The sequence below is a fragment of the Eptesicus fuscus genome, chromosome 22 (assembly GCF_027574615.1).
Source record: "Eptesicus fuscus isolate TK198812 chromosome 22, DD_ASM_mEF_20220401, whole genome shotgun sequence".
Lineage (NCBI taxonomy): Eukaryota > Metazoa > Chordata > Mammalia > Chiroptera > Vespertilionidae > Eptesicus > Eptesicus fuscus.
This window is the reverse complement of record NC_072494.1, coordinates 33,479,360-33,623,538: the sequence shown is the minus strand read 5'-3', so window position 1 is coordinate 33,623,538 and position 144,179 is coordinate 33,479,360. Positions and strand designations below refer to the sequence as shown.

The following is a 144,179-nucleotide window of genomic DNA, read 5'->3' as shown; positions in this document are numbered from 1 at the left end:
CCTTCAAATGCAACAGATCATTATACACTTGTCGGAGAGAGCACACTTATTTGTATTGGGCCTGACGAATGGAGTAGTGAGCCTCCTGATTGTAAAGGTAATGACTTTTCCATTTCTTTACCTCTCGTTTGTAAATAGTGTGGAAAGATTTAACAACTTTTATTTTGTTTTAATTTTTTTTAAATATATTTTTATTGATTGCAGAGAGAAAGGGAGAGGGGGGAGAGAGATGGAAACATCAATGATGAGATAGGATCATTGATTGACTGCCTCCTGCAAGCCCTTTACTGGGGATCAAACCCACAACATGGGCATGTGCACTTGACTGGAATGGAACTTGAGACCCTTCAGTCCGCAGGTCGATGCTCTATCCAATGTGTCAAACCAGTTCAGGAGATTGACCAACTTTTAAATACTTTGGCCAACACTTAAAAAAAAAATACAAAAACCATCCATATGTGTTTTTTCCCCATGTTAAATAATTCCTAATCTTATTGTTAATGTGTCAAATAATAAAAAATAGTTCTATTGTAGAGCTTCCCACTCTTCACCGCACATGTTCTCAGCATTGCTGTTCATGCATTATTAATTACTATGTGTACACATGAATTAACTTTTTTTTTGGTTCGAGACCATCAAAGAACACATTTTTGTCTTAAGAAAATTATTTCCTTTCTTTTTCTTTAAATCTTAATTTTTGAGAGCATTACAGATATCCCCCTTTTTTGCCTCCATGGCCACCATCCTCCCAGTTTTCACCACACCCTCGTCTTTCACCACCCTATTTTTGGTTTCCATAGGTGATGCATATCTATATCTATATCTATATCTATATATATCTATATCTATATCTATATATCTATATACCTATATACCTATATACCTACATACATACATATCTATATATCTATATATCTATATATCTATATATCTATATATCTATATATCTATATATCTATATATCTATATATCTATATATCTATATATCTATATATCGATATACATATAAGCCTTAGCAAGCAGCTGACCAGCCAGTAGCTATGACGCCCAATGACCACCAGGGGAAGACACTGCATCCGGTAGCTATGATGAGCACTGACCACCAGGGGGTAGACACTCAATGCAAGAGCTGCTGAGCTGCAGTGACTTGGCAGCTGCAGTTCTTGGGTGACGCACTTGGAACCAGAGAGGAGGTAGCCCTATTCCGGAGTACATCACCTGAGAACCACTCTCTTGCAATCTAGTACCAACTCAGGTGATGTCAGATAGCCAGTTTCGGCCCAATCCCTATAGGCCAGGCCAAGGAACACATCTGGTGCACAAATCTGTGCACTGGGCATCTACTATGTACAAAAATTCTTTGGTTAATCTCTTCTTGCCCACCTCCCCCTTCCCTGTGAGGTTGCTGAGTCTATTCCATGTTTTTATGCCTTCATTCTATTTGATTCATGAGTTTATCTTTTCATTAGCTTTCTTATTCCTTTAATTTTATTTTTAGTTTCAATTGATGATACATATGTATTTATTGTATTTTTTGTTGTTGTTCTTGTTGTTGATATTCTACTTCTAGAATATTATTCAATATTTCATATAATATTGGTTTCGTAGTGATGAATTCCATTACTTTTTTTCCTCTGGGAAGCACTTTTTCTCACCTTCAATTCTAATTGATAGTTTGCTGGGTAGAGAGTTATCTTGGTTGTAGAACCTTGCTTTTCATCACTTTGAATATTTCTTGCCACGCCTGCAAAGTTTCTGTTGTGAAAGCAGCTGACAGTCATATGCATGCTTCCTTGTAGGTAACTAACTGTTTTTCTCCTGATGCTTTTAAGATTCCTTCTTTGTCTTTAACCTTTGGCATTTTAATTATGATGTATCTTGGTGTGGGCCTCTTTGGGTTCCTCTGGTTTGGGACTCTCTGTGCTTCCTACATTTAAAAATCCATTTATTTTAACCAGGTAGGGGAACTTTTCTGTCAACGAAAAATGTTATGTTTTTATATCTGGCAAAACACTTCCTTTTCAGAAATGTTTAAGCCACTCTCTATGCTAATTTTTTACATGAACTTTTATTGTATTTTATTTTTACCATTTTAACCACTTTCACTGTACATTTCAGTGGCATTAAGTATATTCATATGGTTGTGCAACCATAACTTCTATATATCCTATAGAATAGGATATATAGAAGTTATGAAACATTGTACCCATTAAACAACAACTCTCCATTTCCCTCTCTCCCCAAACATGGCAAAGGCTATTCAATTTTTTATGAAGTTGACCATTTTTGGTACCTCGTAGAAGTGGGATCACTTCTGGCTGATTTCATTTAGCATAATGTGTTCAAGGTTCTCTACCTTGTAGCAAGTATCAGCAGTTTATTGCTTTTTATAGTTGAGTAATATTCCATTGTCTATTGTTTCCACCTCTTTCATTTATTTTTTAATCCATTCACCTGATGATAGACACTTGGTATGTTTCCAACTTTTGGCTATTCTGAATATGCTTCTCTGAAAATTGACATTTGAGTAACTGAGGCCTGTTTTCAATTTTTTTGGGGGGTGGGGGGGCAGTATATACCCAGAAAGAGCTGCTGGGCTATGTGTTTACTCTTTGAGGAGGAACCATACTGTCTTCCATGGCAACTGCACCATTCTCCACGCCTACCAGTGACCCAAGAAGATCCCAATTTCTCCACCGGTTTACCAATGGTTGTGTGTGTTTTTATACTAGGCTTCCCAATGTATATAAAGTAATATCTCATTGTGGCTTTATTTTCATGTTCTAATAACTAGTGGTCATATTTTCATGTGCTTACTGGTGTTTTGTGTATCTCATCTGGGGAATTTTTTTCTGCAAGTCCTTTGCACATTTTGATTTGTGTTTTTTTCAGTCACTAAATATAGGAGTTCTTTATGTGTTTTGGATATTAATCCATTATCAGGTGTATTATTTGCAGATGTTTCCTCCTACTTTCTATGATTTGCCTTTTCACTGTATTTATAAGGACCATTGAAAAAAGTTTTTAATTTTGCTAAAGTCCATCCAATTTATCTATTTTGTGGTTGTTGTTCTTGTCTTTGCTTTTGGTGACAAACCCAAGAAATCATAGTCAGGTCCAACAACATGAAGTTTGTCCTCTATGTTTTTTTTCTATGAATTTTATAATTTTACGTCTTTGATTCACTTTGAATTCATTTTTGTAAATGATGTAAGATAAGGATCCAACTTCATTCTTTTGTATGTAGAAATTCAGTTTTCAAAGAACCATTTGGTGAAAAGATTGCACTGCCCCCTTGAAGTGTTCTTAGCACCCTTCTATACAATCATTTGACGATATATGCAAAAGTTTATTTGTGAGCTCTGTATTCTATTGCATTGGTCTGTCTGTATTTATGCTGTAGCACTGTGTTTTGATTATTGTAACTTTTGAGTAAGTGTTCAAATCAGAAAATGGGAATTCTCTCAAGTTTGTTCTTTCATTTCAAGCTTATCCTGGCTCTTCTTAGTCCCTTGAGGTTCCATATGAATTATATGTTGGATTTCTCTATTTCCACAAAATGCATATTCAAGATGGTGATACGGATTGCATGTAATCTGTAGGTTGCTTTGTATAGTATCAATATCTTAACCATTTTGTGTCTTCCAATGCATGAACACAGGATGTCATTTCATTTATTTATATTTTCTATTTCTTTCAGCAGTGTTTGGTAGTTTCCAGTGTAGCAATCTTTCACCTCTTAGGTTAAGTTTCTTTTTAAGTATTTTATTTCTTTTTATCCTCAACCAAGGATATGTTTATTGATTTGAAAGAGAAGGGAAGAGGTTGGAGAGAGACAGAGAGAAAGAGAGAGAGAGAGAGAGAGAGAGAGAGAGAGAAAGAGAAACATGTATTGGCTACCTCCTATAACATCAAACCTGAGAGCTACATACCTACATTATGTGCCCTGACCAGGAATGAGCCTGTCCTTTTGGTCTATGATACTACACTCCAACTGAGCCACCACCGGTCAGGGCAGTATTTTACTCTTTTTTGATGCTGTTGTAAATAGAATTGTTTTCCTCCTTTCATTTTTGGTTTGCTCATTGTTAGTATATACAAATGCAACTGATGTTTACTTATTGATTTCATAGACTGCAACTTTGACAAATTTATTTATCCGCTCCCACAGGTGAGTGTGTGCATGTGTATGTGTGCAACCTCTAGTTGTCTACTTAAATAAACATATCATCTGGGACAGAGAGAATTTTATTTCTTCCTTCCCAATATGGATGCTTTCTTTACTTGCCAAATTGCTCTGATTATAACTTTTGACATTATGTAAAATATAAATGTCAAAAATGCTCGTCTGTCTTGTTCCTGATCTTAAGGAGAAAACTTGCAGTCTTTCACCATTGAGTATGATGTTGCCTATGGGTATTTCATAAATCGGCCTCTTTATGTTGAAAATTTTCAGCATTACAGAATAACCTCTAAATGATTTATTAAACTCTCCTGTATCTTTTAAATGTAAGTAGAATCACATTGAATCCATAAGCTAATATTGAGGATATACTACTAATAAATTTACAGTTTGTACCACAGAATATTGTCACAGGAAACGTACTGGAGATGAAGATGAATGCTGATGAGTATAAATTTATAATTTTTAAAAATAAATATTTTTATTGATTTCAGAGAGGAAGGGAGAGGGAGAGAGATTTAGAAACATAAATGATAAGAGAGAAATATTGATTGGCTGCCTCCTGCATGCCCTACTTGGGATTGAGCCAGCAACCTGGGCATGTGCACTGACCAGAATCAAACATGGGATCCTTCAATCTTCAGGCCAAAACTCTATCCACTAAGCCAAACTAGCTAGGGCTATAAATTTTTATAATACCTTAAATGAGAGACATTAACATTATTTATATAATGAAAGTAAGTTATAAGAGATTTGGTGAAAAGAAAAACTATTCAAACCTATGAATTTAGGCATCTGTAAACTTTCCTATTTTATACTTCTTTTTAAAATTATTTCTTTTTTTTCTTTTAGCAACTTACACACCCATTGACGGACCAAAAACTAGTGCTGATGACTTAGGTATTATTTTGGTTATAAATAACCCTGCATTATGAGACCATGGAGTTCTCCATGGAAATATCATATTTCAATTATCTGCAGTTAGAGAAGAAACAACCTGTCATGTGATAGTTGACATTTGTATTTATTTTTATGTGCAGATTCCATGACAAATGGAAGCAGTAGTATGTGTAGACACATGCAGATAATACAGCTTTTAAGAGGCCCCTCCAACTCAAATTCCTAGTGGGGTGAGGGAACTTTCTCAATTGCTGTGTTTATTTGCAGGTTAAAATATAGAAAACCTAACTTGCTTTCCATGGATAGTGCTATTTTATAATGGCAATTTGCAAATAAATTTTCTTTCTCTTCATACCTTGTATACACAAGCCTTAACGTACTGTAAGTTGAGTTAGTTTTCTTCTACAATAGGCTGGTGTATCACACTTTATTTAGGCTCACGTAGTTCACACTATATGTTTAAAGAAAAAATAAAGTATGGTTGAGGCAGTTACATGAAATATTGGGATTTTTGTTGAATAAATGAGGGAAAATATGTATTATGTTTCTTTACATTAGACTAGTTTAGCAAGGTTGGTCTTTTTATACAATGCACTTTAGGCCCGTTAAGCTTTCCCTGTGAACACTGTTCTCAAAGGGTCATTGTGCCAGTAAATCCAAATCCATTATAACTCAATAAACACTTGATTTTTAAAAAGTGAAATATAAAGAGCTGAGGTAATCAAGACATTCTATTCCTTGACCTCCAAGGATTTAATAAAAATAATGGCAGTGTGGAAGCAGAGGTACTACTGAACAGCATTTCTAAGATTTAAGATCTTGTAGTACTACTTATTGCTCTCTGGACAGTCAAAAATGCATGTTCAAGTTTCTATGCATAATTTATCTGTGTGCCCTGGTGTTTCATTTGTATTCTTATAAAGTTCTTCTTAATTAAGATTGTGTCTTAACTTGGGGATGGAGGTGTATGAGGAAGGATTTTTAAGATAATGTATAGTTTGTGAAGTCTGCAAAATAGGTTTAAGTAATCAATTAATAGAACTTCATTCACGGCTTATTTCACAGACTCACTTTTGGGGAACAATGTAAATGAAATTTCTAACAAAACCATAAGAATGATAGACTGAATATTGAACTAAGCCACCTAGAATGACATAATACATTCTTAAGATGATTTTTCTCTAAAGTAGTAAATTCTAATTTTTGTAAAAATTTTTCCTAACTTATAATAATTCCATTTTTTATAACCTGGTGGGGTTACTACAGCACAAAACAATGACAAGTGAGATCCCTAGTAACATTTCCAGAAGTTGGACCCTAAGCCTGGAATTCTATGAGAGGGGCTCTGTGATCAAAATGAGCTGGATGCACTAGCTGTCACACTAAAATAGAATGATAAACTTGTCTTTGCTGTAGTTTATAGATGATCTGATCAAAATTAAAATGTGTGAACTATGTGGAGACCCAAGTGTGCTCAATTACCTTCAAACTGGCTTTTTTTTTCTCAGATGGAGGACTCATTGCTGTGATTGTTCTGACTGTACGTAAGTGTCCCAAATTTGGATACCACTTAAATCAAAATATTAATGTGAACAAGTACATTTTAATAACTTTTTTAGTTTCTATAGCTTTTATAGTTTGACATTAGGTAAACCAGTCTAGAAATACCTGACCTTTCATATGATTCTACCCTGTGTTGGTATTGTATATTCTTTTTTATTCCACATGTCCATGAAGTAACAATCTTAAATCCCAAATATGCTTTCAGTAATATTCTAAATTAGTGAGGACTCTTGCCTGACTTCCTGCAGACCCTAAGTGATACCAGGGAGCTGCATTACACAGTGAAGCGTCCAGATAGAATATGAATGAATATGGGCTAAGTAAAATGATATTTCTGCCCACTGAAATGTAGCCAACATTAATCTCTTCTCCTGGATTTTAAAACTTGGCGTTAGTTTTTAGGGTTACATGTCATTTGTTTTCTGGTTTCTTGTAGTTGGCGTTGCAGTGGTTGGCACCTGTGTCTAAATGTCGTCACATCAGGGAGAGTAAATTAAACATGTTTCTTGAACCTGTTGTTGTTTCTCATCTTGATGTACTTGTGCAGCTTTTGCTTGCATCTGTATTGCGTGCTAACTGGTTTTAAAATGTGCTTGTGAGAGTGTGCTGTCAGAATTGCATTCCCTGCTAAAATATTTTCACCTCCTTTTCATCTTACTGTAACAAGGCTAATCTGTGCAGATTTGTTTTAGCTTTTATGACCGTCAGAAAAATACCTGTGGGGGTTTGAGGTTTAAGTTCTGCAAAAAATCATGGGTCTTTAAAGTTCCTCCCCTGCCCTAGGTTTACCCTATTCCTACAGTGGATCGGGAGCCAGGACTAAACTTACAATAGTTCACTGTGGAGACTTTGACAATTCTATTCACTGCAATCTTTAGGATGAAAGCTTCCTTGTGTCTTTATAGCATAAGTAGTTGCAAGAAGATATGTAGGTGTCTTCTTCCGATCGCCAATTTGATTTCTTTTTATTTAGAGCTGTTATTTATGGATATTAAAGGGGGATTTAAAGCAACATTGCTTGACTCTCCTCTTACGTCCTCTTAAATTACTAGATTGTGGTAGTAAAGCTCAAGGGTTAAACCTAAAGTTGCTGAGATAAATTGACTTTTAAGATGGTTTGTACTTCAGACTATTTTTATATATGAATATGTTTGCATGTGAGATTGATATAAGTATAGCTATCATTTATGTGCTGTTGTCAATTAGTTTTTCAATTACTGAAATATATAGGGAAAATCAGTTCATTGTGGAAAAGGTTGTTTAAATGACAGACATGGAAGGATATTTCTATTATAAGTTGCTTAAAACTGCAAGAAATGGGGAGAAACCAAAATGGCGGTAAATGTAAACAACTAAACTGCCGCCTCGCACAACAGTTTCAAAACTACAACTAAAAGACAAAACGTCTATCACCCAGAACCACGGGAAAGCTGGCTGAGTGGAAGTTTTACCAATAGAAGGAAAGAGAAAGGAGCACAAACGCTGAAAAGCTGGGGTACGGAGGCACGCGAATCGGGCTGGTGGCGGGCGACTGGGCACGCGGCCTTTTTTTCAACCCGAAGGGAGACAAGCTCCCAATGACTCTGAATTCTAGTTTCTGAGGACACACAGGGGACCCAGATGCCTACAGGGAGAAGCTGAACTTTCGGCCATCGGGTTGGAAAGTGAGGGCCATCGGGTTGGAAAGTGAGGGTGACTTTTTTGCAGAGGTGCGCCCAGCAATCATTGTTTACTGCGCTGGAGCACAGGATGCAGTGACTTGGAAATGCAGAAAGGCAGAGAAGGCTGGCTGGCAGCCATTGCTGTTTGCCATGCCCTATCCTAGTGATGCCCTGAGACCTTGCCCCGCACATTCTACAAACCCGCCCAGGCTCCACACAGCGGCTTTTGCATATAAATTGCCTGCCCTGTGGCAGCTTAACCAAACAAACTGCAGCTCCAGTCAGACTGCTCCAAAACTGCCAAATCCCAAGCAGAGAGGAGAAAACTGTAGTTCTTGCTGTAGCTCCTGCTGGGTGCCCTCAGACAGTAGCTGATCTGCACCCCATTGGAGATACACAAACTAGTGTATCTAGTGGTCTGTGTGAGACGACACCAGATTTCAACTACTCTCATAAGGGACACAGTCAAGAGGCAGACTCAGTGAGCACCAAAGCCCTACGGGAACAATTCCTGCCCCATAAATGTGTCTCCAGCACAGCAATTCTTCCATTATAGACACAGTGGGTCCTCACAGCCAATTGGCCTGGAGGTCAATTACTCCCAGTGACACCAACAACAATCAAGACTTAACTACAACAAGGCTGTACACACAGTCCACCAAGGGGTGCACCAAGAGTGTCCACCTCAGGTAACTGGGAGGCTGACCCATTGAAACATATAGGACACCCAGCACACAAAACTACCCTACCAACTCAGGGAAGCAACGAAAATGAGGAGACAAGGAAACAGATCACAAACAAAAGAAGTGGAGGAGAACAAATGACTGGACATAGAGTTCAAAACCACGGTTATAAGGTTTTTCAAGAATTTCCTAGAAAAAGCTGATAAATTTAGTGAGACCCTCGAGGATATGAAAAAGGACCAACTAGAAATTAAACATACACTGACTGAAATAAATAATATTATACAGAGACCTAACAGCAGACTAGAGGAATGCAAGAATCAAGTCAAAGATTTGGAATACAAAGAGGCAAAGGACACTCCTCTGGAGAAGCAAGAAGAGAAGAGAATCCAGAAAGTTGAAGATAGTATAAGAAGCCTCTGGGACAACTTCAAGCATACCAACATCTGAATTATGGGGGTGCCAGAAAAAGAGAGAGAACAAGATATTGAAAAAGTATTTGAAGAAATAATGACCGAAAACTTCCCCCACCTGGTGAAAGAAATAGACTTATAAGCCCAGGAAGCACACAGAACCCCAAACAAAATGAATCCAAAGAGGACCACACCAAGACACATCATAATTATAATGCCATGGGCAAAAGACAAAGAGAGAATCTTATAAGCAGCAAGAGAAAAACAGTTAGTTACCTACAAGGGAGCACCCATACGGTTATCAGTTGATTTCTCAACAGAAACTATGCAGGCCAGATGGCAGTGCCAAGAAATATTCAAAGTGGTGCATAGCAAGAACCTACAACCAAGATTACTCTACCCAGCAAAGTTATCATTCAGAATTGAAGGGCAGATAAAGAGCTTCACAGATAAGAAGAAGCTACAGGAGTTCATCACCACCAAACCAGTATTATATGAAATGCTGAAAGGTATTCTTTAAAAAGAGGAAGAAGAAGAAGAAAGGTAAAGATAAAAATTATGAACAACAAATACATATCTATCAACAAGTGAATCTAAAAGTCAAGTGAATTAAAAATCTGAGGAACAGAATAAACTGGAGATTATAATAGAATCAGGGGCATTGAATGGGAGTGGATTGATAATTCTCATGGGGAAAGGGGTGTCTGTGTGGGGGTACGGGAAGAGACTGGACAAAAATCATACACCTATAGATGAGGACAACGGGGTGAGGTAAGGGCAGAGGGTGGGGTGGGAACTGGGTGGAGGGGAACTATGGGAGGGAAAAAGGAGACAATTGTAATAATCTGAACAATAAAGATTTATTAAATTTAAAAATTAAAAGAAGAAAAAAATAGAAACCAAGGAGATTTCTGCCCAGTAAAAAAAAAACAAAAAACCTGGAAGAAATAGAAGCCCCATGTATGGTTTATTTTCAGAAAAATGTGGTCTACAAATCTGATAAAATAAAAAGTAGGGTGGATGAAGTTTGTTTTGTGTCAATGTGTTCATTTCCAGGGTGCCTGATTTCAAATCTGAATATGTTTCTAATAAGGTCCCACCCTCTCTAACCTTTCCACTCTCACAGTCATGACTCCTGCTCCTCACATCTCACATCCTGACATACATCCGGGCTTCTCCACTCCCAGCCCATCGTGTGCCTCTCCTGCTCACAGGTGTTCATGACACCTACAGCAGAAGTCCAAGTTCCTCAGCATGATGCTCGAAGACTTTCTACAATTAAATCTCAAATTTTTCCCCAAGGCTCCTCTTTCTGCTGCATTTCTCTAAGTAATGTACTGTTAGTCAAGCTGTGCCATCTGCCCTGTGCTGCATTCCTGCTTCACTGGTGCCCGTGGTCCTGTCAGATCCTGGGCATCTTCCAGGGCCAGCGCCTCATGCCCATCGGCCGAAGCTTCTCCAGATTTCTGCCCAGGTGTCCTATTACCCAGATGAGGCAACCACCTCTGAGTATCTGTGGACACCGTCTGCTGGGAGACATGCCTTCCACACCAGCTTAACCCTTTGCACTCGCTTGCTTTTTTCTCGATTCCTTTATTCTACTCGGGATTTAATTTTTTAAATACCCCAGATTTTACAAAGTGCGGCAGTAGAATAAAAAACTGGAGTTTCTTTTCATACAAATTTATTTATTTGGATTTTTTTATATTTCAAATTGTTGATACATTCAAAGAGTAATTTTAATCTCGATGCTAACCGTGTCGAGTCACACTCGACATCCGAGTGCAAAAGGTTAATGCGTGGCTATGGCTAAGTACTTCAATCCCAAGTCCAACGATGAAATTATAAAGTGTGATTTGTGTAACTAGGAAGATGTTTTCTTATTTATGCAAAAAGTCTTACTGTTGGCATTAAGTCAGATTGCTGAACCTCTGAGATCAGGCTCCGTGAGACTCAGCCATGGCTGCAATCACTGGCAGAGCTCCACCCCCACCACCCACCCCCTAACCCCCAGCGTTTCCCAATGCAATTGATCTGCTCTGTGCCCTGGGCAGAGGGATTATGTTAAAGGTCCCCAAGGGCTTCTAATATGAAGCTAAGGTTGAAAACCTCTACATTAGTGACTCTCATCCACAGTCCATTTCTACATGGAAACCTATAAACACTGGAGGTAAACACGTATATTTACCTGAGAAATTTGAGTTTTTATTAAATCAGCCTATGAAAGAAATCAGAAATGTCCCAAATTGCGAGAGGGATGTCCAACGGCCGGTTGGTTTAGGCCCGCGCCTGTGGGATTAGGCCTAAACTGGTAGTCAAACATCCCCCGAGGGGTCCTGGATTGGAGAGGGTGCAGGCCAGGCTGAGAGACACTCCCCACCCCGTGCATGAATTTTCATGAACCGGGCCTCTATTGATTGGTATAAAATATACTGAGAGAACATTCAAGGTGATTAACAATACAGGTGTTCTGCAAAAATGCTAAAAAGACCTGGGAGAGGAGGAATTTTTATTTGCATTGATTAAGTAGATTGTAGGTTTAAAGAAAATAGGTAACTTCAGTATTTTAAAATTTAGTAATGTCTGACAGCTAATATTGTAACTCAGAATTAAGATTTTTACATGTTTTAAGAATATGCATATTTTTACTCAGGAGCAGGATTAACCTGGTGTACTGCCTTCCTGAAATCATGCAAAATTGAATGAGTGTACCCATTTTTCTTCTAATGTACATCGTTTTCAGCATTGCCAGTCTCATCCATGAAAGGTTATACTGATATGAAGCTGTCCTTTAAAAAAAAACACACCACAACGTTTTTATTGATATTTTACAGAGAGAGGAAAGGAGAGGGATGGGGAGATGGAAACATGGATAAGAGAGAAACATCACCATTGGCTGCCTCCTGCACACTCTATATTTGACATTGAGCCCTTCATCCCTGTATGTGCCCTGACCTGGAATCAAAGCAGTGACCTCTTGGCTCCTGGGTGGACTCTCATTTGCTGAGCCATTTCATCCAGGGAAAGCTGTCCTTGTAAATCATAGCACTGCTGCCCTCATATAGATGGTTAGAGCATTTGACAATCCCTTAGCCTTTAAAATTTGACAATCCCTTAGCCTTACTCATGGGTGAGAAAGTTACCCACCCTGGTACCTGAATTCTAGATCAAGAAAACGTGCAGAGAGGCAGTAACACCCATGTTAGCAGGAGGAGCCAAATGTGGTTTTATTATTTTATGTAGCTTTAAAAAATTGAATTATTGTATGTTGCAGTAGAAAGCCTTGTAGTGAATATCAGAAACAAACAACAGCTCTGCTATCCTGAGATTTAGGTTAGGGCATGTGGCTTTAATTCTGTAATTACTGATGTTTATTTTTATTTTTTATATATATTTTTATTGATTTCAGAGAGAAAGGAAGAGGGGGAGAGGGAGATAGAAACAACCATGATGACAGAGGATCATTGATTGCCTGGGAATTGAACACCTGAAATTGAACAGTGATTTCCTGGTTCATAGGTTGATGCTCAACTGATAAGACACACCTCCTGGGTGTAATCTCCTGATGTTTAGATGGGCAGTTATGTATGGTGTAGGGGAAATGATTGGTAGTTGATCATCTGCTACCACGTGAAAAGGCTCCTAGAAAAATACTCCTTCATCCGCATTGCACATGGGACTCGATTATGAGAAAATATTTGGATAAGATGCCATATTACTATGCTTCTCAAATTTTAGTGTGTAGGTGAATCACAGGTTGATTTTGATAAAATGCAGATTCTAATTCAAATGGGTCTCAGGTGGGGCCCTGTGTTTGCATTCCTGTGAGTCCAACCTTCTGCAGTTTGTGGTAGGCTCCTGTGTCATGGCCCCACAGATATCAGGGTCCTAACACCTGGGACCTGTGATGTTACCTGCATGGCAAAGGGTCTTCAAAGATGGGGAAGTTACCCCAGATTAACCAAGTGGGACCCCAAATGTAATGACAGTCTCCTTTTAAGAGGAAAGCAGAGGGAGATGTGACTACAGCACCAGGCAATGTGACCACTCAAGCAAAATGCTGCTGGATGGAGGATGGAGGCAGGAGCCAAAAAGCAAAGAATGCAGCTCCAGAACCTGGAAATGGCAAGGAAACTGCTTCTCTCCCAGTCCCCCTGGTGGGCAGGTGGCCCAGCCCACACCTTCATTTCCACCCAGTGAAACTGATTTCTGACTTAAGACGTCCAGAACGAAAAGAATAAATGTGTGTTGTTTTGAGACACTGTGTGAGTGTCTGTGTTCCTCCAAAATTCCTGTGTTAAGTCCTAACCTCTGAGGGGATGGCATTAGGGGCCACTGGGAAGTTACTAGGTGATGGGGGCTCAGGCTTCACAATTGGGATTAGTGTCCCTATAAAGGAATTCTAAGACAGTCCCTCAGCCCTCTGCCACGTGAACTTACACTAGAAGGCACTGTCCATGAACCACAAAGCTGGCTCTCACTAGATGCTGACACTGCCAGGGCCTCGATCTTGGACTTCCCAGCCTCCTGAACTGTGAGGAGCTGTTGATCACCAGCTACCCAGGCTGTAGGATTTTTATAGTGACCCGAAGGCACTGAGGCTCCCAACCTGCTGTGACTTGTTACCGCAGCCACAGGAAAGGAGCCACCAATGCCTTTGAGAAGCAAAGCCACAGAGGAGTGGTTCTCAACCCAGGCTGCACATTAGAATCACCTGCGATGAGTTAAAAAACAAAACAAAACACAACAAAAAAAACAGCAAAAAGCAATGCCAGATCCCATTGCTGGAAGAGCTAAGGCAGAACTTGTAAGGGTTGTGGATAAGAATCACTCTGTAAAGGCTCCTTGAGTGAATCTGATCAGAAAGTAGACTGAAGCTGTGCCATTAGAATAAACCTAAAATAAAACTATTCTTGTGTTGAAAAAAACCTCTTAAGCTCCCCAAATTATGGACACACTAGTCTTCCCAGGACCCCCCTGAAACTATATGCCAACAACTCCCCTCAAGAATTACCAGGTTAGAGTTTCCACACTGCTATCACCCTCTCTGGGGTTGAAGCACAGCCCTGGGAGCTAGGCCCCTGCTTGCTGGCTGCCATTGGCCCCGCCCCGACATGATGTCACTATCCAGGCCACGCCCACTCAGTGTAATCCCCTGAGCACTTTGTGAGTCTGTGATTATTGCGTCTGGGACCTGCACTCAAAGGGGCAAATACTCAAAGGGGTTTCCCCACTGATGACTGGGAGCATGAGGGCCTCTTACCAGCTGCGCAGGGGATCTTCCCGCCGCCTGGAGAGTCCCTTTTCGTGGGGCTTCCTGGGGGTCCTTCTGCTGGCCCTAGAGCTCCTGCTCCCCATGTGCTCAGGTAGGGGAAGGGAAAGGGGGTCAGCTCTGGAGGGAAACTAGAGCGGGGAGTGGAACTGGCCCACCAGAGAGGAGGGCGAAGGGAACTTTGCTTGGTGTGTGGGGTAGAGGCTCAGGGCTTGGTGGACCCAGGTGATGCGGGGTTAGGGTAGAAGCCTTAGCCACAGATGCTCCGGGTTGTTCCGTGGGGGACCCAGAAGTGAGGGGGACTTCAGAGGGCCGGAGGTGCGGGTTATTAGGTGGTAGGTACTGAGCCTCTTGGAGAGCTGGGTGCAGTCAGTGTGTGCTGGGGGCCAAGCTGTGTCCCTAGCAAAAGCTTGCAGGTGTTTGGGGACTGAGCTGATCAAGATGTCAGAGATTAACCAAAGAACATGTATGCATATAAACATAACCCATGGACACAGACAATAGTGTGTGAAGGCCAGGAGTGGGCAGGGACTGAGTGGATGAGGGCAAAGGGGTGGGGAAATGGGGGACATGTGGAATACTGTCAACAATTAACAAAAGGAGATGGGAAGCCCTGACCAGGTGCTGAAGGTGAGGGCTTGCTCTTCAGTGCCCAGCTGTGTGTGGGGATGTTGCTTGGGGGAGTGCTGGGCCCGTGGGGAGGCTGTGCCCTGTGTTCCCTGGGCTTAGTGAAGCCTTGGTGAGTGGGTGCTGTGCCCCACTGGGTTGGGCTGGGGGATCCCAGGCCAGGTGAACCAGGTGTCTGCTTTACAGAAGGATCCAGGCCAGAGGGGCAGGGTGTGGGGCAAGGAAGCTCACTGCTTGCTTTGTATGGGGTTTGGGGAGCCCGTGTTGCCCACAGAGCCCTTAGTGAGTGAGAGCTAGCTGCAGGGCCTGGGATTTAGAAGGATTGGGAAGGACACGCAGTGCTTTTTGTACAAAAAGCTAACAGGCTGCTTGTTGCCCCCAAATCATATTGGTATTGCTCTCCAGGCTGCTGCTTGTTTTTAAGCATGGAGACACAGTCCTGTTGCCATCCCATATAGATAATTCCCAAATGCCATGTGCGCAGTCTTTTTCCTTTTTTATTAGCTTTGGTCCCATTTGAGGGGAGATTAGAAGCAACCTGGTAGCCAAACCTAGTGAGAAATGAGTCATAAGAAATGAACAATAAATGGCATTCTTTTCCTCTGTAGCTGATAAACTAAAGCTGAAGGCCATCCACTATCAAAATTCATGTTTCACTGAATGCAACAATATATATATATACATACATTTATGCTCACTGTATTAAACATATGTGATCAAAGGGCAACAATGGAATATTATGGTGTATTTCCAACTGTAACTATATGCATGTGTGTTTCTATGCCCAAGTGACTTTTAGGATCCTATTACATAGACAGTTTGCATGCTGCATTCTCTCCTGAGGAGAATTCACTCAATAAAGATTTGCCTTGTATGTGCCAGGCTCTCCCTGGTTCTGGGGATACACTCGTGACCAATAACAAGCCATTCCTACTTTCATGATCCTTATTTCACTCTTGGTCTGTTTGCACACGCACACCATGAACATAAACAGCGACTGTGTTTTGCTCCCTGTTAGATCCCCAGTGCCAGGCGCACAGTAGGCAACCAGTAAGGATTTGCTGACATTTACTGGGACTGGCGGACAGTAACCAACCCACAATGCCAGTGTTCCAGCCCCAGTCAGCTGCCCTGGAGGAAGGAGCATGACTCTCTGAGAGCCTTTAACAAATGGCTGGTGGGAGGGAAGGCTTTTCTGCCCAGAGGCCACACTCTGCCACTTCGGGGCTTCTGCACTTGCTGTCCCAGGCTCCTCCTTTCTCTCACATAATTGGCTCCTTGTCCTTCAAACTTAGGTGTGAGGACATCCCCTCAGACACCCTCTCTGAGCAAAATATCTCAGAGACCCACACACTCCAGCTCAAATTCCCCTGACTGTTGTTCCTCTTTCCAAACTACCTTTTCTGTCTTAGCTCTATTAGAATGCAGAGATCCTTTTTGTCTTGTCACACTGCTGTTTGCAAATGCCCCATGATTTTGCCATAGTACCAACACTCTTTTGTAACTACTGAGTTCCAGAAAATGAAGTATAATATTCAGGGGGCTCAGCAGCCCAGTAAAAATTTAAATCAAACAGGAATACAAACACTACCTTGAAAAAATGAAAATGACAAGCAAAACCTTACAAAATGTATGAGATACAGCAAAAGCAGTTATAAGAGGAAATTTATAGCTATACCAGACTTCATCAAGAAGCAGGAATGATTCCAAATAAACAATCTAATGTATGTCTAAAGGAACTAGAGAGAGAATAGCAAGCAAAATCCTAATATATATATTGAAGGAAATGATAAAGATCAGAATGGAAATAAATGAAAGAGAAAATAGTAAAAGATTAAAAAAGATCAGTGAAACTAAGAGGTGATTATTTGAAAGGATAAATAACATTGACAGATCTTTACCAAGAATCATAATTATTAAAGGGAGAGGACACAAAATCAAAATTGAAAGAAGAGACATTGCAGTAGACAACACAAAATTACAAAGTATCACTAAAGAATACTTTCCTATATAATAAAGAGATAATAGGCTAATTGACCATCACACCCTCACAACATGGCCACCCAATATGGTCACAAGATGGCCACCCCCACATGGTCACAAGATAGCCCTGTCCATCTTGTCATAAGATGGCTGGCAAGGGAGGGCAGTTGGGGGCAAACAGTCCAGGAGGGAAGGGCAATTGGGGGTTACTGGGCCGGCCTGAGAGGGCAGTTATGGGTGACCAGGCCTGCAGGGTAGTTCAGACAGGGATGACCAGGCTACCAGATGAGGGAAGTTGGGGGGACCAGGCTGGCAGAGGGGGCAGTAAGGGGCGACCAGGTCGGTGGGGCAAGCAGTTAGAGGTGACCAGGCTGTCAGTGTGGGCAGTTAGGTGCGACCAGGCTGGCAGGGGGAGCAGTGAAGGATGACCAGGCCAGCAGGCAGAGGTGATTAGGGGTGATCAAGATGGCAGGGGGGTAGTTAGGGGTTATCAGGCAAGTAGGCAGGTAAGCAGTTAGGAGCCAGCGGTCCTGGATGTGGAGGGATGTCCAACTACCGGTTTAGGCCTGATCCCCGGGATCAGGTCTAATCCGCCAATCGGACATCCCCTGAGGGGTCCTGGATTGGAGAGGGGGTGGGCTGGGCTGAAAGGAACCCCCCCCTTAACCCCCCTTCCCCTCTACGTGCATAAATATCATGGACCGGACCTCTAGTTCTAGGAAGAAAAAACTACCAAAATTCCAGAAACAAAAAATTCTAACAGCATAGCAATATAGTAACACAGCTTAAATAGATACCTCAGAGAACTTCTACGACCAAGCATAATCCATTGATTAGTGAAGGAAGAATAAATTATATTTACAGCAATGTTAAACTTATAAATTTTGAGATTTAATTGACATCTATTCACCTATAAAATGCTCACTTCACTGATATGGAACATATGACGTGAAGTCTTATATTTTCAAATAGTTTAGCCCACCTTTATTTTGACCTATGAAATCCTCGATGCTTATTTAAGAGTCAGCACTTACCATAGCATTTCTTGAGCACAGAGTGTAGTAGGAACAGAAGGCATATGATCCTGACCTCCAGGAACTTGCCTCCTGAGAGGAGACTGAGCCTGAAGTGACAAGTCATCATCATCTTTTAGAAAAGCCATGTCTACAGCCCGCCAAAGCCCTAAGTGGCAAAATAGCCCACGTTAATGGGACTACCGATTGGTGCACATTCTCACCATGTTTGTAATGAGGGGTAAGTAGCTCCTTAGAGGAATGAGGTAAATGTTGCTAGTTCCATTTTTGGTTTGGTGCTCTTCTTGTGTTTGAAACTGTGGAAGAGTAATCTGGTGGTAGGCTATATACTATAGAAGTCTTCTTAGGGGCCTGGTGAGTGTAGAATAAACTCAAAACAATGGGAAGGGCACATATCTATAAATAAATTTTTAAACCAAAAATATTGATGCTCTCTCTTCAATTTACTGTTGAAAGAATATTCAGGTTAACCTCAAAGAAACAAAAGTTAATAGAATGTTATTTAAAGCAAGCACAGCTCATCATCTGGTAATGTTGTGTCCTAAATCAGCGGGTGAGATGCAAGATGCCTTAATGAGCCAATTAATTTGGAGTCATTTATTGGAGTGGCCCAGAGGAAAGTGTCTATTCCAAATCTCTGAGCAACACATACAGGAAGTTTCCCGTATTTATACTTTTTGAGCCTCTTTGTTTGCAGATATTACAAAGAGCTCTGTGTGAGTTATTGTTACAGACAGTTGTAACTTTGAATACATAATGAATTAGTACTTGTCATAAGAACATGGGAATTATTTTCACTATTAATCTACATTAGTCTATTACATTGGATGGCTAGCTTGCAAGGTCAGACAGTTAAGGTTATCATTTTCTATTATTTGAACTAAAAACAAAGTCATTTTATAGAATAAGAGACTGTCTTAAAGTGACTAAGTTACCATGACAGAGTTTACAAGACAAGGGATTATCTAACAATAGCACAGAATTGCAAGCAGTAGTTCTTTATACAAGATGGTTACTATGCTTCAGTAAAAGCCTGGCACAATCACTGAAAATCTCACCAAGGACTTTCCATTTCTTCTGTACAACCTGCCTGCTGCCAGGCCATAATTAGTGGCTGGTGGAAAAGAAAATACTTTACTTTTATGTTCTTATTCTCTCATGCCAAGGTACCTGTGCTGAGCCACCAAAATTCAAAACTATGAAAACCAAGTTTGACTATGGGATCAATATAATTTCTGGGCTCTCAGTTGAATATGTGTGTTGCCCAGGACACAAGCCTATTAATCTTTTTAGTTCCACCTTTACTGTTTGTCAGGCTGATGGCACATGGTCACCTGCTCTCCAGGAGGCTTGTACAAGTAAGTACACAGCATTTTTATTTTTATTGCTCTTTATTTTTATTATACATTGTAGACTGCATATTCTACTACTACCATGATGGTTTTCTCAGACGAATATAGATTTTAGGTAGCAAGATATTTATTCATGCTTTGAAGATCTCCAGGAAATTTTTTAATTTGCCATTGATTCTCTGGGTAAATGTGAATCTTTACCAGTTAACTACCAAGCGTCCAAAATAAAAACCATCCCCACCCACCACGATATTTTGAACTTAATTTAAAAATCAATTTGCAATGAATATTATAAAAATAAATATATTACTCACAATTCGGGTGTTCTTGAATATTTTCAGCTGAAAAGTCTCATGAAAAATGATGTTAAAGTTGGTCAGGGCTGCCAAATAGTGAAAACATTTTTTATAGACGCATGTGGCCTGGGGGAAGGTACGCAACTTTCGTCAACTGACGCTTATGGCATACAATGGGTTAAGTTTGGCCCTTAGCAGCAACATGGATGGAGCTTGAGAATATTATGTTAAGTGAAATGAGTCAGTCAGAAAGCATTAAGGACCAGATGCAGGTAAAACTGGAACTCATAGACACAGACAACAGTTGGGTGGTTACCAGAGGGAAGGGTGGGTGGTCGCAGGGGTAGTCATGAGTAAAGGGGACCAAGTATGTGTGGAAGATGATTTGACTTTGGGTGGTGGGTACACACCCAAATAAAGTAATATAGATCATGTGTCATAGATGTGCACCCTTGAAGCCTATGTAAGCTTATGAGCCAATGTCACCCCAAGAAATGCAATAACAATAAATAAGAAAGTGTTCCCATCAGTTTAATAGCACAATGTAGAATTTTTATTTTGATTCAAATCTATTTTGACATTGTATAAAACAGCAAATTTGAAATTTTTCTTTTAGTAATGTCATGTTCAAAGCTACAAGAACCCCCAAATGGCAAACTAGTCTTCGTTAATGGAACTACCCAGTTTGATTCACAAGTTCAATATGTTTGTACTGATGGGTAAGTAAGCTGCTCCTTGGAGGAAGAAGGTAAACATTGCTGGTTCCATTTTGGGTTTGGTTCTCTTCTTAAGCATTTCCATTATGTTGATTTCATCTTGCTGTCTGTGGAACAAGTTGTACTTACAGCGCATCAACCCTTGGGCTTTTTATGGAGACTGAAAAGATGTGCAGTGAATAGAAAAAAATTTACCTTGAAGGAAAGCAAAATTGTATCATATGATAAGTAACAATAAGCCTATCACAGTCATTAAAAAGGTAGTAATCCTGGTGACATGGTCCTACATTAAATTATAAGAGGCAGGACAGTGGGAAAGAGAGACATTGAGTTCACCATGTAACAAAGCCAAAGGCAGAAACCCAATGAAATGTGTGTTGAGACTTTGAATGAACGTCCAGAGGTGCTTCAGAATCGTGTGACTATAAGAGCTAGTAGTGTAGCTGTCTTTCAATAAGGGCTAGCTGACCACCAGATTTCAGCGCATCCTGCTTCCACATGAACTTATCAGACTGTCCAGCAAACTGTCCAAAAGCAGCAAACACTTCTTCCTACAGACTATGCACCTATCCCAGAACTAGCCCCACTCACCCTTCCTCTGCCCCCTTATCTATACCCATGTAACTTCCTTCAAAATAACTTAATCTTTCTACTCAAAGCTGTAAGAGAACCCCATTACACCAGGATGGCGGAAATGTTTGCCTTCATCTGTCCCTGCGGCCGGTGGTTTAGACTGCATGCCCCAGGACCTGGTTCTTTTTTCTGGTGAGCGTATGTCTAGTCAGTAAGCCTGTTCCTTCTGAAAATCTGGCTGTGAAGGTTTTCGTTTCACAACTTTATCCCATTGTGATTAGAGAAGATACTTTGTATCATAACTATCTTATTGAAACCTATTGATTGGTTAATATTAATTTGTGGCTTATCAGATGGCCTATCATGGAAGATGTCCCATGTGCATTTGAAGTGAATATATACTCTGTTCTATGGTGCTCTGTGTCTGTTAGATCTATTTGATGGTGTTATTAAGTCCTCTATTTCCTTACTTATTTTCAGTCTACTTGTACTATTCATTGTTGTCAGTGGGATATTGAAGTCTCCACCTATTACTGGAGAAATGCCTGTTGCTTAGAAATGTGTATTTCTCTCTACCACAATTGTGTCAGCTTTTGCTTCATGTATTTTGAAGGTGTGTTATTTGGTGCATTAATGTTTCTAATTATTACTAGAGGCACAGGTGCGGTCCCTAGGCCTGGTCGTCGATTGAAGTGTGATTGACTGGCATGGGAGGGTAGGTCCCAGCTGACCTCTGGGCCCTGGGCTGCACCTGGGCCCCCGGACCCCATGCACCCCCCTTCCGCCTGATTCTTCAGGCCCCCACCCCCGCCTCTCTCAGTGCCTGGAAGCCAGACGGCGACTCTGCCACTTGTCATCGCTGGTCACCATCTGCAGTGTAATAGGTGGAGCAACTGGGCCCTACTCACACCCACCTTGTCCTGGTGCCACTCACTCACCTGCTCCACCATCCCACCATGGTCCTGCTCTCATCGGGGCCCATCAGGGCTTGCAGTGCCTCCACTGCCACCCGCTCGCAGTGCCGTGTCACAGACCCCTGCCATGTTCCGTGTCGCCCTCTGGTGGTGTGCGCACATCATAGTGAGTGGTCGAACTCACAGTCGTACTCCCAGATGAGGGGACAATTTGCATATTTTATTATATATGACTAGAGGCCTGTAGCACGAAATCATTCACTGGCCCTGTCGTCTTATATAATAAAATAACAGGCCTAAACCGGCAGTTGGACATCCCCCTCACAATCCGGGACTGCTGGCTCCTAACTGCATGCCTGTCTGCCTGCATGACTGTCCCTAACTGCTTCTGCCTGCCAGCCTGATTGCCCCCTCACTGCTGCCTTGCAGGCCTGATTGATGCTTATCTGCTCCCCTGCCAGCCTGATTGCCCCAACTGCCCTCCCCTGCTACTCTTTTCACTCCAAATGCCCTCCACTGCTGGCCCGATCACCCCCAACTACCCTGCCCTGCTGTACAGATGGCCTCCAACTCACCTCCCCTCCCAGCCTGATTGCCTACAACTGCCCTCCCCTGCTGGCCTGTTTGGCTCCGACTGCCCGTCATCTTGTGGCAGCCATCTTGTGACAGTCATCTTGTGGCGGCCATCTTGTGATAGCCATATTGTGACAGCCATCTTGTGGTGGCCATCTTGTTATGGCATGCGGGTGTTGTGCGAGGGTTTGATTAGTATAGATATTTTCTTACAGTATGTGAAACAGCCTATCTAATAAAAGGGTAATGTGCAAATTAACCATCACTCCATCACAAAGATGGAGGTGCCCATAGCCACAATATGGAAGTGCTCACTCCCTTCAGCCTCGCCGAAGTCCCCCAGTCCTGGGGTGCTGCCAATGAGAACGGGCAGTGTGAGAGGCCTGGTGAAATGCTATCTTCATTGCCGTGGTGATGGAGGGCGTCCAGGCAGTGGGTGCGGAGTGGCAGAGGTGGGATGCTTGCTTCGTTGCCACGGTGACACCCCAGCCACAGAGGGACTCTGGCGGACAGGGGGCTGGCCCGCAGCCTCCGTGGCCAAGCGCAGGCTTGGAGAGGAGACGGCGAGCCCGCCTACCGTGGAAGCAGTGCGGCTCCCTGCAGCACGCTGCGGTTCCTGCCATCTCCTGGGAAAGCTGCGAGCAGACTACTGGGCGTGATATCTTGCGATGGGCTACTAGTTAAAATACAATGTGCTTCTTATCTCTTACAACCTTTTCTGATTCAAATTCTATTTTGCCTGGATGAGTATAGCCACCCTCTTTTGGTTATCATTTGCCTGGAAGGTCTTTTTCCATCCTTTCATTTTGAACTTATTAGTCTCTTTGAATCTCAAGTCAGTCTCCTGTAGACAGGAAAGAGTGGCGTCTTTTGTTTTTATCCATTCTGCCTTTTGATTGTAGAATGTCATCCATTTAAGTTTAAAGTAACTACTGACAAGGAAGGAGCTGTTTGTTTTCTTAAACCTTTTTTGCCCCCCTTTTTGCACATTCCTATTTTCGTTTGCTAGTTGATTTTTCTAATAAAGTGTTGGAATACCTTTCTCATTTTTGTGTGTGTGTATTCTGTGGTGATTTTGTCTCTAGCTCCCATATGGATTACACTTAACATCCTATAGTTATAACACTACAATTTGAATTTATGCCCACTTAAATTCAATAAATTCCAATAATGAATGCTTATCAACTCTATCCTCATCCAGTTGGGTTGTTAGTGTCACACTACCATCTACACTAATAAAAGAGCAACATGCTAATTAACCATACCATCACAACGCCCACCAGCCAATCAAGAGGGAGTATGCAAATTAACCCAACAAAGGTGGAAGTTTAATTTGCATACACAGGCACCTAGCGGCTGGGGGCGGGCTGTTCCACAGCACCCCAACACCTCTGGGCTTCTGGGCAGCATGGGAAGGCAGAAAGGTGGCTCATGGCCAGAGCAAAAAGGCGGCTCCAGCAAGAGTGAAGGCGATGCTGGCAGCCTGGGGAAGGAAGGCCCATTCTTGCATGAATTTTCATGCATTGGGCCTCTAGTCTACAATAATTGACATCCTGGCTAGAAGGATTTAAATTTCTATGCTATTAATTTTCATTGTATGCTTTGAAAGCAGAGAAGATAAACATGCATTTACAAACCATTGTTACAATAGACTAGCTTTAATAATTGCCCATGTATATACCCACAGAGAGATGTTGATCCATATGGCATAACTTACCGAAAGCAAACAACATGGGTTCGGCTGTCTGCTGCAACAAATGCCAAACTGGTGAGGCAGGTGCTGATAGAAAAGGAATGAGGTTTTATTCAAGTGCCTGAGACCAGGAACTCCCAGCTCCATCACCATCACCACACCTCTCTTGCTCAGGCCCTCAGGTCTTATATAGTTAGGGAGGGGAGGGCTTTATTTTCTATCCAATTATCTTGCTACCTTTGGCATACCAACTTGGCTAATGGGCGAGACTCCGCAGCACTAGGACTGATTGTCCAGGTCATATTATTTACTCGCTTGTGTACTTTAGGACAGCCTTGAACTGTTATTGTAGGTGAGGTATAGTGGTAACAAATTCTCTTAACTTTAATTTATAGGAAAGTCTTAATATTTCCCTCAATTCTGCAGCACAGTTTTACTGTGGAGAGGATTTTTGGCTGAACTTCCTTTTATTTGTGTCTGTTATTCAATGCCTTCTGGACTCCAAGTTCCTGATGAGATCTCTGTTGACTATTTAGACTCCTTTTCTTGGATTTTGGCTTTGACATTCTCAGTGGTATCACTGGGCTCAACCTGGAGAGCGATGGTCTTGCCCATCAGGGTACTCACAAATACCCGCCTCTCTGCAGCTGCCACTCAGCTGCCCCATGAAGGAAAAGAGGACTATGGAACTGGAAACTGCAGATCTGTGCCAAGAGGGCCTGCGAAATATGTACATGCAGTTTCTCTGACTATTTTAGAGTCTTTTGTCTAGTACGTGTCCCCTCAGGCCTTTTTCAGGAATAGTTTTTGTTGGTTTATGTTTTCCATTGAATGGGCCACACTTTCCTATTACTTTGTATGCCTTATAATTTTTTGTTGAACTGGACATTGGAATCTAATACTGAGGTAACTGTAAATATGAAATTCTCACCATTTCCTAGGGTTTTTTGTGTTACGTTATTGTTTTGTTTTTTGATTTTTGAAGCGTGTCTCTGTGCTGAGGATCAGCCTGACATGTAAACTGAGCCTTCTTCTGAGCATGCGCATTCCCTCTACATTTCCCTGAAAGGTTTGGTGTTGGGTCGGAGTCACACAGAACGGACTCGGGGCTCGGTGTCATCAAAATAATATTTATTCCAGGCACCTGGGTGCAGGTGGTCTGACTCGAGAAAGAGTCAGTGGTGAATTGGGGAGGAAGCAGGCGTTTATGCACTCAGGGACAGCTGCAGATGGGGCTTCGGCTTGACCCAGGTATCAGGACTGTCCTCCCGGTGTAGTTTCACGACCTTGACCTTTGTCCTTCTGCTGGCTCCAGACGTCCTTTCTCTAGGCGCTGTGCAGGGGTTATGGACTTCAGGAATTTCTGTAAAATAACCATTTAAGGGGAGCATGTTTGTGCAAGGCTTAGGCTAGGAGAAGGAGCTTTCTTTTATTAGCCCCTGCTGAAGTAGAGCCCTGTATCTTCATTCACCCTCTCAGTCCCCATATATGCAGTTGGTATTGAAATTCACAGTGTTTATTGTCAGTCTCCTGAAAGGGAAAAAGGGAAAAATGAAGGAGGGAGCATTGATCTCTGGATCTGTGATTCCCCTGGAAGGATGGTCTTGCAACTTTGGGGGAGGTGTGACAACAATGGCTGCCAGCCCCTGTCTGCCTCTCTGTGATCATAAACAGCAGTAGATTATGAGAGCACAGATCCCCAAGGACATGGTCTTTTTTGCTCACCCTGGGCCCCTCAGGCTGCCTATAAGCTGCCAAAGGACACATGCACAGCTGCCTGCTGTGGGAATGGGATGGTAACTGCCACTGTGCAAACAGCTGAAATTGACCAATGTTCCTGCATTTTACCTTTCCAAGAATTTCCTGGAAAGTGCAAGCCTTCAACAGACCTGAGAGTTCAAAACAGTGACATCAGGCAGATTCTAGCAGTGAAATTGTTGTCTATTGGAGAAGACATATTTTAGGTGCTTCCTACCCTGTCACCATCCCAGAATTCCCTCCTAATACATTGTGATATAGAATTAATTAATGAGCTTTGGGAGGGAAGTCAGTGGGAAGCATGTACAGGCAGTATTACTGATTCTATTTTAATATGATCAAGTGTAAATATCCAATCAATAGTTAGATAGACAGAGCCTGCAAGGCGCCTTGTGGAGTACCAAAAGGTTAGGACATAGACCAGAGCTTTTCAATGATGTGCCACAAGAATTTTTAAGACATACAATACCTGAATATTTACTTGGGACCATGGCCTCTTTTCTCTTAGATTTTCAGATGAAAAAATAGCTACTGCCGATACAATAGCCATCTCATGTGAATAAATCAAAATTATACCAGTTTCTTGCCAGATGGAAAACATATATATATTTTTGGTGGGCCTCAGAATTACTGATTATGTTGTGTGTGCCATGAGATGAAACAGGTTGAAAATGGCTGACATAGGTTATTCTCAAAGAAGTTTTAGTTTCATTGAGAATCAACATATATAGAGAGAGGTGTCCAAGTACCACAGAAATAGAATTATTCATGATCATTATAAGGAGAGTCCAGAGGGAGGAGAGAGTTCTCTGAATTACAGTCATCAGAGAATTCATGGAGGAGGGGTCTCCCTGAGCTATACCTAGGAAGATAATCTAATCTGGAGTATTCATAACATCAAAAACTTGCCTAGCTCTCACTTTGTTTCAGATGCCAGTTCACCTACTACTTAAAGCAACCCCACAACGTATATACTTTTCCACAGATGAGGAATTTAAGAAAGAGAAACATTAAGGGTCTCTTCCTAGCTCAACAAGCAAGTCAGTATTGGAGCTGGGACTCAAATACAGTCAGGTCAGCTCTTGGGCCAGATCGCTCTGCTCAGTCGTTGCCCTGACAGAGCAGAATGGCATGAGCAAGAACATAGATGTGACAGTGTGATGAGCCTGCCAGATGTAGTAATCACCAGATTGTCAGGCAAGGCAGGATTGTTTGTTTGTTTGTATATTATTATTTTTAAACACATACATTTTATTGTTTCCTGAGAGAAAGGGAGAGGGAGAGAGATATAGAAACATCAATGATGAGAAAGGATTACTGATCAGCTGCATCCTGCATGCCCCCACTGGGGTTCATGCCTGCAACCTGGGCCTGAGCCCTTAACTGGAATGGAACCCAGGACCCTTTAGTCCACAGGCCGATGCTCTATCCAAACCAGCTAGGGCATGACAGGTTTATTTAGATACTTTGCTCTAGGCCAACGTGTGTTCATATGAAAAATCTCTCCATTTCATTACATTGCAGATTCAGTTAATGCATTCAATATCTGTCACTTCAGAAACTTCTCCCTTAGTGCAGAAAAACAGTCGTATAAAAACTTCTTCATTATTATGTGTTCTTATTAACTGATGAAGAAAGAATAATCATTTCTTTTCTCTTTTAGTTATTCCTTAGTTGGAACAAAAATTCTAAAATGTGTAGCCACTGAATATTCTGTGGTATGGAGTAGTGCTGCACCAAAGTGTGAAAGTAAGTACATTCTCTCTTTAGAATTTACAGCAGCAGTTCTCAAACTTTTTGGCCTGGGGACCCCTGTATGCTTTACAATGAACAGAGGACCCGCAGAACCTTTCTGCAGGTGGCTTAGTGCTACTGATACTTTTTACATTGGCATTAAAGCAGAGTTTTTAAATAATTATTTCCTAATTCATTTTTAAGAACAATAATCTCAATACATGTTAACAAATGCAACATATTTTTGTCCTAAGATCAAATATTTCCAAAACAGTGGGAAGAGTGTCATTGCTTTACATTTTTTCTAATCTCTTCAGTATCTGGCTTAATGGAAAACCTCCAGATTCATCCTGCGGCATTGTCAGACAGTCTGAAGCCATTGGAAAATCTCACTGTACACTCTAAGGATGACAGTGAGAAAAGACAAAATCGTGGTATACCTGAGAATCGCTGATTCAGGAATGGATGTAGCATTTCTCAACTAGCACTTTGTTGTCCTAAATCATATTTTCTTATTAAATTGTCAGTATCTCTTATGATTGGAAAAACTTAGCATGGTCTTACAGATACACACAAGTGTTTCTTACTGGTGTCTTCTATGGGTATTTAAGAAAATGGTTTTATTCTAAAATTTCATTTTTCTATTTATGATTTGAATTGGGATAATACATTTTTTCATAGAAACTATGTTTCAAATGAATATTTGAATTGCAACTAGAATTTAGAAGTCATATGATAATGAACTTATTGAATACAATTCATATGACATTACTAATGCTATCTAAATCTTTTACCTTTTTTTTTTCCTTTTCCTGTCCTTTTTTTTCTATTTTTAAGAGATTTTTTGTGAGCCACCTATACATATACCAAATGGAGACTACACCAATAGAGGCAAGGATAAATTTGAATATAATGAAACAGTTACTTATAGCTGTGAGCCTTCAACTGAAACAGAGCAGTATAAACTTGTCGGAGAGAGCACACTTGTTTGTATTGGGCCTGACGAATGGAGTAGTGAGCCTCCTGATTGTAAAGGTAATAACTTTTCCATTTCTTTACCTCTCGTTTGTAAATAGTGTGGAAAGATTTACCAACTTTTATTTTGTTTTTATTTTTTTTTAATATATTTTTATTGATTGCAGAGAGAAAGGGAGAGGGGAGAGAGAGATGGAAACATCAATGATGAGATAGGATCATTGATTGACTGCCTCCTGCAAGCCCTTTACTGGGGATCAAACCCACAACATGGGCATGTGCACTTGACTGGAATGGAACTTGAGACCCTTCAGTCCGCAGGTCGATGCTCTATCCAATGTGTTAAACCAGCTCAGGTGATTGACCAACTTTTAAATACTTTGGCCAACACTTAAAAAAAAAAATACAAAAACCATCCATATGTGTTTGTTCCCCCTGTTAAATAGTTCCTAATCTTATTGTTAATGTGTCAAATAAAAAAAATAGTTCTACTTGTAGAGTTTCCCACTCTTCACTGCACATGTTCTCAACATTGCTGTTCATGCATTATTAATTACTATGTGTACGCATGAATTAATTTTTTTTTGGCTCGAGAGCATCAAAAAACACATCCTTGTCTTAAGAATATTATTTACTTTCTTTTTCTTTAAATCTTAATTGTTGAGAGCATTATAGATATCCCCCTTTTTTGCTTCCATGGCCACCATCCACCCAGTTTTCACCACACCCTGGTCTTTCACCACCCTATTTTTGGTTTCCATAGGTGATGCATATCTATATCTATATATATATCTATATTTATATCTATATCTATATCTATATCTATATCTATATCTATATCTATATCCATATCTATATCTATATCTATATCTATATCTATATCTATATCTATATCTATATCTATATATCTATATACCTATATACCTACATATCTACATATCTATATATCTATATATCTATATATCTATATATCTATATACATATAAGCCTTAGCAAGCAGCTGACCAGCCAGTAGCTATGACGCCCAATGACCACCAGGGGAAGACACTGCATCCGGTAGCTATGATGAGCACTGACCACCAGGGGGTAGACACTCAATGCAAGAGCTGCTGAGCTGCGGTGACTTGACAGCTGCAGTTCTTGGGTGACGCACCTGGAACCAGAGAGGAGGGAGCCCTATTCCAGAGTACATCACCTGAGAACCACTCTCTTGCAATCTAGTACCAACTCAGGTGATGTCAGATAGCCAGTTTCAGCCCAATCCATACAGGCCAGGCCGAAGAACACAACTGTGCACTGGGCATCTACTATGCACAAAAATTCTTTGGTTAATCTCTTCTTGCCCACCTCCCCCCTTCCCTGTGAGGTTGCTGAGTCTATTCCATGTTTTTATGCCTTCATTCTATTTGATTCATGAGTTTATCTTTTCATTAGCTTTCTTGTTCCTTTAATTTTATTTTTAGTTTCAATTGATGATACATATGTATTTATTGTATTTTTTGTTGTTGATCTTGTTGTTGATATTCTACTTCTAGAATATTATTCAACATTTCATGTAATATTGGTTTCGTAGTGATGAATTCCATTACTTTTTTTCCTCTGGGAAGCACTTTTTCTCACCTTTAATTCTAATTGATAGTTTGCTGGGTAGAGAGTTATCTTGGTTGTAGAACCTTGCTTTTCATCACTTTGAATATTTCTTGCCACTCCCTTCTGGCCTGCAAAGTTTCTGTTGTGAAAGCAGCTGACAGTCATATGCATGCTTCCTTGTAGGTAACTAACTGTTTTCCTCTTGATGCTTTTAAGATTCCTTCTTTGTCTTTAACCTTTGGCATTTTAATTATGATGTATCTTGGTGTGGGCCTCTTTGGGTTCCTCTGGTTTGGGACTCTCTGTGCTTCCTACACTTATAAATCCATTTATTTTCACCAGGTAGGGGAAGTTTTCTGTCAACGAAAAATGTTATGTTTTTATATCTGGCAAAACACTTCCTTTTCAGAAATGTTTAAGCCACTCTCTATGCTAATTTTTTACATGAACTTTTATTGTATTTTATTTTTACTATTTTAACCACTTTCAGTGTACATTTCAGTGGCATTCAGTATATTCATATGGTTGTGCAACCATAACTTCTATATATCCTAAACTGAAACATTGTACCCATTAAACAACTCTCCATTTCCTTCTCTCCCCAACCATGGCAATGGCTAATCAGTTTTCTATGATCTTGACCATTTTTGGTACCTCATAGACGTGGGATCACTTCTGGCTGATTTCATTTAGCATAATGTGTTCAAGGTTCTCTACCTTGTAGCAAGTATCAGCAGTTTATTGCTTTTTATAGTTGAGTAATATTCCATTGTCTGTTGTTTCCACCTCTTTCATTTATTTTTTAATCCATTCACCTGATGATAGACACTTGGTATGTTTCCAACTTTTGGCTATTCTGAATATGCTTCTCTGAAAATTGACATTTGAGTAACTGAGGCCTGTTTTCAATTTTTTTTTTTTTGGGGGGAGGGGGGCGGTATATACCCAGAAAGAGCTGCTGGGCTATGTGTTTACTCTTTGAGGAGCAGCCATACTGTCTTCCATGGCAACTGCACCATTCTCCACGCCTACCAGTGACCCAAGAAGATTCCAATTTCTCCACCGGTTTACCAATGGTTGTGTGTTTTTTTATACTAGGCTTCCTAATGTATATAAAGTAATATCTCATTGTGGCTTTATTTTCATGTTCTAATAACTAGTGGTCATATTTTCATGTGCTTATTGGTGTTTTGTGTATCTCATCTGTGGAAATTTTTCTGCAAGTCCTTTGCACACTTTGATTTGCGTTTTTTTCAGTCACTAAATATAAGAGTTCTTTATGTGTTTTGGATATTAATCCATTATCAGGTGTATTATTTGCAGATGTTTCCTCCTATTTATTCTATGATTTGCCTTTTCACTCTATTTATAAGGACCCTTGAAAAAAGTTTTTGATTTTGCTGCCATCCATCCAATTTATCTATTTTGTTGTTGTTTTTCATGTCTTTGCTTTTGGTGACAAACCCAAAAAATCATAGTCAGATCCAACAACATGAAGTTTGTCCTCTATGTTTTTTTCTATGAATTTTATAATTTTATCTCTTTGGTCCACTTTGAATTCATTTTTGTATATGATGTAAGATAAGGATCCAACTTCATTCTTTTGTATGTAGATATTCAGTTTTGAAAGAACCATTTGGTGAAAAGATTGTACTTCCCCCTTGAAGTGTTCTTAGCACCCTTCTATACAATCATTTGACCATATATGCAAAAGTTTATTTGTGAGCTCTGTATTCTATTGCATTGGTCTGTCTGTATTTATGCTGTTGCACTGTGTTTTGATTATTGTAACTTTTGAGTAAGTGTTCAAATCAGAAAATGGGAATTCTCTCAAGTTTGTTCTTTCATTTCAAGCTTATCCTGGCTCTTCCTAGTCCCTTGAGGTTCCATATGAATTATATGTTGGATTTCTCTATTTCCACAAAATGCATATTCAAGATGGTGATGGGGATTGCATGTAATCTGTAGGTTGCTTTGTATAGTATCAATATCTTAACCATTTTGTGTCTTCCAATGCATGAACACAGGATGTCATTTCATTTATTTATATTTTCTATTTCTTTCATCAGTGTTTGGTAGTTTCCAGTGTAGGAGTCTTTCATCTCTTAGGTTAAGTTTCTTTTTAAGTATTTTATTTCTTTTCATCCTCAACCAAGGATATGTTTATTGATTTGAAAGAGAAGGGAAGAGGTTGGAGAGAGACAGAGAGAAAAAGAGAGAGAGAAAGAGAGAGAAAGAGAGAGAGAGAGAGAGAGAGAGAGAGAGAGAGAGAGAGAGAGAGAGAGAGAGAGAGAAACATGTATTGGCTACCTCCTATAACATCAAACCTGAGAGCTACATACCTACATTATGTGCCCTAACCAGGAATGAGCCTGTCCTTTTGGTCTATGGTACTACATTCCAACTGAGCCACCACCAGTGCAGGGCAGTATTTTACTCTTTTTTGATGCTATTGTAAATAGAATTATTTTCTTCCTTTCCTTTTGGTTTGCTCAGTGTTAGTATATACAAATGCAACTGATGTTTACTTATTGATTTCATAGACTGTAAGTTTGCCAAATTTATTTATCCGCTCCCACAGGTGAGTGTGTGCATGTGTATGTGTGCAACCTCTAGTTGTCTACTTAAATAAACATGTCATCTGGGACAGAGAGAATTTTATTTCTTCCTTCCCAATATGGATGCTTTCTTTTCTTGTCAAATTGCTCTGATTATAACTTTTGATATTATGTAAATATAAATGTCAAAAATGCTCATCTGTCTTGTTCCTGATCTTAAGGAGAAAACTTTCAGTCTTTCACCATTGAGTATGATGTTGCATATGGGTATTTCATAAATCGGCCTCATTATGTTGAAAATTTTCAGCATTACAGAATAACCTCTAAATGATTTATTAAACTCTCCTGTATCTTTTAAATGTAAGTAGAATCACATTGAATCCATACACTAATATTGAGGATATACTACTGATAAATTTACAATTTGTACCACAGAATATTGTCACAGGAAATTGTACTGGAGATGAAGAAGAATGCTGATGAGTATAAATTTATAATTTTTAAAAATAAATATTTTTATTGATTTCAGAGAGGAAGGGAGAGGGAGAGAGATTTAGAAACATAAATGATAAGGGAGAATCATTGATTGGCTGCCTCCTGCATGCTCCCTACTGGGGATTGAGCCAGCAACCTGAGCATGTGCACTGACCAGAATCAAACATGGGATCCTTCAATCTTCAGGCCAAAACTCTATCCACTAAGCCAAACTAGCTAGGGCTATAAATTTTTATAATACCTTAAATGAGAGACATTAACATTATTTATATAATGAAAGTAAGTTATAAGAGATTTGGTGAAAAGACAAACTATTCAAACCTATGAATTTACGCATCTGTAAACTTTCCTATTTTATACTTCTTTTTAAAATTATTTCTTTTTTTTTCTTTTAGCAACATACGCACCCAGTGAAGGACCAAAAACTAATGCTGCTGACTTAGGTATTATTTTGGTTATAAATAACCCTGCATTATGAGACCATGGAGTTCTCCATGGAAATATCATATTTCAATTATCTGCAGTTAGAGAAGAAACAACCTGTCATGTGATAGTTGACATTTGTATTTATTTTTATGTGCAGATACCGTGACAAATGGAAGCAGTAGTATGTGTAGACACATGCAGATAATACAGCTTTTAAGAGGCCCCTCCAACTCAAATTCCTAGTGGGGTCAGGGAACTTTCTCAATGGCTGTGTTTATTTGCAGGTTGAAATATAGAAAACCTGTCGTGCTTTCCATGGATAGTGCTATTTTGTAATGGCAATTTGTAAATAAATTTTCTTTCTCTCCATACCTTGTACACACAAGCCTTAATGTACTGTAAGTTGGGTTAGTTTTCTTCTACAACAGGCTGGTGTATCACACTTTATTGAGGCTCTTGTAGTTCACACAATATATGTTTAAGGAAAAATTAAAGTATGGTTGAGGCAGTTACATGAAATATTGGGATTTTTGTTGAATAAATGAGGAAAAATATGTATTAGGTTTCTTTACATTAGACTAGTTTAGCAAGATTGGGCTTTTTATACAATGCACTTTAGGCCCGTTAAGCTTTCCCTTTGAACACTGTTGTCAAAGTGTCATTGTGCCAGTAAATCCAAATCCACCAGTAAATCCAAATCCATTTGGATTTGGATTTACTGGCACAATGACACTTTGACAACAGTGTTCACTACAGTGTTCACTATAGCACAAAACAACACTTGATTTTTTAAAAAGTGAAATAAAAAGAGCTGAGGTAGTCAAGACATTCTATGCTTTGACCTCGAAGGATTTAATAAAAATAATGGCAGTGTGGAAGCAGAGGTACTACTGAACAGCATTTCTAAGATTTAAGATCTTGTAGTACTACTTATTGCTCTCTGGACAGTCAAAAATGCATGTTCAAGTTTCTATGCATAATTTATCTGTGTGCCCTGGAATTGCATTTGAATTCTTATAAAGTTCTTGGTAATTAAGATTGTGTCTTAACTTGGGGGTGGAGGTGTATGAGGAAGGATTTTTAAGATAATGTATAGTTTGTGAAGTCTGCAAAATAGGTTTAAGTAATCAATTAATAGATCTTCATTCATGGCTTATTTCACAGACTCACTTTTGGGGAACAATGTAAATGAAATTTCTAACAAAACCATAGAATGATAGAGTGAATATTGAACTAAGCCACCTAGAATGACATAATACATTCTTAAGATGATTTTCCTCTAATGTAGAAAATTCTAATTTTTGTGAAATTTTTTCCTAACTTATAATAATTCCAATTTTTATAACCTGTTGGGGTTACTACAGCACAAAACAATGACAAGTGAGATCCCTATTAAGAGTTTCAGATGTTGGACCTTAAGCCTGGAATGCTGTGAGAGGGGCTCTGTGATCAAAATGAGCTGGATGCACTAGCTGTCACACGAAACTAGAATGATAAACTTGTCTTTGCTGTAGTTTATAGATGACCTGATCAAAATTAAAATGTGTGAACTATGTGGAGACCCAAGTGTGCTCAATTACTTTCAAACTGGCTTTATTTTTTCTCAGATGGAGTACTCATTGCTGTGATTGTTCTGACTACGTAAGTGTCCCAAATTTGGATACCACTTAAATCAAAATATTAATGTGAACAAGTGCATTTTAATGACTTCTTTAGTTTCTATAGTTTTCATAGTTTGACATTAGATAAACCAGTCTAGAAATACCTGACCTTTCATATGATTCTACCCTATGTTGGTATTGTATATTCTTCTGTATTCTACATGTCCCTGTAGTAACAAATCTTAAAAATCCCAACTATGCTTTGAGTAATATTCTGAATTAAGCGAGGGCTCTTGCCTGACTTACTGCAGACCCTGAGTGATACGCAGGAGATACATTTAGACAGTGAAGAGTCCATATAGGATATGAATGAATATAGGCTAAGTAAAATGATATTTCTGCCCACTGAAATGTACCCAACATTAATCTCTTCTCCTGGATTTTGAAACTTGACATTTGTTTCTGGGTTACATGTCATTTGTTTTCTGGTTTCTTGTAGTTGGCGTTGCAGTGGCTGGCACCTGTGTCTAAATGTCGTCACATCAGGGAGAGTAAATTAAACGTTTCTTGAACCTGTTGTTGCTTCTCATCTTGATGTACTTGTGCAGATTTGCTTGCATCTGTATTGCGTGCTGCCTTGTTTTAAAGTGTGCTTGTGAGAGTGTGCTGTCAGAATTGCATTTCCTGCTAAAATATTTTCACCTCCTTTTAATCTTACTGTAACAAGGCTAATCTGTGCAGATTTGTTTTAGCTTTTATGACCGTCAGAAAATTCCTGTGGGGGTTTGAGGTTTAAGTTCTGCAAAAAATCATGGGTCTTTGAAGTGCCTCCCCTGCCCTAGGTTTACCCTATTCCTACAGTGGATTGGGAGCCAGGACTAAACTTACAATAGTTCACTGTGGAGACTTTGCAATCTTTAGGATGAAAGCTTCCTTGTGTCTTTATAGCATAAAGAGTTGCAAGAATATATGTAGGTGTCTTCTTCAGATCGCCAATTTGATTTCTTTTTACTTAGAGCTGTTATTTATGGATATTAAAGGGGGATTTAAAGCAACATTGCTTGACTCTCCTCTTACGTCCTCTTAATTTACTAGATTGTAGTAGTAAAGCTCAAGGGTTAAACCTAAAGTTGCTGAGATAAATTGACTTTTAAGATGGTTTGTACTTCAGACTATTTTTATATATGAATATATTTGCATGTGAGATTGATATAAGTATAGCTATCATTTATGTGCTGTTGTCAATTAGTTTTTCAATTACTGAAATATATAGGGAAAATCAGTTCATTGTAGAAAAGGTTGTTTAAATGACAGAGATGGAAGGATATTTCTATTATAAGTTGCTTAAAACTGCAAGAAATGGGGAGAAACCAAAATGGCGGTAAATGTAAACAACTAAACTGCCGCCTCGCACAACAGTTTCAAAACTACAACTAAAAGACAAAACGTCTATCACCCAGAACCACGGGACAGCTGGCTGAGTGGAAGTTTTACCAATAGAAGGAAAGAGAAAGGAGCACAAACGCTGAAAAGCTGAGGTACGGAGGCACGCGAATCGGGCTGGTGGCAGGCGACTGGGCACGCGGCTTTTTTTTCAACCTGAAGGGAGACAAGCTCCCAATCACTCTGAATTCTAGTTTCTGAGGACACACAGGGGACCCAGATGCCTACAGGGAGAAGCTGGACTTTCAGCCATCGCGTTGGAAAGTGAGGGCCATCGGGTTGGAAAGTGAGGGTGACTTTTTTGCAGAGGTGCGCCCAGCAATCATTGTTTACTGCGCTGGAGCACAGGATGCAGTGACTTGGAAATGCGGAAAGGCAGAGAAGGCTGGCTGGCAGCCATTGCTGTTTGCCATGCCCTATCCTAGTGATGCCCTGAGACCTTGCCCCGCACATTCTACAAACCCGCCCAGGCTCCACACAGTGGCTTTTGCATATAAATTGCCTGCCCTGTGGCAGCTTAACCAAACAAACTGAAGCTCCAGTCATTCTGCTCCAAAACCGCCAAATCCCAAGCAAAGAGGATAAAACTGTAGTTCTTGCTGTAGCTCCTGCTGGGTGCCCTCAGACAGTAGCTGATCTGCACCCCATTGGAGATACACAAACTAGTGTATCTAGTGGTCTGTGTGAGACGACACCAGATTTCAACTACTCTCATAAGGGACACAGTCAAGAGGCAGACTCAGTGAGCACCAAAGCCCTATGGGAACAATTCCTGCCCCATAAATGTGTCTCCAGCACAGCAATTCTTCCATTATAGACACAGTGACACCAACAACAATCAAGACTTAACTACAACAAGGCTGTACACACAGTCTACAAAGGGGTGCACCAAGAGTGTCCACCTCAGGTAACTGGGAGGCTGACCCATTGAAACATATAGGACACCCAGCACACAAAACTACCCTACCAACTCAGGGAAGCAACGAAAATGAGGAGACAAGGAAACAGATCACAAACAAAAGAAGTGGAGGAGAACAAATGACTGGACATAGAGTTCAAAACCACGGTTATAAGGTTTTTCAAGAATTTCCTAGAAAAGGCCAATAAATTTAGTGAGACCCTCGAGGATATGAAAAAGGACCAACTAGAAATTAAACATACACTGACTGAAATAAATAATATTATACAGAGACCCAACAGCAGACTAGAGGAACACAAGAATCAAGTCAAAGATTTGGAATACAAAGAGGCAAAGGACACTCCTCTGGAGAAGCAAGAAGAGAAGAGAATCCAGAAAGTTGAAGATAGTGTAAGAAGCCTCTGGGACAACTTCAAGCATACCAACATATGAATTATGGGGGTGCCAGAAAAAGAGAGAAAACAAGATATTGAAAAAGTATTTGAAGAAATAATGACCAAAAACTTCCCCCAACTGGTGAAAGAAATAGACTTACAAGCCCAGGAAGCACACAGAACCCCAAACAAAAGGAATCCAAAGAGGACCACACCAAGACACATCATAATTAAAATGCCAAGGGCAAAAGACAAAGAGAGAATCTTATAAGCAGCAAGAGAAAAACAGTTAGTTACCTACAAGGGAGCACCCATACGGTTATTAGTTGATTTCTCAACAGAAACTATGCAGGCCAGATGGCAGTGCCAAAAATATTCAAAGTGGTGCATTGCAAGAACCTACAACCAAGATTACTCTACCCAGCAAAGTTATCAATCAGAATTGAAGGGCAGATAAAGAGCTTCACAGATAAGAAAAAGCTAAAGGAGTTCATCACCACCAAACCAGTATTATATGAAATGCTGAAAGGTATTCTTTAAAAAGAGGAAGAAGAAGAAAAAAGTAAAGATAAAAATTATGAACAACAAATACACATCTATCAACAAGTGAATCTAAAAGTCAAGTGAATTAAAAATCTGAGGAACAGAATAAACTGGATATTATAATAAAATCAGGGGCATTGAATGGGAGTGGATTGATAGTTCTCATGGGGAAAGGGGTGTCTGTGTGGGGGTACGGGAAGAGACTGGACAAAAATTATACACCTATAGATGAGGACAACGGGGGGAGGTAAGGGCAGAGGGTGGTGTGGGAACTGGGTGGAGGGGAGCTATGGGAGGGAAAAAGGAGAAGCAATTGTAATAATCTGAACAATAAAGATTTATTAAATTTAAAAAAATAAAAGAAGAAAAAAATAGAAACCAAGGAGATTTCTGCCCAGTAAAAAAAAAAAAAAAAAAAAAAAACCTGGAAGAAATGGGAAGCCCCATGTATGGTTTATTTTCAGAAAAATGTGGTCTACAAATCTGATAAAATAAAAAGTAGGGTGGATGAAGTTTGTTTTGTGTCAATGTGTTCATTTCCAGTGTGCCTGATTTCAAATCAGAGTATGTTTCTAATGGGGTCCCACCCTCTCTAACCTTTCCACTCTCACAGTCATGACTCCTGCTCCTCACATCTCACATCCTGACATACATCCGGGCTTCTCCACTCCCAGCCCATCGTGTGCCTCTTCTGCTCACAGGTGTTCATGACACCTACAGCAGAAGTCCAAGTTCCTCAGCATGATGCTCGAAGACTTTCTACAATTAAATCTCAAATTTTTCCCCAAGGCTCCTCTTTCTGCTGCATTTCTCTAAGGAACATACTGTTAGTCAAGCTGTGCCATCTGCCCTGTGCTGCATTCCTGCTTCACTGGTGCCCGTGGTCCTGTCAGATCCTGGGCATTGTCCAGGGCCAGCGCCTCATGCCCATCGGGCGAAGCTTCTCCAGATTTCTGCCCAGGTGTCCTATTACCCAGATGAGGCAACCACATCTGAGTATCTGTAGACACTGTCTGCTAGGGGACATGCCTTCCACACCAGCTTAACCCTTTGCACTCGCTTGCTTTTTTCTCGATTCCTTTATTCTCAAAGAGAGAATCTTATAAGCAGCAAGAGAAAAACAGTTAGTTACCTACAAGGGAGCACCCATACGGTTATTAGTTGATTTCTCAACAGAAACTATGCAGGCCAGATGGCAGTGCCAAAAATATTCAAAGTGGCTGACTTCCTAAAATCATGCAAAATTGAATTAGTGTATCCATTTTTGTTCTAACCTACATTGTTTTCATCATTTCCGGTCTCATCCATGAAAGGGAACACTGATATGAAGCTCTCCTTTAAAAAACACACACAACAACGTTTTTATTGATTTTTTTACAGAGAGAGGAAAGGAGAGAGGGATGGGGAGATGCGGGATTTAATTTTTTAAATACCCCAGATTTTACAAAGTGCGGCAGTAGAATAAAAAACTGGAGTTTCTTTTCATACAAACTTATTTATTTGGATTTTTTTTATATTTCAAATTGTTGATACATTCAAAGAGTAATTTTAATCTCGATGCTAACCGTGTCGAGTCACACTCAACATCTGAGTGCAAAAGGTTAATGCGTGGCTATGGCTAAGTACTTCAATCCCAAGTCCAACGATGAAATTATAAAGTGTGATTTGTGTAACTAGGAAGATGTTTTCTTATTTATGCAAAAACTCTTACTGTTGGCATTAAGTCAGATTGCTGAACCTCTGAGATCAGGCTTCGTGGAACTCAGCCATGGCTGCAATCACTGGCAGAGCTCCACCCCCACCACCCACCCCCTAACCCCCAGCGTTTCCCAATGCAATTGATCTGCTCTGTGCCCTGGGCAGAGGGATTATTTTAAAGGTACCCAAGGGCTTCTAATATGAAGCTAAGGTTGAAAACCTCTACATTAGTGACTCTCATCCACAGTCCATTTCTACATGGAAACCTATAAACACAGGAGGTAAACACGTATATTTACCTGAGAAATTTGAGTTTTTATTAAATCAGCCTATGAAAGAAATCAGAAATGTCCCAAATTGCGAGAGGGATGTCCAACGGCCGGTTGGTTTAGGCCCGCGCCTGTGGGATTAGGCCTAAACTGGTAGTCAAACATCCCCCGAGGGGTCCTGGATTGGAGAGGGTGCAGGCCAGGCTGAGAGACACTCCCCACCCTGTACATGAATTTTCGTGCACCGGGCCTCTAGTAGTTTTATATTGGTATAAAATATACTGAGAGAACATTCAAGGTGATTAACAATACAGGTGTTCTGCAAAAATGCTAAAAAGACCTGGGAGAGGAGGAATTTTTATTTGCATTGATTAAGTAGATTGTAGATTTAAAGAAAATAGTTAACTGTGGTAATTTAAAATTCAGTAATATCTGACAGCTAATAATGTAACTCAGAATGAAGATTTTTACATGTTTTAAGATTTTGCATATTTGTACTCAAGAGCAGGATTAACCTGGTGTACTGACTTCCTGAAATCATGCAAAATTGAATGAGTGTATCCATTTTTGTTCTAACCTACATTGTTTTCATCATTTCCGGTCTCATCCATGAAAGGGAACACTGATATGAAGCTCTCCTTTAAAAAACACACACAACAACGTTTTTATTGATTTTTTTACAGAGAGAGGAAAGGAGAGAGGGATGGGGAGATGCAGAGGGGTAGTAACACCCATGTTAGCAGGAGGAGCAATTGTGGTTTTATTATTTTATGTAGTTTTAAGAAATTGAATTATTGTATGTTGCAGTGGAAAGCGTTGTAGTGAATGGCAGAAACTAGCAACAGCTATGCTATCCTGAGATTTAGGGCATGTGGCTTCAGTTCTGTATTTACTGATATATATATAAGAGAAAGGGAGAGGGGTAGAGAGATATAGAAACAACAGAGGATCATTGATCGGCTGGGAATTGAACTCCTTCATCTGTATTGCACATGGGACTCAATAATGAGAGAATATTGGGATAAGATGTCATATTACTATGCTTCTCACATTGTAGTGTGTAGGTGAATCACAAGTTGATCTTGATAAAACGGCAGATTCTAGTTCCAATGGGTCTCAGGTGGGGCCCTGTGTTTGCATACCTGAGTCCCACATTCTGCAGTTTGTGGTAGGCTGCTGTATCATGGTCCCACATATATCAGGGTCCTAACGCCTGGGACCTGTGATGTTACCTGCATGGCAAAGGGTCTTCAAAGATGAGACCTTGGGTGGGGAAATTACCCCAGATTAACCAGGTGGGACCCCAAGTGTAATGACAGTCTCCTTCTAAGAGGCAGGCAGAGGGAGATGTGACTACAGCACCAGGCAACGTGACCACTCAAGCAAAATGCTGCTGGATGGAGGATGGAGGCAGGAGCCAGAAAGCAAAGAATGCAGCTCCAGAAGCTGGAAAAGGCAAGGAAACTCCTTCTCTCCCAGCCCACACCTTCATTTCCACCCAGTGAAATTGATTTCTGACTTAAGACTTCTAGAACGAAAAGAATAAATGTGTGTTGTTTTGAGACACTGTGTGAACGTCTGTGTTCCTCCAAAACTCCTGTGTTAAACCCTAACCTCCGAGGGGATGGCATTAGGGGCCACTGGGAAGTTACTAGGTGATGGGGGCTCAGGCTTCACAATTGGAATTAGTTTCCCTATAAAGGAATCCCAAGAAAGTCCCTCAGCCCACTGGCTCTCACTAGATGCTGACACTGCCAAGGCTTTGATCTTGGACTTCCCAGCCTCCTGAACTGTGAGGAGCTGTTGATCACCAGCTACCCAGGCTGTAGGATTTTTATAGTGACCCGAAGGCACTGAGGCTCCCAACCTGCTGTGACTTGTTACCGCAGCCACAGGAAAGGAGCCACCAATGCCTTTGAGAAGCAAAGCCACAGAGGAGTGGTTCTCAACCCAGGCTGCACATTAGAATCACCTGCGATGAGTTCAAAAAAACGGCGAGGAGCAATGCCAGGACCCATTGCTGGAAGAGTCAAGGCAGAACGTGTAAGGGTTGTGGCTAAGAATCACTCTGTAAAGGCTCCTTGGGTGATGATGAGCAGAAAGTAGACTGAAGCTGTGCCATTGGCATAAACCTAAAACAAAACTATTCTTGTGTTTAAGAAAACCTCTTAAGCTCCCCAAATTATGGACAAACTAGTCTTCCCAGGACCCCCCTGAAAATATATGCCAACAACTCACCTCAAGAAATACCCTCTCTAGGGTTGAAGCACAGTCCTGGGGTCTGGGCCCCTGCTTGCTGGCCACCATTGGCCCCGCCCCATCTTGATGTCACGGTCCAGGCCACGCCCACTCGGTGTAAAGCCCTGTACACTTTGTGAGTCTGGGGATTGTTGCCTCTGGGACCTGCACTCAAAGAGGGAAATACTCAAAGTGGTTTCCCCGCTGATGTCTGGGAGCATGAGGGCCTCCTACGAGCCACTCAGGGCATCTGCCCGCCGCCTGGAGAGTCCCTTTTCGTGGGGCTTCCTGGGGGTCCTTCTGCTGGCCCTAGAGCTCCTGCTCCCCATGTGCTCAGGTAGGGGAAGGGAAAGGGGGTCAGCTCTGGAGGGAAACTAGAGCGAATAGGGGAGCTGGTCCACCAGAGAGGAGGGCGAAGGGAACTTTGCTTGGTGTGTGGGGTAGAGGCTCAGGGCTTGGTGGACCCAGGTGATGCGGGGTTAGGGTAGAAGCCTTAGCCACAGATCCTCTGGGGGACCCAGAAGTGAGGGGGACTTCAGAGGGCCCGCGGTGAGGGTTGTTAGGTGGTAGGTACTGAGCCTCTTGGAGAGCTGGGTGCTGTCAGTGTGTGCTGGGGGCCAAGCTGTGTCCCTAGCAAAAGCTTGCAGGTGTTTGGGGACTGAACTAATCAAGATGTCAGAGATTAACCAAAGAACATGTATGCATATATGCATAACCCAGGGACACAGACGACAGTGTGGGGAAGGCCAGGAGTGGGCGGGGACTGAGTGGATGAGGGCAAAGGGGTGGGGAAATGGGGGACATGTGGAATACTGTCAACAATTAACAAAAGGAGATGGGAAGCCCTGACCAGGTGCTGAAGGTGAGGGCTTGATCTTCAATGCCCAGCTGTGTGTGGGGATGTTGCTTGGGCCAGTGCTGGGCCCGTGGGGGAGGCTTTGCCCTGTGTTCCCTGGGCTTAGTGAAGCCTTGGTGAGTGGGTGCTGTGCCCCACTGGGTTGGGCTGGGGGATCCCAGGCCAGGTGTTACCATGTGTCTGCTTTACAGAAGGATCCAGGCCTGAGGTGCAGGGTGTGGGGCAAGGAAGCTCACTGCTTGCTTTGTATGGGGTTTGGGGAGCCCGTGTTGCCCACAGAGCCCTTAGTGAGTGAGAGCTAGCTGCAGGGCCTGGGATTTAGAAGGATTGGGAAGGACACGCAGTGCTTTTTGTACAAAAAGCTAACAGGCTGCTTGTTGCCCCCAAATCATATTGGTATTGCTCTCCAGGCTGCTGCTTGTTTTTAAGCATGGAGACACAGTCCTGTTGCCATCCCATATAGATAATGCCCTACCCTATTCCCAAATGCCATGTGCGCAGTCTTTTTCTTTTTTATTAGCTTGGGTCCCCTTTGAGGGGAGATTAGAAGCAACCTAAAAAATTGGTAGCCAAACTCAGTGAGAAATGAATCATAAGAAATGAGCAATAAATTATAGCAATAAGCTTGCCCTGTAGCTGATAAACTTAAGCTGAAGGCCATCCACTACATTTGATTCCTATTTTACTGAATGCAATCAATACATATATACATACATATATGCTCACTGTATAAAATGTATGTGGTCAAAGGGCAGCAATTGAATATTATGGTGGATTTCCAACTGTAGCTATATGCATGTGTGTTTCTATGCCCAAGTGACTGTTAGGGTCCTATTACATAGACAGTTTGCATGCTGCAATCTCTCCTTAGGAGAATTCATTCAATAAAGATTTGCCTTGTATGTACCAGGCTCTGCGCTGGTTCTGGCGACACACTGGTGACCAATAACAAGCCATTCCTACTTTCATGATCCTTATTTCACTCTTGGTCTGTTTGCACAGGAACACACATGGACATAAACAGCGACTGTGTTTTGCTCCCTGTTAGATCCCCAGTGCCAGGCGCACAGTAGGCAACCAGTAAGGATTTGCTGACATTTACTGGGACTGGCGGACAGTAACCAACCCACAATGCCAGTGTTCCAGCCCCAGTCAGCTGCCCTGGAGGAAGGGGCATGACTCTCTGAGAGCCTTTAACAAATGGCTGGTGGGAGGGAAGGCTTTTCTGCCCAGAGGCCACACTCTGCCACTTCGGGGCTTCTGCACTTGCTGTCCCAGGCTCCTCCTTTCTCTCACATAATTGGCTCCTTGTCCTTCAAACTTAGGTGTGAGGACATCCCCTCAGACACCCTCTCTGAGCAAAATATCTCAGAGACCCACACACTCCAGCTCAAATTCCCCTGACTGTTGTTCCTCTTTCCAAACTACCTTTTCTGTCTTAGCTCTACTAGAATGCAGAGATCCTTTTTGTCTTGTCACACTGCTGTTTGCAAATGCCCCATGATTTTGCCCTAGTACCAACACTCTTTTGTAACTACTGAGTTCCAGAAAATGAAGTATAATATTCAGGGGGCTCAGCAGCCCAGTAAAAATTTAAATCAAACAGGAATACAAACACTACCTTGAAAAAATGAAAATGACAAGCAAAACCTTACAAAATGTATGAGATACAGCAAAAGCAGTTATAAGAGGAAATTTATAGCTATACCAGACTTCATCAAGAAGCAGGAATGATTCCAAATAAACAATCTAATGTATGTCTAAAGGAACTAGAGAGAGAATAGCAAGCAAAATCCTAATATATATATTGAAGGAAATGATAAAGATCAGAATGGAAATAAATGAAAGAGAAAATAGTAAAAGATTAAAAAAGATCAGTGAAACTAAGAGGTGATTATTTGAAAGGATAAATAACATTGACAGATCTTTACCAAGAATCATAATTATTAAAGGGAGAGGACACAAAATCAAAATTGAAAGAAGAGACATTGCAGTAGACAACACAAAATTACAAAGTATCACTAAAGAATACTTTCCTATATAATAAAGAGATAATATGCAAATTGACTGTCACACCCTCACAACATGGCCGCCCAATATGGTCACAAGATGGCCACCCCCACATGGTCACAAGATAGCCCTGTCCATCTTGTCATAAGATGGCTGGCAAGGGAGGGCAGTTGGGGGCAAACAGTCCAGCAGGGAAGGACAATTGGGGGTTACTGGGCCGGCCTGAGAGGGCAGTTATGGGTGACTAGGCCTGCAGGGTAGTGCAGACATGGATGACCAGGCTACCAGATGAGGGAAGTTGGGGGGACCAGGCTGGCAGAGGGGGCAGTAAGGGGCGACCAGGTCAGTGGGGCAAGCAGTTAGAGGTGACCAGGCTGTCAGTGTGGGCAGTTAGGTGCGACCAGGCTGGCAGGGGGAGCAGTGAAGGATGACCAGGCCAGCAGGCAGAGGTGATTAGGGGTGATCAAGATGGCAGGGGGGTAGTTAGGGGTTATCAGGCAAGTAGGCAGGTAAGCAGTTAGGAGCCAGCGGTCCTGGATGTGGAGGGATGTCCAACTACCGGTTTAGGCCTGATCCCCGGGATCAGGTCTAATCCGCCAATCGGACATCCCCTGAGGGGTCCTGGATTGGAGAGGGGGTGGGCTGGGCTGAAAGGAACCCCCCCCTTAACCCCCCTTCCCCTCTACGTGCATAAATATCATGGACCGGGCCTCTAGTTCTAGGAAGAAAAAACTACCAAAATTCCAGAAACAAAAAATTCTAACAGCATAGCAATATAGTAACACAGCTTAAATAGATACCTCAGAGAACTTCTACGACCAAGCATAATCCATTGATTAGTGAAGGAAGAATAAATTATATTTACAGCAATGTTAAACTTATAAATTTTGAGATTTAATTGACATCTATTCACCTATAAAATGCTCACTTCACTGATATGGAACATATGACGTGAAGTCTTATATTTTCAAATAGTTTAGCCCACCTTTATTTTGACCTATGAAATCCTCGATGCTTATTTAAGAGTCAGCACTTACCATAGCATTTCTTGAGCACAGAGTGTAGTAGGAACAGAAGGCATATGATCCTGACCTCCAGGAACTTGCCTCCTGAGAGGAGACTGAGCCTGAAGTGCAAAGACTGAGCCTGAAGTGACAAGTCATCATCATCTTTTAGAAAAGCCATGTCTACAGCCCGCCAAAGCCCTAAGTGGCAAAATAGCCCACGTTAATGGGACTACCGATTGGTGCACATTCTCACCATGTTTGTAATGAGGGGTAAGTTGCTCCTTAGAGGAATGAGGTAAATGTTGCTAGTTCCATTTTTGGTTTGGTGCTCTTCTTGTGTTTGAAACTGTGGAAGAGTAATCTGATGGAGGGCTATATACTATAGAAGTCTTCTTAGGGGCCTGGTGAGTGTAGAATAAACTCAAAACAATGGGAAGGGCACATATCTATAAATAAATTTTTAAACCAAAAATATTGATGCTCTCTCTTCAATTTACTGTTGAAAGTATATTCAGGTTAACCTCAAAGAAACAAAAGTTAATAGAATGTTATTTAAAGCAAGCACAGCTCATCATCTGGTAATGTTGTGTCCTAAATCAGCGGGTGAGATACAAGATGCCTTAATGAGCCAATTAATTTGGAGTCATTTATTGCGAGTGGCCCAGAGGAAGGTGTCTATTCCAAATCTCTGAGCAACACATACAGGAAGTTTCCCGTATTTATACTTTTTGAGCCTCTTTGTTTGCAGATATTACAAAGAACTCTGTGTGAGTTATTGTTACAGACAGTTGTAACCTTGAATACATAATGAATTAGTACTTGTCATAAGAATATGGGAATTATTTTCACTATTAATCTACATTAGTCTATTACATTGGATGGCTAGCTTGCAAGGTCAGACAGTTAAGGTTATCTTTTTCTATTATTTGAACTAAAAACAAAGTCATTTTATAGAATAAGAGACTGTCTTAAAGTGACTAAGTTACAATGGCAGAGTTTACAAGACAAGGGATTATCTAACAATAGCACAGAATTGCAAGCAGTAGTTCTTTATACAAGATGGTTACTATGCTTCAGTAAAAGCCTGGCACAATCACTGAAAATCTCACCAAGGACTTTCCATTTCTTCTGTACAACCTGCCTGCTGCTAGGCCATAATTAGTCTCTGGTGGAAAAGAAAATACTTTACTTTTATGTTCTTATTCTCTCATGCCAAGGTACCTGTGCTGAGCCACCAAAATTCAAAACTATGAAAGCCAAGTTTGATTTTGAGATCAATATAAGGTCTGGGAACTCAATGGAATATTTGTGTTACCCAGGATACAAGCCTATTGTTAGTAACAGTACCATGGTTACTGTTTGTCAGGATGATGGCACATGGGCACCTACTCTCCGGGAGGGTTGTACAAGTAAGTACACAGCATTTTTATTTTTATTGCTCTAAAGGGTATCATACATTTTAGACTGCATATTCAACTATTACCATGATGGTTTTCTCAGGCGAATATAGATTTTAGGTAGCAAGATATTTATTCATACTTTGAAGATCTCCAGGAAATTTTTTAATTGGCCATTGATTCCCTGGGTAAATGTGAATCTTTACCAGTTAACTACCAAGCTTCCAAAACAAAAATCATCCCCACATGCCACGATATTTTGAATTTAATTTTAAAAAATCAATTTGCAATGAATATTATAAAAATAAATATATTACTCACAGTTTGGGAGTTCTTGAATATTTTCCGCTGAAAATTCTCATGAAAAATGATGTTAAAGTTGGTCAGGGCTGCCACATAGCGAAAACATTTTTTATAGACGCATGTGGCCTGGGGGAAGGTCCGCAACTTGCGTCTACAGAGGCTTATGGCGTACAGTGGGTTAACCCTTTACACTCGCTTGCTTTTTTCTCAATTCCTTTATTCTACTCGGGATTTAATTTTTTAAATACCCCAGATTTTACAAAGCATGACAGTAGAATAAAAAACTTGAATTTCTTTTCATACAAACTTATTTATTTGGATTTTTTTATATTTCAAATTATTGATACATTCAAAGAGGAATTTTAATCTCTATAATTTTTCATGGTGTGATATTTTTTGAAACATTCACCCACATGAAGACCTGGTTTACATTCACATGTTTCACAAATATAAATCGTCTCTCTTCTTCCTCCTTTGATTTTTCTGTTAGAACAAACAACACAATCTTTGTGTTTTTTGTTATGGTGAGGTGTGATTATATGGATCTTTCAATCTAAATGTTGCTCTAAGTTAGTGGATAATAATCTACCCCTGGAAGTTAGTGTACCATCTCTGAATTCTCCAACAAGATCATGTACTAGTTTCCTAATAAATTTCACATGCGTTATCAGTTTTTCATTTTTTCTTTTTGGCATCAGTTGAGACGGCATTTACATTTTACTTGTCCTTTCATGCTAATGAAAACAAGAAAAGATACTGGAAAAATAGACAAAAATCTCCCTTCCTCCCCGCGGTGAAACTATGTGTCAAGTGTGGCTCGACATACGAGCTGCTACCGATGCTAACCGTGTCGAGTCACACTCGACATCCGAGTGCAAAAGGTTAAGTTTGGCCATTAGCAGCAACATGGATGGAGCTTGAGAATATTATGTTAAGTGAAATGGGTCAGTCAGAAAGCGTTAAGGACCAGATGCACGTAAAACTGGAACTCATAGACACAGACAACAGTTGGGTGGTTACCAGAGGGAAGGGTGGGTGGTCGCAGGGGTAGTCATGAGTAAAGGGGACCAAGTATGTGTGGAAGATGATTTGATTTTGGGTGGTGGGTACACACCCAAATAAAGTAATATAGATCATGTATCATAGATGTGCACACTTGAAGCCTATGTAAGCTTATGAGCCAATGTCACCCCAAGAAATGCAATAACAATAAATAAGAAAGTGTTCCCATCAGTTTAATAGCACAATGTAGAATTTTTATTTTGATTCAAATCTATTTTGACATTGTATAAAACAGCAAATTTGAAATTTTTCTTTTAGTAATGTCGTGTCCAAAGCTACAAAAACCCCCAAATGGCAAACTAGTCTACGTTAATGGAACTATCCAGTTTGGTTCACAAGTTCAGTATGTTTGTACTGACGGGTAAGTAAGCTGCTCCTGGAGGAAGAAGGTAAACATTGTTGGTTCCATTTTCGGTTTGGTTCTCTTCTTAAGCATTTCCATTATGTTGACTTCATCTTGCTGCCTGTGGAACAAGTTGTACTTACAGCCAATCAACCCTTGGGCTCTTTATGGAGACTGAAAAGATGTGCAGTGAATAGAAAGAAACTTACCTTGAAGGAAAGCAAAATTGTATCATATGATAAGTAACAATAAGCCTATCACAGTCATTAAAAAGGTAGTAATCCTGGTGACATGGTCCTACATTAAATTATAAGAGGCAGGACAGTGGGAAAGAGAGACAGGGAGTTGATCAGTTAACCAAGCCAAAGGCAGAAACCAATGAAATGTGTGTTGAGACTTTGAATGAACGTCCAGAGGTGCTTCAGAATCGTGTGAATATAAGAGCTAGTAGTGTAGCTGTCTTTCAGTAAGGGCTAGCTGACCACCAGATTTCACTGCATCCTGCTTCCACATGAACTTATCAGACTGTCCAGCAAACTGTCCAAAAGCAGCAAACACCTCTTCCTACAGACTATGCACCTATTCCAGAACTAGCCCCACTCACCCTTCTTCTGTCCCCTTATCTATAGCCCATGTAACTTCCTTCAAAATAACTTACATCTTTCTACCCAAAGCTGTAAGAGAACCCCATTACACCAGGATGGCGGAAATGTTTGCCTTCATCTGTCCCTGCGGCCGGTGGTTTAGACTGCATGCCCCAGGACCTGGTTCTTTTTTCTGGTGAGCATATGGCTAGTCAGTAAACCTCTTCCTTCTGAAAATCTGGCTGTGAAGGTTTTCGTTTCACAACTTTATCCCATTGTGATCAGAGAAGATACTTTGTATCATATCTATCTTATTGAAACCTATTGATTGGTTAATATTAATTTGTGGCTCATTGTATGGTCTATCATGGAGCCACACATGTCCCATGTGCATTTGAAGTGAATGTGTACTCTGTTCTATGGTGCTCTGTATCTGTGAGATCTAGTTGATCGTGTTATTAAGTCCTCTATTTCCTTACTTATTTTCATTGTACTTGTACTATTCATTGTAGTCAATGGGATATTGAAGTCTCCACCTATTACTGGAGAAATGCCTGTTGCTTAGAAATGTGTATTTCTCTCTACAGTTTTGTCAGCTTTTGCTTCATGTATTTTGAAGGTGTGTTATTTGGTGCATTAATGTTTCTAATTATTACTAGAGGCACAGGTGCGGTCTCTAGGCCTGGTCGTCGATTGAAGTGTGATTGACTGGCATGGGAGGGTAGGTACCAGCTGACCTCTGGGCCCTGGGCTGCACCTGGGCCCCAGACCCCATGCGCCCCCCCCTCTGTCTGATTCTTCAGGACCCCAGCCCAGGTTCCCTCAGTGCCTGGAAGCCAGGTGGCAACTCCGCCCCTTGCTATCATCGCTGGTCACCATCTGTAGTGTAATTGGTGGGGCAACTGGGCCCTGCTCACACCCACCTTGTCCTGGTGCCACTCACTCACCTGCTCCACCATCCCACCATGGTCCTGCTCTCGTCGAGGCCCATCAGGGCTTGCAGTGCCCCCGCTCGCAGTGCCGTGTCACTGACCCCTGCCATGTTCCGTGCCGCACCCTGGTGGTGAGTGCACATCATAGTGAGTGGTCGAACTCACAGTCACACTCCCATTCGAGGGGACAATTTGCATATTTTATTATATATGACTAGAGGCCTGTAGCACGAAATCATTCACTGGCCCTGTAGTCTTATATAATAAAATAACAGGCCTAAACTGGCAGTTGGACATCCCCCTCAAAATCTGGGACTGCTGGCTCCTAACTGCGCACCTATCTGCCTGCTTAACTGCCCCTAACCACTTCTGCCTGCCAGCCTGATTGTCCCCTAACTGCTCCCTTGCAGGCCTGATTGATGCTTATCTGCTCCCCTGCCAGCCTGATTGCCCCAACCACCCTCCACAGCCGCACTATTGCCCCAACTGCACTCCCCTGCTACCCTTTTCACCCCAAATGCCCTCCACGGCTGGCCCGATCACCCCCAAATGCCCTCCCCTGCCAGCCTGATTGCCTACAACTGCCCTCCCCTGCTGGACTGTTTGGCCCTGAGCGCTGTCATCTTGTGACAGTCATCTTGTGGCGGCCATCTTGTGATGGCCATATTGTGACAACCATCTTGTGGTGGCCATCTTGTTATGGCGTGCGGGTGTTGTGCGAGGGTGCAAGGACCACCTAGGCTTTTATTAGTATAGATATTTTCTTACAGTATGTGAAACATCCTATCTAATAAAAGAGTAATATGCAAATTAACCATCACTCCATCACAAAGATGGGATGCCCATAGCCACAATATGGCAGTGCCCACTCCCTTCAGCCTCGCCGAAATCCCCCAGTCCTAGGGGTGCTTCCAATGAGAGCCAGCAGCGTGAGTGGCCTGGTGGAATGCTATCTTCGTTGCCGCGGTGCTGGAGGGCCTCTAGGCAGTGGGTGTGGAGTGGCAGGGGTGGGATGTTTGCTTCATTGCCACATTGATGCCCCAGCCACAGAGGGCCTCTGGCGGACAGGGGGCTGGCCCGCAGCCTCCGCGGCTGAGCGCAGGCTTAGAGAGGAGACGGCGGGCCCGCCTACCGTGGAAGCAGTGCGGCTCCCTGTGGCACGCTACGGTTCCTGTCATCTCCTGGGAAAGCTGCGAGCAGACTACTGCGCGCGGTATCTTGCGATGGGCTACTAGTTAAAATACAATGTGCTTCTTGTCTCTTACAACCTTTTCTGATTCAAATTCTATTTTGCCTGGATGAGTATAGCCACCCTCTTATGGTTATCATTTGTCTAGAAGATCTTTTTCCATCCTTTCATTTTGAACTCATTAGTCTCTTTGAATCTCAAGTAAGTCTTCTGTAGACAGGAAAGAGTGGCATCTTTTGTTTTTATCCATTCGGCCTTTTGATTGTAGAATGTCATCCATTTAAGTTTAAAGTAACTACTGACAAGGAGGAAGCTGTTTGTTTTCTTAAACCTTTTTTGCCCCCCTTTTTGCACATTCCTATTTTCGTTTGCTAGTTGATTTTTCTAATAAAGTGTTGGAATACCTTTCTCATTTTTTTGTGTGTGTATTCTGTGGTGATTTTGTCTCTAGTTCCCATGTGGATTACACTTAACATCCTGAGTTATAACACTACAATTTGAATTTATACCCACTTAAATTCAATAAATTCCAATAATGAATGCTTATCAACTCTATCCTCATCCAGTTGGGTTGTTAGTGTCACACTACCATCTACACTAATAGAGCAACATGCTAATTAACCTTACCATCACAACGCCCACGGGCCAATCAGGAGGGAGTAGGCAAATTAGCCCAACAAAGATGGAAGTTTAATTTGCATACACAGGCTCCTAGCGGCTGGGGTTGGAGTGTTCAGTTGCACCCTAACACCTCTGGGCTTCTGGGCAGCATGGGAAGGCATAACGGTGGCTCAGGGCCAGAGCAAAAAGGCGGCTCCTGCCAAAGCAAAGGCGGTGCCAGCAGCATGGTGAAGGAAGGCCCATTCTTGCATGAATTTTCATGCATTGGATCTCTAGTCTACAATCATAATTGAAATCCTGTCTTCTACACTATTTATTTTCATTGTATGCTTTCTTTCTTAATTTACATAGAAGATAAACCATTGCTACAATAAGACTAGCTTTAGTAATTGCCCATGTACATACCCACAGTGAGATGTTGATCCGTATGGCATGACTTACCGAAAGCAAAAAACATGGATTCGGTTGCCTGCTGCAACAAATGCCAAACTGGTGAGGCAGGTGCTGATGGAAAAGGAATGAGGTTTTATTCAAGTGCCTGAGACCAGGAACTCCCAGCTCAAACACAACCCTCACCCCCTTTCTGCTCAGGCCCTCAGTTCTTATATAGTTAGGGAGTGGAGGGCTTTATATTCTATCCAATTACCTTGCTACCTTTTGACACACTTGAGTCCTGTCCCTTCATATTTATAGTTTTTGTTGTGCTTGGTGTAAGAATCTCTCCCTATACCAACTTGGCTAATGGGCGAGACTCCATAGCATTAGGACTGACTGTCCAGGTAATATTATTTACTCTCTTGTGTACTTTACAATAGACTTGAGCTTTTATTGTAGGTGAGGTATAGTAGTAACAAATTCTCTTAACTTTAATTTATAGGAAAGTCTTAATATTTCTCTCAATTCTGCAGCAGAGTTTTACTGTGGAGAGCATTTTTGGCTGAGCTTCCTTTTATTTGTGTCTTTTATTCAATGTCTTCTTGCCCCCAAGTTCCTGTCGGGATCTCTGCTAACTATTTAACCTCTTTTTCTTAGATTTAGCTTTGACATTCTCAGTGGTATCACTGGGCTCAACCTGGAGAGCGATGGTCTTGCCCATCAGGGTACTCACAAATGCCCGCCTCTCTGCAGCTGCCACTCAGCTGCCCCATGAAGGAAAAGAGGACTGTGGAACTGGAAACTGCAGATCTGTCCCAAGAGGGCCTGCGAAATATGTACATGCAGTTTCTCTGACTATTTTAGAGTCTTTTGTCTAGTACGTGTCCCCTCAGGTCTTTTCCAGGAATAATTTTTGTTGGTTTATGTTTTCCATTGAATGGGCCATACTTTCCTATTACTTTCTATGCCTTATAATTTCTTGTTGAACTGGACATTGGAATCTAATACTGAGGTAACTCTAAACATCAAATTCTCACCATTTACTAGGGTTTTTGTGTTATGTTATTGTTTTGTTTTTTGATTGTTGAAGCGTGTCTCTGTGCTGAGGATCAGCATGACATATAAACTGAGCCTTCTTCTGAGCATGCGCATTCCCTCTATTTTCCCTGAAAGGTTTGGTGTTGGGTCAGGGACACACAGAATGGACTCAGGGCTCAGTGTCATCAAAATAATATTTATTCCAGACACGTGGGTGCAGGTGGTCTGACTCGAGAAAGAGTCAGTGGTGAATTGAGGAGGAAGCAGGCATTTATGCGCTCAGGGACAGCTGCAGTAGGGGCTTGTCTTGACCCAGGTATCAGGACCGTCCCCCCGTGTAGTTTCACGACCTTGCCATTTTCCTTCTGCTGGCTCCAGACGTCCTTTCTCTAGGCGCTGTGCAGGGGTTATGGTCTTCAGGAATTTCTGTAAAATAACCCCTTAAGGGGAGCATGTTTGTGCAAGGCTTAGGCTAGAATGAGCTTTCTTTTATTAGCCCCGCTGAAGTAGAGCCCTGTATCTTCATTCACCCTCTCAGTCCCCATATATGCAGTTGGTATTTAAATTCACAGTGTTTATTGTCAGACTCCTGAAAGGGAAAAAGTGAAAAATGAAGGATGGAGCATTGATCTCTGGATCTGTGATTCCCCTGGAAGGATGGTCTTGCAACTTTGGGGGAAGTGTGACAACAATGGCTGCCAGCCCCTGTCTGCCTCTCTGTGATCATAAACAGCAGTAGATTATGAGAGCACAGATCCCCAAGGACATGGTCTTTTTTGCTTACCCTGGGCCCCTCAGGCTGCCTGTAAGCTGCCAAAAGACACGTGCACAGCTGCCTGCTGTGGGAATGGGGTGGTAACTGCCACTGTGCTTACAGCTGAAATTGACCAATGTTCCTGCATTTTACCTTTCCAAGAATTTCCTGAAAAGTGCAAGCCTTCCACAGACCTAAGAGTTCAAAACAGTGACATCAGGCAGATTCTAGCAGTGAAATTGTTGTCTATTGGAGAAGACGTATTTTAGGTGCTTCCTACCCTGCCACCATCCCAGAATTCCCTCCTAATACATTGTGATATAGAATTAATTAATGAGATTTGGGAGGGAAGTCAGCTGGAAGCATGTACAGGCAGTATTACTGATTCTATTTTAATATGATCAAGTGTAAATATCCAATCAATAGTTAGATAGACAGAGCCTGCAAGGCGCCTTGTGGAGTACCAAAAGGTTAGGACATAGACCAGAGCTTTTCGACTGGTGTGCCACAAGAATTTTTAAGACATACAATACCTGAATATTTACTTGGGACCCTGGCCTCTTTCTCTTAGATTTTCAAATGAAAAAATAGCTACTGCCAATACAATAATAGCCATCCCATGTTAATAAATCAAAATTATACCAGTTTCTTGCCAGTTGGAAAACATATATATATATTTTTTTTTGGTGGGCCTCAGAATTTTACTAATTATGTTGTGTGTGCCATGAGACGAATCAGGTTAAACATGGCTGACAAGGGTTATTCTCAAAGAAGTTTTAGTTTCATTGAGAATCAAGGTATAGAGAGAGAGGTGTCCAAGTACCACAGAAATAGAGTTATTCTTGATCATTATAAGGAGAGTCCAGAGGGAGGAGAGAGTTCTGTGAATTACAGTCATCAGAGAACTCATTGAGGAGGGGTCTCCCTGAGCTATACCTAGGAAGATACTCTAATCTGGAGTATTCATAACATCAAAAACTTGCCTAGCTCTCACTTTGTTTCAGATGCCAGTTCACCTACTACTTACAGCAACCCCACAATGTATATACTTTTCCACAGATGAGGAATTTAAGAAAGAGAAACATTAAGGGTCTCTTCCTAGCTCAACAAGCAAGTCAGTCTTGGAGCTGGGACTCGAATGCAGTCAGGTCAGCTCTTGGGCCAGATCTCTCTGCTCAGTCGTTGCCCTGACAGAGCAGAATGGCATGAGCAAGGACATAGATGTGACAGTGTGATGTGCCTGCCAGAGGTAGTAGTCACCAGATTGTCAGGCAAGGCAGGTTTGTTTGTTTGTTTGTTTGTTTGTTTGTTTGTATATTATTATTCTTAAACATATATATTTTATTGTTTCCTGAGAGGAAGGGAGAGGGAGAGAGATATAGAAACATCAATGATGAGAAAGGATCACTGATCAGCTGCATCCTGCACGCCCCCACTGGGGTTCATGCCTGCAACCTGGGCCTGAGCCCTTAACTGCAATGTAACCCAGGACCCTTTAGTCCACAGGCCGATGCTCTATCCAAACCAGCTAGGGCATGACAGGTTTATTTAGACACTTTGCTCTAGGCCAACGTGTGTTCATATGAAAAATCTCTCCATTTCATTACATTGCAGATTCAGTTAATGCATTCAATACCTGTCACTTCAGAAACTTCTCCCTGTAGTACAGAAAAACAGTCATATAAAAACTTCTTCATTATTATGTGTTCTTATTAACTGATAAAGAAAGAATAATCATTTCTTTTCTGGTTTAGTTATTACTTAAATGGAACAAAAATTCTAAAATGTGTAGCCAATGAAACTGAAGTGGAATGGAGTGGTGCTGCACCAAAGTGTGAAAGTAAGTACATTCTCTCTTTAGAATTTACAGCAGCAGTTCTCAAACTATTTGGCCTGGGGACCCCTGTATGCTTTACAATGAACAGAGGACCCGCAGAACCTTTCTGCAGGTGGCTTAGTGCTACTGATACTTTTTACATTGGCATTAAAGCAAAGTTTTTAAATAATTATTTCCTAATTCATTTTTAAGAACAGTAATCTCAATACATGTTAACAAATGCAACGTATTTTTGTCCTAAGATCAAATATTTCCAAAACAGTAGGAAGAGTGTCATTGCTTTATGTTTTTTCTAATCTCTTCAGTATCTGGCTTAAAGAAAGACCTCCAGATCATTCTGCTGCATTGTCAGTCTGAAGCCATTGGAAAATCTCACTGTACACTCTAAGGATGACAGTGAGAAAAGACAAAATCGTGGTATACCTGTGAACCACTGATGCAGAAAAGGATGTAGCATTTCTCAACTAGCACTTTGTTTTCCTTAATCATATTTTCTTATTAAATTGTCAGTGTCTCTTATGATTGGAAAAACTTAGCATGGTCTTACAGATACACTCAAGTGTTTCTTACAGGTGTCTTCTATGGGTATTTAAGAAAATGGGTTTTATTCTAAAATTTTATTTTTCTATTTATGATTTGAATTGGGATAATACATTTTTTCATAGAAACTAAGTTTCAAATGAATATTTGAATTGCAACTAGATTTTAGAAGTCATATGATAATGAACTTATTGAATACAATTCATATGACATTACTAATGCTATCTGAATCTTTTACCTTTTTTTTTCCTTTTCCTGTCCTTTTTTTTCTCTTTTTAAGAGATTTTGTGTGAGCCACCTATACGTATACCAAATGGAGACTACACCAATAGAGGCAAGGATATATATGGATATAATGAAACAGTTATTTATAGTTGTAAGCCTTCAAATGAAACAGAGCAGTATAAACTTGTCGGAGAGAGCACACTTGTTTGTATTGGGCCTGACGAATGGAGTAGTGAGCCTCCTGATTGTAAAGGTAATAACTTTTCCATTTCTTTCCCTCTCGTTTGTAAATAGTGTGGAAAGATTTAACAACTTTTATTTTGTTTTTTGTTTTTTTAATATATTTTTATTGATTGCAGAGAGAAAGGGAGAGGGGGGAGAGAGATGGAAACATCAATGATGAGATAGGATCATTGATTGACTGCCTCCTGCAAGCCCTTACTGGGGATCAAACCCACAACATGGGCATGTGCACTTGACTGGAATGGAACTTGAGACCCTTCAGTCCGCAGGTCGATGCTCTATCCAATGTGTCAAACCAGCTCAGGTGATTTACCAACTTTTAAATACTTTGGCCAACACTTAAAAAAAATACAAAAACCATCCATATGTGTTTGTTCCCCCTGTTAAATAGTTCCTAATCTTATTGTTAATGTGTCAAATAATAAAAAATAGTTCTATTGTAGAGCTTCCCACTCTTCACCGCACATGTTCACAGCATTGCTGTTCATGCATTATTAATTACTATGTGTACGCATGAATTAACTGTTTTTTGGCTCGAGACCATCAAAGAACACATTTTTGTCTTAAGAAAATTATTTCCTTTCTTTTTCTTTAAATCTTAATTTTTGAGAGCATTATAGATATCCCCCTTTTTTGCCTCCATGGCCACCATCCTCCCAGTTTTCACCACACCCTCGTCTTTCACCACCCTATATTTGGTTTCCATAGGTGATGCATATCTATATCTATATCTATATCTATATCTATATCTATATCTATATCTATATACCTATTACCTATATACCTATATACCTATATATCTATACATCTATACATCTATATATCTATATATCTATATATCTATATATCTATATATCTATATATCTATATATCTATATATCTATATACATATAAGCCTTAGCAAGCAGCCGACCAGCCAGTAGCTATGACGCCCAATGACCACCAGGGGAAGACACTGCATCTGGTAGCTATGATGAGCACTGACCACCAGGGGGTAGACACTCAATGCAAGAGCTGCTGAGCTGCAGTGACTTGGCAGCTGCAGTTCTTGGGTGACACACCTGGAACCAGAGAGGAGGTAGCCCTATTCCGGAGTACATCACCTGAGAACCACTCTCTTGCAATCTAGTACCAACTCAGGTGATGTCAGATAGCCAGTTTCGGCCCAATCCCTATAGGCCAGGCCAAGGAACACATCTGGTGCACAAATCTGTGCACTGGGCATCTACTATGTACAAAAATTCTTTGGTTAATCTCTTCTTGCCCACCTCCCCCCTTCCCTGTGAGGTTGCTGAGTCTATTCCATGTTTTTATGCCTTCATTCTATTTGATTCATGAGTTTATCTTTTCATTAGCTTTCTTGTTCCTTTAATTTTATTTTTAGTTTCAATTGATGATACATATGTATTTATTGTGTTTTTTCTTGTTCTTGTTGTTGATATTCTACTTCTAGAATATTATTCAACATTTCATGTAATATTGGTTTCGTAGTGATGAATTCCATTACTTTTTTTCCTCTGGGAAGCACTTTTTCTCACCTTCAATTCTAATTGATAGTTTGCTGGGTAGAGAGTTATCTTGGTTGTAGAACCTTGCTTTTCATCACTTTGAATATTTCTTGCCACTCCCTTCTGGCCTGCAAAGTTTCTGTTGTGAAAGCAGCTGACAGTCATATGCATGCTTCCTTGTAGGTAACTAACTGTTTTTCTCTTGATGCTTTTAAGATTCCTTCTTTGTCTTTAACCTTTGGCATTTTAATTATGATGTATCTTGGTGTGGGCCTCTTTGGGTTCCTCTGGTTTGGGACTCTCTGTGCTTCCTACACTTATAAATCCATTTATTTTCACCAGGTAGGGGAAGTTTTCTGTCAACGAAAAATGTTATGTTTTTATATCTGGCAAAACACTTCCTTTTCAGAAATGTTTAAGCCACTCTCTATGCTAATTTTTTACATGAACTTTTATTGTATTTTATTTTTACCATTTTAACCACTTTCAATGTACATTTCAGTGGCATTCAGTATATTCATATGGTTGTGCAACCATAACTTCTATATATCCTAAACTGAAACATTGTACCCATTAAACAACAACTCTCCATTTCCCTCTCTCCCCAAACATGGCAATGGCTATTCAATTTTTTATTAAGTTGACCATTTTTGGTACCTCGTAGAAGTGGGATCACTTCTGGCTGATTTCATTTAGCATAATGTGTTCAAGGTTCTCTACCTTGTAGCAAGTATCAGCAGTTTATTGCTTTTTTTTTTTTAATGAATCTTTATTGTTCAGATTACAATTGTTTCTCCTTTTTCCCCACATATCTCCCCACCACCCAGTTCCTACCCCCCATCTTCCCTTACCTCCCCCCCCCCCGCTGTCCTTATCCATAGGTGTATGATTTTTGTCCAGTCTCTTCCCATACTCCCCACACAGACACCCCTTTCCCCCTGAGAATTATCAATCCACTCCCATTCTATGCCTGATTCTATTAAGTTCACCAGTTTATTCTGTTCCTCAGATTTTTAATTCACTTGACTTTTAGATTCACTTGTTGATAGATATGTATTTGTTGTTCATAATTTTTATCTTTCTTCTTCTTTTTCCTCTTTTTAAAGAATACCTTTCAGCATTTCATATAATGCTGGTTTGGTGGTGATGAACTCCTTTAGCTTTTTCTTATCTGTGAAGCTCTTTATCTGCCCTTCAATTCTGAATGATAACTTTGCTGGGTAGAGTAGTCTTGGTTGTAGGTTCCTGCTATTCATCACTTTGAATATTTCTTGCCACTCCCGTCTGGCCTGCATGGTTTCTGTTGAGAAATTAGCTGATAATCGTATGGGAGCTCCCTTGTAGGTAACTAACTGTTTTTCTCTTGCTGCTTGTAAGATTCTCTCTTTGTCTTTTGTTCTTGGCATTTTAATTATGATGTGTCTTGGTGTGGTCCTCTTTGGATTCCTTTTGTTTGGGGTTCTGTGCGCTTCCTGGACTTGTAAGTCTATTTCTTTCATCAGGTAGGGGAAGTTTTCGTTCATTATTTCTTCAAATAGGTTTTCAGCATCTTGCTCTCTCTCTTCTTCTGGTACCCCCATAATTCTGATGTTGGTACGCTTGAAGTTGTCCCAGAGGCTTCTTACACTATCTTCAACTTTCTGAATTCTCTTCTCTTCATGCTTCTCTGGAGGAGTGTCCTTGGCCTCTTTGTATTCCAAATCTTTGAGTTGATTCTTGCAATCCTCTAGTCTGCTTTTGGGTCTCTGTATAATATTTTTTATCTCAGTCAGTGTATGTTTAATTTCTAGTTGGTCCTCATGGAATTTATCGGCCTTTTCCATGAAATTCTTGAAAAACCTTATAACCGTGGTTTTGAACTCTATGTCCAGTCGCTTGTTCTCCTCCATTTCTTTGGTTTGTGATCTGTTTCCTTGCCTTCTCATATTCTCTGCTTCCCTAAGTTGGTAGGGTAGTTTTGTGTACTAGGTGTCCTATTGGCTCAACGGGTCAGCCTCCCAGTTACTTGAGGTGGACACTCTTGGTGTACCCTTGTGTACTGTGTGTCCCCCAGCAGGAGCTACAGCAAGGGCTAGTTTTCTCCTCCTTTGCTTGGGCAGTTTTGGAGCAGTCTGACTGGAGCTGCAGTTGGTTAAGCTGCTCCAGAACAGGCCATTTATATGCAAAAGCCGCTGAGTGGAGCTGGGGCGGGTTTGTAGAATGTGCGGGGCGGGGTCTCAGGGCGTCACTAGGCTGGGGCGTGGCCAACGGCGATGGCTGCCGTCAGCCGTCTCTGCCTTTCCACGTTTCCAAGTCCCTGCGCCCTGCGCTCCAGTGCAGTAAACAATGATTGCTGGGCGCACCTCTGCAAAAAAGTTACTCTCACCTTCCGACCCGATGGCCGAGAGTCCAGCTTCTCCCCGTAGGTGCCTGGGTCCCCCGAGTGTCCCCAGAAACTGGATTTCAGAGTGAACGGGAGCTTGTCTCCCTGCGGGTTGAAGAAATGCCACGCACCCAGCCGCCCGCCGCCGGCCCGATTCGCGTGCCTCCGTACCTCAGCTTTTCAGCGATTGTGCTTCTTTCTCTTCTTAGTTGTAAATCTTCCACTCAGCCAGCTTTCCCGTGGTTCTGGGTGGTAGACGTTTTTGTCTTTTAGTTGTATTTTTGAAATTGTTGTGTGAGGCAGCAGATTAGTTGTTTAACTATGCCGCCATCTTGGTTCCTCAGTTTATTGCTTTTTATAGTTGAGTAATATTCCATTGTCTGTTGTTTCCACCTCTTTCATTTATTTTTTAATCCATTCACCTGATGATAGACACTTGGTATGTTTCCAACTTTTGGCTATTCTGAATATGCTTCTCTGAAAATTGACATTTGAGTAACTGAGGCCTGTTTCAATTTTTTGGGGGGGCGGGGGGGCGGTATACACCCAGAAAGAGCTGCTGGGCTATGTCTTTACTCTTTGAGGAGCAGCCATACTGTCTTCCATGGCAACTGAACCATTTTACACTCCTACCAGTGACCCAACAAGATTCCAATTTCTCCACCGCTTTACCAATGGTTCTGTGTTTTTTTATACTAGGCTTCCTAATGTATATAAAGTAATATCTCATTGTGGATTTATTTTCATGTTCTAATAACTAGTGGTCATATTTTCATGTGCTTATTGGTGTTTTGTGTATCTCATCTGGGGAAATTTTTCTGCAAGTCCTTTGCACACTTTGATTTGTGTTTTTTTCAGTCACTAAATATAGGAGTTCGTTATATGTTTTGGATATTAATCCATTATCAGGTGTATTATTTGCAGATGTTTCCTCCTACTTTCTATGATTTGCCTTTTCACTGTATTTATAAGGACCATTGAAAAAAGTTTTTAATTTTTCTAAAGTCCATCCAATTTATCTATTTTTTTGTTGTTGTTCTTGTCTTTGCTTTTGGTGACAAACCCAAAAAATCATAGTCAGATCCAACAACATGAAGTTTGTCCTCTATGTTTTTTTTCTATGAATTTTATAATTTTATGTCTTTGATTCACTTTGAATTCATTTTTGTAAATGATGTAAGATAAGGATCCAACTTCATTCTTTTGTATGAAGAAATTCAGTTTTCAAAGAACCATTTGGTGAAAAGATTGCACTTCCCCCTTGAAGTGTTCTTAGCACCCTTCTATACAATCATTTGACCATATATGCAAAAGTTTATTTGTAAGCTCTGTATTCTATTGCATTGGTCTGTCTATATTTATGCTGTAGCACTGTGTTTTTATTATTGTAACTTTTGAGTAAGTGTTCAAATCAGAAAATGGGAATTCTCTCAAGTTTGTTCTTTCATTTCAAGCTTATCCTGGCTCTTCCTAATCCCTTGAGGTTCCATATGAATTATATATTGGATTTTTCTATTTCCATAATTGAATATTCAAGATGGTGATACGGATTGCATGTAATCTGTAGGTTGCTTTGTATAGTATCAATATCTTAACCATTTTGTGTCTTCCAATGCATGAACACAGGATGTCATTTCATTTATTTATATTTTCTATTTCTTTCAGCAGTGTTTGGTAGTTTCCAGTGTAGCAGTCTTTCACCTCTTAGGTTAAGTTTCTTTTTAAGTATTTTATTTCTTTTTATCCTCAACCAAGGATATGTTTATTGATTTGAAAGAGAAGGGAAGAGGTTGGAGAGAGACAGAGAGAAAGAGAGAGAGAGAGAGAGAGAGAGAGAAATATGTATTTGCTAGCTCCTATAACATCAAACCTGAGACCTACATATGTGCCCTTACCAGGAATGAGCCTGTCTTTTTGGTCTATGATACTACACTCCAACTGAGCCACCACCGGTCAGGGAAGTATTTTACTCTTTTTTGATGCTATTGTAAATAGAATTATTTTCTTCCTTTCCTTTTGGTTTGCTCAGTGTTAGTATATACAAATGCAACTGATGTTTACTTATTGATTTCATAGACTGCAACTTTGACAAATTTATTTATCAGCTCCCACAGGTGAGTGTGTGCATGTGTATGTGTGCAACCTCCAGTTGTCTACTTAAATAAACATGTCATCTGGGACAGAGAGAATTTTATTTCTTCCTTCCCAATATGGATGCTTTCTTTACTTGCCAAATTGCTCTGATTATAACTTTTGATATTATGTAAAATATAAATGTCAAAAATGCTCGTCTGTCTTGTTCCTGATCTTAAGGAGAAAACTTTCAGTCTTTCACCATTGAGTATGATGTTGCCTATGGGTATTTCATAAATTGGCCACTTTATGTTGAAAATTTTCAGCATTACAGAATAACCTCTAAATCATTTATTAAACTCTCCTGTATCTTTTAAATGTAAGTAGAATCACATTGAATCCATACACTAATATTGAGGATACACTACTGATAAATTTACAATTTGTACCACAGAATATTGTCACAGGAAATTGTACTGGAGATGAAGAAGAATGCTGATGAGTATAAATTTATAATTTTTAAAAATAAATATTTTTATTGATTTCAGAGAGGAAGGGAGAGGAAGAGAGATTTAGAAACATTAATGATAAGAGAGAATCATTGATTGGCTGCCTCCTGCATGCTCCCTACTGTGGATTGAGCCAGCAACCTGAGCATGTGCACTGACCAGAATCAAACATGGGATCCTTCAATCTTCAGGCCAAAACTCTATCCACTAAGCCAAACTAGCTAGGGCTATAAATTTTTATAATACCTTAAATGAGAGACATTAACATTATTTATATAATGAAAGTAAGTTATAAGAGATTTGGTGAAAAGACAAACTATTCAAACCTATGAATTTAGGCATCTGTAAACTTTCCTATTTTATACTTCTTTTTAAAATTATTTCTTTTTTTTTCTTTTAGTAACTTACACACCCATTGACGGACCAAAAACTAGTGCTGATGACTTAGGTATTATTTTGTTTATAAATAACCCTGCATTATGAGACCATGGAGTTCTCCATGGAAATATCATATTTCAATTATCTGCAGTTAGAGAAGAAACAACCTGTCATGTGATAGTTGACATTTGTATTTATTTTTATGTGCAGATTCCATGACAAATGGAAGCAGTAGTATGTGTAGACACATGCAGATAATACAGCTTTTAAGAGGCCCCTCCAACTCAAATTCCTAGTGGGGTCAGGGAACTTTCTCAATTGCTGTGTTTATTTGCAGGTTAAAATATAGAAAACCTAACTTGCTTTCCATGGATAGTGCTATTTTGTAATGGCAATTTGCAAATAAATTTTCTTTCTCTTCATACCTTGTATACACAAGCCTTAATGTACTGTAAGTTGAGTTAGTGTTCTTCTACAACAGGCTGGTGTATCACACTTTATTTAGGCTCACGTAGTTCACACAATATATGTTTAAAGAAAAAATAAAGTATGGTTGAGGCAGTTACATGAAATATTGGGATTTTTGTTGAATAAATGAGGGAAAATATGTATTATGTTTCTTTACATTAGACTAGTTTAGCAAGGTTGGCCTTTTTATACCATGCACTTTAGGCCCGTTAAGCTTTTCCTGTGAACACTGTTGTCAAAGGGTCATTGTGCCAGTAAATCCAAATCCATTATAACTCAATAAACACTTGATTTTTAAAAAGTGAAATATAAAGAGCTGAGGTAATCAAGACATTCTATTCCTTGACCTCCAAGGATTTAATAAAAATAATGGCAGTGTGGAAGCAGAGGTACTACTGAACAGCATTTCTAAGATTTAAGATCTTGTAGTACTACTTATTGCTCTCTGGACAGTCAAAAATGCATGTTCAAATTTCTATGCATAATTTATCCGTGTGCCCTGGTGTTTCATTTGTATTCTTATAAAGTTCTTGTTAATTAAGATTGTGTCTTAACTTGGGAGTGGAGGTGTATGAGGAAGGATTTTTAAGATAATGTATAGTTTGTGAAGTCTGCAAAATAGGTTTAAGTAATCAATTAATAGAACTTCATTCACGGCTTATTTCACAGACTCACTTTTGGGGAACAATGTAAATGAAATTTCTAACAAAACCATAAGAATGATAGACTGAATATTGAACTAAGCCAACTAGAATGACATAATACATTCTTAAGATGATTTTCCTCTAAAGTAGTAAATTCTAATTTTTGTAAAAATTTTTCCTAACTTATAATAATTCCAATTTTTATAACCTGGTGGGGTTACTACAGCACAAAACAATGACAAGTGAGATCCCTATTAACAGTTCCAGAAGTTGGACCCTAAGCCTGGAATTCTATGAGAGGGGCTCTGTGATCAAAATGAGCTGGATGCACTAGCTGTCACACTAAAATAGAATGATAAACTTGTCTTTGCTGTAGTTTATAGATGATCTGATCAAAATTAAAGTGTGTGAACTATGTGGAGACCCAAGTGTGCTCAATTACCTTCAAACTGGCTTTTTTTTTCTCAGATGGAGGACTCATTGCTGTGATTGTTCTGACTGTACGTAAGTGTCCCAAATTTGGATGCCACTTAAATCAAAATATTAATGTGAACAAGTGCATTTTAATGACTTTTTTAGTTTCTATAGTTTTCATAGTTTGACATTAGGTAAACCAGTCTAGAAATACCTGACCTTTCATATGATTCTACCCTGTGTTGGTATTGTATATTCTTTTGTATTCTACATGTCCATGAAGTAACAATCTTAAATCCCAAATATGCTTTCAGTAATATTCTAAATTAGTGAGGACTCTTGCCTAACTTCCTGCAGACCCTAAGTGATACCAGGGAGCTGCATTACACAGTGAAGAGTCCAGATAGAATATGAATGAATATGGGCTAAGTAAAATATTTCTGCCCACTGAAATGTAGCCAACATTAATCTCTTCTCCTGGATTTTGAAACTTGGCGTTAGTTTTTAGGGTTACATGTCATTTGTTTTCTGGTTTCTTGTAGTTGGCGTTGCAGTGGTTGGCACCTGTGTCTAAATGTCGTCACATCAGGGAGAGTAAATTAAACATGTTTCTTGAACCTGTTGTTGCTTCTCATCTTGATGTACTTGTGCAGCTTTTGCTTGCATCTGTATTGCGTGCTGCCTGGTTTTAAAATGTGCTTGTGAGAGTGTGCTGTCAGAATTGCATTTCCTGCTAAAATATTTTCACCTCCTTTTCATCTTGTTGTAACAAGGCTAATCTGTGCAGATTTGTTTTAGCTTTTATGACCGTCAGAAAAATTCCTGTGGGGGTTTGAGGTTTAAGTTCTACAAAAAATCGTGGATCTTCATAAAGTTCCTCCCCTGCCCTAGGTTTACCCTATTCCTACAGTGGATCGGGAGCCAGGACTAAACTTACAATAGTTCACTGTGGAAACTTTGACAATTCTATTCACTGCAATCTTTAGGATGAAAGCTTCCTTGTGTCTTTATAGCATAAATAGTTGTAAGAAGATATATAGGTGTCTTCTTCAGATCCCAATTTGAGTTCTTTTTATTTAGAGCTGTTATTTATGGATATTAAAGGGGGATTTAAAGCAACATTGCTCCACTTTCCTCTTACGTTCTCTTAATTTACTAGCTTGTACTAGTAAAGCTCAAGGGTTAAACCTAAAGTTGCTGATATGAATTTACTTTTAATATGGTTTCTACTTCAGACTTACTTCAATATGTTTGCATGTGAGATTGATGTAAGTATAACTATCATTTATGTTCTCTTGTTAAATAGTCTCTCAATTACTGAAATATGTACGAAAAGCAGTTCATTGTGGAAAAGGTTGTTTAAATGACAGATATGGAAGGATATTTCCATTACAAGTTTCTTAAAACTAGAAGAAATGGCAGCCCCATGTATGGTTTATTTTCTGAAAAATGTAATCTTCAAATCTGATAATATAAAAAGTAGGGTGGTTGAAGTTTGCTTTGTGTCAGTGTGTTCATTTCCAGTGTGCCTGATTTCAAATCAGAGTATGTTTCTAATGGGGTCCCGCCCTCTCTAACCTTCCCACTCTCAGAGTCATGACTCCTGCTCCTCACATCTCAGAGCCTGACATACATCCGGGCTTCTCCACTCCCAGGCCATCACATGCCTCTCCTGCTCACAGGTGTTCATGACACCTACAGCAGAAGTCCAAGTTCCTCAGCATGATGCTCGAAGACTTTCTCCAGTTAAATCCCAAGTTTTCTCCCCAAGGCTCCTCTTTCTGCTGCATTTCTCTAAGGAACACACTGTTAGTCAAGCTGTGCCATCTGCCCTGTGCTGCATTCCTGCTTCACTGGTGCCTGAGAGGCCTGTGGTCCTGTCAGATCCTGGGCATCTTCCAGGGCCAGCGCCTCATGCCCATCGGGCGAAGCTCCTCCCGATTGCTGCCCAGGTGTCCTATTACCCAGATGAGGCGACCACATCTGAGTATCTGTGGACACCGTCTGCTGGGAGACATGCCTTCCACACCAGCCTAATGCGTGGCTATGGCTAAGTACTTCAATCCCAAGTCCAACAAGGAAATTATAAAGTTTGGTTTGTGTAACTAGGAAGATGTTTTCCTATTTATGCAAAAAAAAACTCTTACTCTTGGCATTAAGTCAGATTGCTGAACCTCTGAGATCAGGCTCCGTGGGACTCAGCCATGGCTGCAATCACTGGCAGAGCTCCCTGGCAGCGTTTCCCAGCACAATTGATCTGCTCTGTGCCCTGGGCAGAGGGATTATTTTAAAGGTCCCCAAGGGCTTCTAATATGCAGCTAAGGTGGAAAACCTCTGCACTAGTGACTCTCATCCACAGTTCATTTCTACATGGAAACTAATAAACACAGGAGGTAAACACATATATTTACCTGAGAAATTTGTGTTTTTATTAAATCAGCCTATGAAAGAAATCAGAAATGCCTAAGACTCGAATCAAGGTCTTGTTGCATGCCTAACCAAACAAGATTATCTGTGGTTTAAAAATACAAGAAAAAATCTTTCTAATACCAACACTGAAGGAAAATTAGCTTGATGACAAGTAAAGCATTTTATCAAATTTTTTTTGGCTTCAACTTAAGGTTATTTTTTATCCTATATAATAATACAGGAATATGCAAATTAGCCCAGATGCCATAACATCACAATGGGTCAGCAGGAGGCATGCACAGCAGGAGCTGGTGGAGAGGGACTGCCATCACCTGGAGGGCCTCTGTGTGGCCCGGGGCGGCCCTCCTCTGGAGGTGGCCCCCACACAGCCCAACCTGGAGGCCACCTGGCCCAGGGGCCACCCCGCCCAGGGGCAAAACCCGGCAGAGGCGTCCACAGGCGGAGGCACACAGAGGCTCACCACCCTGCCTGGCCCGGAAGCTGCCCAGCTGGTGGTGGCCATCAGGGGAGGTGGCCCTGCAAGGCCAGGCCCGGAGGCCACTCGGCCTAGGAGTGGAACCCGGTGGAGGCACGCACAGGCCAGCCGCACTGCCCATCCCGGAGGCCGTCCAGCCCAGGGGTGGAACCTGCCCAAGGCAACCATCGGCAGAGGTGCACACAGGCCCACTGCACTGTCTGAACCAGAGGCTTCCCGGCCCACAGGCCCACAGGCAGAACCTGGCGGAGGCAGCCACCCGCTGAGGTGCGCACAGGCCAGCCTTGCTACCGGGCTTGGAGGCTGCCCAGCCCAGTGAAGGCCCACCCACCAGCGGAGACAAGCACAGGCCCACCACACTGCCAGGCCAGGGGGCCATCCGGCCTCGGGGTGGCCCCAGGCTCTGCTATCTTGAGTTTGTGGTTTCCAAGGAAACAGCCAGAAGGGATGATAAACCCTCTGCAAATGGCTCAGCCTGTGCCTATTTAAGTGGTGGCAAGTGGCGGCCTGGTTTAAATGGAGCCTTTCCAGCAGTGAATAACCCCAGCCCTCCCTGGATCAGGCAAGTTCCTCTGGAGTGCAATCTCCAAGCAATAAAACTGGGCCCCAGTTTCATCCCTGGTGATCTCATGTGCATTAGCTCAGAGCAACGGGGAAGGAAGGGAAAAGGCATCACGTGGGGCAGCTCTGGTGAGTAAGCAGAAGGAAACCTGTAAGAAGAATCAAATAAACTAATACAAACACCCCTCCCCCGCCCTGGGAGAGATTCCAGAATGAGGGGCGTCCTGCCCAGGCATTGCGTACCTGCTTCCCACCCCCTTCATCCAAATGGACAGGTTAGGGGGTTAAAGGGAGGAGGAGGAGGAGCCTTGCAGGAAGGGGATCTCTGGAACCACACCCCTGCCCTCCCTCCAGACCTGACCTCTCAGAGCACAGGGCCTGACCCTGCTCCCAGCAGATTTGCATATCCCAGACCCTCAGATGCTTCCAGGGACTGGGCATTCTGTGTCTTCCCTGCCTCCCAGCAGCTGACCCTCACAGCCTCCTACCCCAGAAGCACTCTGTCCTCCCCAACTTTCGGTCTTTATAGCCTAAATGCATAGTGGGCGTAGGTGCTTCTCCAGGGATGTTATTGGATAAGAACCCAGCGAAGTCACTTAGCAACTGAGCTGCTCAGACTTCATCAGGAATAAGGAAACACACACCTTAGTTGGCTTTGATAGCAAAGCAATCTTATTTTATATTTTTAAATGGATTTTTATTGACTTCAGAGAGGAAGGGAGAGGGAGAGAGATAGAAACATCAATGATGAGAGAGAACTATTGATTGGCTGCCTCTTGCACTCACCCTCCTGGGGATAGAGCCTGCAAGCCAGGCATGTGCCCTTGACCAGAATTGAAACAGGGACCCTTCAGTCCTCAGACTGAAGCTCTAGTCACTGAGCCAAACCAACTTGTGCAAGGAATCGTATTCTTAAAGACTTGATTTTTGTCATAAACAAATGGATTTGAATCATATCCAATATATATATATATTATTTTATGAAATGTCTCTTCATTTCTACTAATGCAATTCTACCTTAAAGCTTATGTTATATAATCTATACTAATAAAAGGGTAATATGCTAATTAGACCGGACATCTTCCAGCCAGCCATCTGGATGTCCTTCTGCACAAAGCCATCGTGGCAGGGGCCGAGGCACAGGCAGTTAGGGGTGACCAGGCCAGCAGGGAAGGGGAGGTAGGGGCGATCAGGTCGGTAGGCAGGTGAGCAGTTAGGAGCCAGCTGTTCCAAATTGCTAGAGGGATGTCCAACAGCCGGTTGGTTTAGGCCCATCCCTGTGGGATTGAGCCTAAACTGGTAGTCAAATATCCCCCGAGGGGTTTCGGATTGGAGAGGGTGCAGGCCAGGCTGAGAGACACTCCCCACCCGGTGCATGAATTTTCGTGAACCGGGCCTCTATTCATTGGTATAAAATATACTGAGAGAACATTCAAGGTGATTAACAACACAAGTCTTCTGCAAAAATGCTAAAAAGACCTGGGAGAGGAGGAATTTTTATTTGCATTGATTAAGTAGATTTTAGGTTTAAAGAAAATAGGTAATTGTGGTAATTTAAAATTTAGTAATATCTGACAGCTAATATTGTAACTCAGAATGAAGATTTTTACATGTTTTAAGAATTTGCATATTTGTACTTAAGAGTAGGATTAACCTGGTGTACTGACTTCCTGAAATCATGCAAAATTGAATGAGTGTACCCATTTTTGTTCTAACCTACATTGTTTTCATCATTTCTAGTCTCATCCATGAAAGGTAACACTGATATGAAGCTGTCCTTTAAAAAAAAACGACAACAACAACCTTTTTATTGATTTTTTACAGAGAGAGGAAAGGAGAGGGATGGGGAGATGGAAACATGGATAAGAGAGAAACATCACCATTGGCTGCCTCCTGCACACTCTCTATTGGACATTGAGCCCTCCATCCCTGTATGTGCCCTGACCTGGAATCAAAGCAATGACCTCTTGGTTCCTGGGTGGAATCTCAACTGCTGAGCCACTCCAGTCAAGCAAAGCTTTTTGTAAATCGTAGTACTGCTTTGTAAATCATAGTACAGCTTCCCTCATGTGGACAGTTACAGCAGTTGACAATCCCTTAGCCTTTAAAATTGTCTTTATTCAGAGGTTTGTCATTACTTTCATTACTTTATAATGTCACTTTGAATGTGGTATTAACAACTCTTTTCTGGTTTCCTTTTGTGAAATTAACATTATAAAAGGCTAACCTGTCCCTTATGAATACCGGGGACTGTTGTCTGTAAAGTATTTTCCCTCTCTCTCATTTACATATCAGCAGAAAGTGAACAAATAGCCATGAGTACTGGTCATATTGAGAAAGTTACCCACCCTGGTTTCTGAATTCTAGATCAAGAAAACGTGCAGAGGGGTAGTAACACTCATGTTAGAAGGAGGAGCCAATTGTGGTTTTATTATTTTATGTAGCTTTAAAAAATGAATTATTGTATGTTGCAATGGAAAGCCTTGTAGTGAATGTAAGAAACAAGCAACAGCTCTGCTATCCTGAGATTTCGGGCATGTGGCTTCAATTCTGTAATCTACTGATGCATATATATATATATATATATATATATATACTAGCAGCCCGTTTGCACGAAGATTCGTGCAATAGACATTCATTCACCTGGCTGCCTGCACCAGTTTTCTGCCATCACCGGGGACCCAGGCCTTGGCTGTGGCCACCGCCTTCTGCCTTCTTTCAGGGTCGGGGCTTGGCCCCTGGCGGCGGCCTTGGCTCTGCTGCACCCCAGCCTCCCTGATACAGATCGTAGGAGCCGACCCCCGTGGTTGCCTGCAATCCATGCAGGCTCCCTGATGGTGCCCAAGGCCGGGAGAGCCTCTGCCCGAGGCTTTCCCGGCCTTGGGCTCCGCCACACCCCAACGTCCCTGCAAGGTTTCCTGGTGGGCGTGGTTGGTGGGCGTGGCTTTGTGGGTGTAGCGAAGGTACGGTCAATTTGCATATTACTCTATTATTAGGTAGGATAGATTTCAGATAGAAAGGGAGAGGGGGAGAGAGAGATAGAAACAACGATGACAGAAGATCCTTGATCGGCTGGGAATTGAACACCGAGAATTGAACAGTGATTTCCTGGTTGATAGGTTGATGCACAACCGATGAGACACACCTGCTGGGTGTAATCTACAGATGTTTAGATGGGCACTTATTTATCGTGTAGGGGAAATGATTGGTAGTTGATCATCTGCTACCACGTGAAAGGCTCCTTGAAAAATACTCCTTCATCTGCATTTAACATGGGACTCAATAATGAGAGAACATTTGAATAAGCTGCCATATTACTATGCTTCTCATATTCTAGTGTGTAGATCAATCACAAGTAGTTCTTCATAAAACTGCAGATTCTAATTCAAATGGGTCTCAGGTGGGGCCCTGTGTTTGTATTCCTGTGTGTCCCACATTCTGCAGTTTGTGGTAGGCTGCTGTATCATGGTCCCACAGATATCAGGGTCCTAACGCCTGGAACCTGTGATGTTACCTGCATGGCAAAGGGTCTTCAAAGATGAGACCTTGGGTGGGGAAATTACCCCAGATTATCCAGGTGGGACCCTAAATGTAATGACAGTCTCCTTTTAAGAGGACGGCAGAGGGAGATGTGACTACAGCACCAGGCAATGTGACCACTCAAGCAAAATGCTGCTGGATGGAGGATGGAGGCTAGAGCCAAAAATCAAAGAATGCAGCTACAGAAGCTGGAAAAGGCAAGGAAACTGCTTCTCTCCCAGTCCCCTGGTGGGCGGGTGGCCCAGCCCACACCTTCATTTCCACCCAGTGAAACTGATTTCTGACTTAAGACTTCCAGAACGAAAAGAATAAATGTGTGTTGTTTTGAGACACTGTGTGAGTGTCTGTGTTCCTCCAAAACTCCTGTGTTAAATCCTAACCTCCAAGGGAAAGGCATTAGGGGCCACTGGGAAGTTACTAGGTGATGGGGGCTCAGGCTTCACAATTGGAATTAGTTTCCCTATAAAGGAATCCCAAGAAAGTCCCTCAGCCCTCTGCCACGTGAACTTACACTAGAAGGCACTGCCCATGAACCACAAAGCTGGCTCTCACTAGATGCTGACACTGCCAGGGCCTCGATCTTGGACTTCCCAGCCTCCTGAACTGTGAGGAGCTGTTGATCACCAGCTACCCAGGCTGTAGGATTTTTATAGTGACCCGAAGACACTGAGGCTCCCAACCTGCTGTGACTTGTTACCGCAGCCACAGGAAAGGAGCCACCAATGCCTTTGAGAAGCAAAGCCACAGAGGAGTGGTTCTCAACCCAGGCTGCACATTAGAATCACCTGCGATGAGTTTAAAAAAACAGCGAAAAGCAATGCCAAGACCCATTGCTGGAAGAGTCAAAGCAGAACGTGTAAGGGTTGTGGCTAAGAATCACTCTGTAAAGGCTCCTTGGGTGAATCTGATCAGAAAGTAGACTGAAGCTGTGCCATTAGAATAAGCCTAAAATACAACATTTCTTGTGTGTTTGTTTTTTTTAAAAAAAACCTCTTAAGCTCCCCAAATTATGGACACACTGTGTTCCCAGGACCCCCCTGAAACTATACAGCAGCTTCTCAGTGAGGCCTGGCCCAACACCTCACAGCAAGAATTACCAGGTTAGAGATTCCACCCTCTCTAGGGCTGAAGCACAGCCCTGAGGACTAAGCCCCGCCTTGCAGGTCGCATTGGCCCCGCCCCACCTCTACGACCCAGGCCACGCCCACTCAGTGTAAAGCCCTGGACACTTTGTGAGTCTGGGGATTGTTGCGTCTGGGACCTGCACTCAAAGAGGCAAATACTCACTGTCCCTCGGGTTTCCCGCTGATGTCTGGGAGCATGAGGGCCTCTTACCAGCCGCTCAGGGCATCTTCCCGCCGCCTGGAGAGTCCCTTTTCGTGGGGCTTCCTGGGGGTCCTTCTGCTGGCCCTAGAGCTCCTGCTCCCCATGTGCTCAGGTAGGGGAAGGGAAAGGGGGTCAGCTCTGGAGGGAAACTAGAGCGGGTGGGGGAGCTGGCCCACCAGAGAGGAGGGCGAAGGGAACTTTGCTTGGTGTGTGGGGTAGAGGCTCAGGGCTTGGTGGACCCAGGTGATGCGGGGTTAGGGTAGAAGCCTTAGCCACAGATCCTCTGGGTTGTTCCTTGGGGACCGAGAAGTGAGGGGGACTTCAGAGGGCCCGCGGTGAGGGTTGTTAGGTGGTAGGTACTGAGCCTCTTGGAGTGCTGGGTGCAGTCAGTGTGTGCTGGGGGCCAAGCTGTGTCCCTAGCAAAAGCTTGCAGGTGTTTGGGGACTGAGCTAATCAAGATGTCAGAGATTAACCAAAGAACATGTATGCATATATGTGTAACCCATGGACACAGACAATAGTGTGGGGAAGGCCAGGAGTGGGCAGGGGCTGAGTGGATGAGGACAAAGGGGTGGGGAAATGGGGGACATGTGGAATACTGTCAACAATTAACAAAAGGAGATGGGAAGCCCTGACCAGGTGCTGAAGGTGAGGGCTTGCTCTTCAATGCCCAGCTGTGTGTGGGGATGTTGCTTGGGGGAGTGCTGGGCCCGTGGGGAGGCTGTGCCCTGTGTTCCCTGGGCTTAGTGAAGCCTTGGTGAGTGGGTGCTGTGCCCCACTGGGTTGGGCTGGGGGATCCCAGACCAGGTGTTACCACGTGTCTGCTTTACAGAAGGGTCCAGGCCAGAGGGGCAGGGTGTGGGGCAAGGAAGCTCACTGCTTGCTTTGTATGGGGTTTGGGGAGCCCGTGTTGCCCACAGAGCCCTTAGTGAGTGAGAGCTAGCTGCAGGGCCTGGGATTTAGAAGGATTGGGAAGGACACGCAGTGCTTTTTGTACAAAAAGCTAACAGGCTGCTTGTTGCCCCCAAATCATATTGGTATTGCTCTCCAGGCTGCTGCTTGTTTTTAAGCATGGAGACACAGTCCTGTTGCCCTCCCATATAGATAATGCCCTGCGCTATTCGCAAATGTCATGTGCGCAATCTTTTTCCTTTTTATTAGCTTGGTTCCCATTTGAGGGGAGATTAGAAGCAACCTGGTAGCCAAACCTAGTGAGAAATGAGTCATAAGAAATGAACAATAAATGGCATCCATGGGCTTTTCCCCTGTAGCTGATAAACTGAAGCTGAAGGCCATCCACTATCAAAATTCATGTTTCACTGAATGCAATCAATACATATATACATACATATATGCTCACTGTATTAAACATATGTGATCAAAGGGCAACAATGGAATATTATGGTGTATTTCCAACTGTAGCTATATGCATGTGTGTTTCTATGCCCAAGTGACTTTTAGGATCCTATTACATAGACAGTTTGCATGCTGCATTCTCTCCTGAGGAGAATTCATTCAATAAAGATTTGCCTTGTATGTGCCAGGCCCTGTGCTGGTTCTGGGGACACACTGGTGACCAATAACAAGCCATTCCTACTTTCATGATCCTTATTTCACTCTTGGTCTGTTTGCACAGGAACACTATGAACATTAACAGGGACTGTGTTTTGCTCCCTGTTAGATCCCAGTGCCAGGCGCACAGTAGGCAACCAGTAAGGATTTGCTGACATTTACTGGGACTGGCGGACAGTAACCAACCCACAATGCCAGTGTTCCAGCCCCAGTCAGCTGCCCTGGAGGAAGGGGCATGACTCTCTGAGAGCCTTTAACAAATGGCTGGTGGGAGGGAAGGCTTTTCTGCTCAGAGGCCACACTCTGCCACTTCGGGGCTTCTGCACTTGCTGTCCCCAGGCTCCTCCTCTCTCACATAATTGGCTCCTTGTCCTTCAAACTTAGGTGTGAGGACATCCCCTCAGACACCCTCTCTGAGCAAAATATCTCAGAGACCCACACACTCCAGCTCAAATTCCCCTGACTGTTGTTCCTCTTTCCAAACTTCCTTTTCTGTCCTAGCTCTACTAGAATGAAGAGATTCTTTCTGTCTTGTCTCACTGGTGTTTGCAAATGCCCCATATTGTTGCCATGGTATCACCAGTCTTTTATAACTACTGAGTTCCAGAAAAATGAAATATAATATTCAGGGGGCTCAGCAGCCCAGTAAAAATTCAAGTCAAACAGGAATACAAACACTACCTTGAAAAAATGAAAATGAAAAGCAAAACCTTACAAAATGTATGAGATACAGCAAAAGCAGTTATAAGAGGAATGTTTATAGCTATACCAGCCTTCATCAAGAAGCCGGAATGATCCCAAATAAACAATCTAATTTACATTTAAAGGAACTAGAGAGAGAGGAGCAAACAAAATCCTAATAAGTATGTGGAAGGAAATAATAAAGATCAGAGTGGAAATAAATGAAACAGAAAATAGTAAAAAAAAAAACAACAGAAAAGATCAGTGAAACTAACAAGTGGTTCTTTGAAAGGATAAATAACATTGATAGATCTTTACCAAGAATCATAATGGGAAAAGAGAGGACATAAAATAAAATCGGAATTGAAAGAGCAGACATTGCAGTCGACAGCCGGGAAATACAAAGGATCACTAAAGAATACTATCCTATATAATAAAGAGATAATATGCAAATTGACCATCACACCCTCACAAGATGGCCGCCCCATGTGGTTACAAGATGGCCAGCACAATGTGGTCACAAGATGGTCATGCCCATGTCGTCTCAAGATGGCTATCCCATGTGTTCACAAGATGTCGACCCCCATGTAATCACAAGATGGCCACCACCATGTTATCACAATATGGTTGCACCCATGTTGTCACAACTGGTTGCGATATGCCCTCACAAGATGGCTGCCACAAGATGGCCGGCAAGGGACAGCAGTTGGTGAAGAACAGATAAGCAGGAGAAGGCAGTTGGAGGCGATTGGTTCAGCAGGGGAGGGCAGTTGGGGGTGACCAGGCTGGCCAGAGAGGGCATTTAGGGGCAACTGGGCCTGCAAAGGAAGGCAGTTTGGGGGACCAGGCCTGCAGGGGAGGGAATTTAGGGGTGACCAGGCCGACAGGGGAGGGAAGTTGCAGGAAACCAAGCCTACAGGGGAGTGCAGTTAGTGGCGATCTGGCCAGGAGGGGAAGGCAGTTGGGGTTGTTTGGGCTGGCATGGGAAGGCAGTTGTGGGCCATCAGGCCTGTAAGGGAGGGCAGTTGGGGGCCATTGGGCCAGCAGGGGAGGGAAGTTGGGGCCAACAAGCCAGCAGGGTAGGGTAGTAGGGGTGATCGGGCCGGCAGGGGAGGGAAGTTGAGGGCAATTGGGCCGGCAGGGGAGCAGTTAGGCATCGATCAGGCTGGTAGGCAGAAGCAGTTAGGGGCAATCAGGCAGACAGGCAGGCAAGCAGTTGGGAGCCAGCAGTCCCGGATTGTGAAAGGGATGTTTGACAGTCGGATATCCCCTGAGGGGTCCCAGATTGGAAAGGGTGCAGGATGGGCTGAGGGACAACCCCCCACAGTGCATGAATTTCATGCACCGGGCCTCTAGTGAACAAAAATATGCCTACAAATCAGAAAATCTATAAAAATTGATGAATTTTTAGAAACATACATGCTTCCATCAGTAAACCAGGAAGAAACAGAGAATTTGCATAGACCAATTCTAGCAAATAAATTGAAGCATAACAAAACAAAACAGAACACTAGCAAGAAACTGAAGCACTAGAACAGATAGCATCTAAGGTGAATTCAACCAAATATTTAAAGAAATAGTACCTATTCTTCTGAAATTATTTCTGAACATTGAAAAGGAAGGAACACTTCCAAACTTATGCTACCAGGCCAGCTTTAGTCTGATAACCAAAACCCTTGCATGAATTTCGTCCATTGGGCCTCTAGTCTACCATGGAGTACGACTCAGCTATAAAATGATACAATATTGCCATTTGCAACTTGAGAGGATTATGCTAAGGAAGTCAGCCAGAAGAGGACGAAAGCTGTGGTTTCCCTCATGTGGGATATAAACCAAAAAGCAACAAATGAAAAAAGCAAACAAACAAAACAACTCACAAATGGTGGTTACCAGAAGGAAGAGGTGGTGGGGAAGAGGTTAAAGGGAGGTGAGGGAAGGAGACTAATCTTCACAATAGAGTATACAGATGTCCTATTACAACGTTGTGAAACCTGAAATATACAAAGTATTATTAACCAATGTTACCCCATACATTTAATTTAAAAAGAGTCACATAATTTTTGTTATTTGATAGAAATACAAATATATATTTTTAAAATTTCACATCAATGTGACATAAGACCAATCCAGGGTATAAGAAAAGAGGTTTCTCAGGGATCACATAGATCTAGCTCCTTTCTTAGATCCTTAACCTTACAGGAGGGACCTCTGCATGCTTTTAGCCCTTCAGGACTTTACTTGATGTGTCTCCATCACATAATTTTACATACTAGTTCTATCAGATCTGTTAGATTTTCAAGCCCACAGATAATTAAAAGGAAAAGGAATGGCTAACGTAGAAATGATACTATTCTAGGAAGAAAAATCTATCAAAAATCCAGAAACAAAAAATTCAAACAGCATAGCAATATAGTAACACAGCTTAAACAGCTACCACAGAGAACTTCTGCGGCCAAGCATGATTCATTGATTAGTGAAGGAAGAATAATTTACATTTAAAGCAATGTTAAACTTATAAATTTTGACACTTAATTGACATCTATTTGCCTATAAAATGCTCAGTTCACAGATATGGAACATATGACGTGAAGTCTTATATTTTAAAATAGTTTAGCCCACCTTTATTTTAATCTATGAAATCCTCTTTGCTTATTTTAGAGTCAGCACTTACCATAGCATTTCTTGAGCACAGAGTGTAGTAGGAACAGAAGGCAACTTGCCTCCTGAGAGGAGACTGAGCCTGAAATGACAAGTCATCATCATCTTTTAGAAAAGCCATGTCTACAGCCCGCCAAAGCCCTAAGTGGCAAAGTAGCCCATGTTAATGGGACTACTGATTGGTTCATATTCTCACCATATTTGTAATGAGGGGTAAGTTGCTCCTTAGAGTAATGAGGTAAATGTTGCTAGTTTCATTTTTGGTTTGGTGGTCTTCTTGTGTTGGAACTGTGGAAGAGTAATCTGATGGAGGGCTATATACTATAGAAGTCTTCTGAGGAGGGAGGTGAGTGTGGAATAAACTCAGAAAAAAATGGGAAGGGCACATATCTATAAATAAATTTTTAAACCAAAAACATTGGTGCTCTCTCTTCAATTTACTGTTGAAAGAATATTCAGGTTAATCTCAAAGAAACCAGAGGTAATAGAATGTTCATAAAGAAAGCATAGCTCATCATCAGGTAAAAGTCTGGCACAATCACTTAAAATCTCACCAAGGACCTTCCATTTATGCTACCAGGCCATAATCCATGGCTGGTGGAAAAGAAAATACTTTCCTTTCATGTTCTTATTCTCTCATGCCCAGGTGACTGTGCTGAGCCACAACCTTATAAAACTATGGTACCCAAGAATTATCTTGGAGGCCCTCTTGGTCCTCTGATCATATTATTCTATGAGTGTATCCCAGGATACGGGCCTATTGATCCTTCAAAACCCATTAAAACTGTTTGTCAGTATGATGGCTCATACAAACCCGCTCTCAAGGAGAGTTGTACAAGTAAGTACACAAAATTTTTATTTTTATTGCTCTAAAGATGTTCATACATTTTAGACTGCATGTTCTACTATTACTATGACAGTTTTCTCAGACGGATATAGAATTTTAGGTAGCAAGATATTTTTTCAGGCTTTGAAGATCTCCAGGAAATTTTTAATAAAGCCATTGATTCTCTGGGTAAATGTGAATCTTTACCAGTTAACTACCAAGCGTCCAAAATGAAAACCATCCCCACCCACCACGATATTTTGAATTTAATACTAAAATCAACTTGCAATGAATATTATAAAAATAAATATATTACTCACAATTCGGATATTCTTGAATATTTTCAGCTGAAACTTCTCATGAAAAATGATGTCAAAGTTGGTCAGGGCTGCCGCATAGCGAAAACATTCTTTTTTTATAGACGCATGTGGCGTGGGGGAAGGTCCGCAACTTGAGTCTACAGACACTTATGGCATAAACTGGGTTAAGTTTGGCCATTAGCAGCAACATGGATGGAGCTTTAGAATATTATGTTAAGTGAAATGAGCCAGTCAGAAAGCATTAAGGACCAGATGTACGTAAAACTGGAACTCATAGACACAGACAACAGTTGGGTGGTTACCAGAGGGAAGGGTGGGTGGTCGCAGGGGTAGTCATGAGTAAAGGGGACCAAGTATGTGTGGAAGATGATTTGATTTTGGGTGGTGGGTACACACCCAAATAAAGTAATATAGATCATGTGTCATAGATGTGCACACTTGAAGCCTATGTAAGCTTATGAGCCAATGTCACCCCAAGAAATGCAATAACAATAAATAAGAAAGTGTTCCCATCAGTTTAATAGCACAATGTAGAATTTTTATTTTGATTCCAATCTATTTTGACATTGTATAAAACAGCAAATTTGAAATTTTTCTTTAGTATTGTCATGTTCAAAGCTACAAGAACCCCAAAATGGCAAAGTAGTCTACGTTAATGCAACTACCAAATTTGGTTCACAAGTTCAGTATGTTTGTACTGAGGGGTAAGTAAGCTGCTCCTTGGAGGAAGAAGGTAAACATTGCTGGTTCCATTTTTGGTTTGGTTCTCTTCTCAAGCATTTCCATTATGTTGACTTCATCTTGCTGTCTGTGGAACAAGTTGTACTTACAGCCAATCAACCCTTGGACTCTTTATGGAGACTGAAAAGATGTGCAGTGAATAGAAAGAAACTTACCTTGAAGGAAAGCAAAATTGTATCATATGATAAGTAACAATAAGCCTATCATAGTCATTAAAAAGGTAGTAATCCTGGTGACATGGTCCTACATTAAATTATAAGAGGCAGGAGAGTGGGAAAGAGAGACAGGAAGTTGATCAGTTAATCAAGCCAAAGGCAGAAACCAATGAAATGTTGTGTTGAGACTTTGAATGAACGTCCAGAGGTTCTTCAGAATCATGTGAATATAAGAGCTAGTAGTGTAGCTGTCTTTCAATAAGGGCTAGCTGACCACCAGATTTCAGCGCATCCTGCTTCCACATGAACTTATCAGACTGTCCAAAAGCAGCAAACACTTCTTCCTACAGACTATGCACCTATTCCAGAACTAGCCCCACTCACCCTTCTTCTGCCCCCTTACCTATAGCCCATGTAACTTCCTTCAAAATAACTTAATCTTTCTACTCAAAGCTGTAAGAGAACCCCATTACACCAGGATGGCGGAAATGTTTGCCTTCATCTGTCCCTGCGGCCGGTGGTTTAGACTGCATGCCCCAGGACCTGGGTCTTTTTACTGACCGGCACATGGCTAGTCAGTAAACCTGTTCCTTCAGGAAAACATCAGTCTGCGAAGGTTTTGTTTCACAGCTTTATCCCACTGCAGTCAGAGAAGATACTTTGTATCATATTTACCTTATTGAAACCTATTGATTGGTTAATATTAATTTGTGGCTCATCGTGTGGTCTATCATAGAAGATATCCCATTTGCATTTGAAGCAAATATGTATTATGTTCTATGGTGCTCTGTGTCTGTGAGGTCTAGGTGATTGTGTTGTTGAAGTCTACTATTTTCTTACTTATTTTCAGTCTAGTTGTAGTACCCATTATTGTGAGTGGGATATTGAAGTCTCCACCTATTACTGGAGAAATGCCTATTGCTTAGAAATGTGTATTTCTCTCCACAGTTGTGTCTCCTTTTGCTTCATGTATTTTGAAGGTATGTTATTTGGTGCATTAATGTTTATAATTATTACTAAGGGCCCGGTGCACGAAATTCATGCACAAGTGCGTTCCCTAGGCCTAGCCAGGGATCCAAACACAAGTGCCTGGTGTGGGAGAGTAGGTCCCAGCTGATCTCGGTGCCCTGGGCAGCACCTGGGCCCCCAGTCCACGTGTGCCTCCCTCCGCCTGAATCATTGGGCCCCCGACCCGCTCCTTCAGTGCCCCGTGCCTCGCTGTAGTCGCTGGTAGCCATCTGCAGGCCAATCAGAGGGGTGATTGGGCCTCGCTCACACCCACCTTGGCCTGGCGCCACCCACTCACTCACCTGCTCTACCATCCCACTGTGGTCCCCCTCTCATCAGACCCATCAGGGCTAGCAGCACCTCCACTGCTGCCCACTAGCAGTGCCGCATCATTGACACCTGACATGTTCCGTGCCACCCCCTGGTAGTGAGTGCACATCATAGCGAATGGTCGAACTCCCAGTCAAACTCCCAGTCGAGGGGACAATTTGCATATTTCATTATATAGGATTTCCTCTTGCAGTAGGTGAAACATTAAAATAAAGTGTGCTGCTTGTCTCTTACAACCTTTTCTGATTCAAATTCCATTTTGCCCGAATAGGTATAGCCACATTCTTTTGGTTACCATTTGCATGGAAAATCTTTTTCCATCCTTTCATTTAGAACTTATTGGTCTCTTTGAATCTCAAGTGAGTCTCCTGTAGACAGATTAGAGTGGAGTCTTTGGTTTTTATCCATTGTGCCTTTTGATTGTAGAATGTAATCCATTTAAGTTTAAAGTAACTACTGACAAGGAGGGAGCTGTTTGTTTTCTTAAAGCTTTTTACCCCCTTTTTGCACATTCCTATTTTCGTTTGCTAGTTGATTTTTCTAATAGTGTTGGAATACCTTTCTCATTTTCTTTTGTGTGTATTCTATGCTGATTTTGTCTCTAGTTCCCATGTAGATTGCACTTAACATCCTAGAGCTATAATGCTACAATTTGAATTTATGCCAACTTAAATTCAATAAATTCCAATAATGAATGCTTATCAGCTCCATCCTCATCCAGTTGGGTTGTTAGTGTCACACTACCATCTACAATAACAATTGAAATCCTGGCTTCTATTTATTTTCATTGTATGCTTTGTTTCTTAATTTACATAGAAGATAAACATGCATTTACATACCATTGTTACAATAAGACTAGCTTTAATAATTGCCCATGTATATACCCACAGTGAGATGTTGATCCATATGGCATGACTTACCGAAAGCAAACAACATGGGTTCGACTGCCTGCTGCAATGAATGCCAAACTGGTGAGGCAGGTGCTGATGGAAAAGGAATGAGGTTTTATTCAAGTGCCTGAGACCAGGAACTCCCAGCTCAAACACCCTCACCCCCTTTCTGCTCAGGCCCTCAGGTCTTATATAGTTAGGGAGGGGAGGGCTTTATCTTCTCTCCAATTATCTTGCTACCTTTTGGCACACTTGTGCCTGTCCCTTCATATTTATAGTTTTTGGTGTGCTTAGTGTAAGAATCTCTTCCTGTACCAACTTGGCTAATGGGCGAGACTCCGCAGCACTAGGACTGACTGTCCAGGTAATATTATTTACTCTCTTGTGTACTTTAGGACAGCCTTGAGCTTTTATTGTAGGTGAGGTATAGTAGTAACAAATTCTCTCGACTTTAATTTATAGGAAAGTTTTAATATTTCCCTCAATTCTGCAGCATAGTTTTACTGTGGAGAGCATTTTTGGCTGAGCTTCTTTTTACTTGTGTCTGTTATTCAATGCCTTCTGGCCCCCAAGTTCCTGATGAGATCTCTGCTGACTATTTAGACTCCTTTTCTTGGATTTTGGCTTTGACATCTCAGTGGTATCACTGGGCTCAACCTGGAGAGCGATGGTCTTGCCCATCAGGGTACTCACAAATGCCCGCCTCTCTGCAGCTGCCACTCAGCTGCCCCATGAAGGAAAAGAGGACTATGGAACTGGAAACTGCAGATCTGTGCCAAGAGGGCCTGCGAAATATGTACATGCAGTTTCTCTGACTATTTTAGAGTCTTTTGTCTAGTACGTGTCCCCTCAGGCCTTTTTCAGGAATAGTTTTTGTTGGTTTATGTTTTCCATTGAATGCACCATACTTTCCTATTACTTTGTATGCCTTATAATTTCTTGTTGAACTGGACATTGGAATCTAATAATGAGGTAACTCTAAAAATCAATTCTCAACATTTCCTAGGGTTTTTTGTGTTATGTTATTGTTTTGTTTTTTGATTGTTGAAGCGTGTCTCTGTGCTGAGGATCAGCCTGACATGTAAACTGAGCCTTCTTCTGGGCATGCGCATTCCCTCTTCTTGTCCCAGAAATGTTCGGCATTGGGCCGGGGTCACACAGAACGGACTCGGGGCTCAGTATCATCAAAATAATATTTACTCCAGGCACCTGGGTGCAGGTGGTCTGACTCGAGAAAGAGTCAGTGGTGAATGGGGGAGGGAGCAGGCGTTTAATGCGCTCAGGGAGAGCTGCAGATGGGGCTTCGGCTTGACCCAGGTATCAGGACCGTCCCTATTCCCCCCCCCCCACCCCCCCGTGTAGTTTCATGACCTTGCCATTTGTCCTTCTGCTGGAACCAGCGTCCTTTCTCTAGGCGCTGTGCAGGCTAGGCGCTGTGCAGGCGTTATGGTCATCAGGAATTTCTGTAAAATAACCCCTTAAGAGGAGCATGATTGTGCAAGGCTTAGGCTAGAATGATCTTTCTTTTATTAGCCCCTACTAAAGTAGAGCCCAGTATCTTCATTCACCCTTTCAGTCCCCATATATGCAGTTGGTATTTAAATTCACAATGTTTATTGTCAGTCTCCTGAAAGGGAAAAAGTGAAAAATAAAGGATGGAGCATTGATCTCTGGATCTGTGATTCCCCTGGAAGGATGGTCTTGCAACTTTGGGGGAGGTGTGACAACAATGGCTGCCAGCCCCTGTCTGCCTCTCTGTGATCATAAACAGCAGTAGATTATGAGAGCACAGATCCCCAAGGACGTGGTCTTTTTTGCTCACTCTGGGCCCCTCAGGCTGCCTATAAGCTGCCAAAGGACACGTACACAGCTGCCTGCTGTGAGAGTGTCATGGTAACTGCCACTGTGCAAACAGCTGAAATTGACCAATGTTCCTGCATTTTACCTTTCCAAGAATTTCCTGGAAAGTGCAAGCCTTCAACAGACCTGAGAGTTCAAAACAGTGACATCAGGCAGATTCTAGCAGTGAAATTGTTGTCTATTGGAGAAGACATATGTTTGGTGCTTCCTACCCTGCCATCATTCCAGAATTCTCTCCTAATACATTCTAATATAAGTCAATGAATTAGCCTTGGAGGATAAGTCAGCTAGAAGCATGTACAGGCAGTTTTATTGACTATATTTTAACTCGATCAATTGAAAATATCCAATTAATAGTTAGAGAGAGAGAGCCTGCTAGACACCTTGTGGAGTACCAAAAGGTTAGGACATAAACCAGAGCTTTTTGACTGGTGTGCCACAAGAATTTTTAAAACATACAATACCTGAATATTTACTTGGGACACTGGCCTCTTTTCTCTTAGATTTTCAAATGAAAAAAATAGCTTATGCCGATACAACAATAGCCATCCCATGTGAATAAATCAAAATTATACCAGTTTCTTGCCAGATGGAAAACATATATATATATTTTATTTTTTTTTGGTGGGCCTCAGAATTTTAGTAATTATATTATGTGTGCCATGACATGAATCAGGTTAAAAATGGCTGACATAGGTTATTCTCAAAGAAGTTTTAGTTTCATTGACAATTAAGATATATAGAGAGAGGTGTCCAAGTACCACAGAAATAGAGTTATTCATGATCATTATAAGGAGAGTCCAGAGGGAGGAGAGAGTTCTATGAATTACAATCATCACAGAATTCATGGAGGAGGGGTCTCCCTGAGCTATACCTAGGAAGATACTCTAATCTGGAGTATTCATAACATCAAAAACTTGCCTAGCTCTCACTTTGTTTAAGATGCCAGTTCACCTACTACTTACAGCAACCCCACAACGTATATACTTTTCCACAGATGAGGAATTTAAGAAAGAGAAACATTAAGGGTCTCTTCCTAGCTCAACAAGCTAGTCAGTCTTGGAGCTGGGACTCGAATGCAGTCAGGTCAGCTCTTGGGCCAGATCTCTTTGCTCAGTCGTTGCCCTGACAGAGCAGAATGGCATGAGCAAGGACATAGATGTGACAGTGTGATGTGCCTGCCAGAGGTAGTAGTCACCAGATTGTCAGGCAAGGCAGGTTTGTTTGTTTATTATTTTTTAAAATATATTTTTACTGTTTCCTGAGAGAAAGGGAGAGGGAGAGAGAGATAGAAATAACAATGATGAGAAAGAATCACTGATCAGCTACCTTCTGCATGTCCCCACTGGGGATCGCGCCTGCAACCTGGGCCTGAGCCCTTAACTGGAATGGAACCCAGGACCCTTTAGTCCACAGGTGGATGCTCTATCCACTGCACCAAACCAGCTAGGGCATGACAGGTTTATTTAGATACTTTGCTCTAGACCCGTGGTTGACAAACTGTGGTTCCCGTGCCACATGTGGCTCGTTGGCCCCTTGAGTGTGGCTCTTCCACAAAATACCACATCCTGGGCAAGTCTATTTTGAAGAAGTGCCTTTAGAAGAAGTTTATGTTTAAAAAATTAGGCTCTCACCCTAGCCGGCTTGGCTTAGTGGATAGAGCGTCGGCCTGCGCACTGACGGGTCTCAGGTTCGATTCCGGCCAAGGGCACATGCCCAGGTTGTGGGCTTGATCCCCAGTGTGGGCATGCAGGAGGCAGCCGATCAATGATTCTCTATCATCATTGATGTTTCTATCTCTCTCTCCTTCTCCCTTCCTCTCTGAAATCAATAAAGAAATATATTTTTTAAAAAAAATTAGGCTCTCAAAAGAAATTTCAATAGTTGTACTGTTGATATTTGGCTCTGTTGACTAATGAGTTTGCCGACCAATGCTCTAGGCCAATGTGAAGAATCTCTCCATTTCATTACATTGCAGATTCAGTTAATACATTCAATACCTGTCACTTCAGAAACTTCTCCCTGAAGGTAGTGTAGTGCAGAAAAACAACCATATAAAAACTTTGTCATTATTATGTATTCTTGTTAACTGACAAAGAAACAACAATCATTTCTTTTCTCGTTTAGTTATTACATAGTTGGAATAAAAAATCGAACATGTGAAGCCAATGAAACTGAAGTGATATGGAGTGGTGATCCACCAACTTGTGAAAGTAAGCACATTCTCTCTTTAGAATTTACAGCAGCAGTTCTCAAACTTTTTGGCCTGGGGACCCCTGTATGCTTTACAATGAACAGAGACACCACAGAGCTTTTCTGCAGGTGGGTTAGTGCTACTGATATATTTTACATTGGCATTAAAGCAGAGTTTTTAAATAATTATTTACTAATTCATTTTTAAGAACAGTAATCTCAATAGGTGTTAACAAATGCAACATATTTTTGTCCTGAGATCAAACATTTCCACAACAGTGGGAAGAGTGTCATTGCTTTAAATTTTTCCTAATCTCTTCAGTATCCTGCTTAATGGAAGACCTCCAGATTCATTCTGCGGCATCGTCAGACAGTCTGAAGCCACTGGAAAATCTCACTGTACACTCTAAGGATGACAGTGAGAAAAGACAAAATCGTGTTATACCTGAGAATCGCTGATTCAGGAATGGATATGGAATTTCTCAACTAGCACTGAGTTTTCCTAAGTCTAAGTTTATTTTCTCATTAAATTGTCAGTGTTTCTTATGATTAGAAAAACTTAGCACAGTATTACAGATAAATACAAGTGTTTCTTACAAGTATCTTCTATAGGTATTTTTTAAAAAAAGGGTTTTATTCCAAAATTTTATTTTCCTATTTATGGTTTGAATTGGGATAATACATTTTTTTCATAGAAACTAAGTTTCAAGTGAATATTAGAATTGCAACTAGATTGTAGAAATCATATGCTAATGAACTTATTGAATACAGTTCATAGAACATTACTAATGCTATCTGAAACTTTCACTTTTTCTTTTGCTTTACCTGTCCTCTTTTTCTCTTTTAAGAGATTTTTTGTGAGCCACCTATACATATACCAAATGGAGACTACACCAATAGAGGCAAGGATATATTTGGATATAATGAAACAGTTATTTATAGTTGTAAGCCTTCGAATGCAACAGATCATTATACACTTGTCGGAGAGAGCACACTTGTTTGTATTGGGCCTGACGAATGGAGTAGTGAGCCTCCTGATTGTAAAGGTAATAACTTTTCCATTTCTTTCCCTCTCATTTATAAATTGTGTGGAAGATTTGCCAACTTTTATTTATTTTTATTTTTAAGATGTATTTTTATTGATTTCAGAGTGGAAGGGAGAGGAGAGAGAGAGATATGAACATCAGTGATGAGACAGGATCATTGATTGACTGCCTTCTGCACACCCCTTACTCTAGGGATTGAGCCCACAACCCAGGCATGTGCCCTTGACTGGAATGGAATCTGGGACCCTTCAGACAGCAGGCCGATGCTCTATCCACTGTGCCAAACCAGCTAGGGTGATTTACCAACTTTTAAATACTTTGGCCAACACTTAAAAAACAAAATACATCAATATGTGTTTGTTTCCTCTGTTATATCCTTTCTAATCTAATTGTTTATGTGTCAAGTAATAAAAAATAGTTCTACTTGTAGAGTTTCCCACTCTTCACCCCACATGTTCTTGGCATTGCTGTTTATGCATTATTAATTCTATGTGTATGCATGAATTAATTTTTTTTTTTTTTTTTGGCTCAAGAGCATCAAAAAACACATACTGGCTTTAAGGAAGTTTTTTCTTTCCTTTTTCTTTAAATCTTAATTTTTAAGAGCATTACAGATATTCCCTTTTTTTGCCTCCATTGCCCCCATCCACCCAGTTTTCACCTCACCCCAGGCTTTCACCATCCTATTTTTTGTGTCCATAGGTAATATATATTCTATATATATATAAACCTAAAGTGACCAGCTGTTAGCTATGATGCCCAATGGCCACTAGGGAGCAGACGCTCTGACCGGTAGCTATGATGTGCACTGACCACCAGGGGGCTGACACTCAATGCAAGAACTGCTGAGTTGTGTGACTTGGCAGCTGCAGTTCTCAGGTGATGCACCTGGACCCAGAGAAGAGGGCGTTCGATTCTAGGGTGTGTCTCCTGAGAACCACCCTCTTGCAATCCAGGACCCCTCGGGGGATGTCAGAGAGCCCAGTCCCTTACAGGCCAGTCTGAGGGAAACCATTATGCACAAATCTGTTCAGCAGGCATCTAGTATGCATATAAATTCTTAGGTTGATCTCTTCCTGCCCACCTCCCCACTTCCCTGTGAGATTCCTGAGTCAATTCCATGTTTTGATGCCTCTGTTTTATTTTATTCATGAGTTTATTTTTTTTCATCAGGTTTCTTGTTTGTTTAAATGATTTTTAGTTTCAATTGTTGATAGATATGTATTTATTGTATTTCTTCTTGTTGTTCTTCTTCTTCATCTTAATAGTGATGAATTCCATTACTTTTTTTTTTTGCTGGGAAGCACTTTTTTTGACTTTCAATTTTAATCCATAGTTTGCTGGGTAGAGAGTAATCTTGGTTGTAGAACCTTGCTTTTCATCACTTTGAATATTTCTTGCCACTCCCTTCTGGCCTGCAAAGTTTCTGTTGTAAAATCAGCTGACAGTCAAATGCATGCTCCCTTGTAGCTAACTAACTACTTTTTTCTTGCTGCTTTTAAGATTCTTTCTTTGTCTTTAACCTTTGGCATTTTAATTATGATGTATCTTGGTGTGGGCCTCTTTGGGTTCCTCTGGTTTGGGACTCTCTGTTCTTTCTAGACTTGTACTAGTAAGTACATTTATTTCCACCAAGTAGGGGAAGTTTTCTGTCAAACTAAAAATGTTATGTTTTGCCGAAACCGGTTTGGCTCAGTGGATAGAACGTTGGCCTGCAGACTGAAAGGTCCCAGGTTCGATTCCGGTCAAGGGCATGTACCTTGGTTACGGGCACATCCCCGATAGGGGGTGTGCAGGAGGCAGCTGGTCGATGTTTCTCTCTCATTGATGTTTCTAGCTCCCTATCTCTCTCCCTTCCTCTCTGTAAAAAAATCAATAAAATATATATATTTTTTAAAATGTTATGTTTTAATATCTGGCAGAACACTTCTTTTTCAGAAATGTTTAAGCCACTCTCTATGCTAATTTTTGTACCTGAACTTTTATTGTATTTTATTTTTACCATTTTAACCACTTTCAGTGTACATTTCAGTGGCATTCAGTATATTCATATGGTTGTGCAACCATAACTTCTATATATCCAAAACTGAAACATTGTACCCATTAAACAACAACTCTCCATTTCCCTCTCTCCCCAAACATGGCATTGGCTATTCAGTTTTCTATGAACTTGACCATTTTAGGTAGCTCATAGTAGTGGGAGCACTTCTGGCTGATTTCATTTAGCATAATGTGTTCAAGGTTCATCTACCTTGTAGCATGTATCAGCAGTTTATTTCTTTTTATAGTTGAGTAATATTCCATTGTCTGTTGTTTCCACCTCTTTTATCTATTTTTTAATCCATTCACCTGATGATAGACACTTGGTTTGTTTCCAACTTTTGGCTATTCTGAATATGCTTCTCTGAAAATTGACATTTGAGTAACTGTTTGAGGCCTGTTTTCAATTTGGGGAGGCAGTATATACCCAGAAAGAGCTGCTGGGCTATGTCTTTACTCTTTGAGGAGCAGCCATACTGTCTTCCATGGCAACTGAACCATTTTACACTCCTACCAGTGACCCAAGAAGATTCCAATTTCTCCACTGCTTTACCAATGGTTGTGTGTTTTTTATATACTAGGCTTCCTAATATATATAAAGTAATATCTCATTGTGGCTTTATTTTCATGTTCTAATAACTAGTGATCATATTTTCATGTGCTTATTGGTGTTTTGTGTATCTCATCTGGGGAAATGTTCCTCCAAGTCCTTTGCAACTTTGATTTGGGGTTTTTTTCAGTCACTAAATGTAGGAGTTCTTTATGTGTTTTGGATATTAATCCCTTATCAGGTGTATTATTTGGAGATGTTTTCTCCTATTTATTCTATGGTTTGCCTTTTCTCTCTATTTATACTGACCATTGAAAAAAGTTTTCAGTTTTGCTAAAGTCCATCCAATTTATCTGTTTTTCTTGTTGTTGTTCTTGTCTTTGCTTTTGGTGACACACCCAAAAAATCATAGTCAGATCCAACATCATGAAGCTTGTCCTCTGTGTTTTTTTCTATGAATTTTATCTCTTTGATCCACTTTGAGTTCATTTTTGTATATGATGTAAGATAAGGACCCAACTTCATTCTTTTGTATGTAGATATTCAGTTTTCAAAGAACCATTTGTTGAAAATATTGCACTTGCCCCGTTAAGTGTTCTTAGCGCCCTTCCATACAACCATTTGACCATATATGCAAATGTGAGCTCTGTATTCTATTGCATTGGTCTGTCGGTATTTATGCTGTAGCACTGTGTTTTGATTATTGTAGCTTTTGAGTAAGTGTTCAAATCAGAACATGGGAGTTCTAGCAATTTGGTTCTTCCATTTCAAGCTTATCCAGGCAATTCCTAGTCCCTTGAGGTTCCATATGAATTATATGTTGGATTTCTCTATTTCCACACAATGCATATTCAAGATGGTGATGGGGATTGCATGTAATCTATATGTTGCTTTGTGTAGTATCAACATCTTAACGATATTGTGTCATCCCATTCACGAACACAGGATGTCAATTCATTAGTTTATATCACCCATTTCTTTGAGCAATGTTTCGCAGTTTCCAGTGTAGGAGTCTTTCACCTTTTTGATTAAGTTTCATTTTATGTATTTTATTTCTTTTTTATCCTCAACCAAGGATATACTTATTGATTTGAAAGAGATGGGAAGGGGTGAGAGAGAGAGAGAGAGAGAGAGAGAGAGAGAGAGAGAGAGAGAGAGAGAGAGAGACATGTATTGGCTACCTCCTGTAGGATCCAACCTGAGACCTACATACCTACATTATGTGCCCTGACCAGGAATGAGCCCTGTCCTTTTGGTCTATGAGACTACACTCCAACTGAGCCACCACTGGTCAGGGCAGTACTTTACTCTTTTTTGATGCTATTGTAAATAGAATTATTTTCTTCCTTTCCTTTTGGTTTGCTCAGTGTTAGTATATACAAATGCAACTGATGTTTACTTGTTGATTTCAAAGACTGAAACTTTGCCAAATTTATTTATCAGCTCCAACAGGTGAGTGTGCTTGTGTATGTGTGCAATGTCTTAGTTGTCTACTTAAATAAACATGCCATCTGGGACAGAGAGAATTTTATTTCTTCCTTCCCAATTTGGATGCTTTCATTTCTTGCCAAATTTCTCTGATTATAACTTTTGACATTATGTTAAATATAAATGTCAAAAATGCTCATCTGTCTTGTTCCTGATCTTAAGGAGAAAACTTTCAGTCTTTCACCATTGAGTATGATGTTGCCTATGAGTATTTCATAAATGAGCCTCATTATGTTGAAATTTTTCAGCATTACAGAATAACCTCTAAATCATTTATTAAACTCTCCTATATCTTTTAAATGAAAGTAGAATCACATTGAATCCATAAGCTAATATTGAGGATGTACTACTGATATATTTGCAATTTGTACCACAGAAGATTGTCACAGGAAATGGTACTGGAGATGAAGAATGCTGATGACCATAAGTTTATAATTTTTAAAAATAAATATTTTTATTGATTTCAGAGAGGAAGGGAGAGGGAGAGAGAATTAGAAACATCAATGATAAGACAGAATCATTGATCTGCTGCCTCCTGCATGCCCCCTACTGGGAATTGAGCTTGCAACCTGGGCATGTGCCCTTGACCAGAATCAAACCTGGGATCCTTCAATCTGCAGGCCGACACTCTATCCACTGAGCCAAACATGCTAGGACTATAACTTTTTATAATACCTTAACTGAGAGGCATTAACATTACTTATATAAGGACAGTAAATTATAAGATATTTTGTGAAAAGACAAACAATCCGAACCTATGAATTTAGGTGTCTGTAAGCTTTACTAATTTTTACTTATTTTAAAAATTATTTCTTTTCTTTTCTTTTAGCAACTTACACACCCATTGATGGACCAACAACTAGTGCTGCTGACTTAGGTATTATTTTGGATATAAATAACCCTCCATTCTGAGAGCATAGTGTTCTCCATGGAAATATCATATTTTAATTATCTGCAGTTAGTGAAGAAATGACCTGCCATGTGATAGCTGACATTTGTATTTATTTTTATGTGCAGATTCCATGACAGGAAGCACTAGTATGTGTAGACACATGCAGATAATACAGCTTTTAAGAGGTCCCTCCAATTCAAATTCCTAGTAGGGTAAGGGAACTTTCTCAATTGCTGTGTTTATTTGCAGGTTGAAATATAGAAAACCTGATGTGCTTTCCATGGATAGTGCTATTTTGTAATGGCAGTTTGTAAATAAATTTTCTTTCTCTTCATACCTTGTACACACAAGCCTTAATGTACTGTAAGTTGGGTTAGTTTTCTTCTACAACAGGCTGGTGTATCACACTTTATTGAGGCTCATGTAGTTCACACAATATATGTTTAAAGAAAAAATAAAAAGTATGGTTGAGGTAGTAACATGAAATATAAGGATTTTTGTTGAATAAATGAAGAAAAATATTAGGTTTCTTTACATTAGACTAGTTTAGCAAGGTTGGCCTTTTTATACAATGCACTTTAGGCCCGTTAAGCTTTCCCTGTGAACACTGTTGTCAAAGGGTCATTGTGCCAGTAAATCCAAATCCATTTTAATTCAATAAACACTTGATTTTTTAAAATGAAATACATAGAGCAGAGGTAAACAAGACATTCTATGTTTTCACCTAGAAGAATTTAATAAAAATAATGGCAGTGTGGAAGCAGAGGTACTACTGAACAGCATTTCTAAGATTTAAGATCTTGTAGTACTACTTATTGCTCTCTGGACAGTCAAAAATGCATGTTCAAGTTTCTATGCATAATTTATCCGTGTGCCCTGGTGTTTCATTTGTATTCTTATAATGTTCTTCTTAATTAAGATTGTGTCTTAACTTGGTGGTTGAGGTGAATGAGAAAGGATTTTAAGATAATGTATAGTTTGTGAAGTCTGCAACATAAGTTTAAGTATCAATTAATAGAACTTCATTCTCGGCTTATTTCACAGACTCACCTTTGGGGAACAATGTAAATGAAATTTCTAACAAAATCATAAGAATGATAGACTGAATATTGAACTAAGCCAACTAGAATGAGATAATTTTCCTCTAATGTAGTAAATTATAATTTTTATAATAATTTTAAATTATAATTTTTATAATAATTTTCCTAACTTATATAATTCCATTTTTTATAACCTGGTGGGGTTACTACAGCACAAAACAATGTCAAGAGCGGTCCCTACATTTCAGAAGTTGGACCCTAAGACTGTAATGGTATGAGAGGGGCTCTGTGACCAAAATGAGCTGGATGCACTAGCTGTCACACTAAACTAGAATGATAAACTTGTCTTTGCTGTAGTTTACAGATGATATGATCAAAATTAAAATGTGTCAACTATGTGGAGACCCAAGTGTGCTCAATTACCTTCAAACTGGCTTTATTTTTTCTCAGATGGAGGACTCATTGCTGTGATTGTTCTGACTGTACGTAAGTGTCCCAAATTTGGATGCCACTTAAATCAAAATATTAATGTGAACAAGTGCATTTTAATGACTTTTTTAGTTTCTATAGTTTTCATAGCTTGAAATTAAGTAAACCAGTCTTGAAATACCTGACCTTTCATATGATTCTACCCTGTGTTGGTATTGTATATTCTTTTGTATTCTACATGTCCATGAAGTAACAATCTTAAATCTCAAATATGCTTTCAGTAATATTCTAAATTAGTGAGGAATCTTGCCTGACTTCCTGCAGACCCTAAGTGATACCAGGGAGCTGCATTACACAGTGAAGAGTCCAGATAGAATATGAATGAATACGGGCTAAGTAAAATGATATTTCTGCCCACTGAAATGTAGCCAACATTAATCTCTTCTCCTGGATTTTGAAACTTGGCGTTAGTTTTTAGGGTTACATGTCATTTGTTTTCTGGTTTCTTGTAGTTGGCGTTGCAGTGGTTGGCACCTGTGTCTAAATGTCGTCACATCAGGGAGAGTAAATTAAACATGTTTCTTGAACCTGTTGTTGCTTCTCATGTTGATGTACTTGTGCAGCTTTTGCTTGCATCTGTATTGCGTGCTGCCTTGTTTTAGAGTGTGCTTGTGAGAGTGTGCTGTCAGAATTGCATTTCCTGGTAAAATATTTTCACCTGCTTTTCATCTTATTGTGACAAGGCTAATCTGTGCAGATTTGTTTTAGCTTTTATGACCGTCAGAAAAATTCCTGTGGGTGTCGGTGGTTTAAGTTCTGCAAAAAATCATGGATCTTTAAAGTTCCTCCCCTGCCCTAGGTTTACCCTATTCCTACAGTGGATCGGGAGCCAGGACTAAACTTACAATAGTTCACTGTGGAGACTTTGACAATTCTATTCACTGCAATCTTTAGGATGAAAGCTTCCTTGTGTCTTTATAGCATAAGTAGTTGTAAGAAGATATATAGGTGTCTTCTTCAGATCCCAATTTGAGTTCTTTTTATTTAGAGCTGTTATTTATGGATATTAAAGGGGGATTTAAAGCAACATTGCTCGACTTTACTCTTTCATTCTCTTAATTTACTAGCTTGTAGTAGTAAAGCTCAAGGGTTAAACCAAAAGTTGCTGAGATAAATTGACTTTTAAGATGGTTTCTACTTCAGACTATTTTTATATTTGAATATGTTTGCATGTGAGATTGATGTAAGTATAACTATCATTTATGTTCTCTTGTTAAATAGTCTCTCAATTACTGAAATATGTATGAAAAGCAGTTCATTGTAGAAAAGGTTGTTTAAATGACAGAGATGTAAGGATATTTCCATTACAAGTTTCTTAAAACTAGAAGAAATGGCAGCCCTGTGTATGGTTTATTTTCTGAAAAATATAATCTTCAAATCTGATAATATAAAAAGTAGGGTGGATGAAGTGTGCTTTGTGTCAGTGTGTTCATTTCCAGGGTGCCTGATTTCAAATCAGAGTAGGTTTCTAATGGGGTCCCACCCTCTCTAACCTTCCCACTCTCAGAGTCATGACTCCTGCTCCTCACATCTCAGAGCCTGACATACATCCGGGCTTCTCCACTCCCAGCCCATCGTGTGCCTCTCCTGCTCACAGGTGTTCATGACACCTACAGCAGAAGTCCAAGTTCCTCAGCATGATGCTCGAAGACTTTCCACAATTAAATCCCAAGTTTTCTCCCCAAGGCTCCTCTTTCTGCTGCATTTCTCTAAGGAACACACTGTTAGTCAAGCTGTGCCATCTGCCCTGTGCTGCATTCCTGCTTCACTGGTGCCTGAGAGGCCTGTGGTCCTGTCAGATCCTGGGCATCTTCCAGGGCCAGCGCCTCATGCCCATCGGGCGAAGCTTCTCCCGATTGCTGCCCAGGTGTCCTATTACCCAGATGAGGCGACCACATCTGAGTATCTGTGGACACCGTCTGCTGGGAGACATGCCTTCCACACCAGCTTAATGCGTGGCTATGGCTAAGTACTTCAATCCCAAGTCCAACAAGGAAATTATAAAGTTTGGTTTGTGTAACTAGGAAGATGTTTTCCTATTTATGCAAAAACTCTTACTGTTGGCATTAAGTCAGATTGCTGAACCTCTGAGATCAGGCTCCGTGGGACTCAGCCATGGCTGCAATCACTGGCAGAGCTCCCCCCCCCCCCCCCCAGCGTTTCCCAGCACAATTGATCTGCTCTGTGCCCTGGGCAGAGGGATTATGTTAAAGGTCCCCAAGGGCTTCTAATATGCATCTAAGGTGGAAAACCTCTGCACTAGTGACTCTCAATCCACAGTTCATTTCTACATGGAAACTAATAAACACAGGAGGTAAACACGTATATTTACCAGAAAAATTTGAGTTTTTATTAAATCAGCCTATGAAAGAAATCAGAAATGCCTAAGACTCGAATTAAGGTCTTGTTGCATGCCTAACCAAACAAGATTATCTGTGGTTTAAAAATATAAGAAAAAATCTTTCTAATACCAACACTGAAGGAAAATTAGCTTGATGGCAAGTAAAGCATTTTATCAAATTTTTTTTTGGCTTCAACTTAAGGTTATATTTTATCCTATATCATAATAGAGGAATATGCAAATTAGCCTAGATGCCATAACATCACAATTGGTCAGCAGGAGGCATGCACAGCAGGAGCTGGTGGACAGGAACTGCCATCACCTGGAGGGCCTCTGTGTGGCCCGGGGCGGCCCTCCTCTGGAGGTGGCCCCCACACGGCCCAGCCTGGAGGCCACCTGGCCCAGGGGCCACCCCGCCCAGGGGCAAAACCTGGCAGAGGCTTCCACAGGCTGAGGCACACAGTGATCACCTCCCTGCCTGGCCCGGAAGTTGCCCCGCTGGTGGTGGCCATCAGGGGAGGTGGCCCTGCAAGGCCAGGCCCGGAGGCCACTCGGCCTAGGAGTGGAACCCAGTGGAGGCACGCACAGGCCTGTTCCACTGCCCATCCCGGAGGCCGCCCACCCCAGGGGCGGAACCTGGACGGGGCAACCATCGGCAGAGGTGCACACAGGCCCAACTGCACTGTCTGAACCAGAGGCTTCCCGGCCCACAGGCCCACAGGCAGAACCTGGCGGAGGCAGCCTCCCGGTGAGGTGCGCACAGGCCAGCCTTGCTACCGGGCTTGGATGCTGCCCAGCCCAGTGAAGGCCCACCCACCAGCGGAGACAAGCACAGGCCCACAACACTGCCAGGCCAGGGGGCCATCCGGCCTCGGGGTGGCCCCAGGCTCTGCTATCTTGAGTTTGTGGTTTCCAAGGAAACAGCCAGAAGGGATGATAAATCCTCTGCAAATGACTCAGTCTGTGCCTATCTAAGCGGCAGCAAGTGGAGGCCTGGTTTAAATCAAGCCTTTCTCGCATTGAATGACCCCAGCCCTCCCTAGATCAGGCAGTTTTATGTGGAATGCAATCTCCACGCAATACAACTGGGCTCCAGTTTCATCCCTGGTGATCTCATGTGCATTAGCTCGGAGCAGCGGGGAAGGAAGGGAAAAGGCATCACGTGGGGCAGCTCTGGTGAGTAAGCAGAAGGAAACCTGTAAGAAGAATCAAATAAACTAATACAAACACCCCTCCCCCGCCCTGGGAGAGATTCCAGAATGAGGGGCGTCCTGCCCAGGCATTGCGTACCTGCTTCCCACCCCCTTCATCCAAATGGACAGGTTAGGGGGTTAAAGGGAGGAGGAGGAGGAGCCTTGCAGGAAGGGGATCTCTGGAACCACACCCCTGCCCTCCCTCCAGACCTGACCTCTCAGAGCACAGGGCCTGACCCTGCTCCCAGCAGATTTGCATATCCCAGACCCTCAGATGCTTCCAGGGACTGGGCATTCTGTGTCTTCCCTGCCTCCCAGCAGCTGACCCTCACAGCCTCCTACCCCAGAAGCACTCTGTCCTCCCCAACTTTCGGTCTTTATAGCCTAAATGCATGGTGGGTGTAGGTGCTTCTCCAGGGATGTTATTGGATAAGAACCCAGCGAAGTCACTTAGCAACTGAGCTGCTCAGACTTCATCAGGGACAACGAAAGACACACCTTAGTTGGCTTTGATAGCAAAGCAATCTTATTTTATATTTTTAAATAGAGTTATATTGATTTCAGAGAGGAAGGGAGAGGGAGAGAGATAGAAACATCAATGATGACAGAGAATCATAGATTGGCTGCCTCTTGCACTCGCCCTACTGGGCGATGGAGCCCGCAACCCAGGCATGTGCCCTTGACCAGAATTGAACCAGGGACCCTTCAGTCCTCAGGCTGAAGCTCTAGCCACTGAGCCAAACCAACTTGGGCAAGCAATCCTATTCTTAAAGACTTGATTTTTGTCATAAACAAATGGATTTTAATCATATCAAACCAATATATATTACTTTATGAAATATCTCTTCATTTCTACTAATGCAATTCTACCTTAAAGCTTATGTTGTATAATCTATACTAATAAAAGGGTAATATGCTAATTACACCAGACATCCATCCGGATGTCCTTCTGCACAAAGCCATCATGGCAGGGGCCGAGGCATAGGCGGTTAGGGGTGACCAGGCCAGCAGGGGAGGACAGTTAGGGGAAATCAGGTCGGTAGGCAGGTGAGCAGTTAGGAGCCAGCAGTCCCAGATTGCGAGAAGGATGTCCAACTGCCAGTTGGTTTAGGCCCGTTCCTGTGGAATTGAGCCTAAACTGGTAGTCAAACATCCCCCGAGGGGTTTCGGATTGGAGAGGGTGCAGGCCAGGCTGAGCGACACTTCCCACCCTGTGCATGAATTTTCGTGCACCGGGCCTCTAGTATTTTTTTTTTTTAAATATATTTTATTGATTTTTTACAGAGAGGAAGGGAGAGGGATAGAGAGCTAGAAACATCGATGATAGAGAAACATCGACCAGCTGCCTCCTGCACACCCCCTACCGGGGATGTGCCCGCAACCGAGATACATGCCCTTGACCGGAATCGAACCTGGGACCTTTCAGTCCGCAGGCCGACGCTCTATCCACTGAGCCAAACCGGTTTTGGCTCTAGTATTTTTATATTGGTATAAAATATACTGAGAGAACATTCAAGGTGATTAACAACACAAATCTTCTGCAAAAATACTAAAAAGACCTGGGAGAGGAGGAATTTTTATTTGCATTGATTAAGTATATTGTTGATTTAAAGAAAATAGGTAACTATGGTAATTTAAAATTTAGTAATATCTGACAGCTAATATTGTAACTCAGAATGAAGATTTTTACATGTTTTAAGAATTTGCATTTTTGTACTTAACAGCAGGATTAACCTGGTGTACTGACTTCCTGAAATCATGCAAAATTGAATGAGTATACGCATTTTTGTTCTAATCTACATTGTTTTCATCATTTCCAGTCTCATCCATGAAAGGTGACACTGATATGAAGCTGTCCTTTAAAAAAAAAGACAACAACAACAACGTCTTTATTGATTTTTTACAGAGAGAGGAAAGGAGAAGGATGGGGAGATGGAAACATGGATAAGAGAGAAACATCACCATTGGCTGCCTCCTGCACACTCTCTATTGGACATTGAGCCCTCCATCCCTGTATGTGCCCTGACCTGGAATCAAAGCAGTGACCTCTTGGTTCCTGGGTGGACTCTCAACTGCTGAGCCACTCCAGTCAGGCAAAGCTGTCCTTTTTGTAAATCATAGTACTGCTGCTCTCGTGTGGATGGTTACAGCAGTTGACAATCCCTTAGCCTTTAAAATTGTCTTTATTCAGAGGTTTGTCATTACTTTCATTACTTTATAATGTCACTTTGAATGTGGTATTGACAACTCTTTTCTGGTTTCCTTTTGTGAAATTAACATTATAAAAGGTTAAACTGTCCCTTATGAATACTGGGGACTGTTGTCTGTAAAGTATTTTCCCTCTCTCTCATTTATATATTAGCAGAAAGTGAATAGACATGAGTACAGGTCACATTGAGAAAGTTACCCACCCTGGTTCCTGAATTCTAGATCAAGAAACGTGCAGAGAGGTAGTAACATCCATGTTAGTAGGAGGAGCCAATTGTGGTTTTATTATTTTATGTAGCTTTAAAAAATTGAATTATTGTATGTTGCAGTGGAAAGCCTTGTAATGAATGTCAGAAACAATCAACAGCTCTGCTATCCTGAGATTTAGGACATGTGGCTTCAATTCTGTAATCTACTGATGCTTATTTTTATTTATATATACATATATATGTAAATACATATATATATATATATATTTTATTGATTTCAGAGAGAAAGAAGAGGAGGAGAGAGAGATTGGCCAGAAACAACAATGACAGAGGATCATTGATCAGCTGGGAATTGAACACTGAGAATTGAACATTGATTTCCTGGTTCATAGGTTGATACACAACCGATGAGACACACGTGCTGGGTATAATCTCCTGATGTTTAGATGAGCACTTATTTATGGTGTAGGGGAAATGATTGGTAGTTGATCATCTGCTACCACGTGAAAAGGCTCCTAGAAAAATACTCCTTCATCTGCATTTAACATGGGACTCGATAATGAGAACATTTGGATAAGATGCCATATTACAATGCTTCTCATATTCTAGTGTGTAGATCAGTGATGGGCAACCTTTTGAGCTTGGTGTGTCAAACTTCGCCAAAAAACTGAGCATAACTCGGGTAGTGTGTCACTTTGAGGAAAAAACATTATTTCGCAAATGTTTCATCCTCAGGAGCAGCAAATGTTTCATCCTCGGCATGCGGCTGCCTCAGTGGCTGCGTGTCATCAGAAATGGCTACACGTGTCAGTGCTGACACGCGTGTCATAGGTTCGCCATCACTGATGTAGATGAATCACAAGTAGTTCTTCATAAAACGGCAGATTCTGATTCAAATGGGTCTCAGGTGGGGCCCTGTGTTTGCATACCTGAGTCCCACATTCTGCAGTTTGTGGTAGGCTGCTGTATCATGGTCCCACAGATATCAGGGTCCTAACGCCTGGGACCTGTGATGTTACCTGCATGGCAAAGGGTCTTCAAAGATGAGACCTTGGGTGGGGAAATTACCCCAGATTATCCAGGTGGGACCCTAAATGTAATGACAGTCTCCTTCTAAGAGGAAGGCAGAGGGAGATGTGACTACAGCACCAGGCAATGTGACCACTCAAGCAAAATGCTGCTGGATGGAGGATGGAGGCTGGAGCCAAAAATCAAAGAATGCAGCTACAGAAGCTGGAAAAGGCAAGGAAACTGCTTCTCTCCCAGTCCCCTGGTGGGCGGGTGGCCCAGCCCACACCTTCATTTCCACCCAGTGAAACTGATTTCTGACTTAAGACTTCCAGAACGAAAAGAATAAATGTGTGTTGTTTTGAGACACTGTGTGAGTGTCTGTGTTCCTCCAAAATTCCTGTGTTAAATCCTAACCTCCGAGGGGATGGCATTAGGGGCCACTGGGAAGTTACTAGGTGATGGGGGCTCAGGCTTCACAATTAGGATTAGTGTCCCTATAAAGGAATTCCAAGAAAGTCCCTCACCCTCTGCCACGTGAACTTACACTAGAAGGCACTGTCCATGAACCACAAAGCTGGCTCTCACTAGATGCTGACACTGCCAGGGCCTCGATCTTGGACTTCCCAGCCTCCTGAACTGTGAGGACCTGTTGTTCACCAGCTACCCAGGCTGTAGGATTTTTATAGTGACCCGAAGGCACTGAGGCTCCCAACCTGCCCGACTTGTTGCTGACGCCACAGAAAGGAGCCACCAATGCCTTTTATTTTATTTTTTTTTTAATTTCTTTATTGATTAAGGTGTCACATATTTGTCCTCATCCCCCCATTCCCATCCCACCCCTCTCCCCACGCATGCCCCCAATCCCCTGTTGAACTTAACCGTTGGATAGGCTTATATGCATGCATACAGGTCCTTTGGTTGAACTCTCCCCCTCCCCCCACCCTCCCCCTACCCTCCCCTATCCTCCCTCTGAGGCCCGATAGTCCGATCGATGCCTCCTTGCTTCTGGTTCTGTTCTTGTTCCTCAGTCTATGTTGTTCATCATTTCCCCTAGATGAGCGAGATCATATGTCACTAGATATATACTAATAAGAACTGAATGTGAGACGAGCACTAATAGTTATGCTGACAGGCAAATGAATCAATCGGTAGCGAGCTTCCCCCTGGACCAACAGTTCTTTTGAGACCCAATTTCAATGTCCAGTAGTTCCTTATGTGTACATGTCAGCACTGACCCCTCAGCTCTGGATGGTGGACAAATGGTGGTAATGGAGGTCCGACTCCCTCTGGTTTGGTCTCGGCCGAACCCAGGGGCACGGCGTCACCCGGATTAAGGGGCACGTGGCCTCACCCATACCCAAGGGGCGCGTGGTCTCACCCGGGCCTGGGACCCAGCCTCACCCGGATGGATCCAGGGGCGCATGGCCTCACCCGGACCCAGGATCTGGCTTCACCCGTACCCAGGGACGCTTGGCCTCTCCCAGACCCAGGGGCACGTGGCCTCACCCGGGCTTAGTTGCACAAGGCCTCACCTGGATCCAGGGACACATGGTCTCTCCCGGACCCAGGGCCACTTGGGCTCACCCGGGCCTAGGTGCACGAGGCCTCATCCGGATCCAGGGACGCATGGTCTCACCCGGACCCAGGGACGCTTGGCCTCTCCCAGACCCAGGGGCACGTGGCCTCACCCGGGCCTAGGTGCACGAGGCCTCACCCGGATCCAGGGACACATGGTCTCACCCAGACCCAGGAACGTTTGGCCTCTCCCAGACCCAGGGCCACTTGGGCTCACCCGGGCCTAGGTGCACGAGGCCTCACCCGGGCCTAGGTGCACGAGGCCACACCCGGATCCAGGGACACATGGTCACACCCGGACCCAGGGACGCTTGGCCTCTCCCAGACCCAGGGCCACTTGGGCTCACCCAGGCCTAGGTGTACGAGGCCTCACCCGGATCCAGGGACACATGGTCTCACCCGGACCCAGGGACGCTTGGCCTCTCCCAGACCCAGGGCCACTTGGGCTCACCCGGGCCTAGGTGCACGAGGCCTCACCCGGATCCTGGGACACATGGTCTCACCCGGACCCAGGGACGCTTGGCCTCTCCCAGACCCAGGGCCACTTGGGCTCACCCGGGCCTAGGTGCACGAGGCCTCATCCGGATCCAGGGACGCATGGTCTCACCCGGACCCAGGGACGCTTGGCCTCTCAGACCCCGGGGCACGTGACCTCACCCAGGCCTAGGTGCACGAGGTCTCACCCGGATCCAGGGACACATGGTCTCGCCTGGACCCAGGGGTGTGTGGGCTCTCCCAGACCCTGGGGCGCTTGGCCTCGCCCGGGCATGGGATCCAGCGTCATCCGGGTCCAGGGGCACATGGCCTCACCCGGACCTGGAGTCCGGCCTCACCTGGACCCAGGGGCATGTGGCCTCACCTAGACCCAGGGACGTGAGGCCTCACTTATACCCAGATGCGTGTGACCACACCCTAGCCCAGAGGCGCACAACCCCGCCCGCACCCGGGTCTCAGCGGGGCCCCGTCTTCCCGATCCCAATTCCTGCCGGTCAATCCCCCCTCAGCAATTTCCCTGGCCATCCTTCCAGAGCTCCAGTATGGCTGCTGCAGAACTCGTCGGGTGGCGGCTCGGCGAAGCTCCGGTGCGCCCGGTGCATGGCGGTGGGCCGGTCTGGCGTCGCTGCGTCGGCCCTTGGGTCTGCATCGGTGGCCGGTCGCCGAGCATGCGCACCTGGCCGCTTCCGGGGCGTTGAGATTCTTGACGGACTCGGAGGTCAGCAAGCACGGAGTCTCCCACCCCATGTCTCATAGGGGCTCGTCTGTCCGTGCTTGGCTGCCAGTGGAGCCGTCCCCTCAGCCGGAGACCGCCGGGGGAACTGCGCCGAGCACGTTCCAGGCCGCTGTTGTATCGCCTGAGCCATAGTTCTTTTGTGTCGCCTGAGCCGTAGTTCTTAAAGTGTGGTCTTTGGGTCACCGGCATCAGCATCATCCCACATACCCCTCTTTTATTCTAGTTGTAGAGCATCTACTCAGCCAGCCCTATGGTGGTCTTGGATGGTGTCTGCTCTGCTCTCTTGTCGTAGTCTCAAAGTTGTGGTAGGCAACAATCAGGCTTCCGCCCTATGCCTCCATCTTGGTCCTCCTTTGTATAGTTAAGTCTTGATTGTTGTTGGTGTCACTGGGGGGGCTCTCTTTGTCTATAAAGGAAGAGTTGCTGTTCAGGAGACACGTTTATGGGCTGGGTCTTGGTGCAGCAAAGCTTTGGCGCTCACTGAATATTCCTGTTGAATGTGTCCCTTATGCACGTGGTTGAAATATGGTGTCATCTCCCACAGACCACTAGATGCCCTCGTTTCTGGGTCTCCAATGGGGTGTAGATCAGCTACTGCCTTAGGCACTCAGCAAGGATTACAGCAAAAACTGTAGTTTCTTCCTCCTGTCTGAGTGGCCCTGGAGCAGTCCGACTAGAACAGCAGTTCATCTGGTCCGCTGCCAGAGAGCAGGCCACCCACATGCATAAGCCGTTGCTTGGGGCGCAGGTGTGCCTGCAAGACTTGCGGGGCAGGTCTTCAAAACGTGCGGGGCGGGTCCCAGGGCGGGGCGGGGTCTCAGGGCGCCAACAGGCCATGGTGCGGCGAGCCGAGATGGCTGTGAGTCTGGTCCTTCTGCCTTCCACGTATCTAAGTCCCCTCGTTCCGCACTCCAGCGCAGCAAACACTGATTGCTGGGCACACCTCCGCAAGAGTCCCGCCTCTCCCCGCAGGCATCTGGGTCTCCCGCGGTTCGCCAGAAGATGGATTTCAGGGTGATGGAGAGCTAATCTCCCCTAGGTTTGGAACAAAAGCCCCTTTCCCCCGCCACCAGCCAGACCCACGCGCCTCCACACCTCATCCCCTCCGATTTCGCTGGGTGCGAGGCAACAGAACAGCCTTTAACCTCCGCCGCCATCTTTTTCAAACTTCCCAATTTGTACTTCTTAATCCCTTCATTTCAGTCAACTCTACTGAAGTCTAGCGCCGCCGGGAGGTGCACGGAATGGGCGCCCGGGCCTTCGTCCAGTGCGCGGTGCGCGCGTCCCGCGGAACCAGGCGCGCGAGGGCTGCGCGGCGGGGGACGGGCGCTGGGCGGCCGCCGAGCTCCAGGCACCGCCATCGCCGCGTTCCGGACGTCGCCGCCGCGGCGTCCCCCCAATTTGTACTTCTTAATCCCTTGAATTCAGTCAACTCTACTGAAGTCTAGCACCGCCGGGAGGTGCACGGAGAGGGCGCCCGGGCCTCCGTCCGGTGTGCGGGGCGCGCGGCCCGCGGCACCAGGCGCGCGGGGGCTGCGCGGCGGGGACGGGTGCTGGGAGGCCGCCGGGCTCCAGGCGCCGCCGCTGCGGCGGCGTCCCCAGCGTCCCGGGCCGGGCGGCCTGCGGGGGCGGCGGAGTTGCGAAAGTGAGTGAGTTTCCCAGGATTTCGCCCGGAATGGGGTTCAGTGCAATCGGAGCCGGCGCTCAGCGCACTCCGGAGCCTTTATCTCCTTCCTGCCAGTGAACGCCGGCCAGGTCATCAGCCGCCCCTTCCTCTCCGGTTCCATCCTCCCCGCAGGAGCGTGTGCTCGTGTCTCCGCCCGTTTCTCCATACCTTAGGCTTTTACGGCTTCCCCGACTGTCCCCGTGGCCTTCTCCTTCCCCCCAGCTGTGGGCATTTCAGTCCACCAACTTTCCTGTGGTTCTGGACGATGTCCGTTCTGACCTCTAGTTGTATTTTTGAAATTGTTGTGCCCGGCTGCAGGTTAGGTGTTTAACCTATGGCGCCATCTTTGTTCCCCACCAATGCCTTTGAGAAGCAAAGCCAGAGAGGAGTGGTTCTCAACCCAGGCTGCACATTAGAATCACCTGGGATGAGTTTAAAAAAACGGCGAGGAGCAATGCCAGGACCCATTGCTGGAAGAGTCAAGGCAGAACGTGTAAGGGTTGTGGATAAGAATCACTCTGTAAAGGCTCCTTGGGTGAATCTGATCAGAAAGTAGACTGAAGCTGTGCCATTAGAATAAGCCTAAAATACAACATTTCTTGTGTGTTTTTTTTAAAAAAAAACCTCTTAAGCTCCCCAAATTATGGACACACTATGTTCCCAGGACCCTCCTGAAACTATACAGCAGCTTCTCAGTGAGGCCTGGCCCAACACCTCACAGCAAGAATTACCAGGTTAGAGATTCCACCCTCTCTAGGGCTGAAGCACAGCCCTGAGGACTAAGCCCCGCCTTGCAGGCCTCATTGGCCCCGCCCCACCTCTACGACCAAGGCCACGCCCACTCAGTGTAAAGCCCTGGACACTGTGAGTCTGGGATTGTTGCGTCTGGGACCTGCACTCAAAGAGGCAAATACTCACTGTCCCTCGGGTTTCCCCGCTGATGTCTGGGAGCATGAGGGCCTCCTATGAGCCTCGCAGTGCATCTTCCCGCCGCCTGGAGAGTCCCTTTTCGTGGGGCTTCCTGGGGGTCCTTCTGCTGGCCCTAGAGCTCCTGCTCCCCATGTGCTCAGGTAGGGGAAGGGAAAGGGGGTCAGCTCTGGAGGGAAACTAGAGCGGGTAGGGGAGCTGGCCCACCAGAGAGGAGGGCGAAGGGAACTTTGCTTGGTGTGTGGGGTAGAGGCTCGGGGCTTGGTGGACCCAGGTGATGCGGGGTTAGGGTAGAAGCCTTAGCCACAGATGCTCCGGGTTGTTCCGTGGGGGACCCAGAAGTGAGGGGGACTTCAGAGGGCCCGCGGTGAGGGTTGTTAGGTGGTAGGTACTGAGCCTCTTGGAGTGCTGGGTGCAGTCAGTGTGTGCTGGGGGCCAAGCTGTGTCCCTAGCAAAAGCTTGCAGGCGTTTGGGGACTGAGCCAATCAAGATGTCAGAGATTAACCAAAGAACATGTATGCATATATGCGTAACCCATGGTCACAGACAATAGTGTGGGGAAGGCCAGGAGTGGGCGGGGGCTGAGTGGATGAGGGCAAAGGGGTGGGGAAATGGGGGACATGTGGAATACTGTCAACAATTAACAAAAGGAGATGGGAAGCCCTGACCAGGTGCTGAAGGTGAGGGCTTGCTCTTCAATGCCCAGCTGTGTGTGGGGATGTTGCTTGGGGGAGTGCTGGGCCCGTGGGGGAGGCTTTGCCCTGTGTTGCTGGGCTTAGTGAAGCCTTGGTGAGTGGGTGCTGTGCCCCACTGGGTTGGGCTGGGGGATCCCAGGCCAGGTGGACGAGGTGTATGCTTTACAGAAGGGTCCAGGCCAGAGGTGCAGGGTGTGGGGCAAGGAAGCTCACTGCTTGCTTTGTATGGGGTTTGGGGAGCCCGTGTTGCCCACAGAGCCCTTAGTGAGTGAGAGCTAGCTGCAGGGCCTGGGATTTAGAAGGATTGGGAAGGACACGCAGTGCTTTTTGTACAAAAAGCTAACAGGCTGCTTGTTGCCCCCAAATCATATTGGTATTGCTCTCCAGGCTGCTGCTTGTTTTTAAGCATGGAGACACAGTCCTGTTGCCATCCCATATAGATAATGCCCTACCCTATTCCCAAATGCCATGTGCGCAGTCTTTTTCTTTTTTATTAGCTTGCGTCCCATTTGAGGGGAGATTAGAAGCAACCTGGTAGCCAAACCTAGTGAGAAATGAATGATAAGAAATGAACAATAAATGGCATCCATGGGCTTTTCCCCTGTAGCTGATAAACTGAAGCTGAAGGCCATCCACTATCAAAATTCATGTTTCACTGAATGTAATCAATACATATATGCATACATATATGCTCACTGTATTAAACATATGTGATCAAAGGGCAACAATTGAATATTATGGTGTATTACCAACTGTCATTGTAAGCATGTGTGTTTCTATACCGCAAGCGATTTTTAGGATCCTATTACATAGACAGTTTGCATGCTGCATTCTCTCCTGAGGAGAATTCATTCAATAAAGATTTGTCTTGTATGTGCCAGGCTCTCACTGGTTCTGGGGACACACTGGTGACCAATAACAAGCCATTCCTACTTTCATGATCCTTATTTCACTCTTGGTCAGTTTGCACACGCACACCATGAACATAAACAGTGACTGTGTTTTGCTCCCTGTTAGATCCCCAGTGCCAGGCGCACAGTAGGCAACCAGTAAGGATTTGCTGACATTTACTGGGACTGGCGGACAGTAACCAACCCACAATGCTAGTGTTCCAGCCCCAGTCAGCTGCCCTGGAGGAAGGGGCATGACTCTCTGAGAGCCTTTAACAAATGGCTGGTGGGAGGGAAGGCTTTTCTGCCCAGAGGCCACACTCTGCCACTTAGGGGCTTCTGCACTTGCTGTCCCCAGGCTCCTCCTTTCTCGCATAATTGGCTCCTTGTCCTTCAAACTTAGGTGTGAGGACATCCCCTCAGACACCCTCTCTGAGCAAAATATCTCAGAGACCCACACACTCCAGCTCAAATTCCCCTGACTGTTGTTCCTCTTCCCAAACTTCCTTTTCTGTCCTAGCTCTACTAGAATGCAGAGATCCTTTCTGTCTTGTCACACTGGTGTTTGCAAATGCCCCATGTTTTTGCCATGGTACCAACACTCTTTTATAACTACTGAGTTCCAGAAAAATGAAGTATAATATTCAGGGGGCTCAGCAGCCCAGTAAAAATTCAAGTCAAACAGGAATACAAACACTTCCTTGAAAAAATGAAAATGACAAGCAAAACCTTACAAAATGTATGAGATACAGCAAAAGCAGTTATAAGAGGAAAGTTTATAGCTATACCAGACTTCATCAAGAAGCAGGAAAGATCCCAAATAAACAATCTAATATATGTTTAAAGGAACTAGAGAGAGAGGAGCAAACAAAATCCTAATAAGTATGTGGAAGGAAATAATAAAGATCAGCGTGGAAATAAATGAAACAGAAAATAGTAAAACAACAGAAAAGATCAGTGAAACTAAGAGGTGGTTCTTTGAAAGGATAAATCACATTGACAGATCTTTATCAAGAATCATAGTGCATAAAGGGAGGGGACACAAAATAAAATCAGAATTGAAAAAGGAGACATTGCAGGAGACCACCCTAATTACAAAGGATCATAAAGAATACTAGGAACAATAATATGACTAAAAATAAGATAATCTAAAAACATGGATGAATTTTTAGAAACATACATGCTTCCATGAGTAAACCAGGAAGAAACAGAGAATTTGCATAGACCAATTCTAGCAACTAAATTGAAGCTTAACAAAACAAAACAAAAAAACTAACAAGAAACTGAAGCACTGGAACAGACAGCATCTAAGGTGAATTCAAACAAATATTTAAAGAAATAGTACCTATTCTTCTGAAACTATTTCTAAACATTGAAAAGGAAGGAACACTTCCAAACTTATGCTACCAGGCCAGTTTTAGTCTGATAACCAAAACCTGAGGGAGACACTACCAAAAGGAGGATTAGAGGCCAGTATCACTGATGAATGTAGATACAAAAATTCTCAACAAGACTTCAGCAAACCAAATACAACATACATTAAAAAGATAACGTACCATGATCAAATGGGATTTATAGCAGGGATGCAAGGATGATTCAACATCTGCAAAACAATGCATGTGATTCATCACATCAATAAAACCTATGGTGAAAATCATATGGTTATCTCAATAGATGCAGAAGAAGCTTCTGTGTTGCCACTGCCTCCCTGGGGCCCACACACTGAAGTGTCATTGGTTTGATTCCTGGTCAAGGGCATGTATTTGGGTTGCAGATTTGATCCCCAGCCCTGGTTGGGAACATGCAGGAGACAACCAATTGTGTCTTTCTCAGATCCATGTTTCTCTCTCTCTCTCTCTCTCTCTCTCTCTCTCTCTCTCTCTCTCTCTGTCTTTCTCTTCCCCTGGTTCCAGCCCTTCCTCTCTGTCTAAAAATAAGTGGAAAAAAGTATTCTCGAGTAAGGATTAACAAAAGCAAAGAAACCAAGATGGCGGCATAGGTTAAACACCTAACCTGCAGCCAGGCACAACAATTTCAAAAATACAACTAGAGGTCAGAACGGACATCGTCCAGAACCACAGGAAAGTTGGTGGACTGAAATGCCCACAGCTGGGGGGAAGGAGAAGGCCACGGGGACAGTCGGGGAAGCCGTAAAAGCCTAAGGTATGGAGAAACGGGCGGAGACACGAGCACGCGCGCCTGCGGGGAGGATGGAACCGAAGAGGAGGGGGCGGCTGATGACCTGGCCGGAGTTCACTGGCAGGAAGGAGATAAAGGCTCCGGAGTGCGCTGAGCGCCGGCTCCGATTGCACTGAACCCCATTCCGGGCGAAACCCTGGGAAACTCACTCACTTTCGCAACTCCGCCGCCCCCGCAGGCTGCCCGGCCCGGGACGCTGGGGACGCCGCCGCAGCGGGGGCGCCTGGAGCCCGGCAGCCTCCCAGCACCCGTCCCCGCCGCGCAGCCCCCCGCGCGCCTGGTGCCGCGGGCCGCGCCCTGCACACCGGACGGAGGCCCGGGCGCCCTCTCCGTGCACCTCCCGGCGGCGCTAGACTTCAGTAGAGTTGACTGAATTCAAGGGATTAAGAAGTATAAATTGGGGGGACGCCGCGGCGGCGACTTCCGGAACGCGGCGATGGCGGTGCCTGGAGCTCGGCGGCCGCCCAGCGCCCGTCCCCGCCGCGCGGCCCTCGCGCGCCTGGTTCCGCGGGAAGCACGCACCGCGCACCGGACGGAGGCCCGGGCGCCCTTTCCGTGCACCTCCAGGCGGCGCTAGACTTCAGTAGAGTTGACTGAAATGAAGGGATTAAGAAGCACAAATTGAGAAGTTTGAAAAAGATGGCGGCGGAGGTTAAAGGCTGTTCTGTTGCCTCGCACCCAGCGAAATCAGAGGGGATGAGGTGTGGAGGTGCGTGGGTCTGGCTGGTGGCGGGGGGAAAGGGGCTTTTGTTCCAAACCTAAGGGAGATTAGCTCTCCATCACCCTGAAACCCATCTTCTGGCGAACCCCGGGAGACCCAGATGCCTGCGGGGAGAGGCGGGACTTTTGCGGAGGTGCGCCCAGCAATCAGAGTTTGCTGCGCTGGAGTGCGGAACGAGGGGACTTAGATACGTGGAAGGCAGAAGGACCAGACTCACAGCCATCTCGGCTCGCCGCACCATGGCCTGTTGGCGCCCTGAGACCCCGCCCCGCCCTGAGACCCGCCCCGCACGTTTTGAAGACCTGCCCCGCAAGTCTTGCAGACACACCTGCGCCCCAAGCGACGGCTTATGCATGTGGGTGGCCTGCCCTCTGGCAGCGGACCAGATGATCTGCTGTTCTAGTCGGACTGCTCCAGGGCCACTCAGACAGGAGGAAGAAACTACAGTTTTTGCTGTAATCCTTGCTGAGTGCCTAAGGCAGTAGCTGATCTACACCCCATTGGAGACCCAGAAACGAGGGCATCTAGTGGTCTGTGGGAGATGACACCAGATTTCAACCACGTGCATAAGGGACACATTCCACGGGAATATTCAGTGAGCGCCAAAGCTTTGCTGCACCAAGACCCGGCCCATAAACGTGTCTCCTGCACAGCAACTCTTCCTTTATAGACAAAGAGAACCCCCCCAGTGACACCAACAACAATCAAGACTTAACTATACAAAGGAAGACCAAGATGGAGGCATAGGGCGGAAGCCTGATTGTTGCCTACCACAACAACTTTGAGACTACGACAAGAGAGCAGAGCAGACACCATCCAAGACCACCATAGGGCTGGCTGAGTAGATGCTCTACAACTAGAATAAATGAGGGGTATGTGGGATGATGCTGATGCCGGTGACCCAAAGACCACACTTTAAGAACTACAGCTCAGGCGACACAAAAGAACTATGGCTCAGGCGATACAACAGCGGCCTGGAACGTGCTCGGCGCAGTTCCCCCGGCGGTCTCCGGCTGAGGGGACGGCTCCACTGGCAGCCAAGCACGGACAGACGAGCCCCTATGAGACATGGGGTGGGAGACTCCGTGCTTGCTGACCTCCGAGTCCGTCAAGAATCTCAACGCCCCGGAAGCGGCCAGGTGCGCATGCTCGGCGACCGGCCACCGATGCAGACCCAAGGGCCGACGCAGCGACGCCAGACCGGCCCACCGCCATGCACCGGGCGCACCGGAGCTTCGCCGAGCCGCCACCCGACGAGTTCTGCAGCAGCCATACTGGAGCTCTGGAAGGATGGCCAGGGAAATTGCTGAGGGGGGATTGACCGGCAGGAATTGGGATCGGGAAGACGGGGCCCCGCTGAGACCCGGGTGCGGGCGGGGTTGCGCGCCTCTGGACTCGGGTGTGGTCACACGCCTCTGGGTATAAGTGAGGTCTCAAGTCCCTGGGTCTAGATGAGGCCACATGCCCCTGGGTCCAGGTGAGGCCGGACTCCGGGTCCAGGTGAGGCCAAGTGCCCCTGGACCCGGATGACGCTGGATCCCGTGCCCGGGCGAGGCCAAGCGCCCCTGGGTCTGGGAGAGCCCACACACCCCTGGGTCCAGGCGAGACCATGCGTCCCTGGATCCGGATGAGGCCTCGTGCACCTAGGTCCGGGTGAGCCCAAGTGGCCCTGGGTCTGGGAGAAGCCAAGCGTCCCTGGGTCCGGGTGAGACCATGTGTCCCTGGATCTGGGTGAGGCCTCGTGCACCTAGGCCCGGGTGAGCCCAAGTGGCCCTGGGTCTGGGAGAGGCCAAGCGTCCCTGGGTCCGGGTGAGACCATGTGTCCCTGGATCCGGGTGAGGCCTCGTGCACCTAGGCCCGGGTGAGCCCAAGTGGCCCTGGGTCTGGGAGAGGCCAAGCGTCCCTGGGTCCGGGTGAGACCATGTGTCCCAGGATCTGGGTGAGGCCTCGTGCACCTAGGCCCGGGTGAGCCCAAGTGGCCCTGGGTCTGGGAGAGGCCAAGCGTCCCTGGGTCCGGGTGAGACCATGTGTCCCTGGATCCGGGTGAGGCCTCGTGCACCTAGGCCCGGGTGAGCCCAAGTGGCCCTGGGTCTGGGAGAGGCCAAGCATCCCTGGGTCCGGGTGAGACCATGTGTCCCAGGATCCGGGTGAGGCCTCGTGCACCTAGGTCCGGGTGAGCCCAAGTGGCCCTGGGTCTGGGAGAGGCCAAGCATCCCTGGGTCCGGGTGAGACCATGTGTCCCTGGATCCGGGTGAGGCCTCATGCACCTAGGCCCGGGTGAGCCCAAGTGGCCCTGGGTCGGGGAGAGGCCAAGCGTCCCTGGGTCCGGGTGAGACCATATGTCCCTGGATCCGGGTGAGGCCTCGTGCACTTAGGCCCGGGTGAGCCCAAGTGGCCCTGGGTCTGGGAGAGGCCAAGCGTCCCTGGGTCCGGGTGAGACCATGTGTCCCTGGATCCGGATGAGGCCTCGTGCACCTAGGCCCGGGTGAGCCCAAGTGGCCCTGGGTATGGGAGAGGCCAAGCGTCCCTGGGTCCGGGTGAGACCATGTGTCCCTGGATCCGGATGAGGCCCCGTGCACCTAGGCCCGGGTGAGGCCACGTGCCCCTGGGTCTGGGAGAGGCTAAGCGTCCCTGGGTCCGGGTGAGACCATGTGTCCCTGGATCCGGGTGAGGCCTCGTGCACCTAGGCCCGGGTGAGCCCAAGTGGCCCTGGGTCTGGGAGTGGCCAAACATTCCTGGGTCTGGGTGAGACCATGTGTCCCTGGATCCGGGTGAGGCCTCGTGCACCTAGGCCCGGGTGAGCCCAAGTGGCCCTGGGTCTGGGAGAGGCCAAGCGTCCCTGGGTCCGGGTGAGACAATGCGTCCCTGAATCCGGATGAGGCCTCGTGCACCTAGGCCCGGGTGAGCCCAAGTGGCCCTGGGTCTGGGAGAGGCCAAGCGTCCCTGGGTCCGGGAGAGACCATGTGTCCCTGGATCTGGGTGAGGCCTCGTGCACCTAGGCCCGGGTGAGCCCAAGTGGCCCTGGGTCTGGGAGTGGCCAAACGTTCCTAGGTCTGGGTGAGACCATGTGTCCCTGGATCCGGGTGAGGCCTCGTGAACCTAGGCCCGGGTGAGGCCACGTGCCCCTGGGTCTGGGAGAGGCTAAGCGTCCCTGGGTCCGGGTGAGACCATGTGTCCCTGGATCTGGGTGAGGCCTCGTGCACCTAGGCCCGGGTGAGCCCAAGTGGCCCTGGGTCTGGGAGAGGCCAAGCGTCCCTGGGTCCGGGAGAGACCATGTGTCCCTGGAACCAGGTGAGGCCTTGTGCAACTAAGCCCGGGTGAGGCCACGTGCCCCTGGGTCTGGGAGAGGCCAAGCGTCCCTGGGTACGGGTGAAGCCAGATCCTGGGTCCGGGTGAGGCCGTGCGCCCCTGAATCCATCTGGGTGAGGCTGGGTCCCAGGCCCGGGTGAGACCACGCGCCCCTTGGGTATGGGTGAGGCCACGTGCCCCTTAGTCTAGGTGACGCCGTGCCCCTGGGTTCGGCCGAGACCAAACCAGAGGGAGTCGGACCTCCGTTACCACCATTTGTCCACCATCCAGAGCTGAGGGTTCAGTGCTGACATGTACACATAAGGAACTACTGGACATTGAAATTGGGTCTCAAAAGAACTGTTGGTCCAGGGGGAAGCTCGCTACAGATTGATTCATTTGCCTGTCAGCATAACTATTAGTGCTCGTCTCACATTCAGTTTGTAACGCCCGGAACGCTGGCCGCACTTACAAAGCACCAAGAGTCGCCTCTTATGCAAAAAGCAAAGGGTTTATTGGTACAGGCATGCCCGGTCCCACAATATACTCTGAACACAGAGCAGAGGTTGTGGGTCCCGAAGCAGGGTTTGAGCACAGGTTGGGGGCCTTTATTAGCCGGGTGGCCGGGCGACCCGGCGACTGCTCTGCCATTCTCCACGCCGGGAGACCAGAGAGCAGCAGCGACCCTTTGTGTAGGACCGCTTTTAAGCACATTAACCACATCCGGTTTTTGCAGAACAAGTAACCCAAGACAAAACAGTTTTTCCCAAGCAACGTCAGGATCATGCCAATGACGACCATGTTATTCACAGGGTCATCCTGTTCTCCAGAAAGCTGACAGTGTTCTGTAAAAGAAGGCCTACGTGCTGGGAAGGGGCCATGAGACCATATCTCAAGGCCTGGCCTAGTGTCAGCACTGACATCTCTATCTGGGGCATAGTCCACGGCCTCTCTGGAAGCATGCTCAAAAATTCCCACTCTCCAACAAGTTCTTATTAGTATATATCTAGTGACATATGATCTCGCTCATCTAGGGGAAATGATGAACAACATAGAGTGAGGAACAAGAACAGAACCAGAAGCAAGGAGGCATCGATCGGACTATCGGGCCTCAGAGGGAGGATAGGGGAGGGTAGGGGGAGGGTGGGGGGGAGGGGGAGAGTTCAACCAAAGGACCTGTATGCATGCATATAAGCCTATCCAACGGTTAAGTTCAACAGGGGATTGGGGCATGCGTGGGGAGAGGGGTGGGATGGGAATGGGGGGATGAGGACAAATATGTGACACCTTAATCAATAAAGAAATTTAAAAAAAAAAGGATTAACAAAAGCAACATGAAATAAACTGAAGAAAGATTTGTAAAAGATACCTCTGATAAGGGGCTAATTCCCAAAATACATAAAGAACTCATACAGTTCAACAACAACAAAATCTTATTAGAAGATTGGCAGAGGACCTGAATAGACAATTATCCAAGGAAGACATACAGATGGGCCCTAACCGGTTTGGCTCAGTGGATAGAGCGTCGGCCTGCATACTCAAGGGTCCCAGGTTTGATTCCGGTCAAGGCCATGTACCTTGGTTGTGGGCACATACCCAGTAGGGAGTGTGCAGGAGGCAACTGATCAATGATTCTCTCTCATTGGTGTTTCTAACTCTCTATCCCTCTCCCTTCCTCTCTGTAAAAAATCAATAAAACATATTTTTAAAAAAAAGATATACAGATGGCTAACCAACATATTAAAAGATGCTCAACATCAGTAGTTATAAGGGAAATGCAAATCAACACCAAAATAAGGTACCACTTCATACCAGTTAGAACAGTGGTTCTCAACCTTTATAATGCCGTGACCCTTTAATACAGTTCCTCATGTTGTGGTGACCCCCAACCATAAAATTATTTTCGCTGCTACTTCATAACTGTAATTTTGCTACTGTTAATGAATTGTAATGTAAATATCTGAGTTTTCCGATGGTCTTAGGCTCTACAGCAGCGGTTCTCAACCTGTGGGTCGCCTCCTGCCCCTGAGAGCTCCCAGACTGTGACAGGGGATAGGCCAGGCTGAAGGACACCCCCCTCCCCCCCCCCCCCGTGTCCCCCCCACCCCCCCCGCCGCCACGTCCAGTGCATGAATTTTCATGCTCCGGGCCTCTAGTCTTTTATTTATTTATTTATTTATTTATTTATTTATTTATTATAAATATATGTTATTGATTTTCACAGAGAGGAAGAGAGAGGGATCGAGAGTTGGAAACATTGATGAGAAACATTGATCAGCTGCCTCCTGCACACCCCACACTGGGACCAAGGTACATGCCCTTGACCGGAATCGAACCTGGGACCTTTCAGTCCAAAGGCCAATGCTCTGTCCATTGAGCCAAACCAGTTACGGCATAATCTTTTAGAAAAGCCACGTCTACAGCCAGCAGAAGCCCTAAGAGGCAAAATAGCCCATGTTAATGGGACTACCGATTGGTGCACATTCTCACCATGTTTGTAATGAGGGGTAAGTTGCTCCTTAGAGGAATGAAGTAAATGTTGCTAGTTTCATTTTTGGTTTGGTGCTCTTCTTGTGTTTGAAACTGTGGAAGAGTAATCTGATGGAGGGCTATATACTATAGAAGTCTTCTTAGGGGCCAGGTGAGTGTGGAATAAACTCAGAAAAAAATGGGAAGGGCACATCTATAAATAAATTTTTAAACCAAAAATATTGATGCTCTCTCTTCAATTTACTGTTGAAAGAATATTCAGGTTAATCTCAAAGAAACCAAAGCTAATAGGATGTTGTTTAAAGCAAGCATAGCTCATCATCTGGTAAAAGGCCTGGCACAATCACTGAAAATCTCACTAAGGACTTTCCATTTATTCTATACAACCTGCCTGCTGCCAGGCCATAATCCATGGCTGGTGGAAAAGAAACTACTTTACTTTCATGTTCTTATTCTCTCATGCCCAGATGCCTGTGGTGAGCCACCAAAATACAAAACTATGAGACCCAAGTATGATCTTATACCCCCTATTAGTGAATGGTTCGCAGTAGAATATATATGTAACCAAGGATACAAGCCTCTTGTTCCTCCTGTTCAACCAACCGCTACTAGTTGTCAGCCTGATGGATCATATCACCCTCCTCTCCAGGAGGCTTGTACAGGTAAGTACACAAAATTTTTATTTTTATTGCTCTAAAGATTTTCATACATTTTAGACTGCATATTCTACTATTACCATGATGGTCTTCTCAGACGAATATAGATTTTAGGTAGCAAGATATTTATTCAGGCATTGAAGATCTCCAGGAAATTTTTAATTTGGCCATTGATTCTCTGGGTAAATGTGAATCTTTACCAGTTAACTACCAAGCGTCCAAAACGAAAGTCATCCCCGCACGCCACGATATTTTGAATTTAATTTTAAAAAATCAATTTGCAATGAATATTATAAAAATAAATATATTACTCACAGTTTGGGTGTTCTTGAATATTTTCAGCTGAAAATTCTCATGAAAAATGATGTTAAAGTTGGTCAGGGCTGCCACATAGCGAAAACATTTTTTATAGACGCATGTGGCCTGGGGGAAGGTCTGCAACTTGCGTCTACAGATGCTTATAGCGTACAGTGGGTTAAGTTTGGCCATTAGCAGCAACATGGATGGAGCTTGAGAATATTATGTTAAGTGAAATGAGTCAGTCAGAAAGCATTAAGGACCAGATGCAGGTAAAACTGGAACTCATAGACACAGACAACAGTTGGGTGGTTACCAGACAGAAGGGTGGGTGGTCGCAGGGGTAGTCATGAGTAAAGGGGACCAAGTATGTGTGGAAGATGATTTGACGTTGGGTGTTGGGCACACACCCAAATAAAGTAATATAGATCATGTGTCATAGATGTGTACACTTGAAGCCTATGTAAGCTTATGAGCCAATGTCACCCCAAGAAATGCAATAACAATAAATAAGAAAGTGTTCCCATCAGTTTAATAGCATAATGTAGAATTTTTATTTTGATTCCAATCTATTTTGACATTGCTTAAAACAGCAAATTTGAAATTTTACTTTTAGAAGCGTATTGTCCACAGCTAAAAGAACCCCCAAAATAATATTTACTCCAGGCACCTGGGTGCAGGTGGTCTGACTTGAGAAAGAGTCAGGGGTGACTTGGGGAGGAAGCAGACGTTTTATGCGCTCAGGGACAGCTGCAGATGGGGCTTCGGCTTGACCCAGGTATCAGGACCGTCCCCCCGTGTAGTTTCACGACCTTGCCATTTTTCCTTCTACTGGCTCCAGACGCCCTCTCTCGGGGCGCTGTGCAGGGGTTATGGTCTTCAGGAATTTCTGTAAAATAACCATTTAAGAGGAGCATGTTTGTGCAAGGCTTAGGCTAGAATGAGCTTTCTTTTATTAGCCCCTGCTGAAGTAGAGCCCTGTATCTTCATTCACCCTCTCAGTCCCCATATATGCAGTTGGTATTTAAATTCACAGTGTTTATTGTCAGTCTCCTGAAAGGGAAAAAGGGAAAAATGAAGGATGGAGCATTGATCTCTGGATCTGTGATTCCCCTGGAAGGATGGTCTTGCAACTTTGGGGGAGGTGTGACAACAATGGCTGCCAGCCCCTGTCTGCCTCTCTGTGATCATAAACAGCAGTAGATTATGAGAGCACAGATCCCCAAGGGCATGGTCTTTTTTGCTCACCCTGGGCCCCTCAGGCTGCCTATAAGCTGCCAAAGGACACGTGCACAGCTGCCTGCTGTGAGAGTGTCATGGTAACTGCCACTGTGCAAACAGCTGAAATTGACCAATGTTCCTGCATTTTACCTTTCCAAGAATTTCCTGGAAAGTGCAAGCCTTCAACAGACCTGAGAGTTCAAAACAGTGACATCAGGCAGATTCTAGCAGTGAAATCGTTGTCTATTGGAGAAGACATATTTTTGGTGCTTCCTACCCTGCCATTATTCCAGAATTCTCTCCTAATCCTATCTAGTAAAAGGGTAATATGCAAATTAACCATCACTCCATTACAAAGATGGCAGCACCCATAGACACAATATGGCGGCGCCCAGTCCTCTCAGCCCCGCTGGAGTCCTCCAGTCCTGGTGGAGCGGCCCCTGAGAGCAGGCAGCGTGAGCAGCCTGGTGAAAGGTTTGCTTCATTGCCATGGAGACAAGGCAAGCATTTCGTGCCTGGTCTCCGATGGGCCTCTGGGCCAAGGAGAGCCTCTGAGCAGCGAGCGCGGAGTGGCCAGGCCCCGCAGAGAGCTATTGGCGCACGGATTCATGTGCAGGGCTACTAGTACATTATAATATAAGTCAAGGAATTAGCCTTGGAGGAAAACTCAGCTGGGAGCATGTACGGGCAGTTTTACTGACTATATTTTAACTTGATCAAGTGAGAATATCTAATCAATAGTTAGAGAAAGAGAGCCTGCTAGGCACCTTATAGAGTACCAAAAGGTTAGGACATAGACCAGAGCTTTTTGACTGGTGTGCCACAAGAATTTTTAAAACATACAATACCTGACTATTTACTTGGGACACTGACCTCTTTTCTCTTAGATGTTCAAATGAAAAAATAGCTACTGCCAATACAATAATAGCCATCCCATATTAATAAATCAAAATTATACCAGTTTCTTGCCAGATAGAAAAAAAAAAAATATATATATATATATATATATATATATATATATATATGCCTCAGAATTTTAGTAATTATGTGTGCCATGAGATGAAACAGGTTGAAAATGGCTGACATAGGTTATTCTCAAAGAAGTTTTAGCTTCATTGAGAATCAAGATATATATAGAGAGAGGTGTCCAAGTACCACAGAAATAGGGTTATTCATGATCATTATAAGGAGAGTCCAGAGGGAGGACAGAGTTATGTGATCATCTACAGTCATCACAGAATTCATCAAGGAGGGGTCTCCCTGAGCTATACCTAGGAAGATACTCTAATCTGAAGAGTATTCATAACATCAAAAACTTGCCTAGCTCTCACTCTGTTTCAAATCCAAATTCACCTACTACTTAAAGCAACCCCACAACATATATACTTTTCCACAGATGAGGAATTTAAGAAAGGGAAACATTAAGGGTCTCTTCCTAGCTCAACAAGCAAGTCAGTATTGGAGCTAGGACCCGAATGCAGTCAGGTCAGCTCTTGGGCCAGATCTCTCTGCTCAGTCGTTGCCCTGACAGAGCAGAATGGCATGAGCAAGGACATAGATGTGACAGTGTGATGAGCCTGCCAGAGGTAGTAATCACCAGATTGTCAGGCAAGACAAGTTTGTTTGTTTGTTTGTTTATCATTTTTAAAAATATATTTTTATTGTTTTCAGAGAGGAAGGGACAGGGACATAAAAACATTAATGATGAGAAAGAATCACTGATTAGCTTCCTCCTGCACTCCCCGCACTGGGGATCGTGCCTGCAACCTGGGCCTGTGCCCTTAACTGGAATGGAACCCAGGACCCTTTAGTTCACAGGCCGATGCTCTATCCACTGAGCCAAACCAGCTAGGGCATGACAGGTTTATTTAGACACTTTGCTCTAGGCCAATTTGAAGAATCTCTCCATTTCATTAAAGTGCAGATTCAGTTAACACATTCAATACCTGTCACTTCAGAAACTTCTCCCTGAAGCTAGTGTAGTGCAGAAAAACAACTGTATAAAAACTTCGTCATTATTATGTGTTCTTGTTAAGTGGTAAAGAAAACAATCATCATTTCTTTTCTCATTTAGTTATTATGTACTTGGACCAGATGTTCTAATATGTCAAGACTCTGGTGGGAATAATTTGGCATGGAGTGAGGCACCACCAAGTTGTGAAAGTAAGTACATTCTCTCTTTAGAATTTACAACAGCAGTTCTCAAACTTTTTGGCCTGGGCACCCCTGTATGCTTTACAATTAACAAAGACACCACCGAGCTTTTCTGCAGGTGGGTTAGTGCTACTGATATTCTTTATGTTGGGATTAAAGCAGAGTTTTTAAATAATTATTTACTAATTCATTTTTAAGAACAATAATCTCAATAGGTGTTAACAAATGCAGCATATTTTTGTCCTGAGATCAAACATTTCCACAACAATGGGAAGAGTGTCATTGGTTTACATTTTTCTAATCTCTTCAGTATCTGGCTTAAAGAAAGACCTCCAGATTCATTCTGCGGCATTGTCAGTCTGAAGGCATAGGAAAATCTCACTGTACACTCTAAGGATGACAGTGAGAAAAGACAAAATCGTGGTATACCTGTGAACCACTGACTCAGGAAAGGATGTAGCATTTCTCATCTAGCACTGAGTTTTCCTAAGTCGTAAGTTTATTTTCTCATTAAATTGTCAGTGTCCCTTATGATTAGGAAAACTTAGCACAGTATTACAGATAAATACAAGTGTTCCTTACAGGTATCTTCTATGGGTATTTAAGAAAATGGGTTTTATTTTAAAATTTTATTTTTCTATTTATGATTTGAATTGGGATAATACATTTTTCATAGAAACTAAGTTTCAAATGAATATTAGATTTGCAACTAGATTGTAGGAATCATATGATAATGAACTTATTGAATACAGTTCATAGGACATTACTAATGCTATCTGAATCTTTCACTTTTTCTTTTGCTTTTCCTTTTCTCTTTTTAAGAGATTGTGTGTCAGCCACCTCCGCAAATATCAGATGGAGAATTCACCAATGCCCAGAAGGATACATATGAATATAATGACACAGTTATTTATAGTTGCATGCCTCCTGATGGACCAGATGGATATACACTTGTCGGAGAGAGCAAGCTTGTTTGTATTGGGTATTACCAATGGAGTAGTCACGCTCCTGAGTGTAAAGGTAATAACTTTTCCATTTCTTTCCCTCTCATTTGTAAATTGTGTGGAAAGATTTACCAACTTTAATTTTATTTCTTTAAATATATTTTTATTAATTTCAGAGAGGAAGGGAGAGGGAAGAGAGAGAGAGAAACATCAATGATGAGATAGGATCATTGATTGACTGCCTCCTGCACGCCCCTTACTGGGGATCTAGCCCACAACCCGGGCATGTGCCCTTAACTGGAATGGAACCTGGGACCCTTCAGTCCACAGGCCGATGCTCTATCCACTGAGCCAAACCAGCTAGGGTGATTTACCAACTTTTAAATACTTTGGCCAACACTTAAAACAAAAAAATTCATATGTGTTTGTTCCCCCTGTTAAATAGTTTCTAATCTAATTGTTTATGTGTCAAATAAAAAATAATTCTACTTATAGAGTTTCTCACCCTTCATCCCACATGTTCTTGGCATTGCTGTTTACGCATTATTAATTACTATGTATATGCATGAATTAAATTTTCTTTTTGGCTCAAGAACATCAAAAAACACATACTGGCTTTAAAAAAGATTTTTTCTTCATTTTTCTTTAAATCTTAATTGTTGAGAGCATTATAGCTATCCCCCTTTTTTGCCTCCATTGCCCCCATCAACCCAGTTTTCACCCCACCCCAGTCTTTCACCACCCTATTGTTAGTGTCCATAGGTAATGCATATCTATACTAATAAAAGAGTAATATGCTAATTAGTCTGAACATCTTCCAGAAGATCTTCCAGATGTCCTTCAGGACAAAGCCATAGTGGCAGGGCCGAGGCAGAAGCAGTTAGGGGCGATCAGGCTGGCAGGGGAGAGCAGTTAGGGGGATCAGGCCGGCAGGCAGGTGAGTTGTTAGGAGCCAGTGGTCCCAGATTACAAGAGGGATGTCCGACTGCCAGTTTAGGCCCCATACTGCAGGGATTGGGCCTAAATCGGCAGTTGGACATCCCCCAAGGGGTCGCAGATTGGAAAGGGTGCAGGCCGGTCTGAGGGACCCCTGCCAGCACATGAATTTCGTGCACTGGGCCTCTATTCTATATATATAAAATCCTAAGTGACGGCCAACCAGCCAGTAACTATGATTCCCAATGGCCACCAGGAGGCAGATGCCCCAACTGTTAGCTATGATGCACACTGACCACGGGGCAGATGCTCAACACAGGAGTTGCTGAGCTGTGGTAACTTGGCAGCTGCAGTTCTCAGGTGATGCACCTGGAACCAGAGAGGAGGGAGCCCGATTCTGGGGTGCGTCACCCGAAAACCACTCTCTTGCAATCCCAGTCCCCTCAGGAGATGTCAGAGAGCTGGTTTTGGCTAGATCCCTGCAGGCCAGGCCAAGGGACCCCACTAGTGCATGAATCTGTGCCCTGCGCCTCTAGTATGCATATAAATTCTTTGGTTAATCTCTTCCTGCCCACCTCCCCACTTCCCTTTGAGATTCCTGAGTCTGTTACATGTTTTGATGTCTCTGGTTCTATTTTATTCATCAGTTTAATTTTTTCATTAGATTCCTTGTTCATTTAATTTGATTTTTAGTTTCAATTGTTAATAGATATGTATTTATTGTATTTCTTCTTATTATTATTATTCTGGTTCTTCTTATTCATCTTGTTGTTGTTCTTCTTTTCTTCTTCTTCTTCTTCTTCTTCTTCTTCTTCTTCTTCTTCTTCTTCTTCTTCTTCTTCCCTCCTCCTCCTCCTCCTCTTCCTCCTCCTCCTTCCTCCTCCTTCTCTTCTTCTTCTTCTTCTTCTTCTTCTTCTTCTTCTTCTTCTTCTTCTTCTTCTTCTTCTTCTTCCCTCCTCCTCCTCCTCCTCCTTCTCCTCCTTCCTCCTCCTCCTCCTCCTCCTCCTCTTCTTCTTCTTCTTCTTCTTCTTCTTCTTCTTCTTCTTCTTCTTCTTCTTCTTCTTCTTCTTCTCCTCCTCCTCCTTCTTCTTCTTCTTCTTCCCTCCTCCTCCTCCTCCTCTTCCTCCTCCTCCTTCTTCTACTTCTAGAATATCCTTCAACATTTCATGTAATATTGGTTTCGTAGTGATGGATTCCATTACTTTTTTTCCTCTGGGAAGCACTTTTTCTGACCTTCAATTCTAATTCATAGTTTGCTGGATAGAGAGTAATCTTGGTTGTAGAACCTCGCTTTTCATCACTTTCAATATTTCTTGCCACTCCCTTCTGGCCTGCAAAGTTTCTGTTGTGAAATCAGCTGACAGTCATATGCATGCTCCCTTGTAGGTAACTAACTACTTTTCTCTTGCTGCTTTTAAGATTCCTTCTTTGTCTTTAACCTTTGGCATTTTAATTATGATGTATCTTGGTGTGGGCCTCTTTGGGTTCCTCTTGTTTGGGACTCTCTGTGCTTCCTACACTTATAAATCCATTTATTTTCACCAGGTAGGGGAAGTTTTCTGTCAACAAAAAATGTTATGTTTTAATATCTGGCAGAACACTTCCTTTTCAGAAATGTTTAAGCCACTCTCTATGCTAATTTTTGTACATGAACTTTTATTGTATTTTATTTTTACCATTTTCACCCTTTTAAGTGTACATTTAAATGATATTAGGTATATTCATATTGTTGTGCAACCATAAGTTCTATATATCTAAAACTAAAACATTGTACCCATTAAACTACAACTCTCCATTTCCCTCTCTTCCCAACCTTGGCATGGCTATTCAGTTTTCTATGAACTTAACCATTTTAGGTACCTCATAGAAGTGGGATCACTTCTGGCTTATTTCACTTAGCATAATGTTTTCAAGGTTTATCTACCTTGTAGCAAGTATCAGCAGTTTATTTCTTTTAACCTTTTGCACTCGGATGTCGAGTGTGACTCGACATGGTTAGCATCGGTAGCAGCTCGTATGTCGAGCCACACTCGACACGTAGTTTCACCGCAGGGGGGGGGGGGGAGGGGGGGGCGGGGGGGATTTTTGTCTATTTTTCCAGTATCTTTTCTTGTTTTCATTAGCATGAAAGGACAAGTAAAATGTAAATGCCGTCTCAACTGATGCCACCACCTAAGCTTCACCAATGGCATCTTCAAAGGCTATTTGTTTCTAAGACACATCAGTCACGTGAAAAAGGTTAGACCAGTACACTAACTTCCAGGGGTAGATTATTATCCACTAATTTAGAGCAACATTTAGATGGAAAGCTCCATATAATCACACCTCACCCTAACAAAAAACACAAAGATTGTGTTGCTTGTTCTAACAGAAAAAAATCAAAGGAGGAAGAAGAGAGACAATTTATATTTGCGAAACATGTGAATGTAAACCAGGTCTTCATGTGGGTGAATGTTTCAAAAAATATCACACCATGAAAAATTATAGAGATTAAAATTACTCTTTGAATGTATCAATAATTTGAAATATAAAAAAATCCAAATAATTAAGTTTGTATGAAAAGAAACTCCAGTTTTTTATTCTACTGCCGCGCTTTGTAAAACCTGGGGTATTTAAAAAATTAAATCCCTAGTAGAATAAAGGAATAGAGAAAAAAGCAAGCGAGTGCAAAGAGTTAATAGTTGAGTAATATTCCATTGTCTGTTGTTTCCACCTCTTTTATTTATTTTTTAATCCATTCACCTGATGATAGACACTTGATTTGTTTCCAACTTTTGGCTAGTCTGAATATGCTTCTCTGAAAATTGACATTTGGGTAAATATTTGAGGCCTGTTTTCAATTTTGGTGGGTATATGCTCAGGAGTAGAGCTGCTGGGTTATGTGTTTACTTTTTGAGGAGCAGCCATACTGTCTTCCATGGCAACTGCACCATTTTCCATTCCTACCAGTGACCCAAGAAGATTCCAATTTCTCCACCGCTTTACCAATACTTGTTTTTTTATACTAGGCATCCTAATGTATATGAAGTAGCACCCATTGTGGTTTTATTTTCATTTCCTAATGGTTAGTGATCATATTTTCATGTGCTTATTGGTATTTTATATTGGGGAAAATGTCTCTGGAAGTCCTATGCACATTTTCTTTTCTGACACTAAATTTAGGTGTTCATTATATATTTTGTATATTAATCCCTTATGTGATGTATTATTTGCTGATGTCTCCTCCTATTCTATGGATTGCCTTTTCACTCTATTTATAATGACCATTGATAAAAGTTTTAATTTTACTGAAGTCCATCCAATTTATCTATTTTTTCTTTGCTGCCTATGCTTTTGGCATCACACTCCAAAAATCACAGTCAGATCCAACATCATGAAGCTTGTCCTCTGTGTTTTTTTCTGTGTTTTATAGTTTTATTTCTTTGATCCACTTTGAGTTCATTTTTGTATATGATGTAAGATAAGGATCCAACTTCATTCTTTTGTATGTAGATATTCAGTTTTCAAAAAAAACCATTTGGTGAAAAGATTGCCCTTCCCCATTAAATGTTCTTAGCACCCTTCCATACCATCATTTGCACATATATGCAAAAGTTTATATGTGAGCTCTGTATTCTATTGCATTGGTCTGTCTGTATTTATGCTGTAGCACTGTGTTTTGATTATTGTAGCTTTTGAGTTAGTTTTAAAATCAGAAAATGGGAGTTCTCTCAACTTTGTTCTTTCATTTCCAGATTATCCTGGCTCTTCCTAGTCCCTTGAGGTTCCATATGAATTATATGTTGGATTTTTCTATTTCCGCAAAATGCATATTCAAGAAGGTGAGGGGATTGCATGTAATCTGTAGGTTGCTTTGTGTGGTATCAACACCTTAACAATATCAACTCTTCTAATGTATGAACACAGGATGTTTTTTCATTTATTTATACTGTCTTCTATTGGCACTATTTGGTAGTTTTGCAGAGTAGGAGTCTTTCACCACCTTGGTGAAGTTTCTTTTCATGTATTTTACCTCTTTTGTATCCCCAAAAAAAGATCAAACCAGAGACCTAGAATATGTTCTCTGACCAGGAATGAAACCTGTATTTTTGGTGTATGGAACTACGTTCCAAACAACTGGGCCACCTGGTCAGGGCAGTATTTTACTCGTTTTTGATGCTATTGTAAATAGAATAGTTTTCTTCGTTTCCTTTTGGTTTGCTCATGGTTAGTGTCATGAAGTGCAACTGATTTTTACTTGGTTTCATAGACTGTAACTTTGCCAAATTTATTTATTAGCTCCAACAGGTGAGTGTCTGTGCATGTGTATTTTTGTAATCTTTACAGTTTTCTACTTAAAAATCGCTGATCTAGAACAGCGCTATAATTTTATTTCTCCCTTCCCAATTTGCTTTCTTTTCTTGCCTAATTGCTCTGATAATCATTGTTGCTATTATGTTCAATAGAAATGTCAAACACGCTCTTCCTGTCTTGTTCTTGATTTTAAGAGGAAAACTTTGTCTTTCACCATTGAGTATGATGTTACCTATGAGTATTGCATGAATGGGCCTCATTATGTTGAAATTTTTATTTTATTTATATTTATTTATTTATTTCTTATTTATTTATTTAATAAATCTTTTTTGTTCAGATTATTACAGTTGTTCCTCTTTTTCCCCCCATAGCTCCCCTCCACCTGGTTCCCACCCCACTCCATGCACTAACCCCCCACCCCTCATCCATAGGTGTATGATTTTTGTCCAGTCTCTTCCTGCACCCCCCACGCCCCTTTCCCCCCAAGGATTGTCAGTCCACTCCCTTTCTATGCCCCTTATTCTATTATATTCACCAGTTTATTCTGTTCATCAGATTTTTTTATTCACTTGATTTTTAGATTCACTTGGTGATAGATATGTATTTGTTTTTTTGTTTTTTTTTTTTATTTAAATAATTTAGGTAAGTAATTTATTTATTTATTTCATAAATACATAAATTTTCTTGAATTTAGCAGACAGCACTCGTATTATTTATATTTTATTATTTTTTTTTTTATTTTTTTAATTTCTTTATTGATTAAGGTGTCACATATTTGTCCTCATCCCCCCATTCCCATACCACCCCTCTCCCCACGCATGCCCCAATCCCCTGTTGAACTTAACCGTTGGATAGGCTTATATGCATGCATACAGGTCCTTTGGTTGAACTCTCCTCCTCCCCCCACCCTCCCCCTACCCTCCCCTATCCTCCCTCTGAGGCCCGATAGTCCGATCGATGCCTCCTTGCTTCTGGTTCTGTTCTTGTTCCTCAGTCTATGTTGTTCATCATTTCCCCTAGATGAGCGAGATCATATGTCACTAGATATATACTAATAAGAACTGAATGTGAGACGAGCAATAATAGTTATGCTGACAGGCAAATGAATCAATCTGTAGCGAGCTTCCCCCTGGACCAACAGTTCTTTTGAGACCCAATTTCAATGTCCAGTAGTTCCTTATGTGTACATGTCAGCACTGACCCCTCAGCTCTGGATGGTGGACAAATGGTGGTAATGGAGGTCCGACTCCCTCTGGTTTGGTCTCGGCCGAACCCAGGGGCACGGCGTCACCCGGACTAAGGGGCACGTGGTCTCACCCATACCCAAGGGGCGCGTGGTCTCACCCGGGCCTGGGACCCAGCCTCACCCGGATGGATCCAGGGGCGCACGGCCTCACCCGGACCCAGGATCTGGCTTCACCCGTACCCAGGGACGCTTGGCCTCTCCCAGAACCAGGGGCACGTGGCCTCACCCGGGCTTAGTTGCACAAGGCCTCACCTGGTTCCAGGGACACATGGTCTCTCCCGGACCCAGGGACGCTTGGCCTCTCCCAGACCCAGGGCCACTTGGGCTCACCCGGGCCTAGGTGCACGAGGCCTCATCCGGATCCAGGGACGCATGGTCTCACCCGAACCCAGGGACGCTTAGCCTCTCCCAGACCCAGGGGCACGTGGCCTCACCCGGGCCTAGGTGCACGAGGCCTCATCCGGATCCAGGGACACATGGTCGCACCCGGACCCAGGGACGCTTGGCCTCTCCCAGACCCAGGGCCACTTGAGCTCACCCGGGCCTAGGTGTACGAGGCCTCACCCGGATCCAGGGACACATGGTCTCACCCGGACCCAGGGACGCTTGGCCTCTCCCAGACCCAGGGCCACTTGGGCTCACCCGGGCCTAGGTGCACGAGGCCTCATCCGGGTCCAGGGACGCATGGTCTCACCCGGACCCAGGGACGCTTGGCCTCTCCCAGACCCAGGGGCACGTGGCCTCACCCGGGCCTAGGTGCACGAGGCCTCACCCGGATCCAGGGACACATGGTCTCACCCGGACCCAGGGATGCTTGGCCTCTCCCAGACCCAGGGCCACTTGGGCTCACCCGGGCCTAGGTGCACGAGGCCTCACCCGGATCCAGGGACACATGGTCTCACCCGGACCCAGGGACGCTTGGCCTCTCCCAGACCCAGGGCCACTTGGGCTCACCCGGGCCTAGGTGCACGAGGCCTCACCCGGATCCTGGGACACATGGTCTCACCCGGACCCAGGGACGCTTGGCCTCTCCCAGACCCAGGGCCACTTGGGCTCACCCGGGCCTAGGTGCACGAGGCCTCTCCCGGATCCAGGGACACATGGTCTCACCCGGATCCAGGGACGCTTGGCCTCTCCCAGATCCAGGGCCACTTGGGCTCACCCGGGCCTAGGTGCACGAGGCCTCACCCGGATCCAGGGACACATGGTCTCACCCGGACCCAGGGACGCTTGGCCTCTCCCAGACCCAGGGCCACTTGGGCTCACCCGGGCCTAGGTGCATGAGGCCTCACCCGGATCCTGGGACACATGGTCTCACCCGGACTCAGGGACGCTTGGCCTCTCCCAGACCCAGGGCCACTTGGGCTCACCCGGGCCTAGGTGCACGAGGCCTCACCCGGATCCAGGGACACATGGTCTCACCCGGATCCAGGGACGCTTGGCCTCTCCCAGACCCAGGGCCACTTGGGCTCACCCGGGCCTAGGTGCATGAGGCCTCACCCGGATCCTGGGACACATGGTCTCACCCGGACCCAGGGACGCTTGGCCTCTCCCAGACCCAGGGCCACTTGGGCTCACCCGGGCCTAGGTGCACGAGGCCTCACCCGGATCCAGGGACACATGGTCTCACCCGGATCCAGGGACGCTTGGCCTCTCCCAGACCCAGGGCCACTTGGGCTCACCCGGGCCTAGGTGCACGAGGCCTCATCCGGATCCAGGGACGCATGGTCTCACCCGGACCCAGGGACGCTTGGCCTCTCCCAGACCCAGGGGCACGTGGCCTCACCTGGGCCTAGGTGCACGAGGCCTCACCCGGATCCAGGGACACATGGTCTCACCCGGACCCAGGGACGCTTGGCCTCTTCCAGACCCAGGGCCACTTGGGCTCACCCGGGCCTAGATGCACGAGGCCTCACCCGGATCCGGGGACACATGGTCTCACCCGGACCCAGGGACGCTTGGCCTCTCCCAGACCCAGGGGCACGTGGCCTCACCCGGGCCTAGGTGCACGAGGCCTCATCCGGCTCCAGGGACACATGGTCGCACCCGGACCCAGGGACGCTTGGCCTCTCCCAGACCCAGGGCCACTTGGGCTCACCCGGGTCTAGGTGCACGCGTCCTCACCCGGATCCAGGGACACATGGTCTCACCCGGACCCAGGGACGCTTGGCCTCTCAGACCCCGGGGCACGTGACCTCACCCATGCCTAGGTGCACGAGGTCTCACCCGGATCCAGGGACACACGGTCTCACCCGGACCCAGGGACGCCTGGCCTCCCCCAGACCCAGGGGCACGTGGCCTCACCCGGGCCTAGGCGCACGAGGCCTCACCCGGATCCAGGGACACACGGTCTCACCCGGACCCAGTGACGCCTGGCCTCCCCCAGACCCAGGGGCACGTGGCCTCACCCGGGCCTAGGCGCACGGGGCCTCACCCGGATCCAGGGACACACGGTCTCACCCGGACCCAGGGACGCCTGGCCTCCCCCAGACCCAGGGGCACGCGGCCCCACCCGGGCCTAGGTGCACGAGGCCCCACCCGGATCCAGGGACACATGGTCTCGCCCGGACCTAGGGGTGCGTGGCCTCTCTCAGACCCAGGGGCACGTGGCCTCACCTGGACCTAGGTGCACGAAGCCACCCGGACCCAGGGGCGCGTTACCTCTCTCAGACCCCTGGTCGCGTGGTCTCACCCGGATCCAGGGGCTCACGGCCTCACCCGTACTCGGGACCCAGCCTTACCCGGATCCAGGGGCCCACGGCCTCACCCGGACCCAGGGTTCAGATTCGCCCGGACCCAGGGGCACATGGCCTCACCCGAACCCGGAATCCAGCTTCACCTGGACCCAGGGGCGCGTGGCCTCACCCAAACCCAGGGGCGTGAGGCCTCACCTAGACCCAGAGGCGTGTGACCACATCTGAGCCCAGAGGCTCGCAGGCTCGCCTGGACTCGGGTCTCAGCGGGGTTTCGTCTTCTTGATCCCAATTCCTGTTGGTCAATTCCCTCTCAGCAATTCCTTCGGTCATTTTCTCAGAGCTCCAGGGCGGCTGCCGCAGAACTCGTTGGGCGGCGGGCTCGGCAAGGCTCCGGTGTGCCCGGTGCCCGGCGGTGGGCTGGTCCGGTGTCGCTGCGTCGGCCCTTGGGTCTGCAACGGTGGCCAGTCGCTGAGCGTGCGCACCTGGCCACTTCGGGGCATTGAGATTCTTGAAGGACTCGGAGGTCAGCAAGCACGGAGTCTCCCTCCCCATGTCTCCCAGGGGCTCGTCTGTCCGTGCTCGGCAGCGAGTGGAGCCGTCCCCTCAGCCGGAGACCGCCGGGGGAACTGCGCCGAGCACGTTCCAGGCCACCATTGTGTCGCCTGAGCCATAGTTCTTAAAGTGTGGACTTTGGGTCACCGGCATCAGCATCATCCTGCGTACCCCTCTCTTTTATTCTAGTTGTAGAGCATCTGCTGGTCCAGCCCCACGGTCTTTCTGGCTGGTGTCTGCTCTGCTCTCCCGTCGTTGTCTCAATATTGTTGTGGTAGGCAACGATCAGGCTGCCGCCCTATGTCTCCATCTTGGTCCTCCTTTGTTCAGTTAAGTCTTGATTGTTGTTGGTGTCACTGGGAGGAATTGTCCTCCAGGCCAATTGGCCGTGAGGACCCTCTTTGTCTATATAGGAAGAGTTGCTGTGCAGGAGACATGTTTGTGGGCCGGGTCTTGATGCAGCAATGCCTTGGCGCTCACTGAGTCTGCCTCTAGAATGCCTCCCTTATGCAAGTGATTGAAATCTGGTGTGATCTCCCACCAACCACTAGATGCCCTCGTTTCTGGGTCTCCAATGTAGTGTGGGTCAGCCACTACCTGTGGCACTCAGCAGGAAAAAGCTTCTGCTCAGCTTGGCTGGGGCGGAGCTACAGGGTGGAGCCTACAACCTTGGCTTCCTGTCAGCCCCGCCCTATGAGGCTCCTGTGTCTGTGTCCCTCTGTATTCCTTGCAAACACCTCTGAGAGAAACGCGCCCTGGAGTTTCGCCCACTGCCAAACAGTCCAGTCCCTCCCCTAATGAATCTGGACTCCCAGATTCTCGCCTGGAACTGGGTTTCAGTGTAGTTGGAACTGGGTCTCAGCGCAGTCTGGCGTCCCTGTCTCCTTCCCAGCAGGGCCACCCACTGGCGCAGGCAAAAGTCCGTCCTCTGCGCACCTTCCAGTGCGCGCGTCTGGAGCCGCCGCTTCTCTGTGCCTCCGCCACCACAGCCCAAATTCATTCCCCCAGCGTGCGCCTGGCTTCCCAGGGTTTCGCCCGGAACTGGGGTTCAGTGCAGTCGGAACTGGGGTTCAGCACGGTCCTGAGCTTATGTCTCCTTCCCGCTAGGGCAGTTCAGTGGCGCAGGCAACAGTCCGTCTTTTGCGCCCCTTCCCGTGCGCGCCTCTGGAGCTCTGCCTTCCCCCGCTCCTCTGTGCCTGCGCCCCACAGCCCAGATTCATTCCCCCAGCCTGCGCCTGGCTTCCCAGGGTTTCGCCCGGAACTGGCGCTCAGTGCAGTCGGAGCCGGCGCTTAGCACACTCCGGAGCCTTTATCTCCTTCCTGCCAGTGAACGCCGGCCAGGCCGTCAGCCGCCCCTTCCTCTCCGGCTCCATCCTCTCCGCAGGCGCGCGTGCTCGTGTCTCCGCCCGTTTCTCCATACCTCAGGCTTTTACGGCTCCCCCGATTGTCCCCGTGGCCTTCTCCTTCCCCCCAGCTGTGGGCATTTCAGTCCGGCAGCTCTCCTGTGGTTCTGGACGATGTCCGTTCTGACCTCTAGTTGTGCCTTTGAAATTGTTGTGCCCGGCTGCAGGTTAGGTGTTTCACCTATGCCGCCATCTTGGTTTCCGATAGATATGTATTTGTTGTTCATAAATTTTATCTTTACCTTTTTCTTCCTCCTCTTCTTTAAGAATACCTTTCAGCATTTCATATAATACTGGTTTGGCAGTGATGAACTCCTTTAGCTTTTTCTTATCTGTGAAGCTCTTTATCTGACCTTCAATTCTGAATGATAGCTTTGCTAGGTAGAGTAATCTTGGTTATAGGTTCTTGCTATTCATCACTTTGAATATTTCTTGCCACTCCCATCTGGCCTGCATAGTTTCTGTTGAGAAATCAGCTGACAATCGTATGGGTACTCCCTTGTAGGTAACTAACTTTTTTCTCTTGCTGCTTGTAAGATTCTCTCTTTGTCTTTTGCCCTTGGCATTTTAATTATGATGAGTCTTGGTGTGGTCCTCTTTGGATTCCTTTTGTTTGGGGTTCTGTGTGCTTCCTGGACTTGTAAGTCTATTTCTTTCACCAGATGGGGGAAGTTTTCTGTCATTATCTCTTCAAATAGGTTTTCATTATCTTGCTTTCTCTCTTCTTCTGGCACCCCCATAATTCAGATGTTGGAACGCTTGAAGTTGTCCCAGAGCTCCTTACACTATCTTCATATTTTTTTATTCTTTTTTCTTTTCCAGTTGGGTATTTTTTGCTTCTTTGTATTTCAAATCTTTGACTTGATTCTTGCAATCCTCTAGAATGCTGTTGGATCTCTGTATATTATTCTTTATTTCAGTCAGTGTATGCTTAATTTCTAGTTGGTCCTTTTTCATATCCTTGAGGCTCTCACTAAATTTATCAGTGGTTTCTAGAAAATTCTTGAAAAACCTTATAACCGTGGTTTTGAACTCTATATCCAGTCATTTGCTTTCCTCCATTTCTTTCATTTATGACCTGTTTCTTTGTCTCCTCATTTTGGCTGCTTCCCTGTGTTGATAGAGTGGCTTTATGTGCTAGGTGTCCTATTGGGCCCAGTGGCTCAGCCTCCCCAGTTACCTAAGGTGGACACTCTTGGTGAACCCCTTTGTGGGCTGTGTGCACTGTCTTGTTGTAGGTAAGCCTTGATTGTTGTTGGTATCACTGGGAGGAATTGACCTCCAGGCCAATTGGCTATGAGGATCAGCTGTGTCTACAATGGGAGAACTTCTATGCAGGAGACACCCTTATGGGTCAGGACTTGCTTCAGTGGGGTTTTCGTGCTCACTGAGTCTGCCCCCTGAGTGTGTCCCTTATGGATCTGAGCAGTTGTAATCTGGTTGGTCCCGCTCTGACCACTGGGTACACTGGCTCTTGGATCTCCAAGGAGGTGCTAATTTAGCTCTGCCTGAGGCCACCCAGCCTCAGGGTGGGGTGGGGGTCTCAGGACAGAGGAAACAGCAATGGCTTCCCATCAGCCCTGCCCTAAGAGGCCCCTGGGTCTCAGTGTCCTGCAGTAATTGCTGCAAGCACCTCTGAGAGAAAGCCACCCCTGTGTTCCACCTGATGCCAGACAGTCCAGTTTCTCCCCGTATGAGTCTTGGTCCCCAGAGTCTCACCTGGAACTGGAGTTCAGAGCAGTCAGGAGCTTGTGTCTCCCTCCTGATTGAAAAAGACAGCTGTGTACTCAGTTACCAGCCCTTTCCGTGCATGCCTCCGTACCTCTGCCTTTACTTCCGCAGCTCCTCTAAGTCTCAGTGTGCTTTTCTCTTTCCTTCTAGTTGTAGAATTTCCACTCACCCAACCTTCCTGTGGTTCTGGATGATGTCCGTTTTGTCTTTTAGTTGTAGTTTTGAAGTGGTTGTGTAAGGCAGCAAGTTCAGGTGTTTACCTATGCCGCCATCTTGGTTTCTCATCTATGTTGAAATTTTTCTGCATTACAGAATACCCTCAAAATCACTTATTAAGCTCTCCTATATCTTTTAATTATAATTAGAGTCCCATTGAATCCCTAGGCTAATATTGAGGATACACTAATGATAAATTTGCATTCTGTACCACAGAATATTGTCACAGGAAATGTTACTGGAGAGAAAGAAGAATGCTGATGACTGAATATAAATTTATAATTGTTATGATACTACTTTAAATGAGAAACATTAACATTATTTATATAAGGAAAATAAATTATAAAAGATTTTGTGAAAAGACAAACACTGCAAACCTATGAATTTACGAGTCTGTAAGCTTTAGTATTTTTTTACTTCTTTTAAAAATTATTCCTTTTTTTTCTTCTTCTAGAAAATAAAAGACCCTCTAATGAATCACCAACTACAGCCGATGATTTAGGTATTATTTTGGATATTAATAACCCTCCATTCTGAGACCTTAGAGTTCTCCATGAAAATATATTTCAAATATCTGCAGTTAGAGAAGAAACAACCTGTCATGTGAAAATTGGCATTTGTATTTATTCTAATAGTGCAGATATGATAAAGGGAAGCAGTAGTATGTGTAGATACATGTAGATAATACAGTTATAAGAAGTCCATCAAATTCCTAGTAGAGTGAGGTAACTTTCTAAATTGCTGTGTTTATTTGTAGATTGAAATATATAAAAGCTAACTTGCTTTCCATGTGATAGTGTTATTTTGTAAAGGCAATTTATAAATAATGTTCTGTCTATTCATACCTTATATATACAAGCCTTAACATACCGTAAGTTAGGTTAGTTTTCTTCTACAATAGGCTGGTATATCACACTTTATGTAGATGCACATAGTTCACACAATATTTGTTAAAGGAAAGGGTAAAGTATGGTTGTGACAGTCACATGAAATATTAGGATTTTTGTTGAATAAATGAGAAAAAATAGATATTACTTTTCTTTACATTAGACTAGTTTAGTAAGGTTAATCACTTTAGGCCTATTAAGCTTTCCCTCTGAACACTGTTGTCAAAGGTTCATTGTGCCAGTAAATCCAAATCCATTTTAATTCACTAAAAAATTGATTTTTTAAATGAAATTAAAAGAGCAGAGGTAAACAAGACATTTTATGCTTTGACCTAATTTAATAAAAATAATGGCAGTTTGGGAACAGAGGTACTACTGAACATTTCTAAGGTTTAAGATCTTGTAGTATTACTTATTGCTCTCTGCACCATAAAAAATGCATGTTCAAGTTTCCATGCATAATTTATCCATGTGCTCTGGTTTTTTCATTCTTAGAATGCTCTTCATAATTAAGATCTTAACTTGGGGGGTGAGGATGCATGAGGAAAGATTTTTACGATAATGTATAGTTTGTGGTCTGCAAAATAGATTTATGTAATCAATTAATAGAGTTTCATTTGTGGCTTATTCCACAGACTCACTTTTGTGAAACAATATAAGTGAAATTTCTAACAAAATCATAAGAATGATAGACTGAATACTGAACTAAGCCAACTAGAAAGGGCTAATACATTCTTAAAATGATTTTCCTCTAATGTAGTAAATTATAATTTTTATAATAATTTATTCGAATATTTTTAATAATTCCAATTTTTAAGAACCTGGTGGGGCTACTACAGCACCAAAACAAGTCAGGTCCTAATAAGAGTTTCATAAGTTGGACCCTAAGTCTGGAATCATATGAGAAGGGTTCTATGACCAAAATGAGCTGGATGCACTAGCTAGCAGTCACACTAAACTAGAATGATAAACTTGTCTTTGCTGTAGTTTACAGATGATCTGATCAAAATTAAAATGTGTCAACTATGTGGAGACCCATGTGTGTTCAATTACCTTCAAACTGGTTTTATTTTTTCTCAGATGGAGGACTCATTGCTGTGATTATTCTGACTGTACGTAAGTGTCCCAAATTTGGTTGCCACTTAAATAAAAATATTAATGTAAACAAGTGCATTTTAATAACTTTTTTAGTTTCTATAGTTTTCATAGTTTGACATTAAGTAAACTAGTCTAGAAATACCTGACCTTTTATATGATTCTACCCTGTGTTGGTATTGTATATTCTTTTGTATTCTACATGTCCTTGTAGTAACAAATCTTAAATCCCAAATATGCTTTCAGTAATATTCTAAATTAGTGAGGGCTCTTGCCTGACTTACCGCAGACCCTGAGTGATACCAGGGAGCTGCATTTAGACAGTGAAGAGTCCAGATAGAATATGAATGAATACGGGCTAAGTAAAATGATATTTCTGCCCACTGAAATGTAGCCAACATTAATCTCTTCTCCTGGATTTTGAAACTTGGCGTTAGTTTTTAGGGTTACATGTCATTTGTTTTCTGGTTTCTTGTAGTTGGCGTTGCAGTGGTTGGCACCTGTGTCTAAATGTCGTCACATCAGGGAGAGTAAATTAAACATGTTTCTTGAACCTGTTGTTGCTTCTCATCTTGATGTACTTGTGCAGCTTTTGCTTGCATCTGTATTGCGTGCTGTCTTGTTAAAAACATGCTTGCATGAGTGTGCTGTCAAAATTGCACTTCTTGCTAAATATTTGCATCTACTTTTAGTATTATTCTGACAAGAGTAATCTGTGCAGAGTTGTTTTAGCTTTTATGACTGAAAAAATTTCCTGTGGGGGCTTGAGATTTAAGTTCTACAGAAAATCATGGATCCTTATAGTGCCTCTCCTGCCCTAGTTTTACCCTAAATCCTACAGTGGATTGGGAGCCAGGACTAAATTTAAAATAGTTCACTGTGGAGGCTTTGACAATTCTATTCACTGTAATTTAGGTTAGGGCACATGGCTTCAATTCTGTAATCTACTGATGTTTAGAAGAGCACTTATTTATGTTGTTTGGGGAAATGATTGGTCATTGGTCATCTACTACCACCTGAATAGGCTCCTGGGAAAATACTTCTTCATCTGCATTTGACATGGAACTCAATCATGAGAGAATATTTGGATGAGATGCCGTATTACTATGCTGCTCACATTTTAGTGTGTAGGTGAATCACAAGTTGATGTTGATAAAATGCAAATTCTAATTCAAATGGGTCTCAGTTGGGGTTCTGTGTTTGCATTCCTGAGTCCCACATTCTGCAGTTTGTGGTAGGCTCCTGTGTCATGGCCCCACAGATATCAGGGTACTAACACCTGGGACCTGTGATGTTACCTGCATGGCAAAAGGTCTTCAAAGATGAGACCTTGGGTGGGGAAATTACCCCAGATTATCCAGGTGGGACCCTAAATGTAATGACAGTCTCCTTCTAAGAGGAAGGCAGAGGGAGATGTGACTACAGCACCAGGCAATGTGACCACTCAAGCAAAATGCTGCTGGATGGAGAATGGAGGCAGGAGCCAGAAAGCAAAGAATGCAGCTACAGAAGCTGGAAAAGGCAAGGAAACAGCTTCTCTCCCAGTCCCCTGGTGGGCGGGTGGCCCAGCCCACACCTTCATTTCCATCCAGTGAAATTGATTTCTGACTTATGACTTCCAGAACGAAAAGAATAAATGTGTGTTGTTTTGAGACACTGTGTGAGTGTCTGTGTTCCTCCAAAACTCCTGTGTTAAACCCTAACCTCCAAGGTGATGGCATTAGGAGGTGGGGCCACTGGGAAGTTACTAGGTCAGAGGGCTCAGGCTTCACAATTGGGATTAGTGTCCCTATAAAGGAATCCCAGGAAACTCCCTCAGCCCTCTGCCACGTGAACTTACACTAGAAGGCACTGCCCGTGAACCACAAAGCTGGCTCTCACTAGATGCCCACACTGCCAGGGCCTCGATCTTGGGCTTCCCAGCCTCCTGAACTGTGAGGACCGCATTTCTGTTGTTCACCAGTTACCCAGGCTGTAGCATGTTTTCTAGAGGCCGGAAGACACTGAGGCTCCCCACCTGCTGAGACTTGTCACCGCCGCCACAGGAGACCGGCCACCAATGCTGTGGGTCCTCAGAACACACTGTGAGGAGCAAAGCCACAGACGCGTGGTTGTCAACCCTGGCTACGCATTAGCATCACCTGGGGTGAGTTTGAAACAAACAGCAAAAAGCGATGCCCAGGTCCCATTGCTGGAAGAGTTAAGGCAGAACCTGAAAGGGTGGCGGCTAAGCATCCCTCTGTACAGGCTCCTTGGGTGACACTGATCAGAAGGTAGGGAGGAGCTGTCTCATGAGAATAAACCCAAAATACAGCTTTTCTTGTGTTCAAGGAAAACTTAAACTCCCCAATATATGGACACACTAGTCTTCCCCCGCCCCTCTGCCCCCCCCCCCCCCCCCCCCGCCCACCACCCCTGCTCCTCCCGAACTATATGCCGGCTTCTCAGTGAGGCCTGGGCCCAACACCTCACGTGAGGAATTACTGGGCTCGAGACTTAACACATTATTTCACCTAAATTGTGTTCAGATTTGTGTATCAGGCTTATTAACAACACCTCAGCCTGCCCTTACCGGTTTGGCTCAGTGGATAGAGCGTCGGCCTGCGGACTCAAGGGTCCTGGGTCGATTCTGGTCAAGGGCATGTACCTTGGTTGCTAGCACATCCCCAGTAGGGGGTGTGCAGGAGGCAGCTGATCGATGTTTCTCTCTCATCGATGTATCTAACTCTCTATCCCTCTCCCTTCCTCTCTGTAAAAAATCAATAAAATATTTTTTTAAAAAAGAACTCAGCATTTATTTTCACAGGCGGGTACTATTGCCAGTACAGCCTGCAGGAGGCCCGAGTGAGCCCTGAGTCCAATGGGCCTTCCCACTTACACACCTAGAGCCAACCAGGTGGTATCATTTAGCTAAGAGGGGCCCACAGCTGCCAACGCATTTTGTCTCATTGGAGAAGATGGCCTCGAAAACCAGATTCAACATGTGTCCAAAAGAAACAGACTACAAAGACTTAATCACGTTTTGAAGGACATGAGAATTCTCATGGTGCTGTATGTGTCAGATGATGTTGGGAAGTCTTGTGAGGTAGAGAACAATGATGAGGGATCAGTTGGCAGTAATTGCTTGGGGTGTCTGGTGAACTGATGGGGCTCATCAGGGTCTGTCCCTTGATGGAAGGACAGTGTTCCTGGCCTTAGGAAAGAGGAGAGGCTTCATCCTGGCCAAGGAAGCATTTGGACACCCTAGACGAGTGGTCGGCAAACTCATTAGTCAACAGAGCAAACTCAAATATCAACAGTACAACGATTGAAATTTCTTTTGAGAGCCAAATTTTTTAAACTTAAACTGTATAGTGAGGTACATTGTTTTTAACTTAATTAGGGTACTCCTAAGCTGGCCTTTGCTAAAAGCTCAAGGGGGCCAAAGAGCCGCATGTGGCTCGCGAGCCGCAGTTTGCCTACCACTGCCTTGGACTATGCAATACCTCCAGTCTTGACTGTGTTAAGTGCAGGAGGACATGCCTCCTCCAAACTACTGGGTCCTGTGTACTTCCCATGCCACAGCCATGGTTCAGAAAAGACAAGACTGAAGTGAATATTTTGTGAGTTACAATGGATCTGTGGGTTTTCTGGAATAGGGCACTTTTTCTTTAATTGTTCAACTCTGAGATCACTTTTCCTTTGACAAAAGAAGTAAGAGGGATTGGTGACATTATTCATTTGTTCTCTATCTTACCTACTCAGTACCTCAGGTTATGCCATACTGTCTTGTATCCTCCATAACCACAACAACAGAGGGCAAGAAAACATTCTTGTGAACTTGTAATTTAATGCTAGCACTGTGATTATCAGCATATGCATTCTGGGTAGTTCAGTTATCAGCAATGCTGCAATGCAGAGTGCAAGAGGTGACTCTGTAAATGACACTGGCTATGAATTTGATCCCATGAGAAGTCATTTGGGGATCAAATTCATAGCCAGTGTCATTGGGTCAGGTATCTTTTTCTCATGGTCAAAAGTTTTACACATCACCTCCATACTAAGTGTCTTATATGCTCAGCTAAGAATCAAAACATTGTGTTGTTCAGGGAGAAAGAGGAAATTCCATGGTGTGTTGAACCCAGAAGTCTTCAGTATATCTCAGATGCAGAATTGTGTAAATATATATGAAGTTTTGTAATTCCAGAAGGAGCATTTGAGTTTTGTACTGAGAGCTTCCATTTCCTCACCAACCTCTCATTCCTTAGCCCTGCATGATGTGTGTTCTATCTGCATCATTCTATGAACAAAATTTTACGTGGATACAGAAACTGGATTATTAAAATTTTATTCATTACCTGATTCCAGATGTAACTTGTATTTATAGAGAAAACTGAAAAAAGCACAAAGAAAATGAAATATGCATAATCCTATCAACTCTTAGTTAACTTGGGATTATTTCCAATTAATCTCTTTTATGTGTACCAATATACACTCTGTTTTATAAAGGAAGGGTCACATGCTGATTTAGTGTGTGTTTTGTACACTTACAAATCTATCAGTTACATTGATATTTTAACATCGCATGCTGCATAGGATTTCCATAAATTCCTTAATACTGTTATCAATTAGCATTTCATATTTTGCCAAAATTTTACATCTTTGCTCACAGCTCTGATGATTACTTTGGGATAAACTCTAAACAGAAGTGGTGGTGTAAAAGTCATGTCCATTGTAAAACTTTTAACATACAACAGTTATACTAAAAAGGAAAGATTTGAAGATACTGCTACTCCCAATATGTTTACTCACAATTACTGACATTTTGATCCTTTGCCAACTGAAGAACAAAATGTCAGCTCCTTTTGTATGCTCTTTAATATCCCTCCTTACTCTTTTTAAAAACCAGTCTTACAGATTTACTCACAACTCTACACGTAAATCTTGCTCATTCTTAATGTTCCAGAATTGAGATGGTTTCCCCACAAAGGTTCTCCCTCTTATCAATTCCTGCTCATCCACCAATCATGGCATTAACCACATCCAGGAATTTGACACTTAATACACCCTGTCCTTACTCTTTTCCAAAAATATGTATTTTGTCTCCAATAAAACATTTAGTTCCAAAATGGCAAGGGTCCTATAGGTAGAGACTCAATGTCCTTAATGGCATGGTGTTTAATAATGAACCTTCCCAGCGGCCTCTCAGGGGACTAGAGGCAGAGGCATTTATATTGGGGTTGGGGGTGCAGTGGCCAAGCCATCTTGGTGATTTTGAAATCTACCAGGCCTTGAGAGGATTCAGTAGCAGACGGTCAACCACAGAAATCTCAACTATTGTCCCTAATTATGCGTGATTAATGCCAAATATGAGTAAGGGCCCTGGCTC

At 43.5% G+C, this 144,179-nt stretch overlaps 4 protein-coding genes and 1 long non-coding RNA gene across 9 annotated transcripts in view; all 5 read left to right on the top strand.

Moving 5' to 3' along the window:
- LOC129148000 (complement receptor type 1-like) overlaps window positions 1-7,157 on the top strand; it is a 110,525-nt gene extending 103,368 nt beyond the window's left edge. The window contains exons 14-16 of the mRNA XM_054712228.1: window positions 5,036-5,083; window positions 6,592-6,627; window positions 7,083-7,157. Of these exons, the coding sequence (XP_054568203.1) occupies window positions 5,036-5,083; window positions 6,592-6,627; window positions 7,083-7,114 (116 nt within the window). The 3' untranslated portion in view covers window positions 7,115-7,157. The remainder of the gene's footprint in view (window positions 1-5,035; window positions 5,084-6,591; window positions 6,628-7,082) is intronic.
- A 7,449-nt stretch (window positions 7,158-14,606) lies between these two features.
- LOC114229821 (membrane cofactor protein-like) lies at window positions 14,607-36,151 on the top strand. The gene is made up of 8 exons (XM_054712108.1): window positions 14,607-14,769; window positions 19,486-19,677; window positions 20,584-20,686; window positions 27,858-27,943; window positions 28,766-28,963; window positions 33,942-33,989; window positions 35,580-35,613; window positions 36,073-36,151. Exons 1-8 carry the CDS (start codon window positions 14,640-14,642, stop codon window positions 36,131-36,133), a joined length of 852 nt encoding a protein of 283 aa, XP_054568083.1. The 5' UTR covers window positions 14,607-14,639; the 3' UTR covers window positions 36,134-36,151.
- Window positions 36,152-43,276: 7,125 nt separating this feature from the next.
- Window positions 43,277-67,346, top strand: LOC129148021 (membrane cofactor protein-like). The gene is made up of 8 exons (XM_054712263.1): window positions 43,277-43,394; window positions 48,148-48,339; window positions 49,951-50,053; window positions 57,283-57,368; window positions 58,186-58,383; window positions 65,226-65,273; window positions 66,784-66,819; window positions 67,272-67,346. Exons 1-8 carry the CDS (start codon window positions 43,277-43,279, stop codon window positions 67,301-67,303), a joined length of 813 nt encoding a protein of 270 aa, XP_054568238.1. The 3' UTR covers window positions 67,304-67,346.
- A 7,700-nt stretch (window positions 67,347-75,046) lies between these two features.
- Window positions 75,047-140,458, top strand: LOC129147979 (membrane cofactor protein-like). 5 transcript variants are annotated; one of them, XR_008555192.1, is made up of 13 exons: window positions 75,047-75,173; window positions 80,619-80,810; window positions 81,720-81,822; window positions 88,230-88,315; window positions 89,144-89,341; window positions 94,249-94,296; window positions 95,802-95,833; window positions 122,733-122,821; window positions 123,635-123,832; window positions 128,427-128,513; window positions 137,284-137,331; window positions 138,797-138,832; window positions 140,211-140,458. XR_008555192.1 is itself a non-coding variant. In XM_054712109.1 (9 exons), the coding sequence occupies exons 1-7, from the start codon at window positions 75,056-75,058 to the stop codon at window positions 94,517-94,519; spliced, it is 828 nt and encodes a 275-aa protein (XP_054568084.1). In that variant the 5' UTR covers window positions 75,047-75,055; the 3' UTR covers window positions 94,520-94,523; window positions 95,802-95,837; window positions 139,290-139,336. The 5 variants fall into 5 exon arrangements, 3 of the variants coding, with proteins under 3 accessions (XP_054568084.1, XP_054568085.1, XP_054568086.1); XR_008555191.1 differs by lacking the exon at window positions 128,427-128,513; XM_054712109.1 differs by lacking the exons at window positions 122,733-122,821; window positions 123,635-123,832; window positions 128,427-128,513; ... (1 more) ...; window positions 138,797-138,832; window positions 140,211-140,458 and adding exons at window positions 94,437-94,523; window positions 139,290-139,336 and having other exon boundaries at window positions 95,802-95,837.
- LOC129147980 (uncharacterized) lies at window positions 99,157-103,131 on the top strand. Its single transcript, XR_008555194.1, has 4 exons — window positions 99,157-99,357; window positions 101,099-101,209; window positions 102,073-102,216; window positions 102,910-103,131. It is a non-coding gene; the product is annotated as an uncharacterized LOC129147980 (long non-coding RNA).
- Window positions 140,459-144,179: the final 3,721 nt, after the last annotated feature.

Bases quoted from the DNA above. Each gene is read 5' to 3' on its own strand.
- LOC114229821 (XM_054712108.1), top strand. From the start codon at position 14,640: ATGACTGGGAGCATGAGGGCCTCTTACCAGCTGCGCAGGGGATCTTCC. The intron at 19,678-20,583 runs GTAAGTACACAG...TTTTTCTTTTAG, and splicing joins TCTCCAGGAGGCTTGTACAA to TAATGTCATGTTCAAAGCTA. The intron at 35,614-36,072 runs GTAAGTGTCCCA...GGTTTCTTGTAG, and splicing joins GCTGTGATTGTTCTGACTAC to TTGGCGTTGCAGTGGCTGGC.
- LOC129148021 (XM_054712263.1), top strand. From the start codon at position 43,277: ATGAGGGCCTCCTACGAGCCACTCAGGGCATCTGCCCGCCGCCTGGAG. The intron at 50,054-57,282 runs GTAAGTAAGCTG...TTTCTGGTTTAG, and splicing joins CAGTATGTTTGTACTGACGG to TTATTACTTAAATGGAACAA. The intron at 66,820-67,271 runs GTAAGTGTCCCA...GGTTTCTTGTAG, and splicing joins TGTGATTGTTCTGACTGTAC to TTGGCGTTGCAGTGGTTGGC.
- LOC129147979 (XM_054712109.1), top strand. From the start codon at position 75,056: ATGAGGGCCTCTTACCAGCCGCTCAGGGCATCTTCCCGCCGCCTGGAG. The intron at 88,316-89,143 runs GTAAGCACATTC...TTCTCTTTTAAG, and splicing joins TGATCCACCAACTTGTGAAA to AGATTTTTTGTGAGCCACCT. The intron at 89,342-94,248 runs GTAATAACTTTT...CTTTTCTTTTAG, and splicing joins TGAGCCTCCTGATTGTAAAG to CAACTTACACACCCATTGAT.